The sequence below is a fragment of the Oncorhynchus mykiss genome, chromosome 12, assembly GCF_013265735.2.
Source record: "Oncorhynchus mykiss isolate Arlee chromosome 12, USDA_OmykA_1.1, whole genome shotgun sequence".
NCBI classification, from domain to species: domain Eukaryota; kingdom Metazoa; phylum Chordata; class Actinopteri; order Salmoniformes; family Salmonidae; genus Oncorhynchus; species Oncorhynchus mykiss.
The window spans coordinates 31,685,002-31,813,085 of record NC_048576.1 but is presented as its reverse complement, the minus strand read 5'-3'; the positions used below and the strand labels follow the sequence as shown (position 1 = coordinate 31,813,085).

The 128,084-nt window shown below is 41.9% G+C and overlaps 1 protein-coding gene across 1 annotated transcript; it reads left to right on the top strand.

Moving 5' to 3' along the window:
- Window positions 1–74,711: 74,711 nt before the first annotated feature.
- On the top strand, window positions 74,712–99,838 carry LOC110536848 (WSC domain-containing protein 1-like). The gene is made up of 9 exons (XM_036937400.1): window positions 74,712–75,040; window positions 85,151–85,851; window positions 86,102–86,216; window positions 87,190–87,383; window positions 89,062–89,183; window positions 95,637–95,829; window positions 96,030–96,194; window positions 96,450–96,650; window positions 98,897–99,838. The coding sequence occupies exons 2-9, from the start codon at window positions 85,443–85,445 to the stop codon at window positions 99,241–99,243; spliced, it is 1,746 nt and encodes a 581-aa protein (XP_036793295.1). The 5' UTR covers window positions 74,712–75,040; window positions 85,151–85,442; the 3' UTR covers window positions 99,244–99,838.
- The last annotated feature ends 28,246 nt before the right edge of the window (window positions 99,839–128,084 follow it).

Here is a 128,084-nt window from a genome sequence, read left to right as displayed (position 1 = left end):
TCTCTTTTCTGGGAGCGATGGCATTCTTATCTGGTCATCCCCATATCACACACGCTGTCATGCATTTCAGATTCCCCACGAGAGCCATGCATCCAATCAATGTGTGACATATCATTGTAGACATTTGGCTACTGTGGCAATACTGTATTCTATAACTAATAAATTAATCACTATGGGTAAGCTAACCAGCAATATAGACCTGCGCACACATTTGATAGTCAATTGTGACATACAGGTTCATTTTGGTGTTTATAAGTTATGAGACTAGGATTTGTTAGGCTAGACAAGACAGCTACCAAAGACTGTAGCCTACAAAAACATAGGCCTGCTAAGAAATAGTCATAGCACTATAATTATTATGCAAGCTAGCAAGGTGTGTGTGTGTTTGCCTACATGTACATTGGGGAGAAACCAGCTGCAAACTGTAGCTTCTGAACCAGACTACAGACTGCTCTCCAATTGGCCGCTGCTCTTTAATTAGCCGACGTAGCTAGGGGCTATGTTTCCCAATGTTGTGATATGACAAATCCATAGGACTATACTCCAAATTATTGTTCAGAATGGACATTGGTTATTTATATGGAAAGACTAACGGTTAAAACAAGGAAGCCAGGTACACCGGAAATCCTACTGCATGTGATTTGCCAGTGAACAGTCGCAGGAAATGTAAAACAAGGCTTTCCTACCTGGCCTAGGCTTGGAGCCCACAATATTATTATTCACCCGCTGTAAAATATGAACTAAATCATAATATTTTGCAAATAGAGGAGTATTACTACCACTGTAGAGAAGATAATTTAAAAAGGCAGACATAAACAACACATTCTGTTTAGGCCTAATTCTATGTTTTATTTCTCAATTTTCATTAAAGAAAATAAGCTTAGGCTAATTCAATAAACTATTTTAATTGACAAAAATATTTCATGGTAGAAAAATGAAACCAGACAACTGGAGCTCAGCCCAGAGTGAATTGAACTGGTCAGTGTTGTGGTGGTCCAGTCTCATGTGAGTCTATCAATTTAGTACGCCAAGTGTAGCACAGGACTTATTTCTCTTCCATTCTTTATGGAAGAAGTCCCGGACTCCTTTCTTATTTTTCAAATCAAATCAAATCAAAGTTTATTTGTCACGTGCACCGAATACAACAGGTGTAGACCTCACAGTGAAATGCTTACTTACCGGCTCTAACCAATAGTGCAAAAAAAAGGTGTTAGGTGAACAATAGGTAAGTAAAGAAATAAAACAACAGTAAAAAGACAGGCTATATATAGTAGCGAGGCTATAAAAGTAGACACCGGTTAGTCAGGCTGATTGAGGTAAAACGTACATGTCGAAATGATTAAAGTGACTGTGCATGTATGATGAACAGAGAGTAGCAGTAGCGTAAAAAGAGGAGTTGGCGGGTGGCGGGACACAATGCAGATAGCCCGGTTAGCCAATGTGCGGGAGCACTGGTTGGTCGGCCCAATTGAAGTAGTATGTACATGAATGTAAAGTTAAAGTGACTATGCATATATGATAAACAGAGAGTAGCAGCAGTGTATAAAGAGGTTTTTTTTTGGGGGGGGGGGGGGGGGGGGGGGGGGGCGACCCACACACACACAGTGCAAATAGTCCGGGTAGCCATTTGATTACCTGTTCAGGAGTCTTATGGCTTGGGGGTAAAAACTGTTGAGAAGCCTTTTTGTCCTAGACTTGGCACTCCGGTACCGCTTGCCATGTAGTAGTAGAGAGAACAGTCTGTGGCTGGGGTCTTTGATAATTTTTAGGGCCTTCCTCTGACACCGCCTGGTGTAGAGGTCCTGGATGGCAGGCAGCTTTTCCCCAGTGATGTACTGGGACGTACGCACTACCCTCTGTAGTGTCTTGCGGTCAGAGGCCGAGCAATTGCCGTACCAGGCAGTGATGCAACCAGTCAGGATGCTCTCGATGTTGCAGCTGTAGAACCTTTTGAGGATCTCAGGACCCATGCCAAATCTTTTTAGTTTCCTGAGGGAGAATAGGCTTTGTCGTGCCCTCTTCACGACTGTTTTGGTGTGTTTGGACCATTCTAGTTTGTTGTTGATGTAGACACCGAGGAACTTGAAGCTCTCAACCTGGTCCACTCCAGGCCCGTCGATGAGAATGGGGGCGTGCTCAGTCCTCCTTTTCCTATAGTCCACAATCATCTTCTTAGTCTTGGCTACGTTGAGGGATAGGTTGTTATTCTGGCACCACACGGCCAGGTCTCTGACCTCATCCCTATAGGCTGTCTTGTCGTTGTCTGTGATCAGGCCTACCACTGTTGTGTTGTCTGCAAACTTCATGATGGTGTTGGAGTCGTGCCTGGCCATGCAGTCGTGGGTGAACAAGGAGTACAGCAGTGGACTGAGCACGCACCCCTGTGGAGCTCCAGTGTTGAGGATCAGCGTGACAGATGTGTTGCTACCTACCCTCACCACCTGGGGGCAGCCCATCAGGAAGTCCAGGATCCAGTTGCAGAGGGAGGTGTTTAGTCCCAGGATCCTTAGCTTAGTGATGAGCTTTGAGGGTACTATGGTGCTGAACGCTGAGCTGTAGTCAATGAATAGCATTCTCACATAGGTGTTCTGCTTTTGTCCAGGTGGGAAAGGGCAGTGTGGAGTGCAATAGAGATGTTTGGGTGGTATGCAAATTGGAGTGGGTCTAGGGTTTCTGGTATGATGGTGTTGATGTAAACCATTACCAACCTTTCTAAGCACTTCATGGCTACGGACGTGAGTGCTACAGGTCTGTAGTCATTTAGGCAGGTTGCCTTTGTGATCTTGGGCACAGGGACTATGGTGGTCTGCTTGAAACATGTTGGTATTACAGACTCAATCTAGAAGAAAAGAAACACACCTATTTAGGCTAGGTGCTGGCTAGCGGAGTAGAAAACTTGAAAATAAAGGAGAGCCGCACACTCTAGGAGCTCAGATGCAAAATGTAATATCCAACGTTTCGACAGCTAAGCTGTCTTCATCAGGGTATAATCACAAACACTGCGGGATGACTCGTTTATATAGTGTCAAAAGACACACAGGTGTCTGTAATCATGGTCAAGAGTGGCCTAATATCATTGGTTATTTCTCAAATACTAAAATGGCATACAAAGAACAACATACAAAAAACAAATGGATAGCATACGATCATAGATTAATTTTAGACTACACAAGCTTTCAAACAATTACAATGGCAAAGTCACAATAATCACAGAATGGCTTGTGATCTACGTTGAGACCGAAGGGAGCAAGGGTCTTTAAGTTAAAGATCCAGGTAGCCTCTCGTTTTAACAATAAATTATCAAGGTCACCCCCTCTCCTAGGGAGGGTGACATGTTCGATGCCAATATAACGCAGAGACGATATCGAGTGGCCTGCCTCCAAAAAGTGGGCCGCAACTGGCTAAGTCAAGTTTTTGCACCTGATGGTGCTACGATGCTCTGAGATACGTACTTTTAATTTGCGCTTTGTTTTACCCACATCATTTTTACCACAAGGACAAGTTATAATTTAAATAACTGCCTTAGTGGAGCACGTAATAACACATTTGATTGGGATCGATTTCCCTGTTTGTGGGTGTTTGAAGGATCTACATTTGTAAGTGCCATTGCATTGAGCACAGCCATTACACTTGTAATTTCCATCCAGTAGGGGCGCAAATAGACGTTGTTCAGAAATATCTTGGGGTGGTAAATCAGAGTGTACCAATTGGTCTCTGAGATTTCTGCCCCGCAAGAATATGACCAAGGAAAGGTCCGAAAACACATTACAGAGACTATCATCGGATTTTAGAATGTGCCAATGTTTGTGAACGATTCCCTTAATTTGTTCAGAGTGCTTAGAATAGCCGGTAGTTAGAACGCAAGAATGCGTCTTTTTGCGAGACTGACCTTGAAAAAGGTCATGTCTCGTTTTGTTTTGAATTTTCTCAATGGCAATATTAATCTGATTATTTTTGTACCCCGATCATTTTTGTATTACAGACTCAATCAGGGACATTTTTTACGCATCTCTGTGTGTGGAGTACAGATGATCTAGAATTTTTTCCCCCTCTGGCGATCAGAGGGAAATCTGTGATTTATTGCTACTTGTCAAAACAACAGGATTTTTGGTGCTTGTGCAATTTATAAGGTGCTTGTTTAAAAAATACAAGTAATATGATTATTTGCTACTTTGCTACTTTAGCATGTTGATAGAAATTTGGTAGAACTGATTTAAGTTTCCCTGCATTAAAGTCTCCGGCCACTAGGAGCGCCACCTCTGGGTGAGTGGTTTCCTATTTGCTTATTTCCTTATACAGCTGACTGTGTGCGGTCTTAGTGCCAGCATCTGTCTGTGGTGGTAAATAAACAGCCACGAAAAGTATAGCTGAAAACTCTCTAGGCAAGTAGTGTGGCCTGCAATTTATCACAATGTACTCTGCTTCAGGCGAGCAAAATCTAGAGACTTCCTTAGATCTCGTGCACCAGCTGTTGTTTACAAATATGCACAGATCCCCCCCCCCCCCCCTCGTCTTACCGGTGTGCTGTTCTATCTTTCTGGTGCAGTGTATATCCCGCTAGCTGAATATCCATGTCGTCATTCAGCCACGATTCCGTGAAACATAGGATGTTACAGTTTTTGATGTCCCGTTGGTAGGATATTCGTGATTGTACCTCGTCTAATTTATTGTCCAATGATTGCACGTTGGTGAGTATTATTGACTGTAATGGCAGCTTTCCCAGTTGCCTTCACCGGGTCCTGACCAGGCATCCGGCTCTTTGTCCTCTGTACCTGCGTCGCTTCCTCTTGCAAATAACGGGGATGTCGGCCTGTGGTGTGTTTGGAGAATGTCTTGTGCGTCGTCTTTGTTGTAGAAAAATCTTTGTCTAATCTGAGGTGAGTGATCACTGTCCTGATATCCAGAATATATTTTTTTGCCGTAAGATATGGTAGCAGAAACATTATGTACAAAATAATGTACAAATAACGTGAAAAAAACACATAATATCACAATTGGTTGGGCACCCATAAAACTGCTACCATTTCTTCTGGTGCCATCTTCTTCTCCTTTCCATCAGCCTCCGGAGAGAAAGAATTGCAGAGAAGTTAGCCCCTTGATTCCCAGCAGTTCACAGTTAGACATTAATATTTCAACCCCAGGGCTGCATTAGGTGTATATTTGCAGTGCATTCTGGGAAACAAACCCTTTGAGAGCTTCAGCTCTTAATCATTTTCATCAGCAGACTAGAAACAACAAGAAGTACAAGTCAGATGAAATGGTTAGATTTAATAATGTTCAATAATAAGGCTACGTCAAACATATATTTCTGAAATACTGTTTCAGAGTGGATGTGGTTTTCATTCTCAATTCTGACCTCGCTGAAAGTATCCGTTGAAGACTCGGGGAGAGTAAGATCAGAAAGGCTCCCACAGTCAGTCATCTGGAGCTGAGGTCTGAGGCTGATCTCCCTGATGTCACAGAGGATTTCTCTGAATTTCACCATGGGGGTACAGTGGTGCAGCACCACCCTGCTCACCATACCAGACACATCAAAGAGCTGCTGGCTCCAAATCAAATCAAATGTTATTGGTCACATACACGTGGTTAGCAGATGTTATTGCGAGTGTAGCAAAATGCTTGGGGGCTGTTGTGAAGGGAACTCCTCCTCATAGTTGCTAAAGCGCAGGTCTCTCAGCTGGAGCTCCAGCAGGCTATGGTCTTGGTTGGGCTCAGTGAGCTTCTTCAGTTTTCGCCACAGGGCTTTGGCTTTGGAGGCTTTGGCCATCGCCTCCTGGACCAGGTTCAAGAGCTGCTGTGTCAGCACCACACATTATTTTATGTCCTGGCCTGTCTCTGGAGAGAAGTCATCCAGGGGGTAGACCCCGTACACAAACCTGCCCAGGGTGTAGAGCAGAAGAATCTTTTGAGCAGTGGTCAAAGCGACATTCCGACGCAGCCTGGCTCTCGGCCTCCTCCAGAGCTTCTGGCGTTGTCGGCATGGCTTGGGCTGTCCACGGTTGGTCTCATCGCTGGGGATGGGATTCAGCTAGGTCAGGTTGGAGCTGACCAATGGTGCCGTTACAGTGGTGAGGATGAGGTTGTTGTAGCCTAGGGTTAATATGAAAGTTTTGCCCAGGATGAAGATCTTGACACTCATCATGTCACCGAAGTGAAGGTTTGGCATGCCTGCAGCTCACAGAGCGACTTCAGACCCCGTGGTGCTGGAACCCCTCCCTGGGCAATCATCAAGTCATCAGGGTGGTGGCACACCAGCTTCCTGAGGCAGTCGAGAGCTGCCCTCTGACTTGCAGGACAAAGCAGAATTACCTGAAGCTGGGTCATCCCCTCTCGACCCTCTGTGTCTCCCAGCCATGACACAGCCTGCAGCCAATCCCCCAATGCTCTCAGTGTCAACCTGAAACACACCATCACCATCTCAACACAAGAATGAGACCACATGAACAATAAAATGGAACAAAAAAAGCACTAACTTAAAAGGAACCTTAACTTCAAACACACAAGTTCAGCTGAGCCTTTAACCATCAGGGACTAGAACGTATGGGTTAGGCAGGCGGAAGGGCATTGGGCTCAATGTCCTCAGCATGGTCAACCCACAGGCCTGAGGGGAGCTGGAAGAGAGGGAGAAAGAGAGGGACATGAAGCTGGGCCATCTTTGGGATTGCAGGTCATCTCGCTATGTTCCCCATGGTCGCAGGGGGCTTTCCTCCTGAAGAAATATGTAAATCTCAGTGTCAACTCTATATCCAACATATAGTCTGCCTTGCCCTGACAATGGAATCAATTGACAATTCAAGTGTATATTCCCTGACATTTGAGAAGGAGTGAGAAGGAGTGTTTTGATGAGAGTAGAATACATTTTAATTGTTCATGTGTGAGATGGGCCTGATGTAGGCTTTTATATGCAGTGATGTGACATAATGGCCTACTCTACTGTAATGTCTTTTGTCCAAACTGTCTTTGAGAAGGGACAGTTGATGCATCATTAAATGCAACTCTTACATAAAGATGGATCACATTCGGAAATTCAAAACCTCACTTTGCTTTAAAAAAAATGAATTAAATGACAGATCATAGACTTGTTTTAATGCGCCATAGTGGATCTAACGACATTCATGAGGGGCTACGGTCATTAAGGAAATGCAATTGTAGAGGAATCACTGTTTACCATTTAAGAGGATCAATTTAGTTGTTAAAGGAGTAGGCTATAAAAACAAGTGACTTACCTTACTGATATCTGAAATAATTGTCACCATGATCGACTCCAAATGAAAGCAATTTACTGTATTGGAGATCATTCATGACCGGAGAAAACTTTCGCTGGATTGTGTTACCTTAAGTGTACATTAATTAACATATAACTAAATAGTAATAATGTATTTATAACATAGTAGTTACCTGTAATTAGTATGTAAATACTACAGAAATACACTGTAATAAGGGGTTAGCGGTATAGGTTATTACACAGAACAAGGTTTTGTCTTTACAAATCAGCTTGGCGGAGGTTATTCCACATGTGTAATTACTCATGATTGATGTATATGTAATTACAAGCTGTGTAGTTTCAAATGTATCTTGTTCTGTAATTACACTGTTGCAGTCTCCTGTGTAGCACCATGTTAAAACTTCTTAGGGATCAAATCCCATTAACGGGATCGATTTGACAACAGAGAGCCAAATTCAAATTAAATGATTAGAAATATTTAACTTTCATACAATCACAAGTGCAATACCTCAAATTAAAGCTTTACTTCTTGTTAATCCAGCCACCATGTCAGATTTCAAAAAGGCTTTACGGCGAAAGTAAACCTTGCTATTATCTGAGGACAGCACCCCATCAAACAAACACAGACAATCATATTTCATCCCTCCAGGCGCGACACAAAACTCAGAAATAACTATATAATTCATGCCTTACCTTTGAAGAGCTTCTTCTGTTGGCACTCCAATATGCCCCATAAACATCACAAATGGTCCTTTTGTTCGATAAATCCTGTCGTTAGATCTCCAAAATGTCAATTTATTTGGCACGTTTGATCCAGCCACAACAGTACACTAGACTCGACCCTCGTTCTGAACAGCCCTACTTCTTCATTACACAAAGGAAAAACATCAACCGATTTCTAAAGACTGTTGACATCCAGTGGAAGAGATAGGAACTGCAAGCAAGTGCCTTAGAAATCTAGATCCACATAGAAACCTCATTGAAAACTCTGTCACCTCAAAAAAAAATCCTGGATGATTTGTCATTGGGTTTTCGCCTGCCAAATAAGTTATGTTATACTCACAGACATTATTCAAACAGTTTTAGAAACTTCAGAGTGTTTTCTATCCAGATCTACAAATAATATGCATATCCTAGCTTCAGGGCCTGAGTAGCAGGCAGTTTACTTTGGGCACTCTTTTCATCCGGACTGAAAATACCACCCCCTAGCCTAGAGAGGTTTAACAATGCATCCTATCATGTAACTTTGTTACATGTAACTAAATAAGTCACTACCACCAAAATAAGCTAGGCTAGGACTCCGTCAGCTGTTGTAACAATGCACACCCTATCATTAACTACAGCTTCAGTTACCTTATTTTAATATTATTTGGCTTAAAGGATGTACTGAATTAAATGTAAGAGCAATGCATTTACAATGGATATGTATGTCACTGTAATGTACCTACCCAGGAGCAAGCAACTCAATGTAAAGTGAAACACATAATGGTACAACCTTTGTAAATACTATGTACCTGCCTTTGAAAAGGGATTTAAGGGTTTATTTCTCTGGCTTCAAAGGTGTAATGTAAGAAAATTGTTGTTCAAAATAATACAATGTTAATGTAAGTACTCATGAGCAAGCAGCTTCAAGTAAATGATGAACAGTAGGGTAAACCTTTTTATTAGAAAATACACTTCAATGTAGAATAACTGTTGATAAAGCACCTATAAGTGTAATTACAATGTACTTTCAATACAATTACATATTTCACAGGATAGATCAAAATGTCAGTTATTACAATGTCGTTATAAAGAAAAGTATTGTAACTACAATATTTCTACACAGGAACAAGCAACTTAATGTAAAGTGAAACACAATGAATTACTCATGTAATTACTATATAGTTACTATGTGACAACGATGGCAGACACCCAGTACAGTAGTTGTAGTGGTGATCAATGGGAATCCATCTCAAATCTAGGAAAAACGTTGTTACAGCACCTTTCAGTGTAATTACTATGTACTTTCAATCTTTTTTAAATATTCTGCAGGGTATATCACATATTCAGTTATTACAATGTTGTTATAAAGAAAAGTTTCACCACAGGAACAAGCAACAAAGTCAATGCTGTGATTATCTTTCGTGGAACGTATACAGACTGCTCTCTCCACTGCACATCTGGAACAAGCATCAACCACTCACAACATTTTGTTTATTTTTTATTTGAATTTACAGCGAGAACATACTGTATCCTAAACAGTTAAACATAAATGTGTGTATCTTACTGTTACTTTCTCTCCCATTATCTCTACCTAGTGTGTGTGTGTGTGTGTGTGTGTGTGTGTGTGTGTGTGTGTGTGTGTGTGTGTGTGTGTGTGTGTGTGTGTGTATAATCAGTGTTTATTTGAACTTAAGTTATAGGGTGCAGTTCATTACGCCTCTTATCTTTTATAGTGTTGCTCATCTAAGCTGTTGCATTTTTGGTGATCCTTCTTGCATATGGGTTGAGCATCTCTTTTTTTTCAACACTTTGTTTGTTAATAACTGTCACCCACAGAAAAAAGTTTTTGACCCTTTGCCTGCACACGACCATTCTCTTGCCTACCCCTTTTTGGATTAATAAACATTGTAAGACTCCAACCATCTGCCTCCTGTGTCTGCATCTGGGTCTCGCCTTGTGCCTTGATAATTACATGTTAATTAGTGTTCCGTGGGATAGGTTAGTACAGAAGTGGAGCAAGGTATGGCAAGCACGTCTCTCCAGGCTGAAGAGAATGTGGTTTAAGGGCAAGTTAAGGTTGTGTTACGGTGAAGGAAATGTTCTGTCTGTGTGTATCAGATCGTACACAGATTGTATAACCGACTCGGTTGGGTTCATGCAAGTGACTGATTGATTGCGCATGGGAGGAATCCTCACTATCACAGTATAAGCAATTTGGCAGAATGCCCCGAACATTGCTCTGGGAACCAAAATGGGTATCTCAGTTTCAAGGTCTCAGCTTAGAGAGAAGAATCCTTGTGAGGTATTGGTCAGTCACATGCAGGAACCAACGTTAATGGTGAGTAATGAATAATGTAAATCATGCAAATATAACTTGTCTGTGTAGCAGTATATAAGAGAACTGAAGGGACTGCCCTGGGGGAGCTTCTGATCGACCTGTACTGAGTGTGCAGAGTTTGTTGTAACCTCTCCAGTTAATTGATAATAATAAAGAGTGATTCATTTAATATTGACTTCAGGTGTCCCTGGTGTTGAATTTCCACCACATTCCGAAAATCTTGGGTTGAGTCTGGGGCCTATCATAGGTTTAATTTCTGAAAATAATATTTGGATTTCTATTGTCATATACTATTGATCTGATTTGTTCATTTCTATGTTGCAATATTGCAGATTTGCACAGGGGCTACACTTGAGGCAAGTTGATATTATAGAGGATGATATTGCACGAAGATCAAAGACCCTGACAAGAATGACAAAAAGCCTGAAATTGTTATAATTGCTGATTAATGCAGAATTATGAGGAATATTGACTCTGAAAAAGCCACCAGCTTTGTTTACCTATATTCACTCTGAGGAAATTTTTGCTAATTTACAAACTGTATGTAAAAGGATATTTTTAACAATCAGGCTTTTGGGATATCTCATGCATTATTATCTGGACAGTTTAAAGGGGCTCTCCAAGATTTTCAACATTTAGCTTGTTTTGCCACCCACCCCAACCAGTGTTTCCCACAGGTATTTAGGTTACTTGTCATGGTGGCAGGCCAGGAACTGGGCTGTGACTGGGGAGGCTTGCGCCACATCTTGTGAGCCTACACTATTCAGGCAAATTAAGTAAAAGCTGTTTTGAGTAACATTTGTAGAGCTACAACTAACAACTATTTTGATAATCAATCTGTCAGTTATTACTTTGATTACTCAATGTGTTTTGCTGACAGAATATAGGCTGAATGTTTTATCTAATATTAAAATGTTTACAGTGAATTGCAGTGCATATAGCAACAACAGACAAACTCAAACTCAGTTATTTTGTGAACACTTTCATTAAAGTGGAATTCCACAAGAGACAGGAGCAGTGTCTGCTCAAGAAAATTGAGATTTGAGTGCCCCTCCTATAGAAGTTGATGGTCATGCTTCCCTGGGACACTCAAGTCTTCTCGTATCACTAACATTTGTCTTACCTGTCATTATTGAAGGTCTGCAACAAAGCCCTGATGAAGTTCAAGAGGAGGAAGGATTTCCAAATTGGGTCAAGTTCTCTATGGAGATTGGTGGTGATGGATGAATCCAAGTTCTCGTATAAGAGGAAGGTATAGCATTATCCACTTTGATGTAGTAACATTCATTATCTAGACTTGGGAACTGAGAGATAATTAGTTGATATATTTCACGCATGGTAATCAGTTGCCTTTTTAGTACTCCCCAGTAGATATACTGACATGGATTTTAAAAAACAGAGGACGTGCCCATTTCATATACGGAATTATTTGATAAATACATCTCTGTGCTCTTGGACAAATCATCAGCGTTGTTTCCTAGGATAGTGTTTTGGGTCTTTCAACATTATACAACTTCACCCATCAGACCTTAAGTGACATTATGCTAGTTCCCATGGATTTACTGATCCTCCGCCATTCCAAGGTGTGACGAACCATTGGCCAACTGTCACAAAATAACGATATGCACTTATTCCTATCTTTCAGTACAATCGTGGAAGGATGTGGCCAACGTGGAGAAGACAGGGTTGGGTGTTTGGAATGATGGAGATCAAACACAACAGATGGCACTCAGTCCTTAAAATGGTGGAAAACCGTTCACAGGAAACCTTAATCCCTATCATTAGACAACATGTGTGAAGAGGTTCCACCATTCTGGGTGAGTGCTGGAGAGCGTATGTCAGGTCTTTGAATAGGCAGGGTTGCAATCCCCAGACAGTCAACCACACAAACAACTTTGTGGATCCTCGATCAGCATGTCACACACAAGACATTGAACGAGGGTGCCAGACAATAAAGGGGAAGGTCTGGAGGCTAAGGGGCAATCGGACCCCAAAACGTTGAAAGAAGATTCTTCATTTTATTGAGTGGAAGAGCTGGTTGGGTAAATAAAATCAGAAAGGAGTACTCTCTGAACTCTACAAAGACATCCGATTAGTATATCAGCTGTAAAATATTCACTCTTAGCTTTCCCAGAGGAAATGGAGCCGGGAGTACCCGGCAACAAAATCTCAACTTAATTTATATCAACCAATACAATGTCTTTGGAACTACGATCCTACAGCAAATGATTGTGTTTCATTCTTTTGACAGGGTTATAAGGATGTTTTGTTGCTATCAGTGTTTTTTGGGTCACTCCACGTACACTTTTTTGATATCACATGAAACGGGAAACTCTGGATTCCATTTCCTCAAACATTGAAGTCAGAAGTTTACATGCAATTAGGTTGGAGTCATTAAAACTTGTTTTTCAACCACTCCACAAATAGTACGCAAGTATAAACACCATGGGACCACACAGCCGTCATATCGCTCAGGAAGGAGACGCGTTCTGTCTCCTAGAGATGAACGTACTTTGGTGCAAAAAGTGCAAATCAATTCCAGAACAACAGCAAAGGACATTGTGAAGATGCTGGAGGAAACTGGTACAAAAGTATCTATATCCACAGTAAAACGAGTCCTATATCGACATAACCTGAAAGGCAACTCAACAAGGAAGAATTCACTGCTCCAAAACCGCCATAAAAAAGCCACACTACGGTTTGCAACTGCACATGGGGACAAAGATCATACTTTTTGGAGAAATATCCTCTGGTCTAATGAAACAAAAATAGAACTAATTGGCCATAATGACCATCATTATGTTCGGAGGAAAAAGGAGAGACTTGCAAGCCGAAGAACACCATCCCAACCGTGAAGCACGGGGGTGGCAGCATGATGTTGTGGGGGTGCTTTGCTGCAGGAGGGACTGGTGCACTTCACAAAATAGATGGCATAATGAGGCAGGAAAATTATGTGGATATATTGAAGCACCATCTCAAGACATCAGTCAGGAAGTTATTAAAGCTTGGTCACAAATGGGTCTTCCAAATGGACAATGACCCCAAGCATACTTCCAAAGTTGTGGCAAAATGGCTTAAGGACAACAAAGTCAAGGTATTGGAGTGGCCATCAAAAAGCCCTGACCTCAATCCCATAGAAAATATGTGGGCAGAACTGAAAAAGCGTGTGCAAGCATGGAGACCTACAAGCATGACTCAGTTACACCGGCTCTGTCAGGAGGAACGGGCCAAAATTCACCCAACTTATTGTGGGAAGCTTGTGGAAGGTTACCCAAAACGTTTGATCCAAGTTTAACAATTTAAAGGCAATGCTACCAAATACTAATTGAGTGTATGTAAACTTCTTACCCACTAGGAATGTGATGAAATAAATACATTCTGAAATAAATAATTCTCTCTACTATTATTCTGACATTTCACATTCTTAAAATAAAGTGGTGATCCTATCTGACCTAAAACAGGGATTTTTTACTAGGATTAAATGTCAGGAATTGTGAAAACTTCCGACTTCCGACTTCAACTGTATCACTGTCCGATCAACAGTCTTAGCACCAACCCTCAAGAAAATGTATTACCAAACTTCACCTAATACAGTCAAAAACACATTGTAACATAGTAACTACATATTAATTACATGAGTAGGTAAAATGTGTTTCACTTTACATTAAGTTGCTTGTTCCTGTGTAGAAACATTATATTTACAATACTTTTCTTTATAACGACATTGTAATAACTAAACATTTGATATCCCCTGCAAAATGTTTTATGATATTGAAAGTGCATAGTAATTATACTTAAAGGTGCTGTAACTACAGCTATTCTGCAAAGTGTATTTTCCCAATGATTGTAATAAAAAGGTATACCCTACTGTTCATCACTTACTTGAACTGCTTGCTCATGAGTACCTACATTAACATTATATTATTTTGAACAACATTTTTCATTACACCTTTGAAGCCAGAGAAATAAACCCTTAAATCCCCTTTCAAAGGCAGGTACATAGTGTTTACAAAGGTTATGCCATTATGTGTTTCACTTTACATTACATTGCTTGCACCTGGGTAGGTACATTGCAGTTACATGCATATCAATTGTAAATACATTGCTCTTAGATTTAATTCAGTACATCCATTAAGACAAATAATATGGAAACAAGATAACTGAAGCTGTAGTTAATGATATGGTGTAATTGCATGTCCTTGTTCCACTTGTGTAGTAACCTATACTGCTAAACCCTTATTACAGTTTAATTGCATAGTATTTACATAGTAATTGCAAGTAACCACTATGTTCTAAATACATGTATTACTATTTGTTACATATTAATTAATGTACACTTAATGTAAAGTGTTGGAGGGGTAGTTCAGATCTGTGTCTGTTTATCCCATTTTCATAGATTTAGATTCAATAACACCCCTTCATTTTTGCATCCATATTAAATTGTTAATGTTTATGATGTGTCTCTATTATCTCCAGTTCTCTCTCTCTTTCTAGATAATTAGAAATGCCCCATAAAATTGCTACTAGGCTTACTAAACACAACACAATTACCAATGTTCTGTCTGATATGTTACCCTTCCAAGTAGCTTATCTCTGATTATCTGTGATCTTGAATCCCAGGGATGAATAAGCCCAGATACATTTAACCTTTTGTTGTCTAGTTGGCCAGATATTGGATTTAAGGCTACTCTTCATGTTGGATATTGGATTTTAGCCGACTCTTCATGTGCGCCATGTTGTTTTATCCAACCTTAGAAACTATCAGACACCAGTTTTGACCAAATAGGGCCTTGTTTCCCAGAGCCTTCATAGTGTTAAGATAATCGTGAGAACCATTTTACGATGTGTCTTTAGTACAACGGCTGAAAATGTAACATGCATTTCCCAAAACACTACTCAGAGAGAATGTTCCCTAGTGTGTTGTTGTGACATATGTCGATACTGATATGATTTTAAAAAAGGCAGTCCTGCTCTCGGATCAGCGTTTTCCCTTACAGTTCTTACCTTAACATTAGAATTATTCCACAATACTGACTACGGATCAGCTCATACAAGATAATATCACCGATGGCTACAAATATTGAGGCAGCTTATTCTAATACTTACCCGCACATGTAGGCAACACATCATTAACTATACTGAGGCAAAAAGTACAGACAGTAGTGTAGGCCTACAAATACCTGAATAAAACTCACTTGAATTAAAATAATGTATAAAGGTAGCCTATATGTATGTCGACTATAGCCTACTGTATTTATCTTTTAATAATAGTCATTTTGGTTTTCATTTGAAGCATCATTATATCCTTCTCTTGTTTGTAACAATTGCAAAGACATTGGCAACGTTGTATTTATAGTCATATTCGTTCTGAAGTCATTGGCGGTCACAGAAAGACAGATAAACATCTTGATTTTGAGTTTAGCGGAGATCGTCTGTGTACAAAGTGACGTGGAAGGGCAAAAGCCATCTAACGACGCATTTAACTTTTCTATGAGTGGTCTGAGGCAGTCGTTAAATAACAAGCCTTTTCAAGTGCAACTTTAGTGGCGATGGTTTTGGGAAACAGCTAGGAGATTTAACAACGCTCCTGTGAAGGTTCTAACGATGAACTTAGACTTAAGATGCTTTTATGAAACCCGGCCAAGAGCTCTTAGATTTACCTTAATTGTTATGCTGCAGAGCCACCTGTGTGTAAACCTGAGGAGTCCCAGAACCCACATCACCCCAACCAGCTAATTCGGGTAATAGAGTGGGCCTAACTGATTTTGAGGAGTAAATTGGTCTTCTCTTAAAATGTTATCTGTATGCTAATGCAGGGGGCACTTCTCAAGAATATTAAACGACACCTTGTTAAGCAAGTGGACAGGCTAATTTAAACCTGTAGTTTCACTGATCAACCCTAATTATTTCATTTTCTCCTGCAGCCTCCCTCGAATGGATAGATTTCCCCCCCCCCCCCAGGGAAATTGGTTTGTAAAAACGTCTGTGAAAGGAGGTGATGGGAGGCGAGAGAAAAGATCACACAGGAGATATGGGGGGAAGGTGGTGGAGGTTAGGGAAGGAGAGCAAATGAGGAGAGGAGTGGAGAGAGAGACGGTCATACATTATGAAAGAACATGTAAAGTGGAGAGGTTAGGAAAGGAAAAGTGTTTAGGCCTTATTATGCCCACAGGAACAGAAGCAGATTTTTTATGAACCTTTTTTTCTTTTCTCCCAAGGCTGATGGATGATTTCATTTTAAACCAGAAAATGATCCTCACATGAAATCCAATTACAATAATGATAGCACATTCACAAATCTCTGGTGTACTGTTTAAAAAACATTTCATCATAGTCCAACACAACAGCGAGGTAATTGACAAACACTATTGACAGAACCCCAACACAGGTCAATTCAGTGTGGACCCTAGACGAGCCATGCCAAATACAAGATATACACACATTTTCACAGTCTCACTCTAACGAGTCTCCCCAGAAAAAGATAGACAAGGGTGCTTGCATACGGACGATAATGAGAATTTGAAAATAATTGTGCTCGTTAGTCAGAGATAAAGATGCATTACAAGCCAGGCTGACTGATTGGGCTACTGAGGCTTCTCTCTGTGTTTTTTCCCAAGTGCTGCTAAGATACACAATTTAATCAATTATTATTTTCTGAGCCAGAGAAATAGAAAGAAGTGGAATGAAAAGGCAATTACTGTGGGAGAGAATATGATTAGGAGAAAGAATTTAACCTGGCTGTCAAAAGAGGATTTTGGTAGATTAGGTAAACCAGACAGTCAGTCAGGTTTATTTTTCATTAGGTTTCAGAAAGAAAAAAACTTAGTTACCCAAAGGTTTTTAATCAACTGATTGTTTACCCTACATGTATATACACAGTGTATAAAACACCTTCCTAATATTGCGTTGCACCCCTTTTGCCCTCAGAACAGCCTCAATTCATCGGCACGGACTCTAAAAGATGTTGAAAGTGTTCCACAGGGATGCTGGCCCATATTGTTCCAATGCTTCCCACAATTGCGTCAAGTTGGCTGGATATACTTTGGGTGGTGGACCATTCTTGATACACACGGGAAACTGATGAGCATGAAAAACACAGCAGCGTTGCAGTTCTTAACACACTCAAACCAGTGTCACCTACTACCATAGCCGTTTAAAGGCACTTAAATATTTTATCTTGCCCGATCACCCTCTGAACTGCACACACACACACAATCCTTGTCTCAACTGTCTTAAGGCTTAAACATCCTTCTATAACCTGTATCCTCCCGTCATCTACACTGATTGAAGTGGATTTAACAAGTGACATCGATAAGAGATCATAGCTTTCACATGGATTCATCTGGTGAGTCTATGTCATGGAAAGAGCAGGTATTCAAAATGCTTTGTAGACTGTGTATACAGTGCATTCGGAAAGTATTCAGACCCTTTGACTTTTTCCACATTATGTTGCATGACAGACTTACATTATTCTAAAAAGGATGAAGTAGAAAAAATCCTCATCAATATGACATAATGACACATTTGTGTCATTATGTGTATTAAAAAGTGTATTAAAAATAAAAAACTGAAATACCTACTATGAGACTCGAAATTGAGCTCTTTCCATTAATCATCCTTGAGATGTTTCTACAATTTCTACAATTTGATTGGAGTCCACCTGTGATTCAATTGACTGGACATGATTTTGAAAGACACACAGCTATCAATATAAGGTCCCACAAGTTGACAGTGCATATCAGAGCAAAACCAAGCCATGAGGTCGAAGGAATGGGTCGAAGGAATTGTCCGTAGAGCTCCGAGATAGGATTGTGTCGAGGAACAGATCTGGGGAAGGGTGCCAAAACATTTCTGCGGGATTGAAGGTCTCCAAGAACACAGTGGCCTTCATCATTCTTAAATAGAAGAAGTTTGGAACCACCAAGACTCTCTCCGGCCAAACGGAGCAATCGGGGGAGAAGGGCCTTGGGCAGGGAGGTGACCATGAACCCGATGGTCACTCTGAAAGAGCTCCAGAGTTCCTCTGTGCATATGGGAGAACCTTCCAGAAGGACAACCATCTCTGTAGCACTCCACCAATCAGGCCTTTACGGTAGAGTGGCCAGACGGAAGCCATTCCTCAGTAAAAGGCACATGACAGCCCACATTGAGTTTGCCAAAAGGCACCTGAAGGACTCTCAGATCATGAGAAACAAGATTTTCTGGTCTGATGAAACCAAGATTGAACTCTTTGGCCTCAATGCCAAGCTTCACGTCTGAAGGAAACCTGATAACATCCCTATGGTGAAGCATGGTGGTGGCAGCATCATGCTGTGGGGATGTTTTTCAGTGGCAGGGAAATATGAACGGAGCAAAGTACAGAGAGCTCCTTGGTTGGAGTCCACCTGTGGTAAATTCAATAGATTGCACATGATTTGTAAAGGCACACACTTAGCTATATAAGGTCCCACAGTTGACAGAGACATGGAGGCTAGTCAGGATCGAGGGAAAGATGAACGGAGCAAATGTGCAGTGACGCTCCCCATCCAACCTGACAGAGCTTGAGAGGATCTGCAGAGAAGAATGGGAGAAACTCCCCAAATACAGGTGTGCCAAGCTTGTAGCGTCATACCCAAGAAGACTAAAGGCTGTAATCGCTGCCAAAGGTGCTTCAACAAAGTACTGAGAAATGGGTCTGAATACTTATGTTATATGTGATATTTCAGTTTTAATACAAATAAAATGACCTGTTTTTGCTTTGTCATTATAGAGTATTGTGTGTAGATTGATGAGGGGGGGGACAATTTAATCCATTTTAGAATAAGGCTGTAACATAACAACATGTGGAAAAGGTAAAGTTGTCTGAATACTTTCCAAATGCACTGTATACAGAGGGATACATGTTAAGTGGTAGCAATCACTAGAGAGGGTAAGTCAATAAGAAAGAGTGGGACATTCAAAGCTCTGCATTTGGCAAATACTATCCACTTAGGAAATGTGCATTACATTGAATTTTTGTCTTCCATTGTCTCCCAGATCATAATTTCTTGTTGAATTAAGAAAAGTCCACCCATTCTAAGGTCAAAACTTTCGCCTGAGAAGATCCATATTGATATTCTGTTGCAGTATGTTCACTCCCATACACACTTTGTAATTGGCATCATATAGTGTAGATCCTAGAGATTGGACACATTTCAATAAATTACATGAATTACTTGTTATTATACTATTTTTCAGTGTTCAAAAGTTTCTGTGCTGTGTGTGGCAAGATGTTTAGCTCCATAATTGAAATGTGTTCCATAAAGATCACAGTTGATTAAGTTCTCTTTCCTAGTGTGATTTCCCATTATCCGACTGCAGACAGACATCACGTCTATTAAATCACATTGTGTCTTTGGGTTATTCAATGATTATACGTAGAAAACTCAGGAGACCGGCCAGCTTCAATATATTTACGTACAATACTTGCCATCTGAAACGTATAGCCCCTGGGTAACATTAGTCCCAGCTCATCTCTTTACTTTGCACCTCCATTGTACTGTACTGTAATTCCCTTCTAAAGTGTAACTACACTCTTCACAGCCAATTTACATTGCCTGATTGTTGCTGTTGAAATGCCGCCACCTTGTCCTCTCAACTCAATTGAACTGCTGAAGAAAAAGACAGCTTTAGACATTAAATCTTTAAATGGCAACCTACTAGTACATTATTGTTCATCTTTGAGCACTAAAGCCTTGAAAGGATTGGCAGAACATCTGAATACACACAGTCCTGAGGTATTGAATTTCAGGCCCCACATAAAGTTGATGAATATACAGTACTGTAGAATACAAACTAGACCCCTTATCATCCAGCCCTCAGAAAGCTGTAGCCTACATGATGTCCAGGGAGCATCTAAAGAGCCCACTTACAGAAACAGCATTATCAGTAGCTTAAGTATGATCCTTATCATCAACCACATAGAATAGAGATAAAGGAGACACTGCAGCTGATATGGAATCCAGGAAGCCAAGGGAGAGTTTGGTCCTGACTTATTAAAAACACTTCTCTCGTGCAAGGAAGATGAGCTAATCATCACAAATCCATTACATCATCATCATCAGGCCTTCACTTGGTTGATTGGGCCAGGTTGGTGAACAAGACAGATCAGTAGAATGGATTGTTAAGATTAGAGCATAGATACTGTATTATATAATTGTGTTATTTTAATTGGGTGAGAGCCTCCCACACTGTGGTAGGATGGTTATCCTTACCTAGCTGTTGATGTGATTGGCAAAATGAGACCAATTAGTCAGGGAAAGTTCAGAGGTCAGAAGGGCTGTCAATCAACCAATGTTTAATTGCTTATTGAAATCTGTGAAGTTCATGGAGGTTTCTGCAGCCTGTTTTAAACAAGCTCCTATTACCACAGGCTGTCTAAAGTTATCAGTTTTATTGTCACGAACTTGCAGCTTACTCTGTTGCAATTGTGTTGATTCAACTGTATACACTGTGTTCTTTAGTTTCATTTAATGTGTAAGCCTACATTCACTGCACATTTTTCTCCTCAAAATGGAACATAGACCTGTACAGTTTCAAATCTTATGTGACAGTCACAAAATAACTATGGGGCCTAGGTCTCACGTAGTTTAGCTTTGAATATCAATTTCTTAACATAATGCAAGTCTTTATTGCACAGTTTCTGGAGACCATCCATCCATTCGTTTGAAATTCAAACCAATATCCATATTCATAAATAGAAATCAAGAAGAAAGAAAAAACTGAATATAAACCCTGTGCACTCCTATATAAACAAAGACATACTTTACCCATTAAAGTTGGTGGATTAAATTCTCTGTAATGGTAATGATGAGCCATGAACTGTAAACCCAACTAACGAGAAACAGTGAGCCTCCCCAGAGAATTCACACCCCTTGACTTTTTCCACATGGTTGTGTTACTATAAGGGCACAAGGCGAGACCCAGATGCAGACAAGGGAGGCAGATGGTTTGAGTCTCTGATATGTATTATAATCCAAGGAGTAGGCAAGAGAATGGTCATGGACAGGAAAAATATCAAAACCAGGTCAGAGTCCAGAAGGTACAGAGTGGCAGGCAGGCTCGGGGTCAGGGCAGGCAGAATGGTCAGGCAGGCAGGTTCAGAGACCAGACAGGCAAGGGTCACAACCGGGAGGACCAGCAAAACAGAGAGCAGGACAAAGCAGGCGAATGGGAAAACCACGCTGGTTGACTTGACACACAAGACGAACTGGCAACAGACAAGCAGGGAACACAGGAATAAGTACCCAGGAGGTGGTTGGAGACAATCACAAAGACAGGTGAAACAGATCAGGGCGTGACAGTTGCAGCCTGAATATTTCAATTTTTAAATGAGACGACAAAGCTGGTTGGAGGTCCACACATCAGATCATGTTGACTTTAGCGGAAATATGCATTGCTTTAAATATAACTGTCAATCTTCCATAGGAAATATAGATACTACAATGTACTTTTTTTAGATATACAGTACCAGTTAAAACTTTGGACACACCTACTCATTCAAGGGTTTTTCTTTATTTTTACTATTTTCTACATTGTAGAATAATAGTGAAGACATCAAAACTGTGAAATAACACATATGGAGTCATGTAGCACCCAAAAGAACTGTTAAACAAATCTTAATATATTTTATATTTGAGATTCTTCAAAGTAGCCACCCTTTGCCTTGGTGACATCATTGCACACTATTAGCATTCTCTCAACCAGCTTCATAAGGAATGCCTGGAATGCGTTTCAATTTTAACAGGTTTGCCTTGTTAAAAGTTAATTTGTGGAATTTCTTTCCTTCTTAATGCACTGGAGCCAATCAGTTGTGTTGTGACAAGGTATTGGTGGTATACAGAAGACATCCCTATTTGGTAAAAAGACCAAGTCCATATTATGGCAAGAACAGCTCAAATAATCAAAGACAAATGACAGTCCATCATTACTTTAAAACATGAAGGTCAGTCAATAGGGAACATATTAAGAACTTTGAAAGTTTCTTTAAGTGCAGTCGCAAAAACCATCAAGCGCTATGATGAAACTGGCTCTCATGAGGACAGCCACAGGAAAGGAAGACTCAGAGTTACCTCTGCTGCAGAGGATAAGTTCATTAGAGTTACCAGTCTCAGAAATTGCAGCCCAAATAAATGCTTCACAGAGTTCAAGTAACAGACACATCTCAACATCAACTGTTCGTGAATCAGGCCTTCATGGTCAAATTGCTGCAAAGGAACCACTTTTAAAGGACACCAATAAGAAAAAGCGACTTGCTTGGGCCAAGAAACATGAGCAATAAACATTAGACTGGTGGAAATTTGTCCTTTGGTCTGATGAGTACAAATATGTGATTTTTGTTTCCAACCCACTGTGTCTTTGTGAGATGCAGAGTACTGTAGGTGAACAGATGATCTCCGCATGTGTGGTTCCCACCATGAAACATGGAGGAGGAGGTGTCATGGTGTGGGTGTGCTTTGCTGGTGATGCTGTCAGTGATTTGTTTAGAATTCAAGGCACACTTAACCAGAATGGCTACCACAGCAATCTGCAGCGATGAGCTATACCATCTGGTTTGCGCTATGTGGGTGTAACGGTATTCGTTGTCTGAAGAAGAGGAATCATCGGACCAAAGCGCAGCGTGGTAAGTGTTCATGCTTTCTATTGACACTGAACACTATAACAAAAATAACAAAGAGAATAACCAAAACAGTCCTGGAAGGTGCAAAACACTAAACAGAAATTAACTACCCACAAAAACCATGTGGGAAAAAGCTACCTAAGTATGGTTCCCAATCAGAGACAACGATAGACAGCTGTCCCTGGTTGAGAACCATACCCGGCCATAACAAAGAAATACAAAAACATAGAAAAAAGGACATAGAATGCCCACCCAAATCACACCCTGACCAAACCAAAATAGAGACATAAAAAGCTCTGAGGTCAGTGTCACGAATCCCGTTTCCTGAGTCTGTTTTTTGCCTATGTTCTGTCCTGGAGTGTTTTTTCCGGCGTCCTGGAACGCACCCTGTCTGGTTGCCGGGCAATGTAGCCAGTTGGGGTTTCTGATTACCCGCACCTGTATCCCATCAGCTATCTGCACACCTGGTCCTGATCATCATCTCTCCTCTTCATAAGCCCGGACCTGACATCCATTCCCTGCCGGATCGTTAGCCATGAACAGTATGTTGTGCCATAGTATCAGCCTCAAGTTGGATAGAATTTGTTTTGTTTTTTTCGTATTGCTTGCCTTAAATTTACCTCCGTTTGTTCTGTCTTCAGTTACTCACCCGGATCATTTACCCCATTCCCGCCTGGTCGTAGGAGGATTCCGTTTCCCCATTGGATCCACCTATTTACTCCCATCAACTCACCACCCCTGCCCGCTACGCCACCTGGATATATCTACCCATTCACATTCACTTGTAAATAAATACTCACCTTCTTCCTACTCTCCTTGTCCTGTTCTGCTTCTGGGCTCGATTTTGAAGAAACGTGACAGTCAGGGAGTGACAGTGGGACTATCATTTGTTTTAATAATTTTGCACTCCCAATTTTTCAGTTTTTGATTTGTTAAAAAAGTTTGAAATATCCAATAAATGTCGTTCCACTTCATGATTGTGTCCCACTTGTTGTTGATTCTTCACAAAAAAATACAGTTTTATATCTTTATGTTTGAAGCCTGAAATGTGGCAAAAGGTCGCAAAGTTCAAGGGGGACGAATACTTTCGCAAGGCACTGTATGTGGGAACTCCTTCAAGACGGTTTGAAAAGCATTCCTCATGAAGCTGGTTGAGAGAATGCCAAGAGTGTGCAAAGCTGTCATCAAGGTAAAGGGAGGCTACGTTAAGAATCTATTTTGATTTCTTTAACACTTTTTTTGGTTACTACATGATTCCATATGTGTTATTTCATAGTTTATATTGCTTCACTATTTTTCCACAATTTGAAAATAGTACAAATAATGAAAAACCCCTGAATGAGTAGGATTGTCCAAACTTTTGACTGGTACTGTATATACACTGAGAGATGAAATAGCCAGGGAAAACCAATCAATGTTCTTTTCATTCCAATCCCACTTATAGTGGGCCACTTGATTAATATTGCATTAGGCTGTGGTACGAATCTATTTTCAATGATTGAAACGTGAGGATACATTAGAACTAGAATGTGGAAATGAATGGACACTCAAGGAGATGGGAGCTAAGGTTAATTATTGATGAAAGTCAGACACATCTCTCAGTGTATTTAAATTGGCAATCCTCATCCAAATTCAATGTCATTAGCTCTGAGGAATACATTAAAGCTAAATTGTCAAATGAGATGTCTAGAATTTAATGGTTCTATAAGATAATCACTGCATTTTAGGATTTCATCAGATTATTTGTTGTGGTATAAGTACTGTATATTGATTGATTGGTTGTACACGTATGTCAGGTTCAACAGTTCAAATAATATATTGAAATGTAATGAGCATAATGTCTTCAAAGTGAGAGATAACAAAGTAACTACATAAGGGAAAAACATCAGAGAACCATTACCTTTTCAATAACAACGACCTTGAAAGCGCTTGATTGCTTCTTTAGACTACAACTCATCCATTTATACCTTGCTGCTGAGCTAACATGTTCTTTGCTATCTACATCTTTGTAAATTGTATGCATCAAGGTCTTGATTACAGTTGAGGAACAAAACTGGCACAAATTGTCGCAGCAAACAAATCAATGACATGTATTGTCGCAGCAAACAAATCAATCCTGCAGCAACAGGATTTTAATGTTTAGTCTATAATGTTGCTTGATTGGTGGTAAGGCTATTAGCTGGTTATGAGGCTACATGAAAAGTGAAATACTGTTAATATAACTGTGTGTTAGTGTGGGTTCTCGGTGAATTTATGTAAAACACAAAGCTCATCTGCATTTCCTGTGGCACAGAAACATTTTCAGCAATAAAATAGTGATCAATCTAAGATCCTAAATTCGTGGCCAAAAGTTTTGAGATTGACACAAATATAAATTTTCTCAAAGTCTGATGGCTCAGTTTGTATGATGGCAATTTGCATATACTCCAGAATGTTATGAAGAGTGATCAGATGAATTGCAATTAATTGCAAAGTCCCTCTGCCATTTCAACTGCATTTCAGCCCTGCCAAAAAAGGACCAGCGGCATCATGTCAGTGATTCTCTCGTTAACACAGGTGTGAGTGTTGACGAGGACAAGGCTGGAGATCACTCTGTCATGCTGATTGAGTTCGAATAACAGACTGGAAGCTTCAAAAGGAGGGTAGTGCTTGGAATCACTGTTCTTCCTCTGTCAACCATGGTTACCTGCAAGGAAACATGTGCCGTCATCATTGCTTTGCTCAAAAAGGGCTTCACGGGCAAGGATATTGCTGCCAGTAAGATTGCACCTAAAAGTCTGCCTTTTGGGTCGCCTTCTCTACTGCCTTCTGCAGTGCTGTTCTTTTGGGTCGCCTACTGGGATCCGATCCATTGTTCTGGGTGGTGGTACAAACAGAGGATCCGCTTCGGGAAAGTCGTATTCCTGGTCGTAATGTTGGTAAGTTGACGTTGCTCTTATATCCAATAGTTCTTCCTGGCTGTATGTAATAAGACTTAAGATTTCCTGGGGTAACAATGTAAGAAATAATACATAGAAAAACAAAATACTGCATAGTTTCCTAAGAATGTGAAGCGAGGCGACTATCTCTGTCGGCGCCAAAATACTTTGTGGCTAAAAATGACCTTATACACAGCTAACTCACTCTCTGTTTGTGTCATGTATACTCCCTCTCCGGCGCTCAGGGTCACCAGGCTGCTCATTATTACGCACACCTGTCACCATCGTTATGCACACCAGTGCCTCATCACTCACCTGGACTCCTGCCTGATTACCTTCCCTATATATGTCACTCCCTTTGTTTTTTTCCCCTAGGCGTCATTGTTTCTGTTTCAGTGTTTCATGTCTGTACGCTACATGTGTTTTTATTTATTTTATTTAACATTTATTTAACTTGGCAAGTCAGTTAAGAAAAATTCTTACTTACAATGACGGCCTACCAATAGGGAAAATACCTCCTACAGGGATGGGGTCTGGGATTAAAAAAATAAATAACATATAGATATAGAACAAAACACACACCACGGCAAGAGAGACAACACAACACTACATAAATAGAGACCGAAGACAACATAGCAAGGTAGCATGACAACACAGCATGGTAGCAACACAACATGACAACAACGTGGTAGCAGCACAACATGGTAGCAGCACAAAACATGGTACACACATTATTGGGCACAGACAACAGCAAAAAGGGCAAGAAGGTAGAGACAACAATACATCACGCAAAGCAGCCACAACTGTCATTAAGAGTGTCCATGAATGAGTCTTTGAATGAAGAGATTGAGATAAAACTGTCCTGTTTGAGTGTTTGTTGCAGCTCGTTCCAGTCGCTAGGTGCAGCGAACTGAAAAGACGAGAGACCCAGGGAAGTGTGTGCTTTGGGGACCTTTAACAGAATGTGACAGGCAGAACGGGTGTTTATGTGGAGGATGAGGGCTGCAGTAGACTTCTCAGATAGTGGGGCGTGAGGCCTAAGAGGGTTTTATAAATAAGAATCAACCAGTGGGTCTTGCGATGGGTATACAGAGATGACCAGTTTACAGAGGAGTATAGAGTGCAGTGATGTGTCCTATAAGGAGCATTGGTGGCAAATCTGATGGCCGAATGGTAAAGAACATCTAGCCGCTCGAGAGCACCCTTACCTGCTGATCTATAAATGATGTCTCCGTAATCTAGCATGGGTAGGTTGGTTATTTAATTAGGGTTAGTTTGGTAGCTGGGGTTAAAGAGGAGCGATTATGACAGAGGAAACTAAGTCTAGATTTAACTTTAGCCTGCAGCTTTGATATGTTTCTTGTTTTGTTCCTCGTGTTATTTATAATTAAATTCACTCCCTGTTCTTGCTTCCCGACTCCCAGCGTCGGGTCCGGATGTTGCAACTGGGGATGGCTCAGCTGGCTCGTCAGGTTTCCATGCCTCAGCATGTCAGGTTTACAAGACCCGGTTGGCCCGTCAAGCGTCCGTTGACGAGTCTACCGAGGATGCCTCAGCTAGCCCAACAGGCTTCCATGCCTCAGCTGGTTCGACAGGTTCACAAGACTCGGTAGGCTCAGCAGGCTCCCATGCCTCAGCCAGTTTGTCAGGCTCCCATGAAACACTGGGGTGACAGGTGGTTAGAGGTAACCTGAGGATCACAGAGTACCTTCTAGACCATGTAACCAATTTAGTCTACCACTTTTCCCTTTTTCCCTTTTCTCTTTGTACAACTCAGGTTATCTGGAATCATTCCACAATGCCCTGCTGAAAAATACACCAAAGCGGGGGAATTTTGAGTTCACAAGCATGAGGGAGTGGACACACGTTGCGGTTATAGAGCACAACAATGTTGTGGGACAGAAACCAGCAGGGTACACTGAAAGCTATAAAATCAAGACTAGAACAGTAATTACCGAATTCTCTCTGCAGGTTATCAAAAGACAATACAAAGACATGCCTACAAAATTAGCCTGCAAAGGTCTACTATTGACAAGAATGTTCTGTCAAAGTCAATGGACTGGGGGAGGTTTACAGAAAGTTCTTTGAGATGACGAAAGGGGTTTTGGTTGTGCTTAGACAGTAAATGTATTGTTGTAAATGAGCTCAATTGAGGATAAATGGCACCTCATATCTCCCATACAACAATTCGTAAAGGCAGCCAGTGTGGCTCAGCATAAGACCATGTAGAACACACAGGAGGCTGCTGAGGGGAGGACAGCTCATAATAATGGCCGGAACGGAGCAAATGAAATGGCATCAAACACATGGAAACCGTGTGTTTGATGTATTTGATACCATTCCACTACCACTACCACAAGCCCGTTCTCCCCAATTAAGGTGCCACCAACCTCCTATGGTAGAACAGGGGTTTCTAACCCTGTTCCTGGAGAGCTACCCTCCTGTAGGTTTTCGCTCCAACCCCAGTTGTAATTTACCTGGTTCAGCTTATCAACCAGCTAATTATTAGAATCAGGTATACGAGATTAGGAATGGAGTGAAAACCTACAGGACGGTAGCTCTCCAGGAATAAGGTTGGAGAGCTCTGATTTAGAACCACTATAAATAATTATGCATCTTGACATTTGTCTGCGCTTATGGATCCACAGAGGATATTTATATAAGCTTTACAGGGCTCTGTAGCATCAAACAGATGCTAGACATTCAGATATCAAAAGAATTGTCAAATTCTAAAATGCACTATTTAACTCAAGAGAACTGGGTATTCAACAACAATGATATATGGTAAACGTAACATACAAAATAAATGGTAAAAACAGTGTAGTCTCAGATGTAGAGACACACAAGTGCAGAGAACTGTAGCTAAGAATTGTTACATCAGATACAGTGCATTCAGAAAGTATTCAGACCCCTTGACTTTTTCCACATTTTGTTATGTTACAGCCTTATTCTAACATAGATTAAATAGTTTTCCCTATCATCAATCTACACACAATACCCCATAATGACAAAGCAAAAACAGGTTTTTAGAAATTTTAGCAAATGTATTAAAAATAAATAACTGAAATATCACATTTGACATAAGTATTCAGACCCTTTACTCAGTATGTTGTTGAAGCACCGTTGGCAGCGATTACAGCCTTGAGTCTTCTTGGGAATTACGTTAAAAGCACACCTGTATTTGGGGAGTTTCTCCCATTCTTCTCTGCAGATGCTCTCAAACTCTGTCAGGTAGGATGGGGAGCGTCGCTGCACAGCTATTTTCAGGTCTCTCCAGAGAGGTTCAAGTCTGAGCAATGCCTGGGCCACTCAAGGACAGAAACTTGTCCCGAAGCCACTTCTGCGTTGTCTTGGCTGTGTGCTTAGGGTCATTGTCCTGTTGGAAGATGAACATTCACCCCAGTCTGAGGTCCTAAGCATTCTGGAGCAGGTTTTCATCAAGGATCTCTCTGTACTTTGCATTGTTAGTCTTTCCGTCAATCCTGTCTAGTCTCTCAGTCCCTGCCACTGAAAAACATCCCTAAAGCATGATGCTGCCACCACCATGTTCCTGGTGACAAGTTTCCTCCAGACGCGACACTTGGCATTCAGGCCAAAGAGTTCAATCTTGGGTTCATCAGACCAGATAATCTTGTTTCTCAGGGTCTGAGAGTCGTTTAGGTGCCTTTTGGCAAACTCCATGCGGGCTGTCATGTGCCTTTTACTGAGGAGTGGCTTCCATCTGGTCACTCTACCATAAAGGCCTGATTGGTGGAGTGTTGCAGAGATGGTTCTCCTTCTGGGAGGTTCCCCCATCTCAACAGAGGAACTCCAGAGCTCTGTCAGAGTGACCATTGGGTTCTTTGTCACCTCCCTGACCAAGGCCTGTCTCCCCCGATTGGTGAGTTTGGCTGGGTAGCCAGCTCTTTTTTATTTATTTTATTTTTTATTTAACCTTTATTTAACTTGGCAAGTCAGTTAAGAACAAATTCTTATTCACAATGACGGCCTACCAAAAGGCAAAAGGCCTCCTGCGGGGACGGGGGCTGGGATTTAAAAAATAAAGGACAAAACACACATCACGACAAGAGAGACAACACAACACTACATAAAGAGAGACCTATGACAACAACATAGCAAGGCAGCAACACATGACAACACAGCAAGGTAGCAACACAACATGACAACAACATGGTAGCAGCACAACATGGTAGCAGCACAAAACATGGTGCAAACATTATTGGGCACAGACAACAGCACAAAGGGCAAGCAGGTAGAGACAACAATACATCACGCAAAGCAGCCACAACTGTCAGTAAGAGTGTCCATGATTGAGTCTTTGAATGAAGAGATTGAGATAAAACTGTCCAGATTGAGTGTTTGATGCAGCTCTTTCCAGTCGCTAGGTGCAGCGAACTGAAAAGACGAGTGACCTAAGGATATGTGTGCTTTCGGGACCTTTAACAGAATGTGGCTGGCTGCAGTAGATATCTCAGATAATGGGGAGTGAGGACTAAGAGGGTTTTATAAACAAGTATCAACCAGTGGGTCTTGTTTATTTTTTTATTTATTTTATTTTACCTTTATTTAACCAGGTAGGCAAGTTGAGAACAAGTTCTCATTTACAATTGCGACCTGGCCAAGATAAAGCAAAGCAGTTCGACAGATACAACAACACAGAGTTACACATGGAGTAAAACAAACATACAGTCAATAATAAAGTATAAACAAGTCTATATACAATGTGAGCAAATGAGGTGAGAAGGGAGGTAAAGGCAAAAAAAAGGCCTTGGTGGCAAGGTAAATACAATATAGCAAGTAAAACACTGGAATGGTAGTTTTGCAATGGAAGAATGTGCAAAGTAGAAATAAAAATAATGGGGTGCAAAGGAGCAAAATAAATAAATAAATTAAATACAGTTGGGAAAGAGGTAGTTGATAGGGCTAAATTATATGTGGGCTATGTACAGGTGCAGTAATCTGTGAGCTGCTCTGACAGTTGGTGCTTAAAGCTAGTGAGGGAGATAAGTGTTTCCAGTTTCAGAGATTTTTGTAGTTCGTTCCAGTCATTGGCAGCAGAGAACTGGAAAGAGAGGCGGCCAAAGAAAGAATTGGTTTTGGGGGTGACTAGAGAGATATACCTGCTGGAGCGTGTGCTACAGGTGGGAGATGCTATGGTGACCAGCGAGCTGAGATAAGGGGGGACTTTACCTAGCAGGGTCTTGTAGATGACATGGAGCCAGTGGGTTTGGCGACGAGTATGAAGCGAGGGCCAGCCAACGAGAGCGTACAGGTCGCAATGGTGGGTAGTGTATGGGGCTTTGGTGACAAAACGGATTGCACTGTGATAGACTGCATCCAGTTTGTTGAGTAGGGTATTGGAGGCTATTTTGTAAATTACATCGCCAAAGTCGAGGATTGGTAGGATGGTCAGTTTTACAAGGGTATGTTTGGCAGCATGAGTGAAGGATGCTTTGTTGCGAAATAGGAAGCCAATTCTAGATTTAACTTTGGATTGGAGATGTTTGATATGGGTCTGGAAGGAGAGTTTACAGTCTAACCAGACACCTAAGTATTTGTAGTTGTCCACGTATTCTAAGTCAGAGCCGTCCAGAGTAGTGATGTTGGACAGGCGGGTAGGTGCAGGTAGTGATCGGTTGAAGAGCATGCATTTAGTTTTACTTGTATTTAAGAGCAGTTGGAGGCCACGGAAGGAGAGTTGTATGGCATTGAAGCTTGCCTGGAGGGTTGTTAACACAGTGTCCAAAGAAGGGCCGGAAGTATACAGAATGGTGTCGTCTGCGTAGAGGTGGATCAGAGACTCACCAGCAGCAAGAGCGACCTCATTGATGTATACAGAGAAGAGAGTCGGTCCAAGAATTGAACCCTGTGGCACCCCCATAGAGACTGCCAGAGGTCCGGACAACAGACCCTCAGATTTGACACACTGAACTCTATCAGAGAAGTAGTTGGTGAACCAGGCGAGGCAATCATTTGAGAAACCAAGGCTGTTGAGTCTGCCGATGAGGATGTGGTGATTGACAGAGTCGAAAGCCTTGGCCAGATCAATGAATACGGCTGCACAGTAATGTTTCTTATCGATGGCGGTTAAGATATCGTTTAGGACCTTGAGCGTGGCTGAGGTGCACCCATGACCAGCTCTGAAACCAGATTGCATAGCAGAGAAGGTATGGTGAGATTCAAAATGGTCGGTAATCTGTTTGTTGACTTGGCTTTCGAAGACCTTAGAAAGGCATGGTAGGATAGATATAGGTCTGTAGCAGTTTGGGTCAAGAGTGTCCCCCCCTTTGAAGAGGGGGATGACCGCAGCTGCTTTCCAATCTTTGGGAATCTCAGACGACACGAAAGAGAGGTTGAACAGGCTAGTAATAGGGGTGGCAACAATTTCGGCAGATAATTTTAGAAAGAAAGGGTCCAGATTGTCTAGCCCGGCTGATTTGTAGGGGTCCAGATTTTGCAGCTCTTTCAGAACATCAGCTGAATGGATTTGGGAGAAGGAGAAATGGGGAAGGCTTGGGCGAGTTGCTGTTGGGGGTGCAGTGCTGTTGACAGGGGTAGGAGTAGCCAGGTGGAAAGCATGGCCAGCAGTAGAAAAATGCTTATTGAAATTTTCAATTATGGTGGATTTATCAGTGGTGACAGTGTTTCCTATCTTCAGTGCAGTGGGCAGCTGGGAGGAGGTGTTCTTATTCTCCATGGACTTTACAGTGTCCCAGAACTTTTTTGAGTTAGTGTTGCAAGAAGCAAATTTCTGCTTGAAAAAGCTAGCCTTGGCTTTTCTAACTGCCTGTGTATAATGGTTTCTAGCTTCCCTGAACAGCTGCATATCACGGGGGCTGTAGAGATGACCAGTTTATAGAGGAGTATAGAGTGCAGTGATGTGTACTATAAGGAGCATTGGTGGCAAATCTGATAGCTGAATGTTAAAGAACATCTAGCCGCTCGAGATAGACCTTACCTGACGATCTATAAATGATGTCTCTGTAATCTAGCATGGGTAGAATGGTCATCTGAATCAGGGTTAGTTTGGCAGCTGGGGTGAAAGAGGAGCAATTACAATAGTGGAAACCAAGTCTAGATTTAACTTTAGCCTGCAGCTTTGACATGTGCTGAGAGAAGGACAGTGTACCGTCTAGCCATACTCCCAAGTACTTGTTTGAGGTGACTACCTCAAGCTCTAAACCCTCAGAAGTAGTAATCACACATGTGGGGAGAGATGCATTCTTCTTACCAAACCACATGACCTTTGTTTTGGTGGTGTTCAGAACAAGGTTAAGGGTAGAGAAAACTTGTTGGACACTAAGAAAGCTTTGTTGTAGAGCATTTAACACAGAATCTGGGGAGGGGCCAGCTGAGTATAAAACTATGTAATCTGTATATACATGGATGAGAGAGCTTCCTACTGCCTGAGCTATGTTGTTGATGTAAATTGAGAAGAGTGTGGGGACTAAGATTGAGCCTTGGGATACTCCCTTTGTGACAGTCAGTGGCGGGGACAGCAGATTTTCTGACTTTATACACTGCACTCTTTGAGGGAGGTAGTTAGCAAACCAGGCCAAAAAACCCTCAGAGACACCAATACTCCTTAGCCGGCCCACAAGAATGGAATGGTCTACCATATCAAAAGCTTTGGCCAAGTCATTAAAAATAGCAGCACAACATTGCTTAGAATCAAGGGCAATGGTGACATCATTGAGGAACTTTAAGGTTGCAGTGACACATCCATGACCTGAGTGGAAACCAGATTGCATTCCAGAGAGAATACTATAGATATCAAGAAAGCCAGTCAGTTGATTATTGACAAGTTTTTCAAACACTTTTGATAAACAGGGCAAAATAGAAATAGGCCTATAACAGTTAGGATCAGTGTAACGGATGTGAAATGGCTAGCTAGTTAGCGGTGTTCGCGCTAAATAGCGTTTCAATCGGTGACGTCACTTGCTCTGAGACCTTGAAGTAGTAGTTCCCCTTGCTCTGCAAGGGCCGCGGCTTTTGTGGAGCGATGGGTAACGATGCTTTGAGGGTGACTGTTGTTGATGTGTGCAGAGGGTCCCTGGTTCGCTCCCGGGTATGGGCGAGGGGACGGTCTAAAGTTATACTGTTACATTGATGCTGTTGACCCGGATCACTGGTTGCTGCGGAAAAGGAGGAAGGTCAAAAGGGGGGTGAGTGTAACGGATGTGAAACGGCTAGCTTAATTAGCAGTGCGCGCTAAATAGCGTTTCAATCGGTGACGTCACTTGCTCTGAGACCTTGAAGTAGTAGTTCCCCTTGCTGCGCAAGGGCCGCGGCTTTTGTGGGGCGATGGGTAACGATGCTTCGTGGGTGACTGTTGTTGATGTGTGCAGAGGGTCCCTGGTTCGCCCCCGGGTATGGGCGAGGGGACGGTCTAAAGTTATACTATTACATCAGCTTGATCTCCCCTTTAAATGAAGAATGAACCGTGGCTGCCTTCCAAGCATTAGGAACCTCCCCAGAAAGGAGAGACAGGTTAAAAAGGTTGGAGGTAACTTGGCAATGATAAGGGCAACAACCTTAAAGAAGAAAGCGTCTCAACCATCTGACCCAGATGTTTTCTCGGGGTCAAGTTTCAGGAGCTCCATTAGCACCTCGGACTCAGTGACTGCCTGCAGGGAGAAACTTTGTAGCGGGGCAGGGGAAAAAGAGGGAGAAGCATCGGGGATAGTCACATTTCCACAAGGGGTGAGAGATGAGGAAATGTTAGATGGGCAAGGAGGCATGGCTGAGTCAAATAGGAATCCTGACTTAATGAAGTGGCGACTAAAGAGCTCAGCCATGTGCTTCTTGTCAGTAGCAACCACATCATCAACTTTAAGGGACATGGGCAGCTGTGAGGAGGAGGGTTTATTCTCCAGGTCTTTAACCATTTTCCAGAACTTATTGGGGTAAGACCCACAGAGAGAACTGCTCCTTAGAGTAACTCACTTTGGCCTTCCAGACAGCCTGAGTGCACTTACAGTGCCTTGCGAAAGTATTCGGCCCCCTTGAACTTTGCGACCTTTTGCCACATTTCAGGCTTCAAACATAAAGATATAAAACTGTATTTTTTTGTGAAGAATCAACAACAAGTGGGACACAATCATGAAGTGGAACGACATTTATTGGATATTTCAAACTTTTTTAACAAATCAAAAACTGAAAAATTGGGCGTGCAAAATTATTCAGCCCCCTTAAGTTAATACTTTGTAGCGCCACCTTTTGCTGCGATTACAGCTGTAAGTCGCTTGGGGTATGTCTCTATCAGTTTTGCACATCGAGAGACTGACATTTTTTCCCATTCCTCCTTGCAAAACAGCTCGAGCTCAGTGAGGTTGGATGGAGAGCATTTGTGAACAGCAGTTTTCAGTTCTTTCCACAGATTCTCGATTGGATTCAGGTCTGGACTTTGACTTGGCCATTCTAACACCTGGATATGTTTATTTTTGAACCATTCCATTGTAGATTTTGCTTTATGTTTTGGATCATTGTCTTGTTGGAAGACAAATCTCCGTCCCAGTCTTAGGTCTTTTGCAGACTCCATCAGGTTTTCTTCCAGAATGGTCCTGTATTTGGCTCCATCCATCTTCCCATCAATTTTAACCATCTTCCCTGTCCCTGCTGAAGAAAAGCAGGCCCAAACCATGATGCTGCCACCACCATGTTTGACAGTGGGGATGGTGTGTTCAGCTGTGTTGCTTTTACGCCAAACATAACGTTTTACATTGTTGCCAAAAAAGTTCCATTTTGGTTTCATCTGACCAGAGCACCTTCTTCCACATGTTTGGTGTGTCTCCCAGGTGGCTTGTGGCAAACTTTAAACAACACTTTTTATGGATATCTTTAAGAAATGGCTTTCTTCTTGCCACTCTTCCATAAAGGCCAGATTTGTGCAACATATGACTGATTGTTGTCCTATGGACAGAGTCTCCCACCTCAGCTGTAGATCTCTGCAGTTCATCCAGAGTGATCATGGGCCTCTTGGCTGCATCTCTGATCAGTCTTCTCCTTGTATGAGCTGAAAGTTTAGAGGGACAGCCAGGTCTTGGTAGATTTGCAGTGGTCTGATACTCCTTCCATTTCAATATTATCGCTTGCACAGTGCTCATTGGGATGTTTAAAGCTTGGGAAATCTTTTTGTATCCAAATCCGGCTTTAAACTTCTTCACAACAGTATCTCGGACCTGCCTGGTGTGTTCCTTGTTCTTCATGATGCTCTCTGCGCTTTTAACGGACATCTGAGACTATCACAGTGCAGGTGCATTTATACGGAGACTTGATTACACACAGGTGGATTGTATTTATCATCATTAGTCATTTAGGTCAACATTGGATAATTCAGAGATCCTCACTGAACTTCTGGAGAGACTTTGCTGCACTGAAAGTAAAGGGGCTGAATAATTTTGCACGCCCAATTTTTCAGTTTTTGATTTGTTAAAAAAGTTTGAAATATCCAATAAATGTCGTTCCACTTCATGATTGTGTCCTACTTGTTGTTGATTCTTCACAAAAAAAATACAGTTTTATATCTTTATGTTTGAAGCCTGAAATGTGGCAAAAGGTCGCAAAGTTCAAGGGGGCCGAATACTTTCGCAAGGCACTGTATTTCTCATTTTCCTAAACGATAGCCATACAGCCTGAGTATGCGTGTGCCAACCCTTTCCCCAATGCAATTCTTAAAGTGGCGTAACTCTGCAAGATCACGGTCGAACCAGGGGCTGAACCTGTTTTTAATTCTAATTTTCTTTATGGGGGCGTGTTTGTTAAAAATACCACTGAAAATATCAAAAAAGAAGGTCCAAGCATCATTGACAGAGGGGATCAAGCTTGATTCTATACCATTTTACAGAGGCCATTTCATGAAGGAAGGCTTGCTCATTAAAGTTTTTTAAGCAAGTGTCTATGACAAATTAGGACAAGTCGTTTCACTGATCAGCCATTACGACCACAGGCTGTAAAACAGTGATCCCTAAGGTCATTACAGAAAACACCAGACTGTATACATATCAGGATAATTTGTGAGGATAACATCAAGAAAAGTGGCCTTTTCTGTGTGTTTGGAGTCATACCTTGTGGGACTGGTAATAATCTGAGAAAGATTTAGGTAGGCTTTAGGACTTGGTCAGGTGGTATAAGCCTGTCCCAGTTTAGGTCACCTAGCAGGACAAATTCAGACTTAGTGTAAGGGGCCAGGAGAGAGCTTAGGGCAGGTAGGGTACAGGCCAGTGCTGATGGAGGACGAAAGCACCCAGCAACAGCCAACAATTTAAAAATAGCAAATCAAATTGTTTGGGGACAGACTTGGTAGAGCACTGAAGGTGATCCTTGGTCAAATTTGCCACTCCCCCACCTTTGGAAGATCTGTCTTGCCGAAAAAAGGTTATAACTAGAAACGTTAACATCAGTATTCAAAACGCTCTTCCTTAAAACTTCTTGACGCTACCCATCCCTTACCACGTCTCAGTATTGACCAACACATCTGGATTGGAGCTGTGAACCCACACTTTCAATGTATCCATTTGAGGTAATAAGCTTCTAGTGTTATCGTGCAGAAAACCCAGGCTTTTACAAGAGCAGAAATCAGTGAAGCAGATATCAGAGCGCAAGTCAGATTTGGGTCTAGCAACTGTAGATGGGCCAGGGTGTACATGCACATTTCCAGATATCATCAACAGTAATACAATCAAGGCATAGCATAGGACAGGGAGAGATCTGCATTACTGATTTATGATGTCTGAATGTGCATCAGATGTCAACAAGATCACATTGTACAGCAGTTTCATCAGGTAACATGAATACAAAGCCGGCGAGAGGTGGTTAGAATGGGATGGGAGGCCAAAAGTCTGTGTAATCAATAGAGAGTCAGAGTCCTGAGTGTGGGAACAAACATAGTCTGTCCCACGGTTGGGTAAAGAAAGTTCGTAGTCAACAAAGCATGCAGGAGTCATGAGGAAAATAGCGAAAAAGCAAAATGCACAAGAAAAAAATCAAATATATAACGACTTGGGGCTAGCCATTGTAAGTTCAGAGTCACTCGCCCCTCCAGTGCCTGTGTGGTGGAGGTGAGCGAAAGTTCGGGAGAGAGGATGATGGAGGGTATCTGTACCAGAAAGGGGGATACAATCAGAGCAGACGGTGAACAGATCGCCAGGTGGAATCCAAGCAGCAGTGCAGCAGGAGGGAGCTTCAAGGCCTCTGGGTTTGGGTGGAGTAGCCTTCCATTTGTTGTGCTCAAAGGCTTCGACACTTTTCGCTTCACATGTCAGTGCTAATTGAAGTTGTATCTCTTTGTCCTAGCAAGCTTGGTAGCTTTCAGTCTCAGTTCCAGGTTGGATGGTGTTTTCAGGTTTCTGTTTGTTTCCCAGAGCATTTGCTGTATAGTTGGGGAATAATACTCCTTGGGTGTAGGAAGCATTCCAGGTAATTCCATCTAAAATCTGGTTGTAGGTTTGGAGTTTTGACTTGGAGTGAAGGTTCTAAAAACCTGTTTTTGCTTTTCATTATGGGATATTGTGTGTAGATTGATGAGCGTTTTTATTTATTTAATCCATTTTAGAATAAGGCAGTAATATAATTAACAAAATGTGGAAAAAGTCAAGGGGTCTGAATACTTTCCTTATGGAGACTTAATGCCAAAAACAGGGGCTTAAATTCATACATAAAAAAGGTTTCCTGATCTTTCTTAAATCTCTCCAGAATAAACTTCCCTTAGATTTTTTTGGGGGGGGACTAAATTTTGTTCCATGTGGTGAATCTGTTATTCAATGCGTTTGTATGGGCTAATAGCAGTATTTCTTTATACTTCAAGAGGTCTTATTAAAATAAAAAAGTATCTATGCAGATAATGAAAAGGCACCAGTGAAATAAAGGAACTTATAGTTTAGTTACATGTCATTTGCGGCATTCATGATCATGACCAAGGTCATTGTAGCCTATCATGTTATAGGTACTGTATGCTTGTCATCGGTAAGGACTAGGTCGTTTTTTTAGGATAGAAATAAACAGAATAGAGAAGACTTGGTTCAGTCTGCTTTCCAACAAACACTGGGAGACAAATTCACCTTTCAGCAGGACAATTACCTAAAACACAAGGCCAACTATATGCTGGAATTGCTTACTTAGACGACATTGAATGTGAACTAGTTACAGTTCTGACTTAAATCGGCTTGAAAATCTATGGAAAGACTTGAAAATGGCTATATAGCAATGATCAACAACCAACTTGACAGAGCTTGAAGAATTTATTAAAGAATAATGGGCAAATATTATACATTCCGGGTGTGGAAAGCTCTTAGAGACTTACCCAGAAATACTCACAACTGTAATGACTGCCAAAAGTGATTCTAACATGTATTGACTCAGGGTGTTGAATACTTACGGTATCTAATCAAGATATATTAGCGTTTAGTTTTCCATTAATAGAAAAAAAAGTTTTTTCCACTTAGAGTATTTTGTGTAGATCATTGACAATTAAATCCATTTTAATCCCACTTTGTAACACAATAAAATGTGGAAAAAGTCAAGGGGTGTGAATACTTTTTGAAGGCAATGTACATAACATTAGAGTAAGACTCTATTATTTTCAATTATTTTCAGACAAATTACAAACATGTATTTTCTTTTTGAGTAAACACTCAACCATTTTACATCACATGTACCTATCCACTTAATCACTTCCCTTTAATCCACCAATATCGGTTTATCCCACTAGGGAATCTCCTCTATCATTTCCTTGTAACCATATGTACTACTGTTTGTTTATGAATTTCTGTGATTATTTAGTTAGTTAATAAATAAATGATTGAGACAATTGACATATGGATGATTCATAGTGAAGACTGGGTTCGTGCAGATAACCAACAATTTACGATGTTTGGAATGAGACTAACGTGAGGTAAAGAATAATTCAGAATAATATTAAAATATCTGAACGTTTTATTAGGAAAAATATAACTTTGTAATCTGAATATTTTCCTTGGTGCCCCGACTTCCTAGTTAATTACATTTACGTGATTAGTTTAAACACGTAATAATAATTACAGAGAATTGATTTGATAAAATAACAGTCTTCAGTTTAATGATGCCAAAGACACGACATCACATTGTCAGACATTTTCAGTGGTGCTCTTTTAATCGTTACTAGTCTATAGCCTATGCTATTTAATAAACTGTAGAATCAATCCACAATGGACTAGGACAAGCGTATTCCTTGCCCCCAGCCGAATTGGAGTTGATGACAATGCATAGACCACCAGTAACCTACAGATGTCTCACCCTGATCTGTTTCACCTGTCCTTGTGATTGTCTCCACCCCCCTCCAGGTATTGCCCATCTTCCCCATTATACCTGGGTTCTCTGTTTGTCCGTTGCAAGTTCGACTTGTTTGTCGAGTCAACCAGCGGCTTTTCTCAGCTCCTGCTTTTTCCCAGTCTCTCCTTTTCTCGCCCTCCCCTGGTTTTGACCCTTGCCTGTCCTGTCTCTAAGCCCGCCTGCCAGACTACTCTACCTGTCCTGACCCTGAGCCTGCCTGCCGTCCTGTACCTTTGCCCCTATACTCTGGATTAATGACCCCTGCCTGCCTTGACATGTCATTGCCTGCCCCTGTTGCTATAATAAATATTGTTACTTCGACAGTCTGCATCTGGGTTTTACCTTGATTCCTGATGACAAAACTTTAGAGAAGTGCATGCAGTATTAAGCCATGGAACACCTTGATTGGCCAGTGAGTGGTCAAGTCTTCATCACACCTACAACTTGTTAAATAATAAAAACCCAGCCCTTTCGTACCACCACCAGCTATTGCTCCCATAATAACGACTGTGAAAATAGCAAAAATATTTCTGACAGAACTTAGATTAACCATTGTGTTAGGTTTGTTAAAATAGAGCTCTCTGATTTAGGTTCGAAAGAGGAATAGGCAGTATGACTGAGGTCAATACTTAACTAAGTAATGGGGAGAAAAAGGAGTTCAGGCTAACAGACTCAGCACACCATCATACAACTGCAGAGAAAACTTACATAAAACACTGTTGAAAGAGGAGAGATGGAGGAAAGGAGCAGGAGAGAACATGCTGCAACATTGAGAAATAATAGCAGACAAACCCTTGAGTAAGGGGGTACGGAAGAAATACAGTTTTAATAAACTCGCCCTCCCACATAATCAGATCTGCTTTATTAAACACATGCGCTGGATTGTGGGATATTTACGATTGGGGAGAGACCATTAAAATATAATTAAGTTTGCGTGCAGAAGGGGATCTGTGAGCGAGTGAGTTCTATCCCTGGTTGTGCCTGCCTGTGCACTCAGACAGACAGTAGTGATGTGATGGGGCCTGCCCACTGCAAACAGACATCAATTTAACATCTATTCCACATTCAACGTCATTTCCTTGAAATAAGCAGGACAACGTTGATTCAACCAGTGTGTGCCCAGTGGGTGGTGAGTGGGCTGCCTGCGAGGCTGGGATGAGGAGGTCAATGAAGGCTGCTCTTCTATTGGAGAGCCAAGCCATTAGCTGACATTTGGTCCATCACAACAGAACCCCTTATGAGAGGGGAAAGCTCCTACAGTAAAGTGAATGCTCATTTTAGCCAGTGGATTTCCTATTGTTTTTCTATCTCCCCATTTTCCCCAATCAGGCAGGAGAGGCACATAGACAGCATGTGTCCTGGAAATTGAATTTGTGGCTAATCCATGTAATTTCCTGCTTATGCACGTAATAACCCAAGTACTTATGCTTTCAGCCCCGAGAACTTTATTAATGGCCCTTTTTCATGGCCAGAATCAAACAGCATTACCCAGGACTGGAGATTTCTATCCATCATAGCAAATATTTTTTCACTAACAAAGAACAATCTGGATGAGAGTGTGTCGTTGTGTTATTTGAGATTCATTTAAAATCTGGCCAGTAACTGGTTATCTGACTATATTAATAATGAGACATTCAGGATGTCCAAAAATAAATAAACAACGACTAAATAGAGTAGGAGAGAGGATCACATTGATCTGTCATTGATGGTCCCGGAGTTTACTCGTAAGGTATGAGTGGTTAAGGTGGCAATACTGTAAAAAAACATCAACAAGTGCATTAAATTACGCATGCGCACAAACGCATGCACACACACAGTGGTGTAAAGTACTTAAGTATTACTTAAAAGTATTTTTACTTAAGTTATTTTTGGGGGTATCTGTACTTTACTATTTATAAATATGAAAATTTTTACTTTTACTCCACTACATTCCTAAAGAAAATAATGTACTTTTTAGTCCTTACATTTTCTTTGACACCCAAAAGTACTTGTTACATTTTGAATGCTTAGCAGGACATTAAAATGGTCTAATTCACATACTTATCAAGATAACACCCCTTACTCATCCTTACTGCCTCTTATCTCGCAGACTCACTAAAAACAAATGCTTCGTTTGAGATTTTTGTCAGAATACCCCTGCTATCCGTAAATGTAAAAAACAAGAAAATCATCTTGTCTGGTTTGCTTAATATAAAAATACTTAAGTACATTTAAAACCAAATAATTTTAGACTTTAACTCAATTAGTATTTTACTGGGTGATTTTCACTTTTACTTGAGTCATTTTCATTTAAGGTATCTTTACTTTTACTCAAGTATGAACATTTGGTACTTTTTCCACCACTGCACACACGCACACACATACACCATTTTGTTCACAAATAAGTTAAATCATCCCAGAATGAAAAATACGTCCATTGCTTGACTGTTTGCAGCTCCCTAGGTGTGCTGTCTGTTATTGAGGGTGTTTCTATTCACATTTATTCAAAGCTTTCTCTCATAGTCAGACACTGTCATTACTGACTACACTTCGGTAACTTCAGAGCAGATAACCAGGGACTGTTGGTTTCTCCTCAAGACTCTGAGTCACTTTACAAAACATCTATCACTTCAGGAATTAGCCTGGCCTCTCTCTCTGTCATTATATTGAGCTTATGAGAGGTGATCAATCTGTAAGCCCTACCCAAGGACTCTGTCTTTCCTCTGCTAGGTGGGTAGGAGGGGGGAGAGGGGTGTGATCGATGACCGCATTAAAACAGTTAGAGATTTTACAAAATAAATAAAAACTTTGAACAGCAGTAGTAAAGGTGGTATTGACTGGAAAAGGCTATAAAATGGCTGTACTTTCTCTTGGAACTTCCTAATCTGGGTTTGAATTAGCAATGAAACAGGAGACATTTTGAACAGGTTATGAGACTCCCATAATATTTCCCATGGCTACCTGTGTGACAGTATAAAGACAGTATATATTGTACTGTTTGGGATCACATCATGTTGCAGCACATGAGAAACAGGGTCAGGTTAGGTGAGACGTGTTTTGAGATAAGCCATAGGGGAGTTGCTGCTGCTGCTGCTGCTTAGTAAGGCTCCATGTAGATCAGAGAGAAGGCTGCTGGGTAATACTGGTTAGTGGCTCAGCTACTTTGAACAGCATGTCTTCTCTCAGAAATTTGTGCTTGCTGTATGGCCGTAACACATGGCAATGATGATGTTTGTGGTATTGCTACTGGTAGGCAGGACAAACTTTTCAAAATTTCACTAATATTTCACTAATATCATCACAAACTTCTACAGATGCACCATTGAGAGCAGCCTCTCCAGAGCGGGCTCTCCAGAGGGTGGTGCAGTCAGCCCAACGTGTCACTGGGGGCACACTGCCTGCCCTCCTGGACATTTACAGCACCTGGTGTCACAAGAAGGCCAAGAAGATAATCAAGGACCTCAGCCACCCGAGCCACGGCCTGTTCACCCGCTACCATATACAGTACCTTGCAAAAGTATTCATCCCCCTTGGCGTTTTTCCTATTTTGTTGCATTATAACCTGTAATTTAAATATATTTTTTATTTGGATTTCATGTAATGGACATGCACAAAATAGTCCAAATTGGTGAAGTGAAATTAAAATAATTACTTGTTTCAAAAAATAAAATAAAAACGGAAAAGTGGTGTGTGCATATGTATTCACCCCCTTTGCTATGAAACCACTAAATTAGATCTGGTGCAACCAATTACCTTTAGAAGTCACATAATTAGTTAAATAAAGTCCACCTATGTGCAATCAGTGTCACATGATCTGTCACATGATCTCAGTATATATACACCTGTTCTGAAAGGCCCCAGAGTCTGCAACACCACTAAGCAAGGGGCACCACCAAGCAAGTGGCACCATGAAGACCAAGGAGCTCTCCGAACAGGTCAGGGACACAGTTGTGGAGAAGTACAGATCAGGTTTGGGTTATAAAAAAATATCTGAAACTTTAAACATCTAATGGAGCACCATTAAATCCATCATTAAAAAATAGAAAGAATATGGGACCACAACAAACCTGCCAAGACAGGACCGCCCACCAAAACTCACTGACCAGGCAAGGAGTGCATTAATCAGAGGCAACAAACTGACAAAAGATAACCCTGAAGGAGCCGCAACGCTCCACAGTGGAGATGGGAGTATCTGTCCGTAGGACCACTTTATTAAACCATACACTCCACACAGCTTGACTTTATGGAAGAGTGGCCAGAAAAAATCCATTGCTTAAAGAAAATAATTTGCAAACACGTTTGGTGTTCCCCAAAAGGCATGTTGGAGACTCCCCAAACATATGGAAGAAGGTACTCTGGTCAGATAAGACTAAAATTGAGCTTTTTGGCCATCAAGGAAAATGCTATGTCTGGCGCAAACCCAACTCCTCATCATCACCCCGAGAACACCATCCCCACAGTGAAGCATGGTGGTGGCAGCATCATGCTATGGGGTGTTTTTCATCGGCAGGGACTGGGAAACTGGTCAGAGTTGAAGGAATGATGGATGGCACTAAATACAGGGAAATTCTTGAGGCAAACCTGTTTCAGTCTTCCAGAGATTTGAGACTGGGACGGAAGTTCACCTTCCAACAGGACAATGACCCTAAGCATACTGCTAAAGCAACACTCAACTGATTTAAGAGGAAACATTTAAATGTCTTGGAATGGCCTAGTCAAAGCCCAGACCTCAATCCAATTGAGAATCTGTGGTATGACTTAAAGTTGGCTGTACACCAGCGGAACCCATCCAAATTGAAGGAGCTGGAGCAGTTTTGCCTTGAAGAATGGGCAGAAATCCCAGTGGCTAGATGCGCAAAGCTTTTGAAACATACCCCAGAGACTTGCAGCTGTAATTGCTGCAGAAGGTGGCTCTACAAAGTATTGACTTTAGGAGGGTGAATAGTTATGCACGCTCAAGTTTTCAGTTTTATTGTCTTATTTCTTGTTTGTTTCACAATAAAAAATATTTTGCATCTTCAAAGTGGTAGGCATGTTGTGTACATCAAATAATACAACCCCCCCAAAAAAAATATTTTAATTCCAGGTTGTAAGGCAACAAAATAGGAAAAATGCCAAGGGGGGTGAATACTTTTGCAAGCCATTGTAGAAGGCGGAGACAGTACAGGTGCATCAAAGCTGTGACCGAGAGACTGAAAAACAGCTTCTATCCTCAGGCCATCAGACTGTTAAATAGTCACCACTAGACGGCCTCCTCCCAATACCCTTTCCTGAACTTAGTCACTGTTACTAGCCAGCTACCGCCCGGTACTCTATCCTGCACCTTAGAGACTGCTGCCCTATGTACTGTACATTGTTTCCTATCCTGTTTCCTATCCTGTCCATACGGTCTATACACACCATGACATTGCTCATTCTGATATTTCTTAATTATTATTTTGAGGATTTGTGTGTATTGTTGTTTTGTATTTTTTAGGTATACTGCACTGTTGAAGCTAGAAACATACATGCTGCCTTAAAATGGATTACAAATTAATAATAAAAAAGAATATGTCTCGATTGCATGTCTTCACACCCCAGAGTTAATATTTGGTGGAAGCACCTTTGGCAGCACTTCCAGCTGTGAATCGTTTTGAATAAGAATCTTCCAACTTTGCTCCTAAACACAATTTAACTGGCCCCTCAAGACTAAAGATTCTATGGTGACTGTGCAGCAGTCCTGGGTTCAAATACATGTGTATTTGAGTATCTGTTATTTAAAATACCTTTTAAATAACAGCCCAGAACAAGTAATTTTATATGAGGATTTAAATTGTTATTTTTAAAAACCATGTTCAAATACTTATTTCAAATACTATTTTCAAATACATGGGTTAAATGCTTGGGAGTGTATTTGAGTCAGTGTATTTTAGTTTCCAAGTGTATTTCCAAATACATTAAAATATGAAACTCTTTATTTTCAAATAAAATGTATCTGAATACTTACCTTAAAAGTATTTGAAAGTAATTGAGATATTTGAAATAGTATTTGAACCCAGGTCTGCTGTGCAGCAAGCTGAACGTTCGCTGTTGCCATTAGTGGTAGGCGACGTCTTGTTGTCAAATTGGGTATTTCAATGGAATTGCACATTATCAAGGGACTGTTCTAAATTTTTGGAATTGGGACCAGGAGAAAAATGAGGGAGGGCCATTCTTTTTCAATTTCAGTCAGGGCAGGGTCATTTCAATTTTAATTGATGAAATTTCAGTATTGCCCGATTCTGACCCTCATCCCTGTTTATCTGCTGAATGCGCAATATCAGGTGCACTGTGTGCCTGTGGTCTCAATCAAATCATATTATAGCTATACTATAGGCTATAGGTCTAGGCTATACGAAGTATATGATCGGATAATTCTGACTTTGCAGACGGCCCATCTAGTGGAAATTGCTCAGTTCTGCCTCCAGGACAAGGCTCATTCCAATAAACGTCAACCTGCTCATGTAAAATAACCTAGAATATGATGAGAGATTCGTTAAATTATTTTATTATAAAGGACATATTTTCACTCCTACCCATGTCCGCAGCGATCTGTGAACCCCCAATCATCTGGCCCGTAGACCTGCACGCTACATTGCCATGTAATGCTTAAGAGATGAGGAACAGTTTCTAAAATAACATACCTAAGTCTCTGGTCTGTCCTAGGAGTGGGGGTAAACAGTAGGCATGTTATCGTCTATGTACTTTATGTTTTAAATATTATTCTGGGTATAGGGGAGGGTCACTTGTTTTTTTTCAAGCGTTCAGGGAGGGCCATCAATCATACTTGTGAAAGTAAAGATATCTTTGGCTATGCCAGATTAAGTGATATGACCTGCTATTCTATAAAATCCTTTATCTGTAATTAATATTACCTGCTTGAGCTAATCATGTAAATGTAATTGACTAGAAAGTCGGGGCACCACAAAATAATATTTATAGAGCAGTTATCTTGCAAATAAAATCTTAAAGACCTAGTAATATTTTACATCAATAGCAGTCAATATTAATCATCACCTTATTTCAGTCTCATCTGAAGTTGTAAATTCTTCAAAAACCCTGGCTAACAAGTTGAATCAGCAATACAAAATTGGGTTTAATTATTTATTTACTAAATAGCTAACGAATCACACATATACACAGAATGAATCATACCTTGATTACAAATTATGTCATATAGGAATACGTCCCTAGTGTACGGAACAGATATGACAGCTGGTTACACAAAGAAAAGGGGGCTGGGTTTGAGTGAAAGAGCGGGAAGACTGAAGAACAAAGGGAGAAGCGATGTCTACTCTATCGTAAATACAGAATCTTATTCATTCTAAATTACCGCCCATTTGGAAAAGGAAAATGCAATAAATATTTACTCTGAGCTCTGCTTTGGTAGGTTGGTCGTAGATGCTGCTCATGTTGGCCAACAGATCTTCCTGTCCTCTGAAGAATGTCTCTCAGCTGTTGTTGCTAACTCAACGGCCAGGAGGTATTACTTCTGTAGTGAATAAGAGTTCAAAGTTCATACCATTCACAACCAAAGCTCACGCTGAGATTGGCTTCGTTCTGTAGTTATTGTCTGAATCCTTCTGACATCGGATCGCGCATCCTAATGTACCCGGAACAGGAAGTTATATTGTCGTCAAGGCTTTATATAGGAAGGGAGAGGAGGGCGTGTTTCATAGTTTATAACCAATGTCTCTTCACGTGGGCGGGCCACTGAGTCGGGCCTAAAATTCATCCCCACACAAGTAATTTAATATTCAAACATTTAAATTGCACAACAATTCCATGTGAATCTGATAACTATAATGTGTAGACGTTCCACGTACAGTTTATGTCATCCTATCATTGATGAGAATGTCTCAGATGACAACCAAACTGACATCATATTCATTAAGTACCAACGCATATGTTCAACTGGTTGGATTACCAAAATATGGTTCATTTCCCCCCACCTTCTGATGTTCCCAGAATCTCTATGTTAACCAAGGGATTTTCAATAGTCACATCAGTAGGGTAGAGAGAGGAAAAAAGGGGGGAGATGTATTTATCACTGTAATAAACCTACCCCCAGGCCAGCGTCATGACAACATTAATAGAAAACTACTCAAGTAAAAGTGAAAGTCACCCAATAAAATACTACTTGAGTAAAAGTCCAAAAGTATCTGGTTTTAAATATAGTTTATTATCAAAAGTAAATCTATCACCCCGTAGCACTCACTTCTGTCATCATGAAGTGCTTTGAGAGACTAGTCAAGGATCATATCACCTCCACCTTACCGTCACCCTAGACTCACTGCAATTTGCTTACCGTCCCAATAGGTCCACAGATGATGCAATCGCCATCACACTGCACACTGCCCTATCCCATCTGGACAAGAGGAATACCTATGTAAGAATGCTGTTCATTGACTACAGCTCAGTATTCAACACCATAGTACCCTCCAAGCTCATCATTAAATTTGAGGCCTTGGATCTCAACCCCGCCCTATGTGATTGGGTCCTGAACTTCCTGACGGGCCGTCCCCATGTTGTGAAGGTAGGAAACAACATCTCCACTTCGCTGATCCTCAACACTGGGGCCCCACAACGTGCAGCCATCACTAACACGGAGAGGCTGCTGCCTACATACAGACTTGAAATCATTGGCCACTCTAACAAATGGATCACTTTATTAATGCCACTTTAATAATGCTGTTTACATATCTTGCATTACTCATCCCATATGTACATACTGTATTTTATACCGTCTATTGCATCATGCCTTTGCCGCTCAGTCATTGCTCATCCATATATTTATATGTACATATTCTTATTCCATCCCTCTACTTTGATTTGTGTGTACTAGTTAGTTGTTGTAGAATTATTAGATAACTTGTTAGATATTGCTGCAATGTCGGAACTAGAAGTACCAGCATTTCGCTGCACTTAGTGACAGTAAGTAGGAATACAGTACATAAAGAGCAATACCCTCAGCAAAGACATGACTGAAGACTTCAAGATCACATACAAAAGAGCAATCCTTGTCTTTTTAGTGAGACGCATTTCACAACTGGCTTTGATTAAATTATTCAGGGTCAATTTGTCATTTAAAACGGTGTGTTCTTCACTATTTGACAATACCAAGCCGTGACAGTGAAGGAGGAAAAATGCAGCGGCCCTTTACGGTACCAAGGTCAAGAGGACTCATCACTACACTCACACACTCAGCACTGCTGTGGAAAGACTAACTGCGACTTTTAAAGGTCACACTTTCACATGCTACAGAACTACTATGCACAGATTTCTGCCAAACAATATATACAGTATCTAGTCCACCCATTGAAATGAGACCACCGCCTAACACTGAAATGGTGATGGTTATATTTATCATGCTTCATATATTGTCTGTGGACAACTATAATCAAATATAAACATGCTCTGAAAGTCTATGGGATAAAGACTGCATGCATAATGTTCACCCCAAAGGTGATACTATAAATCTGTTATGGTAGTTAAATTGTGTTTCATTGCACCGGTTACAGGTAAATTCTCCCAAAGCATTGGAGCTTGACTGATTAATTGTAATGACTATTAGGGTAGACTATCACTGATTTAGAGACTGCTATGAAACCGGCTATAAAAACAGACCTTTTCAGTTCCTCCATGATTTTTCTGGCTGCTATTTCCTCCCATAGGAGTCCTTTTATATCTGCACCCTCTTCTCTCTCCTTCCTCTCCCAATTTGCCTTTGTTTCTCCTAAAAAAACACCTCTCTCAACACTACTTCTCTCTACTGCTACATTTCCACAAAGACCAGCGCAACGCACTAAAGTGGTGACGACAATGTCCGCTTGGGCGACTGCACCAACCATGTAAAAATACACCCACCACCACCACCACCACCAACAAATATTGGAGAGTTGGGTAATTCTGTTGTTGACTGGATGAGAAATTGTTGCAAAGCTGGCAAATCTTACCCCTGGGCATTTCCAAGACAACAGTTCAAGAACGACAAGGAAATCCAATAAAGTTTAATCTCCTGATTGCAAACAGCAGAGGATAAATACATCATTTAACCTACTGTACTGTAGCGTCACCGTGCCTGTACTCAGCCTCAAAGAGAGGTGTTTTGGGTGCTGGGATGTGTTAGCATGTGTGTTCTAGCATGTCAATGGTTCATCTCATCAACTGTAGATCATTTCTATTGCTCCGAGGTGAGCCTGCATCTTTAATCAGAGTGGAGAGACAGAGACATGCAGCCGAGACCAGGCAGATGGCTTTATTACCTCATGTACACATGTTATGCACGCAGACTACATTAGGCTGCATCAAATAAAATAATCTCCAAGACGTGTGACATTTGCTATTCATTCAGCCATTTGCTATTCATTCAGCCATTTGGTATTCATTCAGCCATTTGCTATTCATTCAGTCATTTGCTATTCATTCAGCCATTTGCTATTCATTCAGCCATTTGGTATTCATTCAGCCATTTGCAATTCATTCAGCCATTTGCTATTCATTCAGACATTTGCTATTCATTCAGCCATTTGCTATTAATTCAGCCATTTGCTATTCATTCAGCCATTTGCTATTCATTCAGCCATTTGCTATTCAAGTTTCAAGTTTCAAAGTTGTATTGTCTCATGCACAGGATATAGCAGGTGTATAACAGTACAGTGAAATGCGTACTTCGGAGCTCCTTCCCAACAATGCAGAAAAATTAGAATGCAAGTTATATACAGGTCAGTGCCAGTACTATTATTACAATGTGCAGGGATACTGGGGTGATTGAGGTAGGTATGTGTATATAAACAGGGGTAAAAGTGACTGGTAGCAAAATAAATACCAATGGTCATAATCCTAATAATAAAATGGGTAGAAAGTGGCTGTTAGCAAGATACATACTAATTGTAATAATAATTGTATTATCAACATGGCAGCAGCGTAATGATAATAGTGATCAATATAGTCACTTTAACTGTAGTGTATGTGGTGTGTCGGTTTGTGTGTGAGTGCATGTGACTGTTTGTGGTGACAGTAGTGAGTGTGTGAGCATGTGTGTATGTTAGACCTGGGTTCAAATACTATTTCAAATATCTCAATTACTTTCACCTACATTCAAAGTAAGTATTCAGATATGTTTTATTTGAAAAGACAAGTAGTTTGATATTTGAATGTATTTGGAAATACACTTGTATTTGGAAATCTCAAATACAGTGACTCAAATTACTACCTTGCATTTAACCCAGGTATTTCAAAATAGTATTTGAAATACATTTTTCAACATACTATTAAATACAATTTGGCAGACTATTTGGTTTTTACAAATACTCAATTAAAAGTACATGTTTTGGGCTGTGTATTAGAAAATACTGAAAAACAGAAAAAGTGTTATTTTTATTATTTTTTAAAATAATAATACAAATATTTGTTTCACACCAAATGCAAACATACACATATTTTTATTTTACTTGGCAGGTCAGTTAAGAACAAATTCTTATTCACAATGATGGCCTAGGTACAGTGGGTTGTTCAGGGGTAGAACAACAGATTTTTACCATGTCAGCTCGGGGATTTGATCTAGCAACCTTTCGGTTACTGGGCCAACGCTCTAAACACTAGGCTACCTGCCACCCCTATGAACAACAACTTACATAAGCACACAAACAATGACTACATCTCCTCTGACCAGACCCACATGCTCACACCTCCATCCCTAGTGCCTGTGTTATTGTTTGCCGTATGGCGTTAAATTGTACCAATTCGTTTTTTCTTGGTTGCCCATGCTATTTCAATATGTAACACCCTAGAGTTGATTGACTTACCAGTGCGTCAATCTAAGTAACATAATAAAAAAATCCCCATTAAAATCTGTCAAATTGAACTAGAGATATCTCAATCCACCGTATCTGCCAATGTGGCACTTCCACATCCGGGGTGAAAGGTAGCAGAACTAGAGATATCTCAATCCACCATATCTGCCGAAAATCCGTCTTCTCACAAAAACATATGTAGTGTCCAAATGGTTTGACCTACAGATTGTTATGACCAGACTATGGCAAGGGGAGACTCTCATGAAGACGATGGTGTTCTCTGTCTCAGGACTCTTCTGAAGGTATCTGGTACTGGTTGAAACAAAATTGTGAAAGGTGAAGGTTGTTTTGTGCCTACCCAATTTATTTTTTAACATGTGTAAAAACAATAGCTACAAATATTTCCTGACCTGTAAAGATGTAAAGATTTTCCGAGCAAATTAAATTGATATTTACTAATGATAGAGTAACTATCTATCTTTGATCGCAAGCACATTTCAGCAGTAAGCTATCTCGACTCAGAGCGCGCTCATGACGCACAGAGGCCACTGAGTATAATGTTGTCATATTATTCAAACTTTTTAATGGCAGTCAAACAAAGTTGATGAACTTGCTAGATAACCTCCTTCAACAAATGACACAATATCTCCTATTTGGCAAAATCGAGTTGATCTACTCTCATACCGTTTGTTGATCACACATTCTGTACCGAAGCTCTCATATGGGCAACAAGTACCAGAGCACAGAGAAGCTGGTAAAAGATAAATCGGTATTTTGACATGGATAGGCAAGAGACTTGCTTTGATAATGCAACCTATGGATTACAGAATAAAGTGAGGACTTTTCATGCGAGACAGGAGTTAGGATTTTGGGTTTCAGTGAAATTAGGACTGGATAGCAAAATAGCCTCAGCTCTAGGACAGGAGAAGATAGAAATGTCCCTTATGCCTCTGAATTGTTAACAGACATAATTTCTGTGACAGAAATCCTTATGTAGTGAATTCTGCATAGGCCTATCAAATGTGTGACTGTCTGAAGATTCACAATGACAGCTCAAAGAGGCACACATTATTTTATAGACTATAGGCCTTCTGTAGGGGTTTATTGTAGGGTTTATTAACTGCATTTGGGTAGTTTGTGCAGTCCAGCAGTGTCAATTATGTGTGTGCTTTGAGTTTAAGTCAACTTGTGTAGTAAATATGTGAGGCTAAAGACTTCCATGCAACAACCTGTTCGGATAATATGCTTTTATTTTTGCTCATCAGTTTTTTGCATGTTCTGTGGGGCCTGCATTAGTATCGACATTGGAGAGAAAGGTTGTAATTTTCCGGGTCTTGTCATTACATTTTTTCGGGAAATGTGAAGAGTGTTCCCTGGACATTCCCGGGATTTGGGTTAACCATTTCATTGGTACTGTAGTTGAGCATTGAGTCAATGCAGGTAGGCAGTGCGGCTAGTCCAAGGGAGCGAGGGAGGGCAGTAGTAGTTAGCTTCTTAACAGTCTTTTGGCCAGGGGAAAGAAGCTTTCTCTGAGTCTGTTGGTCTGAGACCTGATGCAATGGTACTGGCTGCATGGCTCAGGTGACTGGAGTCTTTGGTAATGTGTTGGGCCTTTCTCAGACACCGGCTGGCATGATGGTTGGGAGTAGTATTGTCCTCTGCGGCGGTCGTAGTGGGACTTTTTGTACAAAAAAGACAGTCATTTATGACAACTAGTAACACAGAATCCATAAATACTAATCACACTGTATCATTTAATGTTTATGAATATATTTGATGCCCAGCTAATGATCTCTCATTTTCAGCCATTTATTTCCCGTGTTTGAGAGGTAAAAAATCCACTTGTCACTTAAAGCTCCATGGATTGATTGCTTTCATTTTACTCTGGTGACTCTTTTCCATTCTTGCTTGTGCCATTAGTTTTCTCCCATTAACTTAACGACCCTGGAAACCTTTGTAATGACCTGTCAAACAGGTTGAAATGGGCTCAATGGAATATGTTGTCTTTCCGTTGCATCTATAAGAACACTTTGTCGGGGATATAACGCACTATCTCGACAGTTACATGTCAAGAAAGAGAAGAAAGATAACTTTATTTTGATGGGTGTTGATTTTTTATGCAATTGAGAAAGGTAATGATTTAATAAAGTTGAAAAGTTTACAAATTGGATGTGCTGAAATGAGAGCAATTTCCTAAATTGAACACTCAAATTATACTGATATTATGTCTGACCCCGCATACATATGTAAAATCTGTGTATGTGCAATGCATTCAGAAAGTATTCAGACCCCTTGACTTTTTCAACATTTTGTTACATTACAGCCTTATTCTAAAATTGATAAAATAAATGTTTATCCTCATCAATCTTCACACAATACCCATAATGACAAAGTTAAATATCTTATTTACAGAAGCATTCAGACCCTTTGCTATGAGACTCGAAATTTAGCTCAGGTGCTTCCTGTTTTTTTTTTATCCTCCTTGAGAAGTTTGTACAATTTGATTGGAGTGCATCTGTGGTAAATTCAATTGATTTGACATGTTTTGGAAAGGCACCCACCTGTCTATATGAGATACCACAGTTGACAGTGCATGTCAAAGAAAAAACCAAGCCATGGGTCAAAGGAATTGTCCGTAGAGCTCCGAGACAGGATTGTGTCGAGTCACAATCTGGGGAAGGGTACCAAAAATGTTCTGCAGCATTGAAGGTCCCCAAGAACACTGTGGCCTCCATCATTCTTAAATGGAAGAAGATTGGAAACACCAAGACTCTTCCTAGAGCTGGACGCCCTGCCAAACTGAGCAATCGGGAGAGAAGGGCCTTGGTTAGGTAGGTGACGAAGAACCCAATGGTCACTCTGACAGAGCTACAGAGTTCCTCCGTGGAGATGGGAGAACCTTCCAGAAGGACAACCATCTCTGCAGCACTCCACCAATCAGGCCTTTATGGTAGAGCGGCTAGACAGAAGCCACTCCTCAGTAAATGGCACATTGAAAGTGTTTTCCAAAAGGCACCTAAAGGACTCAGACCATGACAAACAACATTATCTGTTCTGATCAAACCAAGATTGAACTCTTCGGCCTGACTGCCAAGTGCATGTCTGGAGGAAACCTAGCACCATCCCTACAGTGAAGAATGGTGGTAGCAGCATCTTGCTATGGGGATGTTTTTCAGCTGCTGTGACTGGGAGACTAGTCAGGATCGAGGGGAATAAGAACAGAGCAAAGTACAGAGAGATCCTTGACGAAAAACAGCTCCAGGACTCTGAGTGCTCAGGACTTCAGACTGGGGCGAAGGTTCACCTTCCAGGAGGATAACGACCATAAGCACATAGCCAAGACAACACAGGTGAGGCTTTGGAACAAGTCTCTGAACGTCTTTGTGTGGCCAAGCCAAAAATGGACATAAACCTGATCTAAAATGTCTGGAGAGACCTGAAAATAGCTGTGCAGCAACACTCCCCATTCAATTTGACAGAGCTTGAGAGGATCTGCAGAGAAGAATTGGAGAAATTCCTCAAATACAGGTGTGCCAAGCTTGTAGCGTCATACCCAAGAAGACTCAAGTCTGTAATTGCTGTCAAAGCTCCAACAAAGTACTGAGTAAAGGGTCTGAAAACGTATGTAAATATGATATTTCAGCTTTTATTTGTAATACATTTGCAAAAATGATCCTGTTTGTGCTTTGTCGTTTTTGGATATTGTGTATAGACTGATGAGGGACATTTTTGAATACGGCTGTAACATAACAAAATGTGGAAAAAGTCAAGGGGTCTGAATAGTTTACGAATGCACTGTAGGAGTAATCTAGAGCTAAGCATTTAGATTTTAATTGGCATGGATATCCTTCTCTTGACCCACTTGATGAATTATGCAGTTGAACTTGACAGCAACATGATTGATTAATAAATGAGGCAGTCTAAACAGTGCAAGTGGGCCTAGAGACAGAGCACATTTATGGTGGGTGTAGCCCTGTTCCAGCCTTTTAAACTAATTAATTAATTAATGCAAATACACCCAGTGTTTTATATGCAATTTAGGCACTGTCGTGTCTTTGGCTATGCCAGATTAAGTGATATGACATGCTATTCTATAAAAACTTTTCTCTGTAATTAATATTACCTGATTGAGCTAATCATGTAAATGTAATTAACTAGAAAGTCGGAGCACCACAAAGAATATTTATAGAGCAGTTATCTCCCGAATAAACTCTTAAAGACCTAGTAATATTTTACATCAATAACAGTCAATATTAATCATCACCTTATTTCAGTCTCATCTGAAAGTTGTAAATTCTTGGTTTTCTTCACGAACCCTGGCTAACAAGTTGAATCAGCAATACAAAATTGGATTTAATTATTTATTTACTAAATACCTAACTAATCACACAGAATTACATATACACAAAATTAATCATACCTTGATTACAAATTATGTCATATAGGAAAACGTCCCTAGTGTACGGAACAGATATGACAGCTGGTTACACAAAGAAAAGGGGGCTGGGTTTGAGTGAAAGAGCGGGAAGACTGAAGAACAAAGGGAGAAGCGATGTCTCTATCGAGCCGTAGGTAGCTACTCTATCGTAAATACAGATTCTTATGCATTCTAAATTACCGCCCAATTGGAAAAGGAAAATGCAATAAATATTTACTCTGAGCTGCGCTTTGGTAGGTTGGAAGAATGTCTCTGCTGGTAAATTGGATACATTGTAGTAATGTCTTTGTGTGGTAGACGGGATACTCTGTCTGTTCTTTCCTAGCCCACGTTTGCAGCTGCTGTTGCTAACTCAACGGCTAGGAGGTATCACTTCTGTAGTGAATAAGAGTTCAAAGTTCATACCATTCACAAACAAAGCTCACGCTGAGGTTGGCTTCGTTCTGTAGTTATTATCTAAATCCTTCTGACATCGGGTCGTCATCCTATTGTACCCGGAACAGGAAGTTATATTGTCGTCAAGGCTTTATATAGGAAGGGAGAGGAGGGCGTGTTTCATAGTTTATAACCAGTGTCTCTTCACATGGGCAGGCCACTGAGTCGGGCCTAATTCACTCATGAAAACCCAATTCTCACATTTTAGAAGCTAAAATCACATTTCCTCCCCTCACAAATAATGTCATATTTAAACATTTAAATTGCACAACAATTCCATGTGAATCTGATAACTATAATGTGTAGACTTTCCACTGTCCAGTTTATGTCATCCTATCATTGATGAGAATGTGTCAGACGATAAATATGTTCAACTGGTTGGATTACCAAAATATGGTTAATTTCCCCCCACCTTCTGATGTTCCCAGAATCTCTATGTTTACCAAGGGATTTTCAATAGTCACATCAGTAGGGTAGAGAGAGGAAAAAAGGGGGGAGAGGTATTTATGACTGTCATAAACCTACCCCCAGGCCAGCGTCATGACAGAACATATTTTTTTTTATCATAATGTATATTAAAAATCCTGATATAATAAGAAAATGTATGTATGAGTGCATTATAAGAAAACATTTTATATTTTATAATAAATTGAATAATGGAATTCTCACTAAAATGCCTGAACATGTATTATTTGTCTGTGCCAATACAATGTTTTATGTGCTAATATCTGATTGATTTGACAATACAAAAAGTTTGGAGTCTCTTCATCCATTGTCCAATTGTTGCATTTATTACTAATTTCAATGACTTTGGTCACAGTTGAACATGTACAGTAGTGGCATTTTCCTGAATAAAAACCAAGATGGTGTCACTATGGGATTGCAACTCTAAGAGAGTTACTGTGCGAATGCAGTGTTTGTTATGTGATCAAACCCAGGTTGAACATTGGGTCACGACCGTTATTATATACAGTACACTGTATGTCAATGGTCATAATTCATATGGTGGGGCTGAAACAAATGTGAAGACAGGAAGATAAGAGAGGTTCATTACACAATGTTCAGGATTACTACCAGGAAATGACAAACTGATATTAAAATATATAATATCCTCCTGAAGGCCATATCCAGGAACATAAAGGTTGAACTACATAAAATACACTTCAGTGAACCTCAATTGCATAGCTAGCCTCATACAGTATGTGACTGGCCTTCATGATGTGTAACTGAAATGAACTTTTATCTCTAATTGTAAACAAATCTACACTGAGTATACCAAACATTAGGAACACCTCCCTAATACTGAGTTGCACCTAGGGCTGTTGAGGTCACGAAATTTCATCAGTCGGTGATTGGGGACGCAACTGCTCAGGGATGCAACTGCTCAGGGATGCAACTGCGCGCATCCTAATCCAATTCTAAAGTGCATATTGAAGATATTGGAAGAACTGTCCACATTTACTTTTCATCAGCCAACAAGATGAGTAGGCCTAACAAACAGCAAAGCATTAGCCTATGTCAATCTACTATCCCCCATAGTACAAAAGTCGACCTATAACAGTTGAAGTCGGAAGTTTACATACACCTCAGCCAAATACATTTAAACTCAGTTTTTCACAATTCCTGACATTTAATCCTTGTAAAAATGCCATGTCTTAGGTCAGTTAGGATCACCACTTTATTTTAAGAATGTGATATGTCAAAATAATTGTAGAGAGAATGATTCCTAAGCTTTTACTTCTTTCATCACATTCCCAGTGGGTCAGAAGTTTGCATACACTCAATTAGTATTTGGTAGCATTGCCTTTAAATTGTTTAACTTGGGTCAAATATTTCGGGTAGCCATCCACAAGCTTCCCACAATAAGTTGGGTGAATTTTGGTCCATTCCTCCTGACAGAGTCGGTGTAACTGAGTCAGGTTTGCAGGTCTCCTTGTTCGCACACGCTTTTTCAGTTCTGCCCACAAATTTTCTATGGGATTGAGGTCAGGGCTTTGTGATGGCCAGTCCAATACCTTGACTTTGATGTCCTTAAGACATTTTGCCACAACTTTGGAAGTATGCTTGGGGTCATTGTTCATTTGGAAGACCCATTTGCGACTAATTGTTAACTTCCAGACTGATGTCTTGAGATGTTGCTTCAATATATCCACATTATTTTCTTTCTCATGATGCCATCTATTTTGTGAAGTGCACCTGTTCCTCCTGCAGCAAAGCACCCCTACAACATGAGCTGCCACCCCTGTGCTTCACAGTTGGGATGGTGTCCTTCGGCTTGCAAGCCTCCCCCTTTTCCCTAAAAACATAATGATGGTCTTTATGGTCAAACAGTTCTATTTTTGTTTCATCAGACTAGAGGATATTTCTCCAATCCGTAGTCTAGCATTTTTATGGCGGTTTTGGAGCAGTGGCTTCTTCCTTGCTGAGCAACCTTTCAGGTTATGTCGATATAGGACTCGTTTTACTGTGGATATAGATACTTTTGTACCTGTGTCCTCCTGCATCTTCACAATGTCCTTTGCTGTTGTTCTGGGATTGATTTGCACTTTTTGCACCAAAGTACATGCATCTCTAGGCTGCGTGGTCCCATGGTGTTTTTACACTTGCGTACTATTGTTTGTACAGATGAACGTGGTACCTTCAGGCATTTGGAAATTGCTCCCAAGGATGAACCAGACTTGTGGAGGTCTGCAATTTTTTAATTTCTTTTGATTTTCCCATGATGTCAAGCAAAGAGGCGCTGAGTTTGAGGGTAGGCCTGGAAATACATCCACAGGTAAACCTCCAATTAACTCAAAGTATGTCAATTAGCCTAATTGAAGCTTCTAACGTGAATACATAATTTTCTGGAGTTTTCCAAGCTGTTTAAAGGCACAGGCAACTTAGTGTATGTAAACTCTGACCCACTGGAATTGTGAAGCAGTGAATTATACTTGAAAAAATCTGTCTGTAAACAATTGTTGGAAAAATGACTTGTGTCATGCGCAAAGTAGATATCCTAACCGACTTGCCAAAACTAGTTTGTTATTTAAAAAAAAATTAAGATTATTTTTTAAAGGGGTGGATCAGCTTAATATTGCGGAAAGAATATTGTTTCCATCAATGTCATTGTCTGCATCATTTCCAATCCTCCATGTATTTTTGGGGTAAATATATCCATACACGCATGCATACATATACATATATACATACACATGCCTATATAGACATACATACTTTTTTAAAGAATATATGTTTATTATTATTCCCTGCAAACCCTACCACCGATCCCCCAATTGGAGTAAACTAATAAATACTTCGGCTTTTACCTTCAATTTATACACATTTTACATACACAGTCTATTTTACAATAGTTATTTTTTGTTTGTTTTTAGTCCTTCCTCTATTTCTGATGTCCATCCAGTTTGATTTATATTTGTAACTGTGCTATTTCACAGAAGTTCTGAACATATATACATTTTACAGACCCTGTATGTTTTACATGTTTTATCTTGCTATTAGTCCCACCCTTCAGCTCCATTCAACCTCTCCCATCTATCTCTCACCATCATCCATTTTGGATTTCTATTTGCCATATATTTTCAACTGTGCTGTGGTGATTCACAAACTAATTGAACCTTTCTATTCTCATAGCTTCTACAGATTATACATTTTTTTTAAATGTTTTGCTAAAATAATTATTTTATTATTCATTGGTTGACTATGACTTTTCAAATCACCCAGTATTGCTGTCTGCAGCGTTAGTTCTAGGCAAATGTTGCAATTCTTCAGCCATTCCTGGACCTGTGACCAAAAACGAGCTACATATGGACAATACTAAAATAAATGATCTAATGACTATGCCTCCTCACAGCAGAATCTGCAGAGCTGGGAAGATTGTATGCCACATATATATAACATTCTATTAGTTGCAAGAATTTTGTATAGTAATTTATATTGAAAAATTCGAAGTTTTGCATCCGGCGTTGTTTTGCGTATCAATTCATAAACCATGTGCCATGGAATGGGTACATCGAAAATCTCTTCCCAACTATTTTGCAATTTATATGGCACAGCTGTCAGTTTTTTGGTCCTTAAATGAAATTGGTATATGTTTTTATTTATCACACTTTTCTTTAACCATTTATGTTCTTTAATAAAGGGCCGACATACAAGTTCCTTACTTTTTTCCCCTTCTACTTGCCTCTTCCATTTTTGTGGTAATGCTGCAATTAATTGGTTGTAATTTTGGGTAGAGCAGACATTTCCATACGTCTGTGTTAGCTGCATGTGTGACATAACTCCACCAGTCCTATTTATGATATCATTCACAAAAATTATACCTTTTTTAAAAATTTCTTCAAAAAATATAGTTTTTTTTAATCAATTAGTATATTTGAATTTAACCACAATATTTGTTGTATTATTTGTTCTGTCTTTTCAGGTGGATTAAACTGAAATTGCAACCAACTTTCTAAGGCTTGTTTAAAAAATAAAGATATTTTGGAGATTATTTCCTTTTCAAACAATTGAAAGTGGGCCGGTGTAATCTGAATAAAGGGAAAAGAGCCCTTCTTGAACATAGGATGAGACATTTGTATCAATTTACTAGAGAACCAGTTTGGATTTTAGTATAACTTTTGTATGACTGATGCCTTTAGTGAGAGGTCTCCTGCTTTAATATTTAATCATTTCTGCCCTCCGAATTCATATTCGTTATATAAATAGGCCCTTTTAATTTTATCTGGCTTGCCGTTCCAAATAAAATTGAATATTTTATGTTCATATCATTTAAAAAGCAGATCACTAGGTGTAGGCAAATAGGTAAACTGTGATATGACTAAAGAGTTAATCAGGGTGATTTTTCCACAAATAGACAGGTGTTTTCCTTTCCATGGTAGCAAGATCTTATCTATTTTTGCTAACTTTCTATAATCATTTATTGGAGTGAGATCATGAATGTCCGAGTGTGACCCCCTCCCCATGGGTTACTGCAGCTAGTGTTGCCAACACTGCCACTGCCTGGGTGGGGGCACCCCACCGGAATCCCCACCGGCTTTGAGAATTTCCTTGTGTAGTATGCTCTCCCTTTAGGGGGCTTTGGCTTTGCAGGACCAACCCTGCCAAGCAGGCTCAGAATCTTGAGGGGGCAGTGCTGCTCTTGGTCTTTGACCGCATTTTGGCTGCATACAGACCGCTTACAGCAGGCCCATAAAACAGTTAGGGACTTCTCCTTAGTATCTGGGTCATTCAGGTGGGTGTCTAGGGTATAGGGTTGTGGACCGTACCATTAAATTAGGATCATAAATAAACAATTAGATATAATTTATTTTAAACATTTATTTCCCCGTGATAGGACAATAAATAAATCAAATGTATAATTTATTTTAAAACTGTTCCACAATGATAGGACAATAAATAAATAAGACGTATAATTAATTATAAAAGTATATCCATCATCTGAACAACATTGCAAGCTCTCTCATACCCCGGCTCACAGCAATACATTGGTTCTGGGATATGCAACCATTTCATTACTCACTCACTCAACTTTCCCAAACATTACAAATAAAAAAATAAATAAACACACACCACACCATCCACACATACTGTGCCTTCTGTTTACATAGTTTTTATCTTCACCATGTTGAATTAGTGCTTGTGTGTTCCAATTAGTTATATGTGAAGATATACAAAAGCTATTTTTATTTTATTGTATTGTTACAATCCATAACCGGGCTAGAATTGTGTTTCATTATTTTCCTCATCTATGAGAACTTGGTCATTTTTAAAATAGCCATGGAGTAGTCTTTGAGTCTCTGAACAACTGGTTATCAATAAATAGTTAATCAACGACGAGAGCTACTCGTTTCCCTTTTCATCTATTCTCATTGAAAATTGGATGCCATAAGAAGTGGAATTTGACTGCCTTCATGGCTTGTAACCGCTGGTGTGGAGGTAACACGCAACAGCCCTAGTTACATTCACCCCTTTTGCCCTCAGAACAGCCTCAATTCAAAGGGGCATGGACTCTACAAGTTGTCGAAAGCATTCCACAGGGATGCTGGCCCATGTTGAATCCAATGCTTCCCACAGTTGTGTCGAATTGGTTGGATGTCCTTTTGGTGGTGGACCATTCTTGATACACACAGGAAACTGTTGTGCCGTGAAAAACCCAGCAGCGTTGTAGTTCTTGACACAAACTGGTGCGCCAAGTTTCACCTGGATTCACCTTGTCAGTCTATCTCGTGTAAAGAGCAGGTGTCCTTAATGTTTTGTACACTCAGTGTATAGGCAAACTGCTTGAACATCATCTAGTTTCCATTATAGTTTTGTAGATCTTTACTTATAATATCTGTAAATAAATAAAAACCAATTTGGAAAACCGTATGATACTATTAACATGGATAAACAATGTTTCTGTGCTGAACAAATGTTTATTATAATTCCATATAGTGTATAATGAATAGTGCAAATACAGTCATTCATAAAAAGTTATTTATATATTTTTTTGCTTTGTCTCATACAGTTAACATTGATGAAAGAAAATGTTTCCAATTGCAGAGTAATTGAAGAGTATTGTTATTCCTAACTTCAGGTTTGCTGGGTTGTGGTTCTTAACATGTAATTGAGTCTTCAGGGGAACTTATTTCTATCAATTCAGTTTCAAATCATAAAGTAGTTACAGGGATGGTCAAATTAAAGCATGCTTTCAGATGATATCTGTCTGCTATATAGTCAGGTCCATAATTATTGGCACAATTGATAAAGATGAGCAAAAAAGACTGTATGAAATAAATAATTCAAATACTGACATGTATTGCATGCAACAACAAAAAAGTGTAATTAGATTATTTTATACTAATACAATTGCTCAGCGAAAGAGATTTAGTTGAACAAATAATTTTAAAAAATCTCAAAAAGATAACGACAAAATTTGAGATTGTGTCAAGTTGGCTGTAAGTCTTTTGGGTGGTGGACCGTTCATTCTTGATACACATGGGAAACTGTCTGAAAACCACAGCAGCGTTGTAAGGGAGTGCATAACTGGCGGCAGGGAAGTCAGGCGCAGGAGAGACAAACTGGTTAATCAAAGGAGCAGTTTTATTCATAAAACCACCGGAAACCAGAACAACAAACAAATGGGTGCAAAACCCGTCGCGCATCAGAGAAAATGTGCACATGCACTTACAATAAACAATTCCGCACAAAGACATGGGGGGAACAGAGAGTTAAATACTCAACATGTAATGAGGGAATTGAGACCAGGTGTGTGGGAAGACAAGACAAAACAAAAGGAAAATGAAAAGTGGATCGATGATGGCTAGAAGATGGCCGAGCGCCGCCCGAACAAGGAGAGGAACCGACTTCGGCGGAAGCTGTGACAAGCGTTGCAGTTCTTGACACTAACCGGTGTGCCTGGACCCTACTACCATACCCCGTTCAAAGGCACTTACTTAATCTTTTGTCTTGCCCATTCACCCCCTGAATGGCAAGTAGCTTATTGGTTAAGAGCCTTTGGACAGTAACCGTAAGGTTGCTGGTTTGACTTTCCAAGCCGACTAGGGGAAAAATCTGTAAGTGGTGCATGAACAAGGCACTTAAACCCTAATTGCTCCACCTGTACGTCGCTCTGGATAAGAATGACTGAAATGTCAATTGTCTCAAGGCTTAAAAATCTTTCTTTAACCTGTCTCCTCCCCTTCATCTACACTGATTGAAGTGGATTTAATTAACAAGTAACATCAATAAGGGATCAAAAGCTTTCACCTGGATTCACCTGGTCAGTCTATGTCATGGAAAGATTTTGTAATGTTTTGTATACTCAGTGTATATTTTCAAGCCAGAGATTCAGATAGAGCTCAATGTGATCTAATCCTTCCCATTGACTGTAATTGTCATACCGTCCCTCATGTTTTAGTCTCCTTTCTCCCATCTGGTTTATGTGAGGTGTTTTCCCCCATGGATGCAGCCAGGTTTCTGTCCCTGTTGCCTTTAATATCTTAATTATAAAATGAAACACATTCAACCCTTGAGTACCTTACACACCCGTTCATTATTGAACTGTCTATTAGAGCTGTGAAAAGTATGTGTGTGTGTGTGTGTGTGTGTGTGTGTGTGTGTGTGTGTGTGTGTGTGTTTGTGTGTGTGTGTGTGTGTGTGTGTGTGTGTCAGAGGTGGGGGTGGAGGAGATTTAAGTTTACCGTCTGTGGTCATAAACCAGCCAGTCTCTAATTAGCCACCATGGATATCATGGAATGCCAGGATTTTACATTTTTCTTCCTTATTATCTCAGCAAGGGAGGCGTTAAAATGTTCTCACCTCACCTTACAAATGGCTCTCATTGACAGGTTTTTTTTCTGGGCAGATGCAATGACAGCTTTGAAAGATATAATGAGAGATACAGTACACTGAAATCCATAAAGACTAATCAGTAATGCAGTGCTTCACTCAAGCTCTGTCCTGATAAGGCCTAAATAATACATTATATGACATCCTTTGAAGAATTCTTCCCGTCAATATAACTTTTAGACAGCTGATTAAACTTATTTAAAACACATGAATGAATTTAAGGTTAAGGATTCTCTTACACAACATTTGTATTCCATAATTAGCCCTATTGTAGCTGGCTTAGTGAGCAGCTGAGCGCAAGGTGACGTGTCATCCCCCTCTCCCTGCTCCCCCCTTTCCTCCTTCAACTAGGCTGCTGTGGTCAGAGGTCGTAAATTCCTCAGAAGACCCTGCCTCATGGCCACACAGTATTAGAGATAGGGTAAACTTTCATAGAGGACAAAGGAAATCCTTCCACCTCACAGAACTTGAGGTACGAACAAATTTCATGTTCCGGAGAAAGTGTAAAAGATCGGTGAAGAATCCACCTATGAACTGGTTTGTTTGTCACAACTTGGGAAGCTCATGGGAGACGGTATGGCAACATTACCATAATGCTGTTTAAATAATAGCCTCAGATATGAGGTTTAGATCTAATTGTTGTATAAGATTAATGAATGAGTATGATACTGTTTACACAATTTTACAATGTGATTTTGGACTGTTTAATGAAGGAAAACTCAAAAAGGGAATTGGATTTGAACTAAATCTGAGGACCGCCCCTAAGCCCAGTTAGGGTCAGACATCCTGGGACAGCCCTTTTCTGCCATTCCGAATAAAACCCAACTTTGAGAAATTATCAGCAGACCATGTTTTTATCCATTAGGAGGGGGACAAAGGTTGCATACCATTGCTGAATATTTTAACCATACCATGTGGTTAAACTCTTAGACTATCGATACCGACAGAATGAGAACAAGTCTTTGATATTAATTACTAATCTGCAGCTAGGGATTCGGTATCATTGAATGCGAAGAACGACAAACGCCGAAACATCCATTCTATAACGAATGTCACTTTGAACTGTCCCCTCTAAGCAAGACAGAGAGAGAGGGGGAGAGAGACAGACAATTCTACGAAAGACAAACTTTTCACCAGCGATCAAGACGACACACTGAGCGTAAATATATATATATTGATTGCAATTGTTCCCGAATGAGTGAGCGTTCATGTGTAAAGGATTAGCATTTTAATTGTTATAATTATCACTCTGTAGTGACTTCTTGGTCGACCCCCCATTTCCCCTTTGTCTAACAAGCCGCCATGTCGGTTTAGCCCACTAGGGCACATTCTCCTATCATTTCATGTAACCACATTTACCTTGTTTGTTTGTTTATGCATTTCTGTGAATTACTTAGTTAGTAATAAATCAATGTTAAGACAATTGATGTATGGATGACTCATAGTGAAGACTGGGTTTGTGCAGATAACCAACAATTTACGATGTTTAGAATGAGACTAACGTGTGGTAAAATAAATAAATCATTAATCAGAAGACTATTGATCAGATATGAAAATATTTGAAAGGTTATATTGGGAAATTATAACTTTGTAATCTGAATACGTTCCTTGGCGCCCCAACTTCCTAGTTAATTACAGTTACATGATTATTCAGTTAAATCGCGTAATACTAATTACAGGAATCTTTGATAAAAACAAAGTCTTCAATTTAATGATAGTAAAGACACGACAGTAGGAATCCTTAAACAAATCACAAGGGATAATTGGAGTCTGCATTGTATAAAGAAATAGGCTAGCAGCACAATCTTTCATAATGATCTCTTCAGATAACCTCTTAACCTCTTCCTTTTCAATCCACATTGGGGAAATTCAGTGTTACAGCGTGATTGAAAGTTAAAGGCAATGTTCCAGCGTCAGCAGAGACTGCATTCACAGTAAATGCTGCAGAAGTCGGCTCAATAGAAAATTGCTGTTAAATTTCTAGCGTGCTCTCTGTAACGCTTCAGTTACACAGATTGAATAGAGTCCTTATTTCTTAATTGTTGAAGATGACTGGAACTCACATACCTTTTTCAGCCGCTCAACTGAAGAAAATCGACAATAATCTACAAGGGTCTTTTAGTACAACCCAACAATATACAAATTAGATAAACAACTTACATCCCAGGTTATAATGAGACCCAAATGTTTCAAAGTAGATGTTAAGGCTCATATGGACAGAAAATCAAATAGGCTGCTTGAAAGCTCCTCTACGCACATAACTGGAAAGACTACAGTGGCCAAATATCAGTGCCAGGTCTATCTGTCCAGTTCAATTCCACTCAGCCCCTGCTATTTTCCCAGTGACTAAGGCTCAGCCCTGAGTAAAATCCGTGCATTGGCTCTGACTCTGGTCATGAAGAGAAGATGAAAAGAGAAGAAATAAGAGAAGAGAGAAGACATAGCATGAGATTAATACAGACGACAGAGCGTTGTGCGCTGCTGGAGTCCCAGAGATGAATGAAGAGGATCTTCTTCATGTATAAGTAATGGAGTGTGAAGTGTAAACACTGGGGGCTATCGTCCCTGCTCTGAAGAGCTGTTAATAGAAGACGCGAGAGAGTGAGATGCCTCCCCCCCCCCCCCCTCTAAAGCAAGTCCTTCACTCTTCCTCCCCAGAGGTCGTCTACAGCAGGTGACCTGGAAAGACCAACAGCTCACTCACTCACTGCCAGAAACACCATGTGACATTCAGTTCAGTTTGTATTCCGCAGCCATTCATGTAGATTTCAAATTATGCAGACGCTAAAAGATTTTCACTGGGATCATAAAGGAGAGAACATTACATCATTGACTCAGTCTGAGCTTGAAATACTTAAATAATGTAATGTAAATGGACAGACATTGGAGAGTACACAAAGCCCTCTGCCTCACTGCCTTGAAATGCAATATGAACATATCATCATTATTCATTATCATGTTTACAAATCCAGGGGACTATAGCAGTCAGGCACTGACAGAGCCTGTGCTACAGTACACTTCATAGTTGATGCTTCTGTTTGTTTCGTTCTTTGTATAATTTGCTGATTGAATATAGGGTCAACCAACAATCCCAATGTTTAACTTATTGTACTGTCTAATGGGAACCTACTCTCCATCTAGTGAAATCAACTCAAAGATAAATGACAAGATGGTCTACAAAGGGATATTTAATTAACCAATATGAAAAATAAAAAAAAGTGTAAATGCCTCAGTGAATAGTCATCCACTAAACATCAATAGTCACATCGAACAGAAAAATGAAGGTGAAGGACCCTGTGAGTAGCCTACAAGGCAACCTCTTGTCACACAGATTATGAGGATCACATCTCTCACTAGCTGTTTTCCATCAGCTTTGGAATCCAATCCAGGGGAGTTTCAATTCTTCCAGTGATTACTTGTGGATGATTTAATCAGAAAAGGCATGTACAGATGTAGGATCTTAATATGATCCCTATTTTATTGCTGAGAATTCTCTGCACATCAGTGTATGAAGTTTAAAAAGGCTTCCAAAGTTTGCAATTTCCACTTTAAAATGTCAGAGTTTACATTTTATTTGCCCTAACGAAAAATGCATCCACCTCTAAAATTATTTTTGTTAATTATATTCCACATAATATTTCACATTTCCTGTTGCTGCAGGATTGTTTCCCTGCTGTAGCAAACTGGCTCAAATTAAGATCCTACATTTGTAGAGACAAACTGAATGTGTTTGCTGCTATCCCTAAAGCCTTAACTCCACAGCCATCCGAGTGCTTTAGTCCAGTTTATCCCCCAAAGGCAGACATGGAGAGATGGAGGATTGATTGTAATCAATCTCTTGATTGTTCTGTGACCTTGAGCAAACCAATAATAGGATTACTCACAATGACGAGATACGAGCTGGGCCATGGTTGGCAGTTGGTGGTTGATACTACCATTGTCTGCCCATGAGATCCACACAATGAGACAACATTGCCTCCTGTGCTGATTGATCCTAACAAAGACAATTAAAGTGAATTTAACTGATCAGGGTTTTTATTCCAAGATAGTTTAGTTGGGCCCCTAAGATCAGGGTTGGCAATAGATCTGTAGAGGGCAATAGCCTAAAGACTTGCACCCACTGCTAGCTTTCATGTAGCCAATGTGGATTTAATTTAAGCTGTAAAATCTTGAATGGTTTTCAACTGTTTGCAATCTTAATTTGATCATGCCTCCTTGCATACACCTGTAGCAATGTGACAAATTCAACAATCAGCTAATAATAGATAGAACAGTCCAGTCTAAACCAGCAGCATCACCAGGAGCTTGCAATCCATCTGAACAAAGAGGTCTCTATTAAAGAAGTGGTGAATATCACTACTTGATTTACAGTGTCTGGGAGGCTTGGTCGATGCACTGTACATCACGTAGGTACAAATGTCACTCATTCCCTATCTGATTTCATAAGCTTTTATAGCCAAGGTCAACACAGGGTATACAACAGTGGTGACTGCTGAAGTGGTGTGGCCAAGTTATTAAATGGACAGGTCACCATGAACTGAATTGTGGACATTTGGCCGTGAGCATACAAACGTATAATATGACTTTGCCTGTATCCTGCTATGAACCAGTCAATCCAGTGGTGGTGAGAAGTGTAGAGAGACAATATTAGAATCTCAAACCCTGTGTGTGGGCAAGCTGCTTGTTCCTGTGTGGCTGGACAGGGCCCAATTTTAGAGGGTAGAAAAGCTCTTGGCAGGATTAGTCATAAAACAGAGAAATGAGGCAGATGTCTCAACAAAGATTTGTTAGAGGAGTAAAATAATAGAGGCATTTTCTTTTCAAAGTTCTAGAACACAACACATAGAGGTGATACAGGATCAGAAGTCCCAGAAGATCCTATTACTGTCAGAGCCCAGTTAATGTGTGTACGTGTGTATGTGTGTGTGTCATATCAATTAAAATAAAATTGTATTGGTCGTATACACATATTTAGCAGATATTATTGCAGATGTAGTGTAATGCTTGTGTTCCTAGGTCAGCAGTGACTTTTTCCAATTTTCCAATACTTTTAAAATTGTTTTTTTCCCCCCTCATCAATATACACACAATACCCCATAATGACAAAGCAAAAACAGGTTTCTAGAATTTTAGCAAATTTATAAAAATAAAAAAAATGAAATAGCACATTTACATAAGTATACAGACCCTTTACTCAGTACTTTGTTGAAGCACCTTAGGCAGTAATTACTGCCTTGAGCATGCCGCCATTGTAAATAAGAATTTGGTCTTAACTGACTTGCCTAGTTAAAAAAAGATGAAATAAAAAAAATAAAAAATAAAATATATATATATATATATATATATATATATTTGCAACACCTGTATTTGGGGAGTTTCTCAAATTCTCTATGCAGATCCTCTCAAGCCCTATCAGTTTGGATGGGCAGCATCGCTGCACAGCTATTTTCAGTTCTCTCCAGAGATGTTTGATCACTTTCAAGTCCGGGCTCTGGCTGGGCCACTCAAGCCCATGATGGTTCCAAACCATCACCCCAGTCTGAGGTCCTGAGCGCTCTGGAGAAGTTTTTCATCAAGGATCTCTCTGTACTTTGCTCCATTTATCTTTCCCTCGATCCTGACCAGTCTCCCAGTCCCTGCCACTGAAAAACATCCGCACAACAAGATGGTAACACCACCATGCTTCACCATGGGGATGGTGCCAGGTTTCATCCAGAAGTGACGCTTGGCATTCAGGCCAAATAGTTCAATCTTGGTTTCATCAGACCAGAGAATCGTTTTTCTCATGGTCTGAGAGTCTTTAGGTGCCTTTTGGAAAACTCCAAGCGGGCTTTCATGTGCCTTTTACTGAGGAGTGGCTTCCATCTGGCCACTTTACCATAAAGGCCTGATTGGTGGAGTGCTGTAGATATGGTTGGCCTTCTGGAAGGTTCTCTCATCTCCACAGAGAAACTCTGGAGCTCTGTCAGAGTGACCATCGGGTTCTTGGTCACCTCCCTGACCAAGGCCCTTCTCCCTCGATTGCTCAGTTTGGCAGGGCGGCCAGCTCTAGGATGAGTCTTGGTGATTCCAAACCTCTTCCATTTAAGGATGATGGAGGCCACTGTGTTTTTTAGGATCTTCAATTCTGAAGAAATGTTTTGGTACCCTTCCCCAGATCTGTGCCTCGACACAATCTTGTCTGGGAGCTCTATGAACAATTCCTTTGACCTCTCTGACATGCACTGTCAACTGTGCTACCTCATATAGACAGGTGTGTGCCTTTCCGAATGATGTCCAATCAATTTAATTCACCACAGGTGGACTTCATTCAAGTTATAGAAACATCTTGAGGGTGATGAATGGAAACAGGATGCATCTGAGCTAAATTTCGAGTCTCATAGCAAAGGGTCTGAATACTTACGTAAATAAGGTATTTCTGTTTTTTAATTTGTAATGCATTTGCAAAAACGTCTAAAAACCTGTTTTCGCTTCATCATTGTGTAGATTGATGAGGAATTTATTTGATTTGATCCATTTTAGAATAAGGCTGTAACATAACAAAATGTGGAAAAAGTCAAAAGGTTTGAAAACTTTCAGAATGCACTGTATATGTGTGTATTGTATGCTCTGTTTATCTTTCCCTCGATCCTGAAGTCTCCCAGTCCCTGCCGCTGATGTATGTATGTACAGTGCCTTGCGAAAGTATTCGGCCCCCTTGAACTTTGCGACCTTTTGCCACATTTCAGGCTTCAAACATAAAGATATAAAACTGTATTTTTTTGTGAAGAATCAACAACAAGTGGGACACAATCATGAAGTGGAACGACATTTATTGGATATTTCAAACTTTTTTAACAAATCAAAAACTGAAAAATTGGGCGTGCAAAATTATTCAGCCCCCTTAAGTTAATAATTTGTAGCGCCACCTTTTACTGCGATTACAGCTGTAAGTCGCTTGGGGTATGTCTCTATCAGTTTTGCACATCGAGAGACTGACATTTTTTCCCATTCCTCCTTGCAAAACAGCTTGAGCTCAGTGAGGTTGGATGGAGAGCATTTGTGAACAGCAGTTTTCAGTTCTTTCCACAGATTCTCGATTGGATTCAGGTCTGGACTTTAACTTGGCCATTCTAACACCTGGATATGTTTATTTTTGAACCATTCCATTGTAGATTTTGCTTTATGTTTTGGATCATTGTCTTGTTGGAAGACAAATCTCCGTCCCAGTCTCAGGTCTTTTGCAGACTCCATCAGGTTTTCTTCCAGAATGGTCCTGTATTTGGCTCCATCCATCTTCCCATCAATTTTAACCATCTTCCCTGTCCCTGCTGAAGAAAAGCAGGCCCAAACCATGATGCTGCCACCACCATGTTTGACAGTGGGGATGGTGTGTTCAGCTGTGTTGCTTTTACGCCAAACATAACGTTTTGCATTGTTGCCAAAAAGTTCAATTTTGGTTTCATCTGACCAGAGCACCTTCTTCCACATGTTTGGTGTGTCTCCCAGGTGGCTTGTGGCAAACTTTAAACGACACTTTTTATGGATATCTTTAAGAAATGGCTTTCTTCTTGCCACTCTTCCATAAAGGCCAGATTTGTGCAATATACGACTGATTGTGGTCCTATGGACAGAGTCTCCCACCTCAGCTGTAGATCTCTGCAGTTCATCCAGAGTGATCATGGGCCTCTTGGCTGCATCTCTGATCAGTCTTCTCCTTGTATGAGCTGAAAGTTTAGAGGGACGGCCAGGTCTTGGTAGATTTGCAGTGGTCTGATACTCCTTCCATTTCAATATTATCGCTTGCACAGTGCTCCTTGGGATGTTTAAAGCTTGGGAAATATTTTTGTATCCAAATCCGGCTTTAAACTTCTTCACAACAGTATCTCGGACCTGCCTGGTGTGTTCCTTGTTCTTCATGATGCTCTCTGCGCTTTTGACGGACCTCTGAGACTATCACAGTGCAGGTGCATTTATACGGAGACTTGATTACACATAGGTGGATTGTATTTATCATCATTAGTCATTTAGGTCAACATTGGATCATTCAGAGATCCTCACTGAACTTCTGGAGAGAGTTTGCTGCACTGAAAGTAAAGGGGCTGAATAATTTTGCACGCCCAATTTTTCAGTTTTTGATTTGTTAAAAAAGTTTGAAATATCCAATAAATGTCGTTCCACTTCATGATTGTGTCCCACTTGTTGTTGATTCTTCACAAAAAAATACAGTTTTATGTCTTTATGTTTGAAGCCTGAAATGTGGCAAAAGGTCACAAAGTTCCAGGGGGCCGAATACTTTCGCAAGGCACTGTATGTCCTGAAATGCCTTTCCTTTTTAAGGCAATTAAATTGAATGTTCTGTGCTCTTAATGGAAAGATACACATTTTGAAAACAAGTCCCCTCACCTGCATAAAATGCCACGCCTGCAGCCAGAGAAACAGCCCCACAGGCCCACAGCTGGCAGCAGGAGTAATTCTGACTAATCATCAGTTTATTTGAATCACCTCGCAGCAATTATCCTCTCTCGTCCCATCTAAGGAACTCAGGCTCACCACGGTGCACTGCCCTACAGCACAATGAAATTAATAGATTACAAGTTGAAAGAGGTTTGTAAATGGGGGCTCTTTGCAAAACATGTAGGCCAGGGAAGGAAGGAAATAGAGAGGGCAGAATCATTGAAGGGTTGCATCTCTATGACCTGTAATAGGCCCTTATATTTTGGCGTACCTCCTCATGGAGAATTCTGTTTGACTCTTGACAGGCAGGTTGTTTGAGCCACAGTTTAGACACATGACAGGAATAGAATACCCTATGTACTGATGCCCCAGACGCATATGTCATTTACACATATTCCATAACGTTTCCCTGAATATTAGTGCAAAATGAGACATGTCTTACTTTAATAGTCTGCTGCATGTTTTAAACAGTTGAAGAAGACTTAATTAATGTGAGGATAAGTACAAAATCTTGTGAGCTGCAAGCCCACCGGTTGACCTAGCAGCTCAGATTCCTGGTCAGCAATTACACATGGGTCATAAAAAACTCAGAAGTCTACATACTACAATTGTCATATATTAAGGTTGATCAAATTAGATAAAAATACATCATGGGCAGCCAATTCAATACAACTGCTGCATGGCTACTTGTGCACTGTTAGTGATGCTTGTTTTAATCAATTCTACAGAAACAAATCTACATTGTAGGTTATTAATATGTGGTAATATATTAAAACATATCTGGTCATTTCTATGTGGAAAGAAAGGACTACCTTCCTTAACCTACAATAGTTCTGCTCTGAAAGAAAGATAACTCATACCTTGGAAACAACCATCAGAACTTGCGCTATCCGTGGTGCTGATGTCTTGTGTAAAACGCTACATGCTTCGACAGTCAGCTCCTCTCCTTATCTGATGTATTCATTCTCTGCACGGATAAGAGAGGCTTCAAATGAATGAACACAAGGGCTGAATGGTACATTTTCAATGTCGGAATGGGCAGTAGATGGACAGCACAGTAACCGTGAGATGGTTAAATGGTTTGAACTTCATTCATGTGTTGATATTGGCAACATGCACTCAGCTTTCTACAGTAACCACGGGATCATAACATACCATATCTAGAGGTTCATGGCAGCTGGGGGACACAGGGCTGGTGACGCATCGGGGATGGCCAATGCAAATGAGTATGCTCCCTCATTCCCTGCCTTCTCGTTTTGTAACGCTCTACTCTGCCACGGAGAGGGAGAGAGTAGGGAGAAAGAAGAGGAGCCGAGAGACTATTTTTAAAGATCGTTACAATACAAACGCGTCTTCACTTCTTTAGGATATAGAATAGGAAATCATGTTCTAAATCTTCAGAGCACGTGGGAGAGAGATTCGATCCTGATAGCTTTCTGCATGGTTAAACGCAGTTCCAAAAGGGTTCCACATCTAAGGTAGGCTAAATGATATTCAGATTTGTATTTTATCACAATGATTCTAGCTGAGTAAATGTGCGCTTTGCAACTTGTTTTGATTAATGACCGGTGTTTAATAATGTTGTTATGCATTATACATTACTCTTAGATTAAAGCTGACAAAAGCATAGTTTATTATTTTCCAATGGGCAATATTCTCAAAAATGTGGCCACTCTATACTTAGAAATTACTGAGAATGTTGACGAGAGTTAGAGAAACTGGTAGTTCCCAAATGGATAGATGCAAATTCCGTGTTGTGGTGGAAGCCTAGTGTATGTGCAAACTGTTGCTTTCCTTGGCTGGCCTGATAGCTTATTATTCCCAAGAACCCCACGATGAGGTAGCCTGATTGTACCAGAATGTTATATCTATTGAACTGGGGATACTGTTGGAACAGTGGAAAAGTCATACAATTGGTATTAGTGGCAAAAAAAGTCCTAAAAGAAACTGTCATGACAATAATTCTGTAATATGACATCTGGTCCAAATGCTGTATTTGTGCTGAAGGATAATAGGACAGAAAAAGATCTAATGTTAATGGATATCTTTAGCCTGTCATGCACTACCTGGCATTTATCCATTAGGCTACTATTACAGAATTAGTGGTGGTTGGCACTACCACTGTCTGCCCATAAGATTCACACAATGAGACAACAACATCCCCGGTCTGATCGACCCTAACAAAGAGAATTAAAGTGAACATCTAATTTAACTGATCAGGGTTTTGATTCCAGGCCAGTTTAGTTGGGCCCCTGGATCAGGGTTGAAGTTAGATCCGTAGAGGGCAATATATAGCCTAAATACTTGCACCCACTGCTGCCTTTCATGTGGCTAACCTGTGGCTTTCTTTTAAGCCGTAAAATCTTAAAAGGTTTTCCACTGTTTAGTCTTAATTTCCGTGTCATGCACTACCTGGCAGTCCTCCATTAGGCTACTATTACAGAATTATAGAGAAAACGTGTCTAAAGTGCTGTTCACAAAGAGAAATAAAACATAATAATAAGCAAGATTGTATAAAGCCTACACCAGTGGCGAACCTTGATTATTAGACATAGGACTTCAGTGGGGGAAAATAATCTCCAAAGCTGTCAAACTTCAAATTTACAAATCAAAATAACAGAAACATCATCACTTAATAAGCCTTACATTATATCTAGCTCTCATGCAGGAGTAGGAATGCTTTTTGATGACATCATGAATTAATGAAACAGGCCTGAGCAACGCATCGGCTGTCACTCATTCTACCAGCAACAACAACAACAATCACTTAAACAACCTGTGGTAGCCTAAAGGCACCCGCTTGCTTCCCATCTGAAACAGTTTTTGCATATACTATGATGACATTTTGTGATGTTTTTGTTCGTTTCGGGTCTTCGACAAGGGTTTGTTCATGCACACATTTTTTCCTGAGACAAGCCAAAGTTCAGTAGCCAACGTCCACGGCCCTTCGTTGGTGATTGGTCAACAGTAGGGATTCTTCAATTAAGTATTTGTTGTCATTCAACGAGAGACGACTCGTTTTCATGCACGTTTTTTCACTTGAGAAATACTGCACCAAACATTTTAGTTAGAAAAATCGCGTGACCACGACCTCAGCAAAAAAGTCTAAATGAATTACTAATTATCTTACATTAAGTCTGATTATTTTGAGGAAGCGTATACTGGCTATGGCATCTCAAGAGGGACAAACAGTACTATTGCCGCTATTTTCTTTTATTCAAGTGGAGGTTCAAGTGGAGGGAGTATGCGAGGCACAGACATTCACTTCGCCAAACCGAGTTCTGCTAGGAGCAAACTGAACCAGGTAGCCTTTACACCATCATTATTACACCATCACAAATAGCCTAGTAATGACAACAACGACACATTAAAGATGACAGGCGTGTGGTGCTGACAGGACAGCGACCGTAATCTGCTCACTCCGTTTAGGATAGAACACTTTTTGTAAAACACACAGACACGACCGATAGAAAGAAAGCAGTCACATACAGCATACTGTTATAAGAAACCCATTCATAGTAACCTCGTAGGCCCCCAATCATAACAAAAACACAACCATTAAGCATTTACAAATCGAAATGTGTAACTATTACTTCCCATTGCAAGCATATTTTATCACGTTCAGCACACAAAGTAACCTGTGATCTAAAGTTTAAATGCAACAATGTTTCACACACATTATTTTCAAAGAGAGAGCTGACAGCAATCGAGCTACAAAAAAACATTGCTGCTCACCAAATGAGGATCATTTGATACTTAACTTCTTGTTGAAAGTTAATCTTGAAGGACGATGTTAAAAATCGACTGCCACTAAAAAGAAACTTCTAATTTAGAAAATGTGTGGCATCTATATGAGTCAGAAACATTTATTCTGTTGTCAAAATTGACTACAAAGTGTAAATAGATCATTTTGGCCATGCAAGATGATAGGAAAAAATGGTGTGTCACGGAATACTTTCAGTTTTCCTTTGGTTGGGTTTATTTCAATCCTGCCCACATGCCCACAGTTGGCAACACCCAAGTAATCATCAATTCGGAACGCAGCTGCACAGTAACCCGATCTTAATGCCCATGGTCAGCTTGGTTTGACAGTTGATATCCCTATGGTGCTAGTTAGAGACCATCAGTAAATTACACAATGTACATGGGACAATATTTAAAAATGGCAATAGCTCCAAATTTCAATGACAAATAAACTATAAATTGTAGAAATTAATATACAAATCTATATATATACAGTATATATTTACTTTTATATAAATGGAGTCACTATTGAGAACAGGGTCTCTTTCACAAGGGAGCCCTGCATATACAAGTCATAGATTAATTCAAAATCAAAATCAGTAAAAAAAAAAAAAAAACTAAAATACAGCACAACAAACAATCAAGAAAAACAGCCATATTCTCCAATCAATATTTTGTATTGCCCAAGCAGCATCAGAGTGACCAATTGCAATTTATTTTGCAGTTGGTTCCAGCAATGAGGTGCATTAAAACTAAAACTAATTTGGTGGATAGGAACCTCAAGAGTTAAACAACTCTGTGAGCAGGTTTGGTATTACGTTTATTTTATTTTATTTTAAATACTTTAACAATGAAGTTAGGTAAGTTGAAAGCTTGTTTAGTAGGGTTTTGTAAGCAAAGAGGGAGTTATGAATTAATCTACGGGACTTTAATGAGGACCAGCCAACCTTTTGATATAGGATGCAGTGTATTAAAACTGCCACCAGTGATAAAACGAATGGCACTATGGTAGACGGCATCCAAAGGTTTAAGAGTAGTTGCTGCTGCAATCTGGTATATGGTGTCACCATAATCAAGAACTGTCAGGAAAGTCACCTGTACAATCTACTTCCTGATATTTAGGGAGAGACCAGATCTATTTCTAAAAAAAGAAGTCTACTTTAAATCCTAGCTTTTTAACTAGCTCATCCGTATGTTTTGTAAACATTAAGTCTTTGTCAGTGCAAATGCCCAGATATTTGTAGGCGGGAACCCGATCAATGGGAGAACCATCCAATCAATAAATATGTAGATCATCTGAAACATTATTGTGTGAACTAGAGAACAACATCTATTTAGTCTTGCCGCTATTAATTACAAGTTTAAAAACCAACCAGGGCTTTCTGTAATGTAACAAAGTCAGATTGTAGCTCTAACATAGCCTGGTCAACAGTTGGGGCAATGGCAAACATAACAGTGTCATCTGCATACAGATTAATATTAAAAGATTTAACAGATATTATTTATATCAATAGTAAAGAGAACAGGTCTTAGTACCGACAGGTCTTAGTACCGACCCCTGCGGTACACCTTTTATAATATCCAGGAAACTTACACCATCAGAGATCACACATTGAGTCCTGTCTGACTGATCATTTTCAAATCACTTGCAAGAAGCCTGATCCAGGCCTATTTCAGTCAACCTTTGAATAGGAATATGATGTTCAACGGTATCAAAGGCCTTGGAAAGGTCTATAAATATGATCCAAGTAATTTAACACATCCTCTAAAACAAGCGGAGCAGCTGAAACTGTGCTATGTCCAGGTCTAAAACGGGTTGGTGCACATTGAGAATAGAGTGAGAAGTGAAAAAAGTTCTTAGCTGAAAGTTAGTCAGGGATTCTAAAACTTTGTAAAGGCAAGATCATTTGGAAATTGGACAGTAAAAATCAGAAGGATCTCCTCCTTTACATAGGGGGAGGACATGTGCCGCTTTCCAGATCTTAGGGATAACATCAGAAACAATTGTGAAGTTAAAAATATAGGTCAGTGGTTCTGCAATAAGTGGGGCAGAGAGCTGCAGTATGAAAGGATCAAGTGAATCAGCCCCTATGTTGTTGTTTTTTTAAACACCAATCTTTAGCAAGGCACTTAGTACATCATAGACATCAAAGGGTTGAAATGAAAATAAGGTATGGAAGTCTGTTAATGCATCATTCTGTACAATCTGTTTTGAGGTGACTAAAGGATCTTATAATGGGATGAGATTATCCTTTCAAACAGGTGGCCAGTTGAAGCAAAATGGTTATTAAAAGCATCACAAATTTCAATTTTGTCTAGAATGGGTCCAGAGGCTGTCAAAACCTGCTAGGGCAAGTTTTGTTTCAAAGATTTGACCACTTTCCATAAATGGGCTGGATTACCACCACTCTCTGATACACAATTCAAGAAATACAGTATGTTGATTTCTAATGGCTACAGTATGTTGATATCTTAATGGCTACCAATCAGACGTAGAATCAATCCGTCTAGCCTTAACTCAAGCTAAATGTATTTCCTGTAATTGCTCAGATAGTTTATGCGGAAACCAAGGATTACATCAGTCTTTTACCCTTAGTTTTTTGTTTGGCATGGTTTATCTGCAACAGAAATAAAACGGAAATAAAACAACGAAGGGCCTGATCCGAGTCAGTGATAGTTCCCACAATCCCCCAGCCACTCAACCCCAGCTTAGACTAAAAATGTTGCTCATTAAAATAAATAAAAATGTCTCTTTGTAATAATGCGTGAGCAAGATTTAGGAAGTTTAATATGTCTTATACAAGCAAAGGAACAATGGTCACTGAACTCATTGGCAAATATCCTGTTGGTTGTAAACCTATGAGGGGAAATTGTTAGAATAATATCTAATAGAGTAGATTATTCAGGGTGTTTAGAGTTGGGGCGAGTTGGTTTAATTATCAGCTGAGTTAGATTTAGCTCAGTGCAAATATCTTTCAGCCCATCAGATACTGTAATCAACCAATCTAGATTATGATCACCCACTATCAGTCATTCAGATTGAGCATAGTTATACACTAGGTCAACAATTTGCTAAGAGCACATATGGAGGCCAAGGGAGGGCGATAAATTCCCATTAGCGTCAGATGGGCATTCTTACCAAGTCCCATGTTTAGGACTAGACATTCACATTTCTTAAGGACAAAGGTGGTGACTTACTAAGCGACTTGTTCAGCGCATTTTTACTCCTGAACTTATTTAGATTTGCAAAAACAAAGGGGTTGAATACTTACTGACTCAAGAAATTTCAGATTTTCATTTTCAATTAATTTGTAAAAATGTCTAAAAACATAATTCCACTTTGACATTATGGGGTATTGTGTGTAGGCCAGTGACATAAAATCTAAATTTCATCCATTTCAAATTCAGGCTGTAGCACAACAAAATGGTAAAAAGGTCAAAAGGTAGATCATTCATGTTAAACAAAAACAAATTGCACAAGCCCTGCACATTTGAAATGGTTGTGTTCCTATGGGAATTGTTGCATGTTTAGAGCGTCACGTTTAGGTAAAAGACCTGACAATTGTATTATTATACAGTTGAAGTCGGAAGTTTACATACACCTTAGCCAAATACATTTAAACTCAGTTTTTCACAATTCCTGAAATTTAATCCTAGTAAAAAATTCCATGTCTTAGGTCAGTTAGGATCACCACTTTATTTTAAGAATGTGAAATGTCAGAATAATAGTAGAGAGAATGATTAATTTCAGCTTTTATTTCTGTCATCACATTCCCAGTGGGTCAGAAGTTTACATACACTCAATTAGTATTTGGTAGCATTGCCTTTAAATTGTTTAACTTGGGTCAAATATTTTGGGTAGCCTTCCACAAGCTTCCCACAATAAGTTGGGTGAATGTTGGCCCATTCCTCCTGACAGAGCCAGTGTAACTGAGTCAGGTTTATAGGCCTCCTTGCTCGCAGACACTTTTTCAGTTCTGCCAACACATTTTCTATAGGATGGAGGTCAGGGCTTTGTGATGACCACTCCAATACCTTGACTTTGTTGTCCTTAAGCCATTTTGCCACAACTTTGGAAGTATGCTTGGGGTCATTGTCCATTTTGAAGACCCATTTGCGACCAAGCTTTAACTTCCCAACTGATGTCTTGAGATGTTGCTTCAATATATCCACATCATTTTCCTGCCTCATGATGCCATCTATTTTGTGAAGTGCACCAGTCCCTCCAGCAGCAAAGCACCCCCCACAACATAATGCTGCCACCCTCGTGCTTCACGGTTGGGACGGTGTTCTTCGGCTTGCAAGCCTCCCCCTTTTACCTCCAAACATAACGATGGTCATTATGGCCAAACAGTTATATTTTAGTTTCATTACACCAGCAGACATTTATCCAAAAAGTATGATCTTTGTCCCCACGTGCAGTTGCAAACCGTAGTCTGGCATTTTTATGGCGGTATTGGAGCAGTGGCTTCTTCCTTGCTGAGCGGCCTTTCAGGTTTTGTCGATATAGGACTCGTTTTACTGTGGATATAGATACTTTTGTACCTGTTTCCTCCAGCATCTTCACAAGGTCCTTTGCTGTTGTTCTGGGATTGATTTGCACTTTTCGCAGCTCTAGGCGACAGAATGCGTCTCCTTCCTGAGCGGTATGTCGGCTGCGTGGTCCCATGGTGTTATACTTGTGTTATATTGTTTGTACAGATGAACGTGGTACCTTCAGGCGTTTGGAAATTGCTCCCAAGGATGAACCAGACTTGTGAAGGTCTACAATTTGTTTTCTGAGGCATTGGGTGATTTCTTTTGATTTTCCCATGATGTCAAGCAAAGACGCACTGACAAGGTTGGCCTTGAAATGTATCCATGGATACACCTCCAATTGACTCAAATTATGTCAATTAGCCTATCAGAAGCTTCTAAAGCCATGACATCATTTTCTAAAATTTTCCAAGCTGTTTAAAGGCACAGTCAACTTAGCGTATGTCACTTCTGACCCACTGGAATTGTGATGCAGTGAATTATAAGTGAAATAATCTGTCTGTAAACAATTGACTTTTTTACAAATTACTTGTGTCATGCACAAAGTAGATGTCCTATCCGACTTGCCAAAATATAGTTTGTTAACAAGGAATTTGTGGTGGTTGAAAAACTAGTTAATGACTCCAACCTAAGTGTATTTAAACTTCCAACTTCAAGTGTTATTATTTCTTGTATCCTTTTGGAGCAGTAATTGTTGACAAATGTTATCTCAAATCTAAACGTTCAAATCCCTTATTTCCCAACTTGGGGACAAATGGGGAGACCCATTTGTTATTGGTCTATTCACAGATTCACCGTATGGTAATGTCACCATGGAAATCCAAAACTCTTTGGTAGATTATATTTTCAACCAGCAACTATCAGGAAATAACACCAATCTATTTTTTGTTCACCTTTTTACGGTGTTAGTTTCATCAGCTGTTGTTCCAAATGATTCAAAACACATGAAAAAAATGTTTTACTGCACATTCTCCTCAATAACACTTATGGCTGCAGCCGCATCACACCTATGTTCCTAGCCGCGCACTACAACAAAAGCTAGGTAGACTGTTGGAAAACTAAGCTAATTCTCATGCTCTCAGGAGTTACATTTCTAGGCCTTCTAGGCATTTGAGATTTCCCTGTCACTCCAAAATTCTGCCCTAATACAGTAGATTGGCTGATGCCTTCTGTCTAGATTCTGAGAGCCTATCCAACTTAGCTAAGTAGATTTTTCTCCCTAGAGACCATCAAATAAAATTCCTGATTGGATCTTTTTGTTTTTGTGTCAGCGTTAACCCTTCCCTTTTCCTAAACAAACTTAAGAAATGATATCAGAATATCATTTAATGATAGAAAATCTGAAATGTAAGTTTGAAGTCCTTTTTATAAATCCTTCGGCCTTCTCTGAAGCAGTGGAGGCTGCTGAGGGGAGGATGGCTCATGATAATGTCTAGAACGGAGCGAATAGAATGGCATGAAACACATACAAACCATGTGTTTGATACCATTCCACTTATTCCGCTCCAGCCATTACCACAAGCCCGTCCTCCCAAATTAAGGTGCCAGCATCCTCGTGTGCTCTGAAGTCGTAGAAGGCCCTTACGATTTCCAACTGGCCTATACTCTCTTTGAGTGTTACAGGTCACAGCTAAACACTTCATTCACTGCTATACATTATCAAAATACTGAAAAGAGTTTATTATTTTTAACACCCCCCTGCATCACATTATTCTCCAATCTCCATGGTAGAGTTTAACCTGTGTAGGTGGAGGAGCAGAGGGCTCGGAGATCTGTGAAGCGACTAAAGCATGTGTCAAACTCATTCCACTGAAAGTTGAGTGGCTGCTGGTTTTCACTCCTCCCTTGTACTTGATTGATGAAATAAGGTCACTAATTAGTAACTCTCCTCACCTGGTTGTCTAGGTCTTAATTGAAAGGAAAACCCTAAAATCTGCAGACCCTAGGCCCTCCATGGATTGAGTTTGACACCGCTGGAGCAATGCACACGAGTCAATATCCCCCCCAACCAGACTCTTCCCAGGGCAGGCACTCTTCCACAATTTTTGCTAATGTAAAGCCATTGATTTATCCATATTTTGAAAGATAAAACTCTAAAGTCGGGTCACATGTGTGCTATGATAATCTTGTTTCATTGGAGCCAACCATAAATATTCCCCCTCAAGACACTTTTATCATGTCATAATTTCCCACTGTGGTAATAGTGTATCTAGTGAAATAATCTATTAGGAACTTTATTTAGATTTGGAAGCAGCAGGGAGATATTAACATGTTATCTGAGAGCACTACTACTTTCAAAGGAATAGTTCACCCAAATTACAAAATGGCATATTGGTTTCCTTAACCTATAAGGTATGACAGACATCCATGCTTTGGTTTTGTTTACAGCTGGAACTGTTTCCAAAACATTTTAAGATTTGTGACATAGATCCAATTCATGGTACCTGTATTAGTATTTTTCACTCATCATGTCCAAATCATCTATAAGTGACTTAATTTAGCTACCTAATCAATTTGAGATAATTTAGGATGATTTGGACAAAAAATGCTAAGATACTTTAGGTACCATGACTTGCATTGGATTAGTGCCACAAATGCTAAAATGTTAGCATTTGGAAACAGTGCCAGAGAAACAAAACCAAAGCATGGATTGCTGCCATTCCTTGTCCATAGACTGCTTACAGGGTAAGGAAACCAACATGTAATTTTGTAATTTGGGTGAACTATCCCTTTAATGCTTTTGATGTGGGTCACAAATCCAATTGAAAATGCTTTTGAAAATCACTAATTTCCATAACTCTCAATCCGAGTTGCCGCTTAAACATAATTGTTTTGATATGGTACAAATCGTCAAAAGATGGTTCACAAACCCATGTCTGTGGAGCTTTACAAATGTACCAACACACTGAGGAAAGTCAGGGAAACAAGAACATAATACAGATGGTGCTGTGATGCTGTCATGCTGCCAGTGTAATTGAAGCAGAATGATGGATATTTTCTAAGCCAAGACAAGCGTAAAGCTAAGAAACTGTTCTGTAGCTAACAGGAAGATAACCTCTTCCCACAGCCCTCTGACACCAGATATAATGGCACACCAGGTTCAGAGGAAAGACAAACAACAAACAGCAAGGGAAATTACTTTATGCTCACTGCTCTAGAACAGAAATACAAATGTCAACATGAACTGTAGATCTAATCCTCAAAGCTATTGTATATACGTTTCCCTTGTACATTCTATAGGGGTTGTATACAACGATAATTATATTCTGCCAATTAAAATCTTATTTGCTTCTATTTTGTTGCCCTAGGTGAAACTATTGGCTTCCATGGTTTGCTGGCTGTTCTGTTGCCTTGGAGATTACTGTAAAGTCGGGCGCTGCTGTGACTCATCTGAGGGATCTGATTACACAGTGGTCTTTTTGGTCTCCTGTCCAGAGGCATGGCTATTAAGCGTGGAGCCTCATTAACCATCTGAAGCTGCAGCCAGGTAGCCTACTGTCACTGGACTGATGAGGTTATAATGAAGCTGTAGATCCCTCACTCCTCTCTCTGGAATGGTGGCTCACTAAGGATCAAATAGCCACCAGCTGGACATTGGGAATGGCCACGCCCCTCTACAGGCTGCGTTGCTTCCTGCGGCGAGCTCACATGCTCCTCCTCTTCTTGGGTATTGCCTACCTGATGGCAGGGAGCATTCTGCTGCTGCAGCGCTCCAGCCTGACCCTGAGGACCACCCAGCCACCAGGCAGCTCCAGCCTCTCTTCTCTCATGGCATTGCCAGCGCCTCCCACAGCCGTGAGGGCTGCCCCCGGCCTGGACATGAGGGCGCGCTCCAGATGGGCAGCCCCCCAGGGCATGTTGGGTGGTGGAATGGGCATCAAGATGGGGCGGCACTGGCCCACATCCCGGCACCTGAGGGTCCAACATCTGCACCGCCGCTGGTTCCATGGTCTGATGCCAGACGCACAGGAGCAGAGGGGTCCCCTACAAAGCAATACCAGGCACAAAGGTACCACCTACCCACTGCAACATTGTTTACTTTATTGCCAACATAGGTGTAGTTTAACCGCTGACTGCGTACCAGACCTGGTTTAAATAGTATTTGTTCCAGACTCAGTGACAGGACTGAGAGCCTAAAATCTGCTGCAAACCTGTATTACCATCACTTCTCAATAGTGTGTTGTACTAAATTATTAATATTGTTGTTTGAATGGATATAATATGGCTTTTCATTAACTGCTTTGTTTTGACATGGCAAGGGACCTACATGGGTTGCTTCATGCATGATGCCAATGATCAAGCCCTGGGGGGAACCGTGTTGTATGACCTGCGCAAAATGACCAGCTCTTTGTGTCAAGACACCTGCTCAGAAAGGTAATGAGTCTGGAACCATGGAGAGCTGCGGCTATTTGGTTAATTATTCTGTCTCAGTCGATGGGATGAATAGATCCTGTGTTCCAATGGGGAAGAATGGTGGTGTGTGTGTGTGTGTGTGTGTGTGTGTGTGTGTGTGTGTGTGTGTGTGTGTGTGTGTGTGTGTGTGTGTGTGTGTGTGTCTAGTGGAAGGCCAGATCTGCGTTAGAGTTGCAGAATAAGATATAATGGGTATTTGAGGAGGGTTAGTATACATTCAAATTAATGACAAAACTGTATAAATCAATTTATGCCAAAACAGTTAGCAGTGCAATATCCCACAGTACGTTTAGACACAGGAAATGATTGCCACAAAAACAAATAGCCAAAGCAAACAGAATCAATCAATGTGGACTGCTGGGAGGATATTCTACCAGAATCCTATGCCTGCCCAGCCTTTCCTCCACCCACATGAAGAGTAGAGTCATGCTTTTAGCTGTCATCGTTGAAATAAAGCACAAATAAAAGTCTGGGACATTTTTGGTGGAGCTCAAAGCAAATGCAAAAAGGTCATTTTGAATAGGTCCTCTCTTTCCAAGGTGAGAGGATAAAGATACTTTGAGGTAGGATGACTCATGTCGCCCTTGGGATTAGAAAGGACCTCCATCATCCACCCAGAGCAATTACTGTGATCTAGTCAATGGTGAAAACTGTTACCAACCAGCACCACAGAGCAATGAATGCTGTGCTTCTCCGCTGCCTGCCCTGATTGATTCAATTAAAATGTTTAGTATTTATTCACATGCTGGCCTGGGGTTATGCAATCTGGTGTCCTTTGGGGCAAATTATCCCAAGGCTGATGATGGTTAAAGACAGCCCTGGGCTAAGGCACTGAGGTGAGAGGGTCTGTGTGTGTCTGTGTGTGTGTGTGTGTGTGTGTGTGTGTGTGTGTGTGTGTGTGTGTGTGACATATGTGCTTGTCTCCTCTCTGCAGTGGGTACCGATTTGCAGGTCTGGAGTACGGAGCAGAATGTCACTGTGGTAACCACATCAGCAGCTCGCGGTCCCAGGAGGAGGACTGTAGCCTAGTCTGCAGGGGGGAGAGGGGCGAGAGAGGAGTCCCCTGTGGGGGTGTGGGGCGCCTCTCCATCTACAAGGTGGAGGAACAGCTCCCAGGACAGAGGAAATGTAAGTACATTCAATCTGGATAGAGCACTGGCTGATTGAACGGCTTTAAAACTAATCTCTACTACTACTAATCTCTGAACCCAGAACCACATCTCGTGAGCGTTGACCAACAGTGTCAAGAGAGACCAGTGCTTTACTAATGCTTACTGTACATTATATCAGCCATAACCAGAGGACTATGCAAGCATGGCATTGGAAGGAATAGCGGCCATTTTACGGGCTCCTGACCAATTGTGCTATTTTGTGTATTTCTTTTGCGCTGATCTTAACTTTTTTGTACGTAATGTTTCCGCCGTCGTTTCCTATGATCATCAGAACAGCTAACACTAACCTCAATTTAGGGGAGGAAATCTACTTCATGATTTGGAATGGGCCCTCAGATAATCAAAAGGTTCTTCAGCTGCACCATTGAGAGCATCTTGACTAGTTTCATCACCTCTTGGTATGGCAACTGCTTCTGATCGCAAGGTGCTTCAGGGAGTAATTAACCAATAGCTACCCGGACTATCTGCATTGACCCTTTTTGTATTGTCTTTTGACTCATCACTTACACTGCCATTACTGTTTATTATCTATCCTGTTGCCTAATCAAATCACATCAAGCTTTATTTCTACAGCACATTTCAGACATGGAATGCAACACATTGTGCTTCACGGGGAAAAAATAATTAAAACTATGAAAATATTTACTACACAAACATAAGAGGACAAAAAACTAAAGAATAACAACAAAAACTGAATGACTAAAAAGCACCCTAAGGAAAACAAAGCTAAAAAGGTGTGTTTTAAGATTTCTTTTAAAAATGTCCACAGTTTCGGCCCCCATCAGGTTCTCTGGCAGGCTATTCCAGAGGCTGGGGACATAGTAACTAAATGCTGCCTTGCCAAGCCTCTTGGTCCTAGGCTTTGGAATAGTTTAAAGGCCAGTGCCAGAGCACTTAAGGGACCTACTGGGTACATCACTTAAAAGCATGTCTGACATGTATTGGGGTGCACAATCGTGGATTGATTTAAATAGAAGAATCTTCAAATTAATTCTCAACTTACAGGCAGCCAGTGCAGAGACCTTGAAACCGGTGTAATGTGTGCTGCAGCATTCTGTATGTTTTGCAATGACCAATGGCTTTCTTGGGTAGCCCAGACAGGAGAGCATTACAGCAGTCAAGCCTGTTTGTAATAAAAGCATGGATGAGTCTCTCTGTATCAGCCTGGGAGAGAAATCCTATTGCCTAGTCACTTTATCTATACCTATATGTACCTCAATTACCTTGTACCCCTGCACATCAACTCGGTCACCCCGTGTATATAGCCAAGTTATCATTACCCATTGTGTATTTATTCCTTGTGTTATTGTTTCTATTTTTCTATTATTTTTTAAACATGTTACTGCATTGTTGTGAAGGGCCAGTAAGTAAGCATTTCACTGTTAGTCTACACCTGTTGTTTACGAAGCATGTGACAAAATACAATTTGATGTGAAAATTTGATTTAGCAATTTGTTAAGTTGATAATAGATATATTTCTATGGTCAATGTTTCCTTTAAGCTTGGCAGTGTAAGACTATGCTCGTAGATCATTTGCCATTACCAGTACAGAGAAACAGAGAAATACATTCAAGGAATGTAGCTATGTTTATAAGATGTGGTCTGATGTCTGCTTACCTCTGTTCTACTCATAGTCAGAAATGTCCGCTACGGTGGCTGCTTCAAGGTTCCAAAGAACACCACCAACACCTTCCCTGTCTACTCCTTTCAACCAAACTCCACTTCACAGACCTGCATCGAGACCTGCACAGATAAGGTTTGATTCTGTTCCCAAAAAGAAACTCTGAAAACCACTGAACCATTTATTTCATCTTCACTACTAGCCCAGACCCCAGTCTTCCTCATACAGACCTAGGAGTGAGGTATCATCGATCATGTCTCTGTCTCTGCTCCCTGGAGATGGGAGATGGGAATGGCATGGCTCTGTGTGATTGAGCGCCTGGAACACCATTTGACTGTTTAAGTTTTAATGTCCCTCTAAGGAGAAATAGATGGGCTCTGGAATCAGTCCTTCACGCTGAATGGGTGCATCAGGTAGGTCAAATCAAATCAAATCAAAGTTTATTGGTCACGTACACAGATTAGCAGATGTTATCTCAGGTGAAGCAAAATGTTTGTGCTTCTAACTCCAACAGTGCAGTTTAAAAATATATATATATCAGTACAAGCAATGTCAGAGACAGGAATTTAAATATATAGTATACAGTACCAGTCAAATGTTTGGACATACCTACTCTTTCAAGGGTTTTTCTTTATGTTTTACTATTTTCTACATTGTAGAATAGTAGTGAAGACATCCTAACTATGAAATAACACATATGGAATCAAGTAATAACCAAAAAAGTGTTTCATAGATTTAGATTATTCAAAGCAGCCTCCCTTTGCCTTGATGACAGCTTTGCACACTCTTGGCATTCTCTCAACCAGCATCACCTGGAATGTTTTTCCAACAGTCTTGAAGGAGTTCCCACATATGCTGAGCACTTGTCAGCTTCAAGATGTGTTGGGTCATTGTCCTGTTGAAAAAAATGATAGTCCCACTAAGCGCAAACGAGGTGGGAAGGCGTATCGCTGCAGAACGGTGTGGTAGCCATGCTGGTATAGTATGTCTAAAATTCAAAATAAATCACTGACAGTGTCACCAGCAAAGCACCCCCACACATCACACCTCCTCCGTGCTTCAAGGTGGGAACCACACATGCAGAGATCATCTGTTCACCTACTCTGCATCTCACAAAGACACAACAGTTAGAACCAAAAATCTCAAATTTGGACTCATCAGACTAAAGGCCAGATTTCCACCAGTCAATATCCATTGCTTTTTTTTTGCTTTTTTTTGTTGGCCCAAGTAAGTCACTTCTTCTTATTGGTGTCCTTTGGTAGTGGTTTCTTTGCAGCAATTCGATCATTAAGGCCTGATTCAAGCAGTCTCTTCTGAACAGTTGATGGTTTTTGCAACTGCACTTGAAGAAACTTTCAAAGTTCTTGAAATGTTCTGGATTGACTGACCTTCATGTCTTAAAAAAATGATGGACTGTCATTTCTCTTTGCTTATTTAAGCTGTTCTTGCCATAATAAGGACTTGGTCTTTTTACCAAATAGGGCTATTTTTTTGTATACCCCCCTACCTTGTCACAACACAACTGATTGGCTCAAACGCATTGAGAAGGAAAGAAATTCCAAAAATGTACTTTTAACAAGGCACACCTGTTAATTCCAAATCAAAACAAATTTTATTGGTAACATATACATGGTTAACATATGTTATTGCCAGTGTAGCGAAATGCTTGTGCTTCTAGTTCCGACAGGGCAGCAATATTTAACAATATCTAACAATTCCACAACAAAAACCTAATACACACACATCGAAGTAAAGAAATGGAATAAGAATGTATAAAAATATGGATGAGCAATAGGAGCAGAGCAGCATAGGCTAAGATGCAATAGATAGTGCAATAGACAGTATAGAATACAGTATATTCATGAGATGAGTAATGAGATGAGTAATGCAAGTTATGTACACATTGTTAAATTGGCATTATTATAGTGTCTAGTGTTCCATTTATTAAAGTGACAAATGATTTCAAGTCTGTATATAGGCAGCAGCCTCTCTGTGCTAGTGATTGCTGTTTCCACCTTCTCCACTGCTGTCCTGTCGATGTAGATAGGTGGTTACTACCACGATCATCTCCTTTTGTTTTGTTGACGTTGAGAGAGAGGTTATTTTCCTGACACCACACTCCAAGAGCCCTCACCACTTCTGTAAGCTGTGTCGTCGTTGTTGGTGATCAAGCCTACTACTGTTGTGTCGTCTGCAAACTTGATGATTGAGTTGGAGGCGTACATGGCCACGCAGTCATGGGTGAAGAAGGAGTACAGGAGGGGGCTGAGAACGTACCCTTGTGGGGCCCCTGTGATGAGGATCAGAAAAGTAGAGATGTTGTTTCATACCTTCACCACATGCGGGCGGGCCATCAGGAAGTCGAGGACCCAATTGCACAGGACGGGGTTGAGACCCAGGGCCTCAAGCTTAATGGGTACTATGGTGTTGAATGCTGAGCTATAGTCAATTAACAGCATTCTTACATTCCTCTTGTCCAGATGTGATAGGGCAGTGTGATGGCAATTGCATCATCTGTGGACCTATTGGTGCAGTAAGCAAATTGAAGTGGGTCTAGGGTGACAGGTAAGGTGGAGGTGATATGATACTTGACTAGTCCCTCAAAGCACTTCATTATGACAGAAGTGAGTGCTACGGGACGATAGTAATTTAGTTCAGTTAACTTTGCGTTCTTGGGTACTTGAACAGTGGTGGCCATCTTGAAGCATGTGGGGACAACAGACTGGGATAGGGAGAGATTGAATATGTCTGTAAACACACCAGCCACCTGGTTAGCACACTAGCCAGCTGGTTAGCACATGCTCTGAACACACGTCAAGGGATGCCATCTGGGCCGGCAGCCTTGCGAGGGTTGACACGTTTAAACGTCTTACTCACGTCGGTCACGGAGAAGGAGAGCCGACAGTCCTTGGTAGCTGGCCGCGTCGGTGGCACTGTTTTATCCTCAAGGTGGGCAAAGAACGTGTTTAGCTTTTCTGGCAACAAGACGTCATAGTCCGTAATTGTCTGTAAACCCTGCCACATACATCTCGTGTCTGAGCCATTGAATTGCGACTCCACTTTGTCTCGATATTGACGTTTTGCATGTTTGATTGCCTTGCGGAGGGAACGACTACTCTGTTTCTTTCTGCCATATTCCCAGTCATCTTGCCATGATTCGTGGTTCGTGCTTTCAGTTTTGCGCGAATGCTGCCATCTATCCACGGTTTCTGGTTAGGGTAGGTTTTAATAATCACAGTGGGTACAACATCTCCTATACACTTCTTGATAAACTCAGTGACCGTATCGGTGTACACATCCATATTATTCTCAGAGACTACCCGGAACATATCCCAGTCTGCGTGATTAAAACAATTTTGAAGCGTGGATTCCAATTGGTCAGACCAGCATTGAATAGTCCTTAGCATGGGTGCGTCCTGTTTGAGTTTCTGCCTATTGGAAGGGAGGAGTAAAATGGAGTCGTGGTCAGATTTGCCGAAAGGAGGGCGGGGGAGGGCCTAATATGCATCCCAAAAGTTAGAGTAACATTGGTCCAGTGTTTTTCCAGCACGAGTGCTACAGTCAATATGCTGATAGAATTTAGGTAACCTTTTCCTCAAATTTGCTTTGTTAAAATCCCCAGCTACAATAAATGCAGCCTCAGGATATATGGTTTGCGTAAAGTCTAGTGAAGTTCCTTGAGGGCCATCGAGGTATCTGCTTGAAGGGGGACATACACGGCTGTGACAATAACCATAGAGAATTCTCTTGGGAGATAACACGTTTGACATTTTTTTGTGAGGAATTCAAGGTCAAGTGAACAAAATGACTTGAGTTCCTGTATGTTGTTTCAATTACACCATAAGTCGTTAATCATGAAACATACATCCACGCCCTTCTTCTTCCTGGAGAGATGTTTATTCCTTTCGGCACGATGCACTGAGAATCCATGTGGCTGTACTGATTCCGACAGCATATCCTGAGAGAGACATATTTCCATGAAACAGAGTACGTTACAATCCCTGATGTCTCTGGAAAGCAATCCTTGACCTGATCTCGTCTACTTTGTTATCTAGGGACTGGAAATTAGTGAGTTATATACTCAGAAGCGGTGGGTGGTGTGCGCACCTCCTAAGTCTGACTAGAAGACCGCTCCGACTCCCTCACCTCCGGTGTCGTTGTTTTGGGTCGTCCTCTGGGATCATTTCAAATGCCCTGGGTGGTGCGAAGAAAGGGTCTGCTACGGGGAAATCGTATTCCTGGTCGTAGTGCTGGAAAGTTGACGCCGCTCTGATATCCTATAGTTTTTCCGGCTGTCTGTAATAACACTTAAGATTTTCTGGGATAACAATGTAATAAATAATACATAAAACAACAAAATACTGCAACACTTCCTAAGGACTAAAAGCGAGGCAGCCCTCTCTGTCAGAGCCATTTTGCAAATTGAAATGCATTCCAGGTCATGAAGCTGGTTGAGAGAATGCCAATATTGTGCAAAGCTGTCATCAAGGCAAAGGGTGGCTATTTGAAGAATCAAATATAAAATATATTTTGATTTGTTTAACACTTTTTTAAATTTACTACATGATTCCATATCTGTTATTTCCTAGTTGATGTCTTTACTATTATTCTACAATGTATAAAATAGTAAAAATAAAGAAAAACCTTTCAATGAGTAGGTGTGTCCAAACCTTTGACTGGTACTGTACATGTACTTATAATGGTGTGTATATACAGTGTGAACAGTATATGAATAGAAAGTTGTGTACAGGAGTAGTTATGTAGAATGAGCCATGAATAGAATATAGTATATTTACAGTGCATTCCAAAAGTATTCGGGCCCCTTCCTTTTTTCCACATTTTGTTACTTTACAGCCTTATTCTAAAATGGATTAAATTACATATTTTCCTCATCAATCTACACACAATACCCCATAATGATGAAACGAAAACAGGTTTTTAGACATTTTAGCAAATTTATAAAAATAAAAATAAACTGAATTACCTTAGTTACATAATTATTCAGACCATTTGCTATGAGACTCGAAATTGAGTTCATATGCATCCTGTTTCCATTGATCATCCTTGAGATGTTTTTACAACTTGATTTGAGTCCACCTGTGGTAAATTCAATTGATTGGACATAAATTGGAAAGGCACACACCTGTCTATATAAGGTCACACAGTTGACAGTGCATCTGGCTAGAACAGTGACTGAGGTTCAGGGCACTGGGGGGAGGCCGGCTAGTGGTGACTGATTAACAGTCTGATGGCCTGGAGACAGAAGCTGTTTCTCAGCTTCTCGGTCCCAGCTTTGATGAACCTGTACTGTCTCCGCCTTCTAGATGGTAGCGGGGTGAACAGGTCTTGACTCGGGTGGCTGAGGTCCTTGATGATGTTCTTGGCTTTCCTGTGACACCGGGTGCTGTAGATATCCTGGAGGACAGGCAGTGTGCCACTGGTGATGCATTGGGCTGACCGTACCAGCCTCTGGAGAGCCCTGCAGTTGCAGACAGTGCAATTGCCTTACCAGGCAGTGATAAAGCCCGACAGAATGCTCTCAATGGTGCATCTGTAGAAGTTTTTGAGGGTCTTCTGGGCCAAGCCAAATTCATTCAGTTTTGTTGACGTTGAGGGAGAGGTTATGATCCTTGCACCACTCTGCCAGGGCTCTCATCTCCTCCCTGTAGGCTGTCTCATCAAGGTGTGTAATCAGGCCTACCACTGTTGTGTCGTCAGCAGCTTGATGATTGAGTTGGAGATGTGTGGCCACACAGTCATGGGTGAACAGGGAGTACAGGAGGGGGCTGAGCACGTGTGGCGGAGGTGTTGTTGCCTACCTTCACGACTTGGGGTCGGCCCGTCAGGAAGTCCAGGACCCAGTTGCACAGGAAGGGGTTCAGACCCAGGGCCCTGAGCGTAATAATGCCGAAGAACAGCATTCTTACATAAATATTTCTCTTGTCCAGGTGGGATGGGGCAGTGTGCAGTGCAATGGTGATTGCGTCATCTGTGGATCAGTTGGGGCGATATGCGAATTGTATTGGGCCTAGGATGTTGGGTGAGGTGGTCCTCTGCTCTGCTCTGCTCTACACACAAATGTCTGGAAGAAATATCACAGCCGTGTCTAAGTGATGATAATAGTGTATTTGATTTAGCCTATTCCCTCTGTACGGGTGTGTACTTTTGTGCTTTGTGTGTTTTTACATTAGCGTATCTTCCAGTGCCCAGTGTCAATAAACGAAGAGAACTGTACCAGCATATAACACAATTGCCTCTCTCCAGAGTCAGTCTCGATAGAAATTGTAATTCCATATTGTGTGGAGGTGATGGGGGCTATACTGGGGCTATACAATATTGAATAGGAAAACACTAAGACAAATTGTGCAAAAAACATCTGAACTTTAGAAAAAAAGGAATCAAAGAAAATGGAGCAGGAGTGGTTCAGACATCTTATATAACCCACCTATCATGTCACCCAAGGGTAAAATCACATCCAATCCACCAGAGGAGGAATGAGTGACCAGTCATATTCCTTGCACTGTAAATTACTGCTTGAAGTTATGCCTCTGATGTTTTTTATTGATCCTGGTTCGGTTTCTACTGCAGGAGCTCCCACTGGCTGTGTTGAGGAAGCCACATTGTTACTGCGTCTGGGCCTCGTTTCTGTTTAGACTGAGTCAACGTCTGCCACTGGACCAGCCATGTCTGGAGACCAATGGCACAGAACACACTGATGCCTCCATCTCCACTTCCCCGTCTGACCAAGACTACTACCAGATCTACCAGACACCTGTACTTGGTGAGAGCCTTGAATAACCTTTAGTTTCACCGATACTACAGTCCAAGTTTTCAACCATAAAAAAAATATATGGACTTTATACTTCACTGCAAATGTAATTAAACTCTTAGCAATAGCATGCTACAATACAGTATCTCAGAGATAGATCAATGGCGTGTTTTTATGGCGATGTTCAACTCTGCTGGTTCTGCCTCTTTCAGACTCTAGGTGCAAAGAGAGGACATTTCTGCCTGAGAGGTCTACCTCCCTGGTGGCTCTCTCCAGCTTCCCCGGAGCTGGCAACACCTGGGTACGCCACCTGATTGAGCTCGTGACGGGCTACTACACTGGCAGCTTCTACTTCGATAGCACGCTTTACAATAGAGGTGAGGCTGTGAACACAGCTCAGGTGTTGTGATGGTTAATAGCACATACTGTGAATGCTTGATGTTTCTCTACTGAAATGTATCATTGCATGTTTTTAAGTATGCACTAAAAATTGTTGTACCATGGAGCTCTCATAGAGAATTTCCAATGAATGCACTTGTACAGTACTTACAAATGGCAATAACAGCTTGAATGCTGTGACGCATAAGTTTTCAGATGTTTGATCATCTTGGGTATTTGGGTTTTTCTACCAGGTTTCAAAGGGGAGAAGGACTACTGGAAGAGTGGGCGTAGCATCTGTGTTAAGACACATGAGAGTGGTCAGAGAGAAATAGAGATGTTTGACTCTGCCATCCTGCTGATCCGTAACCCCTACCGTTCCCTCATGGCAGAGTTCAACCGGAAGTGTGCTGGACACCTGGGCTATGCCACAGACGCACAGTGGAGGAGCAAAGGTAACACCACACAACAAGCACAGCTCAGTGTTTAGGGAAATTGACTGGGGGTTATGTGGCAACTAAGGAATGCAAAATGATTAAGGCATATCCAAACAACACAATGAGATTTTGGGATTTTTGTAAACTGTTTGCCTTGAACAAAAGTCTATTTCAAACAGACGTTCATGACTGGTGACAAATGTTCACATCAGCTGCTATACCTCGCTGCATAGACTCTGGACGTGAGATGTCAGCATAGTCTCCACACATCGCACATTGATAAGATACACTACATTACCAAAACTGGGTGGACACCTTCTCATCGAACTTCTCATTCCAAAGTCATGGGCATTAATATGGAGTTGGTCCCCCCCTTGCTGGAATAACAACCTCCACTCTTCTGGGAAGGCTTTCCACTATTGTTGCAGATACTTGTTTCCATTCAGCCACAAGAGCATTAGTGAGGTCGAGCACTGATGTTGGGTGATTAGGTCTGGCTCGCAGTCAGCGTTCCAATTCATCCCAAAGGGGTTTGATGTGGTTGAGGTCAGGGCTCTGTGCAGGCCAGTCATGTTCTTCCACACCGATCTCGACAAACCATTTCTGTATGGACCTCGCTTTGTGCATGGGGACATTACCATGCTGAAACAGGAAAGGCACTTTTCCAAACTGTTGCCACAAAGTTGGCAGCACAAATAATCTAGAATGTCATTGTATGCTTTAGCGTTAAGATTTCCCTTCACTGGAACTAAAGGGCCTAGCCCGAGCCATGAATAACAGCCACAGACCACTAACTTTACAGTTGGCACTACGATTCATCTGTCGGACTGCCAGATGGTGAAGCTTTTCAATTCAAATCGAATACAAAAGGTGTAGACGTTAAAGTGAAATGCTTACTTACAAGCCCTTAACCAAAAATGCAGTTTAAGCAAAAATACCCCCCCCCCCCTCCCAAAATAAATAAAAGTAACAAATAATTAAAGAGCAGCAGTAAAATAACAATAGCTAGGCTACGTATATACAAGGGGTACCGGTACAGAGTCAATGTGCGGAGGCACTGGTTAGTCGAGGTTATTGAGGTAATATGTACATGTAGTTAGAGTCATTAAAATGATTATGCATAAATACTGTAATAACAGAGAGTAGCAGCTTAAAAGAGGGGGGGGGGCAATGTAAATAGTCTGAGTAGCAATTTGATTATATGTTCAGGAGTCTTATGGCTTGAGGGTAGAAGCTGTTTAGAAGTCTCTTGGACCTAGATTTGGTGCTCCAGTACCGCTTGCCGTGCGGTAGCAGAGAGAACAGTCTATGACTAGGGTGGCTGGAGTCTTTGACCATTTTTAGGGCCTTCTTCTGACACCGCCTGGTATAGAGGTTCTGGATGGCAGACTTCTATACCACTACCCTCTGTAGTGCATTGCGGTCGGAGGCCGAGCAGTTGCCATAACCAGTCAGTGATGCAACCGGTCAGGATGCTCTCGATGGTGCAGCTGTAGAACCTTTTGAGGATCTGAGGACCCATGCTAATCTTTTCAGTCTCCTGAAGGGGAATAGGTTTTGTCGTGCCCTCTTCACAACTGTCTTGGTGTGCTTGGACCATGTTAGTTTGTTGGTGATGTCGACTCCAAGGAATTTTAAGCTCTCAAACTGCTCCACTACAGCCACATCGATAAGAATGGTGGCATGCTCGGTCCTCGTGACACTGCTCCAGAGTCCAATGAGTTTTACACCACTCCAGCTGACTGTTGGCATTGTTAATTGTAATCTCAGCCTTGTGTGCGTGAAAACCCATTTCACGAAGCTTCCGATGAACAGTTGTTGTGCTGACATTGCTTCCAGAGGCAGTTTGGATCTCGGTAGTGAGTGTTGCAACTGAAGACAGACAATTTTTACATTCTACGCGCTTCTACGCGTGAGCTTGTGTGGCCTAACATTTTGCGGCTGAGCCGTTGTTGCTCCTAGAAGATTCCACTTCACAAAAACAGCACTTACAGGTGACCAGGCAGCTCTAGCAGAGCAGAAATTTGATGAACTGACTTGTTGGAAAGGTGGCATCCTATGACGGTGTCACATTGAAAGTCACTGAGCTCTTTAGTAAGGCCATTCTACTACGAATGTTTATCTATGGAGATTGCATTGCTGTGTGCTCAATTTTATACACAACGGTGTGGCTGAAATAGCTGAATCCACTAATTTGAAGGGGTGTCCACATACTTTTGTATATAAAGTGTACCTATTTCCCCCCTCTCCTCTGTTTACTTCAGAATGGCCAGAGTTTGTTGACAGCTACGCCCCCTGGTGGGCGTCCCACGCTCTGAGCTGGCTGCAGTTTGGCTGTCGCCTGCTGGTGGTACACTACGAGGACCTGCAGAGGGCGCTCTTCCCCCAGCTCCGCCTCCTCACCTTGTTCCTCAACGCCACCATGATGGAGGAGAGGCTGATGTGTGCTAAAATCAACCAGGACGGACACTTCAAACGCTCTGGGGGGGCCCGGCGACCTTCCTTCGACCCCTTTACCGCAGAGATGAGGAGCACCATCGATTCCTACATCCTCACGGTGGACCAGGCCCTGAGGGACAGGAACTACAACGGCCTGCCACACAAATACTAACCCAGATGATCACCAGCTCATCCACACTACAGCCTGAAAGGACATGACAACAAACGAAGTGGGAAGGCGCAATCTCTGCCACCACTCCAAGGGGAGTTCTCCAGCCAACTAATTAGCATGGTTGGGTGAAGGTTTTTAGATGTGTTGAAGAATTCTGTCAGCTACAAAACATTTCCAGAAGAGTGGCTCAGAGGGAAAGTGACTGTATGAACACACCAATGATGCACTTGACATTGCCAACCCACTGTGAATGGCTGTAACATCGAGTTAGACTTTAGTGTGAACTGTCAGTTTCACTGGGATGAAAACATTGCTGAACATTACAGTTCCTGCTGAAGGTGACACATTCCCCTTTTTACTGCAGGCATATGGAGTATGGAACAATTGCCTGTCTGCACAAACAATTCAATCAAGCATTGTAGACTGTGAGGCCTTTAGCTTGTATTGGAATCATTAGGTCGTTTGAATTTGTTTGTGATTTTTGTCATGTTTAATATCAGTTTTACTGATAGAGGGCGGTTAAACAGAAAACATGCCATCCAGCAATGTAATCTGGTTGTTGTATTGGACTTTTGCTAATTAAATGTCCTATGTTTAGCTCTATTGTCAGGTTTTTCATTATTGGTTGAATGATTGACTCATGGTTGACTCATATCTTTTTGTGGTAGTCAGTGGGTAGTGAAACTGAGGTGTCTGGTCCTATGCAGGCTTTTTTGTTTGTTTGTAGTTGTATCAGTTTGTAAGTGGCTTCCATTTCTCTGAGAGACGTAAAGTGACATTGTACTGGGTAAACAGCCCATTCGTAGCATTGTGTACCATATCTTGTACAAATTGTGTCTGGTCTAATAGCTTTGGTCTAATTTGGTCTAGTAGCTTTCCCATGTTTATAGGGGAAAGTGTACCGCTTGAGAATAGAATATGGACACTTGAGTGCAAGATATTTTTACCAAATTCTAATTTTTAATTGCATGCTTAATGTTCAGTCTGTTACTGCAAACAACAAGTCACCACATTGGGAAGATAATGGCCAGAAAGGTATTTGAAGATAGACAAACAAACAATTGGTCATATTAATGAATCTAAAAGCTGGATCCATGCACAGACAGACGGCAGCACTGGCATCTGTTTATGTAGATTAGCGGCATAGTTGTGGAACAAAACAAACACAGACTAATTATAAAATAAATATGGTGCAACTCTCTGGCTGTCTGCCATTGTGTTTGGCTGATGACAGAATATAAAGAATTTCACACAAAGGCAACGGAAAAAATAATCAACTCATTGAACCCTATCATTTAAATTAGAATTTGTGGAGTTTTTGGGGGTGTGTTACAATGCATTTGCATAGTGATATGGGCTCTAAGCCACTGAGTCAAGATGTTGAAACACTTCCTATCAAAACCCTCAACGATACTATGTCCCACTCACATTACAAGTTCAGAACGAGAAAGTGTAGGTAATATAGAAACAATGACGCTCAAATTTAAAATAATTCAATGAAATAATGATTTCTATCAGCATAATCAAGAATTCCAGTGTTCGAACTTGTAAACAAGGCTACATGGAAATTCTATTAAAGCAACTCCGTGCAGCCACTGGCAATGTCCGATTTAGGTATAATGCCAGGAGCTGCTTGTGGATTTGACAGCTCTAATGCAGTTCTTCCTCCGACACCGCCTAAACAATCGCAATGCGGATGTCAACTAAAGCACATCTAATTTAATAGAGCCCCAAGTAATAGCTAAGTTCAAAGTGCACTGTCCACTATAAAGTCAAGGGTTTTGAATTAAAGCTGGAATCCTTAGTTTCTATATCCATTTTTGGACATTTAAATTAATTATACAGTGCCTTCACAAAGTCATACCACTTGACTTATTCCACATTTTGTTGTGTTACATCCTGAATTCAAAATTTATAAAAATTGATATTTTTATCAGTCATCTACACACAATACCCCATAATGAATAAGTGAAAACATGATTTTTAGAACATTTGTGAAATTTATTGACAATGAAATACAGAAATATCTCGTTTACATAAATATTCACACCCCTGAGTCAATACTTTGTAGAAGCTTTGTAGAAGCACCTTTGGCAACGATTACAGCTGAGTCTTTCTGTATAAGTCTCTAAGAGCTTTCCACACCTGGATTTTTCCCATTATTATTTTCAAAATCCTTTTAACTCTGTCAAGTTGGTTATTGATCACTGCTTGACAACAGTAAAAAGTGTATGTGGTACAGACACAGAGCCACTCCACGTCACCTGTTAGGAGCGGCCTGCCAGGTAGGATGCAATCCAAGAGTGGGCAGAGCCTGAGACCCAGACCTGAGAGGGTGGAGAGGAGGATCTGATGGTTTACGGTGTTGCAGGCAGCGGGTACATCTAGTAGGATGAGAAAAGAGGATAAAGAGTCAGCCTTGGCAGTGCGGAGAGCCTCCATGACACAGAAGAACAGTGACCCGTCTTGAAGCCTGACTTGTTAGGGTCAAGAAGATTGTTTCAAAGAGAGATAACAAGAAAGTTGATCAGAGACAGCACACTCAAGTATTTTAGAAAGAAAGGAATACAGGTCTATAGTTTGACGTCAGATGAGAAGAGTGTTGGTTTCTTGAGGGGAGAAACTCGGGGCATTTTGATGAGGGAAGTGAGGAATGGGAGAAGGTCTCCAGAGATGGTCTGGAGGAGGGAATGGGGTCAAGCGGGCAGGTTGTCAAGCAGCCAGACCTCACTTGTTGCAGAATGTCATCTGGACAGAGAGGGAGAAAGAGGTCAAGGCATAGGGTAGTTCTGTGTGTGGGAGAGACCAGTGGACTCAATAGGCTGAGTGAATGAGTAGCGGATGTCATCAACATTTTTTCTAAATTGTTGACAAAGACATCTGCAGTGGGAGGTAGGGGATAATTAACCTCTTGAACCTCTGGGGGCAGTATTTCATTTTTGGATGAAAAACGTTCCCGTTTTAAACAAGATATTTTGTCACAAAAAGATGCTTGACTATGCATATAATTGACAGCTTTGGAAAGAAAACACTCTGACGTTTCCAAAACTGCAAAGATATTGTCTGTGAGTGCCACAGAACTAATGCTATAGGCGAAACCAATATGAAATTTCATACAGGAAGTGAGCCAGATTTTGAATGCGCTGTGTTCTAATGTCTCCTTATATGGCTGTGAATGCGCAAGGAATGAGCCTACACTTTCTGTTGTTTCCCCAAGGTGTTTGCAGCATTGTGACGTATTTGTAGGCATATCATTGGAAAATTGACCATAAGAGACTACATTTACCAGGTGTCCGCTTGGTGTCCTCCGTCGAAACTATTGCGTAATCTTCAGGTGCGTGCATTTTTTCATTTTGAACAGAGGAGAAACCAAACTGCCACGAGTGATTTATCATCGAATAGATATGTGAAAAACACCTTGAGGATTGATTCTAAACAACATTTGCCATGTTTCTGTCGATATTATGGAGTTAATTTGGAAAAAAGTTTGGCGTTGTAATGACTGAATTTTCGGGGGGTTTTCTTAGCCAAACGTGATGAACAAAACGGAGCGATTTCTCCTACACAAATAATCTTTTTGGAAAAACTGAACATTTGCTATCTAACTGAGAGTCTCCTCATTGAAAACATCCGAAGTTCTTCAAAGGTAAATTATTTTATTTTAATGCTTTTCTTGTTTTTGTGAAAATGTTGCCTGCTGAATGCTAGGCTTAATGCTATGCTAGCTATCAATACTCTTACACAAATGCTTGTGTAGCTATGGTTGAAAAGCATTTTTTGAAAATCTGAGATGACAGTGTTGTTAACAAAAGGCTAAGCTTGTGAGCCAATCTATTTATTTCATTTAATTTGCGATTTTCATGAATAGTTAACGTTGCGTTATGGTAATGAACTTGAGGCTATGATTACGCTCCCGGATACGGGATTGCTCGACGCAAGAAGTTAAGGAGGGAGGAGAAGTTGGAAATTAGTTCCCTCGGGTTAGAGTCAGAAGCTTGAAATTTAGAGTGGTAGAAAGTGGCTTTAGCAGTGGATACTGAGGAAGATGAAGGTAGAGAGAAGGGAGTGAAAGGATGATAGGTCCACTGGAAGTTCAATTTTCCTCAATTTTCGCTCAGCTGCCCGCAGTCCTGTTCTGTACGCTCGCAATGAGTCACTCAGCAATGGAGCAGGAGAGGAGAGCCTAGCCGGCTGGGAGGAAAGGGGACAGTGCGAGTCAAAGAATGTGGAAAGGGAGGAGAGTAGGGTCAAAAGAGGCAGATTCAGGAGATAGGAGGGAGAAGGATTTAGCAGAAGGGAGAGATGATAGGATAGAAGAGGAGACAATAGTGGGAGAGAGAGCTAAGATTGCGACGGTGCATGATCATCTGGGTAGCGGCTGAGTGGTTAGGGTTGGTGGAAAGGGAGACAAAAGGAAACAAAGTAGTGATCAGATACCTAGAGGGGGGGTTACAGTGAGATTAGTAGGCGAGCAGCCTCTAGTAAAAATGCATATTGCCTGCCTTGTGAGTTGGATGATATTGGGAAAGGGTGAGGCCAAAGAGACCTTGTAAGGAAATGAATCGAAGGCAGACGTCGCCAAGAACAAAGAGCGGTGAACCACCGTCAGGAAATGACCTTATCAAGGTGTCAAGCTCATTGAGGAATTCTCCAAGGGCACCTGGTGGGCAATAGATGACAATAATGCTAAGCTTGAGTGGACAAGTGACAGCATGGAATTAAAATGAAGAGATGGACATTTGAGAGAGGGAGAAGAGAAAATCTCCACTTAGGAGAAATGAGTAGACCTGTGCCATCGCCATGATGACCAGATGCTCTCGGACTATGAGAGAAAATAGTCAGATGAAGAGAGAGCAACTGGGGGTGGCAGTGTTCTCTCGGGTGATCCATGTCTCTGTCAGGGCCAAAAAGTAAAAGGGACTGAAGGGCAGCATTGGCCGAGATTAACTGTGTTCTTGACCGCAGTTCGGCAGTTCCAAATGCTGCCAGAGACCCAGAATTCCACACAGGTTGTGCACGCAGGGTACACTAAATTAGAAGGGTTGCAGCCAAGGGATGGGGAACGCCTGTAAAGCCTACAGGGAGAGGTGCAAACAGGTATAGAAAACACACACATAGATGTTAAAGCTACAAAATACCAAAATTAGATCTATAAAACACTCAAGTGAGAGAGTGGAGCTTTCCTCTCTTTCCCTCCTTGAACAACTCCGCAGAACCGTCTTTGTTTCGGCGACGGTCTTAGTTTTCCACTGAGGAACCAGGGGAGACTGAAGGACTAACACTAATTGCTAATTGCCTAGCAGAGGTGGAGAGCACGCCTCCCTGTACTAATTGCTGATTGCTTAGGAGAGGTGAAACGACTCCCCCTCCAATTCAGCCGCTGAATACCAAAACAAGACACAAATTGCCCTGCCTCTTGATCCTAGTTGATGAGTCAACAACTATCTGCAAATTATGAGCAGTCAGCAGTTCTCACACCAAGTAGGCTTCTGGGAAGTCAAGCGGCACTTAAAGTAGATGGCCCTAGTTAGCAAAAAGACAGTACTAGACAACAACAGATGAAGACAATATAAATACACTTTTCACTCCTGGAGATATCAGGACTCCTCTAGCTATAGAATTAAGTACTTTAAGAATATAACATTAATGTCTTGTGAGCTTAGTTCAACTGTCATACCAAATCAGAATCCCACATACAAGCTTGTTTTACTCCAATGTTTGTAAACAATGTAAATATAAACAAACACAGTATAGCCTCAAAACATATAATTTTGACATCATGGATGGTCAGTCCTTGCATCCATAGCTCAGTCTATAAATTTGAGAGTGGTTAGAATTCTCCAGGCTCACCCCTCCGCTTTTTACCAAAACACATTGTTATTGTTTCAAGGATTCTAGCTTTAAGGATACTCTACTCTAAAACGTTAGAAAAGAGAAAAGTTGCCCAGGGTAAGTCTAATAAATTATGCATATTTGGAAAAAAGTAAAGTATGAGAAGCATTTCTCAGGGGGATGCAAAGTGAAGTATAGTAATTAATGATATCCAAACTTAAACCACGTTTTTCCTTATAACACTGACAGCTCTTAATTTATGCGTCCAGAGTGACAAGTGTATAGTTGGCCGTCATGTTGATTGCCTTACCTACTAGAACATGTCTGTCTGTCATCTCACTGTTCTTTCTCTCAGCAACACTTTACAGTGTGAATAATAAGGTTAACATAGTGACGTGAAGGCATAATGGAACCCCTGTGTGGTAGCCTGTCAAACAGCTCTATTGGACTGACAGGGGGTCTGTGTTGAATTGACGGTCCAAACGGACGACTCCATCTGCTAAATAATATGTGACATTAAAACCCACAGGAACAGTCAACATGGTGACAACAAAACGCTTCCCAATCCCTTTCTCCACAGCCAGAGAGAGCATTTCCTTTAGTTTCTCACATTGTGGATATAGGATTCTTATTTTCATTGCAAATAGATTATACAAAAAATGTATTGGCCCATCTACTGCTTCGGAGGACAAAAGTAACTTTGTTTGAATTTGTGGTATTTATTTTTTACCTATTTTGTTACTTATACAGTACATTATTCATGCCTTTTACATACATGTTACTTTTATGCACAGTATAACATGACACACAGTACATATAGTTTGATATACACATTACACATTAAATGGTACTCAGACATATTTGGTGTACATGATATGGTGTATTCGGTCCTGGCTATTACAGATCATGAGCTTTTAATCCCAGCCCTCAGCCACACTCAGCCCATCCCACCTATCTCCATGGATTCCCCCTCTCTTGATTTCCATGTGCATTTATTTTTCAACTGTGCTGTGGTGTTTTTCTAATCTCATAGTATCCACAGATTGTAAATTAAAGATCAATATTTTTGTTAAGAATATTATTAGATTATTGATTGACAATGGCTTTCCAAATTGCCCAACAGCGCCATTTGTAGGGTTAGGTTTTTAGGTGAATGTTGTAATTTTCAGCCACTGCTGAACCTGTGACCATAAACATGCTACATGGGGGCAATACCAGAATAAATTATCGAATGATTATCTGTTTCTTCACAGCAAAATATGCAGAGCTGAATTGGTTGTATACCCCATATACTGCACATAACATTCTGTTGGTGGAAATAATTTTTTATAATAATTTTAATTGAAGAACTTGTTGAAACAAGATTTGTTTCGTGTATCAGTTAATAAACCATGTGCCATAGAATCTGAACATCTATATTCTCTTCCCAGTTATTTTGCAACCTGCAGCTATCAACATTTTGGTCCTGAAATGAATCTGGTATATTTTTCTATTTATGACAATTTTTTCAGCAAATGTTGGTCTTTAATATAAGGCAGACAAACAAGTTCCCTACCTTCTCCCCCTTCCCATTGCCATTTTTGCGATAGTGCTGCAATCATTTGGTTGTAACTTTGGATAGAACAAACATTCCCATATATTTTGTTAGTTACACGTGTGACATAACTCCACCATTCCTATGCATAATATCATTAATATATATTTTTAAACACCTATTTTCCATAAATTATGTTTAAAAAAAACATCAATCTGTATATTTGATTTTAAACATAATAATTTTGGGGAATACTTGTTCTGTCTTTTCTAGAGGATTAAGTTGAAATTTTAACCAGCTTTGTATGGCTTGTTTTAGAAAAGGCGATACGTTGAACAAGGTGTAATTTCAATTAACCCAAAAATTTGAGGTTGTAATCTAGATAAAGGCAAAAGGGACATTTAAAAAAAAAGTGACCCATTCTTACAAATCTACTGGATAACCTGATCGGGTTTAAGTATCATTTTTGTATGACTGAAGCTTTTAGTGAAAGGTTTAATGCATTCATTTTTAATAATTTTAGCCCCCCAAACTCATATTTATTATATACGTAAATATGCATGTTTAATTTTGTCTGGCTTACTGTTCCAAATAAAGTGAAAGCTAGCAGTAAAATCTGATTTAGAAACAGATAAAACAACACCTCAGGGCACAACACAGGCTGTGAAGAGACACACACACACACACACACACACACACACACACACACACACACACACACACACACACACACACATTGTAATATTGTAGTGTTGTAAAATTTATACTGTAAATGTGCAATATTGGAGTAATAATGTAATAAGTTCTTGTATGATATATTGTTTTTTTATGATGTAATTGTTTTATTCCTGTGTGGACACCATGAAGAGTAGCTGCTGCCTTGGCCGAACAAAATACAAAATAAAGTGAAATATTGTTGCTTATAAAAAAACAAGTAATCTGCAGTAGGTGTAACAGTATAGCTTCCGTCCCTCTCCTCGCCCCAACCTGGGCTTGAACTAGGGACCCTCTGCACACATCAACCACACTCACTCACGAAGCATCGTTACCCATCGCTCCACAAAAGCCGTGGCCCTTGCAGAGCAAGGGGATCAACTACTTCTAGGTCTCAGAGCGAGTGACGTCACCGACTAAAACACTATAAGCGCGCACTACCGCTAACTAGCTAGCCATTTCACATCGGCCACATAGGCAGCACCATAAGTAAATAAGTAAACTGTGATATGACTTAAGAGTTCATCGGTGTGATTTTCCCATAAATAGACTGGTATTTACCTCACCATGGTTGCAAGATCTTGTCTATTTTTGCTAGCTTTCTATAGAATTTTGTGAGTTCGTTAATTTTGTCTACTTCACCATCAGACCAGTTTATTGGTAAATTAGAGGGTACTGTAAAAGTTAACAATCCAATATGTAATATGGTACACATCATAATTAGGAGCTCATTTCAATCAAACCCGCATTGCAGTATTTACGCAGTAGATCTTTTTCCAATGCTGAAATTAACTCAGACTGGTATTCGGTACTGTATAAAAACCTACAACTATTGCCAGGGCAACTCCTTTCACAGGTATGCGTTCACTTTTCAGAATTAGAAGTTTAGGCACAGGATGAATATTACAAAAATAAACACACTGTGTAAACTTTGCTATGGCAAGTTTGATTGAATCCCAGCCTATGTTTTAGTCCAAATAGATAGAGAAATGATCAACATCCTCAATGAGACCTTGCAGTAATCCAGATTGCGAATTTAAAAGAAAACTTCCGTCATCGGTATACATTGACACTTTTAAGCCCTGGATTTTGAACCTATAGATGTTATTGTTCAATCGGATTTTAATAGCTAACAGTTTGATGGCCATAACAAATAGGTATGGAGATAGTGGACAACCTTGTTTAACTTCGCTTGACAGCTTTTCACAGTACAGGATTCTCCATTTACAGTCTCTCATTCAGTCTTCATACTGTTATATTTACTTATACAGCTGTATACACAAATCTATCAGTATGCAAATTTCCTCAAAGTCCCCATTCCTCATTCGTAACAGCATTTATGTTGGTCTACAATAAAACAGGTACATTTAATTCCACAATGGCCATTATTTTTGCACCAAGGAAAAAATATTAGGGGAATATTTTTGAAGAAGTTGAGTAATATGAACTGGGAGAACCTACACTTCCCATGTGTCAAAAAGTCAGGCCACTCAGCCTACAAAAAACCTTAGCAGGAAAAGCTCAAACCAAGTTTATTCACCCACTGGATCAAACAGCTGCAAAGACAAATACATGTTTACACAAGCACATATATTTATACCCTCCTACTAGGATGAGTCACCTCCTTGCATCTCTAGATAGCCAACACATCTATGATGCTAGTCAGGAACCTAATTGGTTCCTCTCACTGGTGTAGTCATGGCCCTGCATCCTGCTATAAACCTTTGTGGGGATGTAAACATGTGTGTAACAGGACTGTTCTTCCTCACTTCATCTGGCATGACCTCACTCTTCCCTAATCCACGGCTGTCCTATCTTATTAGTGACTGAAACCAGACTGTTGTCATTTTCATCCCTCCATAGGATCCATGAGATTTAATAATAACATGTTTGACAGAATGTTAACTTCCTGCCTCCCTCCATTGTCTCCCTCAGTAACTTTCCATACACCTAGTTCTTATCCACCCTCCATTGACCCCAACATATACATTAATTATAAATGTAAAGTAATCAATAAGATCTAGTATGGTAACATGAATAAGTGTATTTCAAGCTAGAATCCAACAGTTGGAATAAACGCTAATTAACGCATGGTAACTCAGACACTTCTAATACTCATAATGCATTCATACAACCCTCTTTGGTCTCAACTGGACCTTTTCAAATCCATAAACATTATTCTCCTGTGTGAAACGCGGAGCTGCAAAGTTACAATAGGTCGGTTACAATTGCCCTGAGGCAAATTAGACACAGCCTGTTGTGTTTCCATGGATGGCCAATGTTCAAGTGAAATCCGACCTTCGTCCTTTATCGTCTCTCTCCTCTCCCTCTTCCTCTCCCCAGAAAGATAAATCAGCATGTTTGCAGCAAAATGATAAAGATAAGCCACAAATACAGACAAAATAATACAACTGTTAGATGTGGGCTGACTCTTCCTTCTTTGTTGCTCAGAGTATCATCACCCAGACAGATTGGCAATAAAATACTTGTATGATATCACATCTGAATGAGAAGTCGCTATACTGGGCTGTAAATATATTCCTTACGCAAGTAGAGTTTGAGTAGTGGGCTGGTCAGCATGGTGTCAGCTTTCACTGAGAGAATAAAACCAAACAGAATCGTTAACTCATCAAATAAAAAAAATGAAAAACAATCTCCTTATACTGGACTTTTGTCATTTTGGAATGGGGTGGGGGCTGTACTGGACTTTTGTCATTTTGGAATGGGGTGGGGGCTGTCATTATCAGTGCTTTATTAAATAATTTGGTCATTGCTGCCATGGGAGCCCTGATAGTGACAGGCTCAACATGTATTGTGACTATCATAAATCACTCAAAGTTTAAATATCAGGACAAGGTGTCCAGTCACGCTTACGCCTATTTTACCCCCCACACAGATAATACCAGGAGAGACGGATGGCTGATCAATTTGACCAACATTTAGGCTCCATTTTATGGATATAAGACCTCAACTATTTTCTCTGAACCTGACACAATGAAGAAGAACCCAAACGTATTGCTCTGTTAATTTAGTTCAAGTCAATTAATTTTATTAATTAATTTAGTTCAAGTCAACAAAACACTTGTCTAAGAACATTCAAGATGGACCTTTATGGAAATATTCTATACCTGATATGAACAAAAACTGTTTCTAACTGATATGACCTTGATGACAACAGAAGCAGTGAGAACTGAGAAAAGCATTTTTCTCTCAGAGGTGAGCTTTACTGAAAGCCTCTATACACACCTGTCACAGTTGTTATTACAACTATAAATGTGTATTGCCAAAATGCTTTTCCTTTCCTTCATTGCATCCAGTAATATAATCCACCTGTTAATGGGGCTTGAGTGAACAAACATTACCCTTTTACTGCCCACATCTATCAAAGGGGGATACCTAGTCAGTTGTACAACTGTATGCATTCAACTGAAACATGTCTTCAGCATTTAACCCAACCCCTCTGAATCAGAGAGGTGCAGGGGGCTACCTTACTCAACGTCCACAGTGCCCGGGGAACAGTGGGTTTACTGCCTTGTTCAGGGGCAGAATGACAGATTTTTACCTTGTCAGTTTGGGGATTCGATCCAGCAACCTTTCTGTTACTGGCCCAACTCTCCTACCCGCCAGGCTACCTTTTCTTTCAGTGATGTAGTAGTGGCCGTGCCCCAGACCTGACTCTTATCAACTATATGCAAGGATTATTTTGTATTTCTCAGGAATGCAGAATTATCTCTGCTGCTCTCACTATCCCCCATTCTGTCACACTTATGGAAAGCAGAGGTTATGTTGTGTTGACATCCTATAGGTCTGATGGTGTGATTGGAAGTTAACTTTACAGTCATGCTATTGGTCAACAACTCATATTTTGAATCCAAACAGTCAGATGTTATAAGAAGGTCTTAGATTCATTGTGTTCTTCTCTGTTGTTCCTGACCTGCTGACCTATACTGTCTCTCTCTATACTCCCTGTGGACTTTCAGGCCATGAACTCTCTCTCTCATGTCTAGAATGTGATTGCTTTGTTAATGCCAGTATTGCTTTGAAAATTATGGTTATGACTTGTATAATGTAATCACTTATTTTACAATGCAATTTTATATTCTTTCATGATAGGGCCTGAGGGCACACACTTAATGTGTTGTGAAATGTATTGTAACGTTCTTAAAATTGTAAAATTGCCTTAATTTTGCTGGACCACTGGAAGAAAAGCTAATGGGGATCCCAAATACATACAAATACAAATGACTGTAGCTCAACAATAGTCATGCTTGCACATTGCTATTAATATGGAGTCATATAATTCAATTTAATAGGCTTTGTTCATATTAATTGAATAGTCATATTACGGGTCGAAGGTGAGGTATATATAAACAAAATATTCCAGCACAAGTAGTGGGCTATGATTGCGCTCAAATCAAAGTTAGCATTCCTCTGACATTCTAACAATCATTCTGTCACATATACTCCCTCTCCGGCCCTAGGTTATCAGGCTGTTGATTATCCCGCACACCTGTCGCCATCGTCTTGCGCACCTGCACCTCATGACACTCACCTGGACTCCATCACCTCCTTGATTATCTTCCCTATATCTGTCACTCCCCTTGGTGCTTTTCTCAGGTGTTATTGACTCTGTTTCATGTAGGTGTGTTGTTTGTGTTTCGTGTTTATTATTTTGTTTATTTATTAAAACACTCACTCCCTGTACTTGCTTCCCAACTCTCAGCACACTCAATACACATTCAACATTAACATCTATTAAGAATGCTATTGTCTGATGATTATTCCATATTGGAATTTGGCATAGAGGTACCCTCTCTAAAGGACCATCCACGCCAAGGATGATAACTACAACGATAACTATAATGATAAATTATACATAACTGTAAACGTTGGCAAGCATCCACACCAGCGGACCGTTTAAGAATACTATTTTCTGATGATCATTCCCTATTGGAATTTGGCCTGTACTGTAGGTACCCTTGCTATAGGACCATCCACACCAAGGATGATAACTATAGCAATAACTATAATGATAAATTATACATAAAAATACTGAACAAAAATATAAACGCAAATGCAACAACTTCAAAGGTTTTACTGAGTTACAGTACATAGAAGGAAATCAGTCAATTTAAATGAATTCATTAGGCCTAATCTACAGATTGCACATGACTGGGAAGGGGGACAGCCATGGTTGAACCTGGGAGGGCATTGGCCCACCCACTTAGGAGCCAGGTCCATCCACTGGGTTGCCAGGCCCAGCCAATCAGAATGAGTTTTCCCCACAAAAGGCATACTCCTCAGCATCCCCCCTCGATCCCGCAGGTGAAGAAGGTCCTGGACTGGCGTGGTTACACCGGTTGGATGTACTGCCAAATTCTCTAAACAACATTGGATGCGGCTTATGGTAGAGAAATGAACATTGAATTATCTGGCAACAGCTCTGTTGGACATTCCTGCGGTCAGCATGCCAATTGCACGCTCCCTCAAAACTTGCTCAAAACGGCACATTTTAGAGTGGCCTTTTATTGCCCCACCACCTAGATGCACCTGTGTAATGATCATGCTGTTTTCAGCTTTAGCAATCTCTCCTCTACTTTGATCCATAAGAGATTGACATATTATTAATGTTAGCTCTCTGTGTACATTTAAGGGCCAGCCGTGCTGCCCTGATCTGAGACCTCTTTGTGGCACCTGACCACACGACTGGACAGTAGTCCAAGTGAGAAAAAACTAGGGCCTGTGGACCTGCCTTGTTGATAGTGTTGTTAAGAAGGCAGAGCAGCGCTTTGTTACGGCCAGAACTTCTCCCCATCTTAGCTACTGTTGCATCAACATGTTTTGACCATGACAGTTTACAATCCAGGGTTACTCCAAGCAGCTCTTTGTGTTGCAATGATTTCACTAGCTGTAGTAGCTGATGTTCATAGTGTTGAGTCATCCACATACAGACACTTTAATCAAAGCCAGTGGTATGTCATTAGTAAATATTGAGAAAAGTAAGGGGCCTAGACAGCTGCCCTGGGGAATGCCTGATTCTACCTGGATTATGTTGGAAAGGCTTCCATTAAAGAACAACCTCTGCATTCCCAAGCCAGCTGTAGTAACCATCATGGATGATGAATGGGCCGGAGTATCAAACAGCCTCACGATCCGATGAAGGGGAAGCTCTGAGGATCTGAACCCGAGGTAGAATCCACCGGAGAGGGAGAAAGAACAGAGGACGAAGGCGCAGGTACCTCCGGATCTGATCTCTAGTTGGAAGCCCACAGACATATCTGCCCGATTCCAGCCTTGCTGAAGCACCCCCAGATTATCACCGATCCTCAACCAAATTTCATGACCTGGAGAGGCCTACAAGCCACAGTGTCTTGCACCCACTGTGAAATTTGGTGGAGGATCGGTGATGATCTGGGGGTGCTTCAGCAAGGCTGGAATCGGGCAGATTTGTCTTTGTGAAGGACGCATGAATCAAGCCACATGCAAGGTAGTCCTGGAAGAAAACGTGCCTCCTTTTGCTCTGTCAATGTTCCCCAACTCTGAGGATAGTTTTTTCCAGCAGGACAATGCTCCATGCCACATAGCCAGGTAAATCAAGGTGTGGATGGGGGACCACTAGATCAAGACCCTGTCATGGCCAGCCCAATCTCCAGACCTGAAAAGTGTAAATTAAAGTCCAGAACGGCATATTAGCATGCCAGTCATAGTGTGTATTTTGTCAGGATGTATTGGTGTTAACAGATAGGCCTACCAGCTTTCTCATAGGCTGTGTGTCGTGGATCATCATTCTCCCAAGTCATCCTATTATTAATGTGGCCACCAATATGCTCACACATGCCCAGTTATTCAGGCAAACTTACCTTGCGTTCAACCTTCTCTCTGAGCAGCCTCGTGCACCTAGAAGCAAGAACTCTTCAACGGAACATGTTTTTGATTGGTTGTCAATTGTTTTATCGTTGGCGGGACAGGGAGAAAATTTTTCTGAAAGTGATCCAAATGATAGCTCTCGTTATTGTTCTTCACTCTTGTTGTAGTGTGAACACCCCTGTTTAAGATTTTTTGTTTTATCATTATAGTTATCTTTATAGTTATCTTCCTTGGTGTGGACAGCCCTTAAGACCAGAGATCAACGTAAACAGTTTTAATGCAAAAGTGAATAAAAAAATGATTATACACTTCTATTTTTGCAATTTGAATGACATTTATCAAAACCTCATATACCAACAATACATTGCGGCTTTGGCATCAAGAAAGGAATAGCCTGCTGGTGGCTTTGGTGATGGAGGTGAATCAGGTAAGTCGGTACTGTCACGTTCTGACCTCTATTTCTGTTGTTTTGTATTTATTTAGTATGTGTCATGTTGTGTCTTGTCTCTGTCCTTTCCCTTCACCCTGTCTCCCTCTGCTGGTCGTTGTTATGTTACCTTTTCTCCCCCGCTTTCCCCCAGCTGTCCCTTGTCTCCTCTAACTACCCGTTCCCCACCTGTTCCCTGTTTCCCTCTGATTAGGTCCCTATATCTCTCTCTGTTTCTGCTCCTGTCCTTGTCGGATTCTTGTTTGTTTGTGTTTCATGCCTGAGCCAGACTATCGTCATGTTTGCTGTAACCTTGTCCTGTCCTGTCGGAATCTGCCGGTCTATCTGAGCCTACCTAAGTTTGGTTATTAAAGAAGCTCTGTTTAAGTTAGTTCGCTTTTGGGTCCTCATTCACTCACCATAACAGAAGAATCCGACCAAGAATGGACCCAGCGACTTCGGATCCTCTCCACTCAGCCGTCGGAATCCAGGGAGCGATGCTAGGCAGACACGAGCAGGAAGTGTCTGCTGCTCGACATGCCGTTGAGACCCTGGCCACCCAAGTCTCCAACCTCACAGAACAGGTTCACCATCTCCGCCTCGATCCACCGGCCACTTCCAGGGCTTTCGAATCTCCGGAGCCCAGAATCAATAACCCGCCGTGTTACTCTGGGGAGCCCACTGAATGCCGCTCGTTCCTCACCCAGTGTGATATTGTGTTTTCTCTCCAGCCCAACACTTACTCCAGGAGCACTGCTCGTGTCGCCTACGTCATATCTCTCCTTATTGGACGGGCTCGTGAGTGGGGCACGGCAATCTGGGAGGCAAGGGCTGAGTGTACTAACCAGTATCAGGACTTTAAGGAGGAGATGATACGGGTTTTTGATCGATCTGTTTTTGGGGAGGAGGCTTCCAGGGCCCTGTCTTCCCTATGTCAAGGTAATCGATCCATAACAGACTACTCTATTGAGTTTCGCACTCTTGCTGCCTCCAGTGGCTGGAACGAGCCGGCTTTGCTCGCTCGTTTTCTGGAGGGTCTCCGCGCAGAGGTAAAGGATGAGATTCTCTCCCGGGAGGTCCCTTCCAGCGTGGATTCCCTGATTGAACTCGCTATTCGCATTGAGCGACGGGTTGATCTGCGTCACCGAGCTCGTGGAAAGGAGCTCGCGTTCTCCGTTGCTCCCCTCTCCGCATCACTACCATCTTCCTCTGCCGGCTCGGGAGCTGAGCCTATGCAGCTGGGAGGTATCCGCATCTCGACTAAGGAGAGGGAACGGAGAATCACCAACCGCCTCTGTCTCTATTGCGGTTCTGCTGGTCATTTTGTCACTTCATGTCCAGTAAAAGCCAGAGCTCATCAGTAAGCGGAGGGCTACTGGTGAGCGCTACTACTCCTGTCTCTCCTTCAAGATCCTGCACTACCTTGTCGGTCCATCTACGCTGGACCGGTTCGTCAGCTTCCTGCAGTGCCTTAATAGACTCTGGGGCGGAGGGCTGTTTTATGGACGAGACCTGGGCTCGGGAACATGACATTCCTCTCAGACAGTTAAGGGAGTCCACGGCCTTGTTCGCCCTGGATGGTAGTCCTCTCCCCAGGATTCAGCGTGAGACGCTACCTTTAACCCTCACTGTTTCTGGTAATCATAGCGAAACCATTTCTTTTTTGATTTTTCGTTCACCTTTTACACCTGTTGTTTTGGGCCATCCCTGGCTAGTTTGTCATAATCCTTCCATTAATTGGTCTAGTAATTCTATCCTCTCCTGGAACGTCTCTTGTCATGTGAAATGTTTAATGTCTGCTATCCCTCCTGTTTCCTCTGTCTCTTCTTCACAGGAGGAGCCTGGTGATTTGACAGGGGTGCCGGAGGAATATCACGATCTGCGCACGGTGTTCAGTCGGTCCAGGGCCACCTCTCTTCCTCCACACCGGTCGTATGATTGTAGTATTGATCTCCTTCCGGGAACCACTCCCCCCCGGGGTAGACTATACTCTCTGTCGGCTCCCGAACGTAAGGCTCTCGAGGATTATTTGTCTGTAGCTCTTGACGCCGGTACCATAGTCCCCTCCTCCTCTCCCGCCGGAGCGGGGTTTTTTTTTGTCAAGAGGAAGGACGGGTCTCTGCGCCCCTGCATAGATTATCGAGGGCTGAATGACATAACAGTTAAGAATCGTTATCCGCTTCCTCTTATGTCTTCAGCCTTCGAGATCCTGCAGGGAGCCAGGTTTTTCACTAAGTTGGACCTTCGTAACGCTTACCATCTCGTGCGCATCAGGGAGGGGGACGAGTGGAAGACGGCGTTTAACACTCCGTTAGGGCACTTTGAATACCGGGTTCTTCCTTTCGGCCTCGCTAACGCTCCAGCTGTCTTTCAGGCATTAGTCAATGATGTCCTGAGAGACATGCTGAACATCTTTGTTTTCGTTTACCTTGACGATATCCTGATTTTTTCACCGTCACTCCAGATTCATGTTCAGCACGTTCGACGTGTCCTCCAGCGCCTTTTAGAGAATTGTCTTTTTGTGAAGGCTGAGAAGTGCACTTTTCATGCCTCCTCCGTCACATTTCTCGGTTCTGTTATTTCCGCTGAAGGCATTAAGATGGATCCCGCTAAAGTCCAAGCTGTCATTGATTGGCCCGTCCCTAAGTCACGCGTCGAGCTGCAGCGCTTTCTCGGCTTCGCGAACTTCTATCGTCGTTTCATCCGTAATTTCGGTCAGGTGGCCGCTCCTCTCACAGCCCTTACTTCTGTCAAGACGTGCTTTAAGTGGTCCGTTTCCGCCCAGGGAGCTTTTGATCTCCTCAAGAATCGTTTTACATCCGCTCCTATCCTTGTTACACCTGACGTCTCTAGACAGTTCGTTGTCGAGGTTGACGCGTCAGAGGTGGGCGTGGGAGCCATTCTTTCTCAGCGCTCCCTCTCTGACGACAAGGTCCACCCATGCGCGTATTTTTCTCATCGCCTGTCGCCGTCGGAACGTAACTATGATGTGGGTAACCGCGAACTGTTTGCCATCCGGTTAGCCCTAGGCGAATGGCGACAGTGGTTGGAGGGGGCGACCGTTCCTTTTGTCGTTTGGACTGACCATAGGAACCTTGAGTACATCCGTTCTGCCAAACGACTTAATGCGCGTCAGGCGCGTTGGGCGCTGTTTTTCGCTCGTTTCGAGTTCGTGATTTCTTATCGTCCGGGCTCTAAGAACACCAAGCCTGATGCTTTGTCTCGTCTCTTCAGTTCTTCAGTAGCCTCCACTGACCCCGAGGGGATTCTCCCTGAGGGGCGTGTTGTCGGGTTGACTGTCTGGGGAATTGAGAGGCAGGTAAAACAAGCGCTCACTCACACTCCGTCGCCGCGCGCTTGTCCTAGGAACCTTCTTTTCGTTCCCGTTCCTACTCGTCTGGCCGTTCTTCAGTGGGCTCACTCTGCCAAGTTAGCCGGCCACCCTGGCGTTCGGGGTACGCTTGCTTCCATTCGCCAGCGTTTTTGGTGGCCCACCCGGGAGCATGACACGCGTCGTTTCGTGGCTGCTTGTTCGGTCTGCGCGCAGACTAAGTCCGGTAACTCTCCTCCTGCCGGCCGTCTCAGGCCGCTTCCTATTCCCTCTCGACCGTGGTCTCACATCGCCTTAGATTTTGTCACCGGACTGCCTTCGTCAGCGGGGAAGACTGTTATTCTTACGGTTGTCGATAGGTTCTCTAAGGCGGCCCATTTCATTCCCCTTGCTAAGCTTCCTTCTGCTAAAGAGACGGCACAAATCATCATCGAGAATGTTTTCAGAATTCATGGCCTTCCGTCAGACGTCGTTTCGGACAGAGGTCCGCAATTCACGTCTCAATTTTGGAGGGAGTTTTGCCGTTTGATTGGGGCTTCCGTCAGTCTCTCTTCCGGCTTTCACCCCCAGTCTAACGGTCAAGCAGAACGGGCCAATCAGACTATTGGTCGCATCTTACGCAGTCTTTCTTTTCGCAACCCTGCGTCTTGGTCAGAACAGCTCCCCTGGGCAGAATACGCCCACAACTCGCTTCCTTCGTCTGCGACCGGGCTATCTCCTTTTCAGAGTAGCCTCGGGTACCAGCCTCCGCTGTTCTCATCTCAGTTCGCCGAGTCCAGCGTCCCCTCCGCTCAGGCTTTTGTCCAACGTTGCGAGCGCACCTGGAAGAGGGTCAGGTCTGCACTTTGCCGTTATAGGACGCAGACTGTGAGGGCTGCTAATAAGCGTAGAACTAAGAGTCCTAGATATTGTCGCGGTCAGAGAGTTTGGCTCTCCACTCAGAACCTTCCCCTTAAGACGGCTTCTCGCAAGTTGACCCCGCGGTTCATTGGTCCGTTCCGTATTTCTCGGGTCATTAATCCTGTCGCAGTTCGACTTCTTCTTCCGCGATACCTTCGTCGCGTCCACCCGGTCTTCCATGTCTCCTGTATTAAGCCCGTTCTTCGCGCCCCCGCTCGTCTTCCCCCCCCCCCCCCCCATCCTTGTCGAGGGCGCACCCATCTACAGGGTCCGCAGGATTTTGGACATGCGTCCACGGGGCCGTGGTCACCAGTACCTTGTCGATTGGGAGGGGTACGGTCCTGAGGAGAGGAGTTGGGTTCCCTCTCGGGACGTGCTGGACCGTGCGCTGATCGAGGATTTCCTCCGTTGCCGCCAGGTTTCCTCCTCGAGTGCGCCAGGAGGCGCTCGGTGAGTGGGGGGGTACTGTCATGTTGTGTCTTGTCTCTGTCCTTTCCCTTCACCCTGTCTCCCTCTGCTGGTCGTTGTTATGTTACCTTTTCTCCCCCGCTTTCCCCCAGCTGTCCCTTGTCTCCTCTAACTACCCGTTCCCCACCTGTTCCCTGTTTCCCTCTGATTAGGTCCCTATATCTCTCTCTGTTTCTGCTCCTGTCCTTGTCGGATTCTTGTTTGTTTGTGTTTCATGCCTGAGCCAGACTATCGTCATGTTTGCTGTAACCTTGTCCTGTCCTGTCGGAATCTGCCGGTCTATCTGAGCCTACCTAAGTTTGGTTATTAAAGAAGCTCTGTTTAAGTTAGTTCGCTTTTGGGTCCTCATTCACTCACCATAACAGAATGGTCAGGGCGTGAGTTGGGTGGGCAGTCTATGTTTGTTTTTCTATGTTTTGGGGCATTTCTATGTTTTCGGCCTAGTATGGTTCTCAATCAGAGGCAGGTGTCATTAGTTGTCTCTGATTGAGAATCATACTTAGGTAGCCTGGGTTTCACTGTGTGTTTGTGGGTGATTGTTCCTGTCACTGTGTTTGGTGTCACAGGATAGGACTGTTTTGCGTTTTCACATTTCTTGTTTTTGTTAGTTTGTTCATGTGTAGTGATTTATTAAAACATGAATAACCACCACGCTGCGCTTTGGTCCGCTTCTCTTCCTCCTACAGACGAACGCCCTTACAGAATCACCCACCACAACAGGACCAAGCAGCGTGTCAACAGGCAGGAGCAGCAGGAGAAGCAACAGCGGCTGCAGGAGATACGTAGTAAGGAATTCTGGACATGGGAGGAAATCCTCGACGGGAGAGGACCCTGGGCTAAGCCAGGAGAATATTGCCGCCCCAAGGCCGAGCTGGAGGCAGCAAAAGCAGAGAGGCGGCATTCTGAGAAGCAAGCACGGCGGCGCGGACGGAAGCCCGAGAGTCACCCCCAAAAATTTCTTGGGGGGGGGCACAGGGGGAGTGTGGCAGAGTCAGGAGTCAGACCTGAGCCAACTCCCCCCGTTTATCGTGAGGAGCCAAGGAGGAGCTCAGAACCAGAGCTGGTGTTGGAGGTGAGCGAAGCAGAGACTGTGAAGGAGTTAATGGGGAAATTGGAGGAGAGTGATATGAGGGACTTGCTGGTTTGGTGCATGAGGCACGACATTCGCCCGACGGAGCGTGTCAGGGATTTAATGGCACCGGGGTCAGCTCTCCATACTCATCCTGAGGTGCGTGCGAGGGGTCTGGTGAAGACTGTGCCAGCCTCACGCACCAGGCCTCCTGTGCATCTCCCTAGCCTTGCACGTCCTGTGCCATCTCAGCACTACAGTGCTCCTAGCAGTGCTAACTGTGGCGGGCGTGGTGCTGGTCAGGCACCGTGTTATGCAGTTGTGCGCACGGTGTCCCCAGTACGCGTGCTTAGCCCGGTGCGCTACATCCCAGCTCCCCACATCTGCCGGGCTAGGGTGAAGATCCAGCCAGGGCGGTTGGTGCCAGCCCTGCTCTCAAGATCTCCAGTACGCCTTCACGGTCCGGTCTATCCGTCACCACCTCCACGCACCAGCCCTCCGGTGGCAGCCCCCCGTACCAGGCTGTCTCTCCGGCCCATCCTTACAGGGGCTTCCTCCTGTCCAGCGCTGCCGGAGTCTCCCGCCTGTCCGGCGCCTCTGCCGGAGTCTCCTGCCTGTCCGGCGCCTCTGCCGGAGTCTCCCGCCTGTCCGGCGCCGCTGCCGGAGCCTCCCGCCTGTCCGGCGCCGCTGCCGGAGTCTCCCGCCTCTCCGGCGCTACCAGGGCCTTCCTCTTCTCCAGCGTTGCCGGAGCTTCCCGTCTGCCCAGCGCCAGCTGAGCTTCCCGTCTGCCCAGCGCCAGCTGAGCTTCCCGTCTGCCCAGCGCCAGCTGAGCTTCCCGTCTGCCCAGCACCAGCTGAGCCTCCCGTCTGCCCAGCGCCGCCAACGCCGCCCGTCTGCCCAGCGGCGCCAGCGCCGTCCGTCTGCCCAGCGCCGTCCGTCTGCCCAGCACCAGCTGAGCTTCCCGTCTGCCCAGCGCCGCCAGCGCCGTCCGTCTGCCCAGCACCGCCAACGCCGCCCGTCTGCCCAGCGCCGCCAGTGCCGCCCGTCTGCCAGGAGCCGCCAGTGCCTCCCGTCAGCCAGGGGCCGCCAGTGCCGCCCGTCAGCCAGGGGCCGCCAGTGCCACCAGTCAGCCAGGGGCCGCCAGTGCCGCCAGTCAGCCAGGGGCCGCCAGTGCCGCCAGTCAGCCAGGGGCCGCCAGTGCCGCCAGTCAGCCAGGGGCCGCCAGTGCCGCCAGTAAGCCAGGGGCCGCCAGTAAGCCAGGGGCCGCCAGTAAGCCAGGGGCCGCCAGTGCCGCCAGTCAGCCAGGGGCCGCCAGTAAGCCAGGGGCCGCCAGTGCCGTCAGTCAGCCAGGGGCCGCCCGAGCAGCTGCCCCTCTGTCCAGAGCAGCTGTCGCCCCTCTGTCCCAAGCTGCTGCCGCCCCTCTGTCCCGAGCAGCTGTCCCTCTGTCCCGAGCAGCTGTCCCTCGGTCCCGAGCAGCTATCGCCCCTCTGTCCCGAGCTGCTATCGCCCCTCTGTCCCGAGCAGTTGTCCCTCTGTCCCGAGCAGTTGTCCCTCTGTCCCGAGCAGCTGCTTCACCTCTGTCCCGAGCTGCCCCTCTGTCCCGAGCAGCCCCTCTGTCCAGTGGGGTCATTGAGAGGGGTGGCCATGGTGAGTAAGCCAGGGAGGCGGACAATAAGGCGGACTAAGACAATGGTGAAGTGGGGTCCGCGTCCCGCGCCAGAGCCGCCACCGCGGACAGACGCCCACCCAGACCCTCCCCTATAGGTCAAGGTTTTGCGGCCGGAGTCCGCACCTTTGGGGGGGGGGTACTGTCACGTTCTGACCTCTATTTCTGTTGTTTTGTATTTATTTAGTATGGTCAGGGCGTGAGTTGGGTGGGCAGTCTATGTTTGTTTTTCTATGTTTTGGGGCATTTCTATGTTTTCGGCCTAGTATGGTTCTCAATCAGAGGCAGGTGTCATTAGTTGTCTCTGATTGAGAATCATACTTAGGTAGCCTGGGTTTCACTGTGTGTTTGTGGGTGATTGTTCCTGTCACTGTGTTTGGTGTCACAGGATAGGACTGTTTTGCGTTTTCACATTTCTTGTTTTTGTTAGTTTGTTCATGTGTAGTGATTTATTAAAACATGAATAACCACCACGCTGCGCTTTGGTCCGCTTCTCTTCCTCCTACAGACGAACGCCCTTACAGGTACTAAAGTGCCCAAAGAGTTTTGTAATGTTATGTTGCTAGTAGATGAAAAAAACGAAGATAAGTACACCATGCAAAATGAACTGGCCGTCTTGGATCTAGCATGGTTTTGGGGGATGGAATTATCCAGCAAGCAAGCTACAACAACTTCATAAACACTGCACACTTTGCAGAAATGAATGGTCAATTACCAATCGGATTAATGTCTGTTTATTTTAAGATAAGCTTTTATTTTTGCTGAACTGCCTGATCTTTATTGGCCAATATAACTTAAAGGGTATGATGGTAGCCAATGTTTGTGTTGGCCATTATACCTGGATTTACTCTTTGTTACTGCTGCTAGTAACGTTAGTAACATTAGCACTCAGTTTAGCATCATGCTAGCTATAGCTACTATTTGCCAACAGCAGAGTTTTGGCCAGTTTGGTTATAGACGTTCAATGTCTACTATGATGGTTAAGGTTTATCTTGATTTTGTGTAACAGTACAATACATTCTGATATGCTGAACCGCTAATAAGTGACATGTTTCAAGGCTTCTAGTGGTTAGCATGGGTCTGAAAGGGGCTATGCTGAAAGCCTGCCCGCTGTATAAGTGATTAAAACATTTTTAGCTGATACATCATAAAGAAATCACAGGATATGGTCAAATTATATGTTGTCTTTATTAAGAGTGTCAAAATATATTATTTTAAACAATGAGGACTAGGTATGATGTGGGTCTTTACCGTCTTATGTGGACAGTGGCTCCACTCCTGCTGTGGATTCACACGCTTGTTCTTCTCTTTGCGTCACTTTTTCAAATGCTTTTCTGACATGACTTCAGTCAAATTCAGATCAAATATACATTTCTCCCAAAATACAAATGTAAAGTGATATGTCATATTGGGACTTTTAGTTTGAAGGATGAAACCAATCAGAATGTTAAACAGTAATTCTGCAATCTTCCCTTTAAGTGATAAAGATGTTTAAAATGTATAGTCTAGTTCTGTTCTCACCTTTGGAGGGTGGTAGATGCTGTGAACTTCATACAGGAACGTGTCTGTCTCCCCATATGCATGTCTGTCTTTGTCTATTAAACCTTTAAATATAGAAGTTGTTAGCCTTATCTTTGCATCCGGCATTTCTCCACACCTTGACCAGTTTTCAATTCATAACAGATCCTCACCATAGAATCAACAGAATTTCAATCTACTCCCCCATCTCCAGCCATAAGTGACAGCCATTTGAGTGCTTCCTCTGAGATATTCAGACTTTGTGTTCTCTCAAAACTGTTTATTAGTCCTTAACCCAATCTTTCTGAATAGCCTATCTTTATTGAAGCCCTTTTGAGTAGAAACGAAAAGGTAAATGATGTAGGCCTTATGTCAAAAACGGGCTGTGCTGAAACACATTGGCATTTTGATTGCTTGTCTATATTTAACAAGTTCTTTAGAAACGCCAAGAAAGTAGTATTTTTAATCTCAAACTTGCTGCCTTCTAGTGTGCCTTGAACGCCCAGAAGAAAGCTGTTAAACTACGGAATATATTGTTGTTATTTACAAAGTGGTTGGTTTCCTTGGAAAAGGGGACTTTTGTGTCATGTCTTAAACAGTAGACATACACTTAATTAACGGAGTGCAGTGGATGAAAGATAGTGTTAAGACCTTGAATCCTATCTAATAATGACCTTGATCTTTCCAGAACACATTGGCAGGCATTCTATTTCATCACCACATTCTGTCACTATGAAAAGGTGTTTCATTCTATATGACCAGCCTATTATTCCATAGCTAGATAACCTCGAAAAGGTGCTAGCCAGAGTGAAAAAACAGTGGCGCCGCACACTAGAGTGGAAGGCAAGAGGACATAAGACACCCTAATTTAAATAGAATGCACTGACTGTTAATTGATTCAATGAAATTCCCACCTGAATTGATAAATGGATTATAACAAAATGTATCACTTCTATAACAAAATAAAATGAGCATAGCGTTTGTAAAATGTAGCGATGGAAAATACAATTCCCATTCAAATCCCTTTTCCCTAAAGCGCTATTGGCCATGAAAAAGTATTTGCGTCCAGAAAACTTGCAAATGGCCAATCGTGCATGACATGCACAAGTAGGCAGTGGAACGGATGGCATCCATAGCAGACAGAGTAATTGTGTGCGCTGAACCCAGCGGACCTCATTTTCTCTCTGTGTGCACTGAGAGGCATCAGAGCAGTTTCATCTAAATGCACTGAGATTGCCTCTGTACCAGGGAAAGTCACAGGACATTATGACTCAAACACAATGGACGTCCTCTCTCCCTATTATGGATGCTCTCTTTATTAGGGGATGTAGGCCTACTTGGCTAATGGAGCAGCCCGTCTGAGCCACGTGTTGCTGTTAAGGTGCGTGAATGAGGACCCAAAAGCGAATTAACAAACAGAGTACTTTAATGACGAACATACGTGGGCTCAGATGGACAGGTAGATTCCGACAGGACAGGACAAGGTTGCAGCACACACGATGATAGTCTGGTTCAGGCATGAGACACACAAACAAACAAACAAGAATCCGACAAGGACAGGAGCAGAAACAGAGACAGATATAGGGACCTAATCAGAGGGAAAAAGGGAACAGGTGGGGAACGGGGTGACGAGGTAGTTAGGAGGAGACAGGGCACAGCTGGGGAAAAGAGGGGGAGAAAAGGTAACATAACAACGACCAGCAGAGGGAGACAGGGTGAAGGGAAAGGACAGAGACAAGACAACATGACAGTACATGACAGTACCCCCCCACTCACCGAGCGCCTCCTGGCGCACTCGAGGAGGAAACCTGGCGGCAACGGAGGAAATCATCAATCAGCGCACGGTCCAGCACGTCCCGAGAGGGAACCCAACTCCTCTCCTCAGGACCGTACCCCTCCCAGTCAACTAGGTACTGATGACCACGGCCCCGAGGACGCATGTCCAAGATTTTACGGACCCTGTAGATAGGTGCGCCCTCGACAAGGATGGGGGGGGGGGGGGGAAGACGAGCGGGGGCGCGAAGAGCGGGCTTAACACAGGAGACATGGAAGACCGGGTGGACGCGACGAAGATATCGCGGAAGAAGAAGTCGCACTGCGACAGGATTAATGACCTGAGAGATACGGAATGGACCAATGAACCGCGGGGTCAACTTGCGAGAAGCCGTCTTAAGGGGAAGGTTCTGAGTGGAGAGCCAAACTCTCTGACCGCGACAATATCTAGGGCTCTTCGTTCTACGCTTATTAGCAGCTCTCACAGTCTGCGCCCTATAACGGCAAAGTGCAGACCTGACCCTCTTCCAGGTGCGCTCGCAACGTTGGACAAAAGCCTGAGCGGAGGGGACGCTGGACTCGGCGAACTGAGATGAGAACAACGGAGGCTGGTACCCGAGGCTACTCTGAAAAGGAGATAGCCCGGTCGCAGACGAAGGAAGCGAGTTGTGGGCGTATTCTGCCCAGGGGAGCTGTTCTGACCAAGACGCAGGGTTGCGAAAAGAAAGACTGCGTAAGATGCGACCAATAGTCTGATTGGCCCGTTCTGCTTGACCGTTAGACTGGGGGTGAAAGCCGGAAGAGAGACTGACGGAAGCCCCAATCAAACGGCAAAACTCCCTCCAAAATTGAGACGTGAATTGCGGACCTCTGTCCGAAACGACGTCTGACGGAAGGCCATGAATTCTGAAAACATTCTCGATGATGATTTGTGCCGTCTCTTTAGCAGAAGGAAGCTTAGCAAGGGGAATGAAATGAGCCGCCTTAGAGAACCTATCGACAACCGTAAGAATAACAGTCTTCCCCGCTGACGAAGGCAGTCCGGTGACAAAATCTAAGGCGATGTGAGACCACGGTCGAGAGGGAATAGGAAGCGGCCTGAGACGGCCGGCAGGAGGAGAGTTACCGGACTTAGTCTGCGCGCAGACCGAACAAGCAGCCACGAAACGACGCGTGTCATGCTCCCGGGTGGGCCACCAGAAACGCTGGCGAATGGAAGCAAGCGTACCCCGAACGCCAGGGTGGCCGGCTAACTTGGCAGAGTGAGCCCACTGAAGAACGGCCAGACGAGTAGGAACGGGAACGAAAAGAAGGTTCCTAGGACAAGCGCGCGGCGACGGAGTTTGAGTGAGTGCTTGCTTTACCTGCCTCTCAATTCCCCAGACAGTCAACCCGACAACACGCCCCTCAGGGAGAATCCCCTCGGGATCAGTGGAGGCTACTGAAGAACTGAAGAGACGAGACAAAGCATCAGGCTTGGTGTTCTTAGAGCCCGGACGATAAGAAATCACGAACTCGAAACGAGCGAAAAACAGCGCCCAACGCGCCTGACGCGCATTAAGTCGTTTGGCAGAACGGATGTACTCAAGGTTCCTATGGTCAGTCCAAACGACAAAAGGAACGGTCGCCCCCTCCAACCACTGTCGCCATTCGCCTAGGGCTAACCGGATGGCGAGCAGTTCGCGGTTACCCACATCATAGTTACGTTCCGACGGCGACAGGCGATGAGAAAAATACGCGCATGGGTGGACCTTGTCGTCAGAGAGGGAGCGCTGAGAAAGGATGGCTCCCACTCCCACCTCTGACGCGTCAACCTCGACAACGAACTGTCTAGAGACGTCAGGTGTAACAAGGATAGGAGCGGATGTAAAACGATTCTTGAGGAGATCAAAAGCTCCCTGGGCGGAAACGGACCACTTAAAGCACGTCTTGACAGAAGTAAGGGCTGTGAGAGGAGCTGCCACCTGACCGAAATTACGGATGAAACGACGATAGAAGTTCGCGAAGCCGAGAAAGCGCTGCAGCTCGACGCGTGACTTAGGGACGGGCCAATCAATGACAGCTTGGACCTTAGCGGGATCCATCTTAATGCCTTCAGCGGAAATAACAGAACCGAGAAATGTGACGGAGGAGGCATGAAAAGTGCACTTCTCAGCCTTCACGAAAAGACAATTCTCTAAAAGGCGCTGGAGGACACGTCGAACGTGCTGAACATGAACCTGGAGTGACGGTGAAAAAATCAGGATATCGTCAAGGTAAACGAAAACAAAGATGTTCAGCATGTCTCTCAGGACATCATTGACTAATGCCTGAAAGACAGCTGGAGCGTTAGCGAGGCCGAAAGGAAGAACCCGGTATTCAAAGTGCCCTAACGGAGTGTTAAACGCCGTCTTCCACTCGTCCCCCTCCCTGATGCGCACGAGATGGTAAGCGTTACGAAGGTCCAACTTAGTGAAAAACCTGGCTCCCTGCAGGATCTCGAAGGCTGAAGACATAAGAGGAAGCGGATAACGATTCTTCACTGTTATGTCATTCAGCCCTCGATAATCTATGCAGGGGCGCAGAGACCCGTCCTTCTTCTTGACAAAAAAAAACCCCGCTCCGGCGGGAGAGGAGGAGGGGACTATGGTACCGGCGTCAAGAGCTACAGACAAATAATCTTCGAGAGCCTTACGTTCGGGAGCCGACAGAGAGTATAGTCTACCCCGGGGGGGGGTGGTTCCCGGAAGGAGATCAATACTA

Excerpts from the sequence above, each read along its gene's own strand:
- LOC110536848 (XM_036937400.1), top strand. The coding sequence starts at position 85,443 with ATGGCCACGCCCCTCTACAGGCTGCGTTGCTTCCTGCGGCGAGCTCAC. Across the intron at positions 86,217-87,189 it reads CAAGACACCTGCTCAGAAAG|TGGGTACCGATTTGCAGGTC; the intron begins GTAATGAGTCTG and ends TCCTCTCTGCAG. Across the intron at positions 96,195-96,449 it reads TAGCACGCTTTACAATAGAG|GTTTCAAAGGGGAGAAGGAC; the intron begins GTGAGGCTGTGA and ends TTTTTCTACCAG.